Source organism: Lontra canadensis, unplaced genomic scaffold (assembly GCF_010015895.1).
Source record: "Lontra canadensis isolate GAN:19392208 unplaced genomic scaffold, GSC_riverotter_1.0 scaffold103, whole genome shotgun sequence".
NCBI classification, from domain to species: domain Eukaryota; kingdom Metazoa; phylum Chordata; class Mammalia; order Carnivora; family Mustelidae; genus Lontra; species Lontra canadensis.
In genome coordinates this window covers 7,020,553-7,164,731 of record NW_022631097.1, presented here as the reverse complement: position 1 = coordinate 7,164,731, position 144,179 = coordinate 7,020,553, and the positions used below count along the sequence as shown (strand labels likewise).

General features: G+C 40.7%; 1 protein-coding gene across 3 annotated transcripts; it reads left to right on the top strand.

Moving 5' to 3' along the window:
- The first annotated feature begins 26,734 nt into the window (after nucleotides 1–26,734).
- On the top strand, nucleotides 26,735–125,612 carry USP12 (ubiquitin specific peptidase 12). 3 transcript variants are annotated; one of them, XM_032838281.1, is made up of 9 exons: nucleotides 26,735–26,997; nucleotides 80,143–80,223; nucleotides 92,592–92,805; nucleotides 101,169–101,398; nucleotides 106,880–106,956; nucleotides 107,072–107,155; nucleotides 120,908–121,105; nucleotides 123,684–123,762; nucleotides 125,124–125,612. In XM_032838281.1, exons 1-9 carry the CDS (start codon nucleotides 26,950–26,952, stop codon nucleotides 125,223–125,225), a joined length of 1,113 nt encoding a protein of 370 aa, XP_032694172.1. In that variant the 5' UTR covers nucleotides 26,735–26,949; the 3' UTR covers nucleotides 125,226–125,612. The 3 variants fall into 3 exon arrangements, with proteins under 3 accessions (XP_032694172.1, XP_032694173.1, XP_032694175.1); XM_032838282.1 differs by lacking the exon at nucleotides 26,735–26,997 and adding an exon at nucleotides 77,263–77,343; XM_032838284.1 differs by lacking the exons at nucleotides 26,735–26,997; nucleotides 92,592–92,805.
- The last annotated feature ends 18,567 nt before the right edge of the window (nucleotides 125,613–144,179 follow it).

The window sequence follows — 144,179 nt, the reverse complement described above, 5'->3', positions numbered from 1 at the left end:
GGCTCCCCGCTCAGCAGGGAGTCTGCTTCTCCCTCTGCATCCCCTGTCATGTTCTCTCTCGCTCTCAAAAATAAATGAAATCTTAAAAAAAAAAAAACAAAACTGGGAGCCTTGTAAGCTACCCAATAATTAGGTCAGAGCAACATATCAAAAAACTATGGTTTGTGTTGCCTCTAAAATCCAAAGAAACCCATGAAGTATTGTACTTCCTGTGTAGCATTTAGGGTAAGGTGCAAGAACTGTGCCTCTCTTATAGGAGGAGGTATCCCAGCATGCTCCAGACCACTGGACCCCTATGAACCCCATCGATATAGCAGCCCTGGACTTCTGGGGGGTTATCTCCCAACTCCTTGGCAGGCATGTGTCTCACCAGTGTGCCTAAGATGCTTGTCCCCTCCTGCTCCCTGGATCCAGTTAACATAATGCCATACACGTAATGGACCAGTGTGATGTTTTGCAGAATAGCAAGACAAACAGGTCCCTCCAGATCATATTACAACAGCAGGATTTGATTTAGCCCTGAGGCAAGACAGTTAAGATACAGTGCTGTCCCTGACACTGGAAGGCTCACCACTTTTAATTATTTTTTGCTGATCGAGAAGGGGAGTAGTGAAAGCATTTTCTAGGTCATTAGCTGCATACCAGGTGCCAGAAAAGTGTTGCCTTTGGAACAACCAACGCACAGCAACCCCGTGGAGAGAAAGCCAGGATAATAAACATGCCAACCACTCTCCAGTCTCCTGCTAGTGCCTCCAATGAGCCAAATCCCACTGAAAGCCAACCCAGCGGGTCAGCCTGTAGGACGCAAGGCAGAGAGGAAAAGGTGGCCATGGGGTCTCCAGATGCAGATGGCAACCACCTCCCTATACTGGTATGTGGTACAGTACAGTTCACTGGTACGTGCCCACCATACTGGTACCTTTGTATATGAATGAATGAATGCATGAATGAACCGTGATCCAATGTTAAAGGAGGGTTCTTTCTCAGACCTTGAATTTAAAGAGGTCACTGAGCAGGAAGCTCTCTGGATCACATTGATTAAAGTTATAATGCCAGGACGTGGTGTACTTTCTGACTTTTTAACATATAGTGGAGACAGATGGTATACACTAGTCACTGCAAGATTCGAGGGTTGACAAAGTCTGGGGTCCTGTGCTGATTCATCATAGTTTCAGTAGTTTTCTTAATAATACCAAGTTTTATCATAACCCGATCCTCCCCATTGCAGCTCAAGCTGGGACACATTCTTCATTTTAGAGATTATCAGGAAGTATAGGGGATGAAAAAGATATTGGCATCTGTGGATGAACCTTGAGGGTATGATGCTGAGCGAAATAAGCCAGTCACAAAAGACAAATGCAACGCAATTCCGATGAGATGAGGTCCCTGGAGCCATCAGTCACATAGAGGCAGAAGTTAGACTAATGGTTGCCAGGGCTGGAAGGAGGGGGAGTGGGGAGTTGTTGTGAAAAGGCTAGAGAGTTTCAGTTTTGCAAGATGGGAAGAGTTCTGCAGGTGGATGGTGTTAGTAGCCGGACCACTGTGTGACTGTCCTTAATGCCCATGAGCTGTTATACTGAAGAATGGTCAATTTTGGGGTGCCTGGGTGGCTCAGTGGGTTAAGCCTCTGCCTTTGGGTCAGGTCATGATCTCAGGGTCCATGGATCTAGCTCCCCGTCAGGCTCTCTGCTCAGCAGGGAGCCTGCTTCCTCCTCTCCCTCTGCCTGCCTTTCTGCCTGCTTGTGATCTCTCTGTCAAATAAATAAATAAATAAAATCTTTAAAAAAAAAAAAAAGATAGTGAATTTCATGTTATGTGTGTTTTACCACAATTTTTAAAGTTAAAAAAGAAAAAAAAAGAAATTGGCACCTAATGCAGAAAAGCATGTAGGTTTTAGAGATGCCCTAACTGATTCAAATCCCAGCATTACCACTTCCTAGCTGCGTGATTCGGGCAAGTTACTTAACCTCTCCGACCCTCGATTTCCTTACTTCTAAACTGGTATCGATAATGTTTATGTCACCAGATTACTGAGAGAATTAGGGGGATACTGTGCACAAACAAGCATCTCCAGCAGAAGCCGTTTATAGATGCTGATGGCTTTGCCATAATACTTGCTCGTTCTTCAGATCTCAGCTGAGACACCCTTTCCCCCTCTAGGCCTTTTCTTACCCACAAATCTGGACTGGTGTGATGTTCTGCAGACTGAAATGCTGACTGTACACAGGCCGGAGTTGTCTGTTTAACTCTAATTGCTTATTTACTGCTCAAGAACATAAACTCCATGCGAGAAGGGATAGTGTCTGTTTTCTTCTCAGTTGTAACCCCAGAGCTGAGCAGATCCCACCGAAATGGGAAATGATATAGAAAAGCAGTGGAATGACAATGGGAGCCTTGAATATAAGAAAGCACCATCCACAGACAAGACATATTGAAAAGTTTATAGAGGATAGAAAGTAGATGGGATCATAGGCAGGATAAAATGGTAACCCCAGGCCACCACAGAAGTAGTGGCTGTTTTTCCTGGCAGAATTCTGGAGAAATTCCAAGACATGGAGACAGCAGGTTGGGAGGAAAGAGGTGGTGGATAGAAAGACCATGTATAGCATGGCTCAGCCACTCAGTCCCTGCCCTCCATTAAATGTCTGGAGCAGCACCATTTGCCCCGGGTACAGCCCTATGCACCCCTCCTCCAGCAAAGTAAAAGATATGAAGGTGGGGGGGGCTGTAGATGGAGGCAGAGCAGGTGCTGAGAGACCCAGGGCCCCCACAAAAAGCCACAGGTAGGAGACACCTCTTTCAGACTCTTCAAGGCAATTCTTCTTCTGGTAATTCTGAGAATCCTGCCTGTGGGAAGGACACACCCATTTATCCAGAGTCCTCCTACTTGCCTCTTGTGCTGATGGGGGTGTGGAGGATGGGAATGGGGTAAAGGAGAGGCTTTTGGGTAAACAGGCCTGCCTATCTGCAAAGGCAGCTCAGGTGAGTCGACCGGAAAAGTCAATATATCCCATCATCCATCGTCCATGTCAATCAAAATCACGAGGCATTTAGAAGAAATTCATGCTGTGAAAGACCAATTTGCACAAACAGAACACATCGTTTCAGAGAGTGGGAGACAGATAATGGCAAGAAATAGAACTTGAAAACACTTTCTAATCTAAGCTCCAAAAGACATACTATCTATTGAAGAAAAGAATAGAAACAGATGGCCATGAAAAAAGAACACTCAGAAAGTGAAAAACTCTCAAAAATTAAAAGCATGATTACTAACATGGAAACTCTGAACAAAAGAACTGAATGAAGCAAACGGCCAAAGAGTGACCTGGAAGGGCGCCTAGGTGGCTCAGTGGGTTAAGCCTCTGCTCAGGTCGTGATCCCAGGGTCCTTTGTCCGAGCCCGCATCAGGCTCTCTGCTCAGCGGAGAGCCTGCTTCTCCACATCTCTCTCTGCCTGTCTCTCTGCCTACTTGTGATCTCTCTCTCTCTCTCTCTCTGTCAAATAAATACATAAAATCTTAAAAAAAAAAAAAAGCGACCCGGAAGAGATGGACAGAGAGGGGTTCCAGAATATGGAGCAGCAACGAGGGAAGGTTAAGAAACGTGGATCTAACATCTCTCTGTGAAGAGCTCCAGGTGGAGAGATTAGTGAATGAAGAGCAAGTATTTAAGGAAACAGCAGCATGTAATTCTCCAGAAGTGAAGAAATCCAAGTGTTTGGATTAAAAAAACTTCTTGCCCACCTCTCATTCTGGTGAAGGCAGAGGGCGGTCTGTATCAACATTTAGATGTGTTCGGAGGAAAGAAAAATACTAATGTTTTGCAGAAAGGAAATAAAATAAGTATCTCAGGTGGAAATGAGGAATACATCGGCCCCAGATTTATCTGAAGAAACGTTGCCTGCTAGAAGACAGTGAAACAATGACTCAGAGTTCTTAAGGAAAATTTATTTCAACCAAGAATCCTATATCCATCCAGTCAAATAAGTAAGGTGAGGATAAACTAAAAATAGTAAGCACCCACAAAAGTTATCTCTACATACACCCTTTCTGGGGAGAAAAAAATCATTGAGGATGTACTCCTCTCAAGCAGAGAAGGAATCCAAGTAGAGGGAGACGGGAGAAGCTGAGAATCAAGGGAACTAGCTCGGGAAATCATTAAAAAGAAACCGCAGGGGGTTATTTGTGCAACAGGCCTGGAAAGCGGTCAGTCCAAATTAAAGCAGGAATTGAAAAGTCTCCACGAAGAACTTTAAGAACAAAATAGATTTCATTAAACACGCTGAATATTGAAGAACCTGCAACTTCTTAACGATAAAGCGAAGACATTTCAACAACCACATATAAAAAAAGACGCACGCACACACACACACAGACAAGAAGATGAGAAACTTCCATTGGGGAAAACAAACGCTCTGTAAGAAAGTCATGATCCAAACAGGAAGCTAACTAAAGCACGACATGATTCTGAGTGTATCTAGAATTCAGAAAAATCTTCTGTTTAATCATGACACGGGTTTAATGACATAGGGTGCTTTTCCTTTTCTGTGGGTTCAGTCACATTACTTGTTTTTGTAACAAACATGAATCCAGAGCACAAAAGACTTCATCGGAGTTCTAGAAGAGAATGAAAATGTAAGAAAGGCGGCAGACTTGACGGGAGGGAGAGGGAGGGGAAGAGAGGCAGGAAGGCCTACAGGTGCCTGTGCGTCCTCATACACTGTGTGACCACCAGGAGAACCCAAAAGGGAAAGTCACCAGCCCCTGGGGAGTGCGGTTTGGAGAAGAGAAAGGGAAAAGGGGAGGAAGGGGATTTGGTGTCCCAGCCTCTGGCTTCAGCCAGGAGTGTGACTTGGGTCTGCAGCCCCAGGTGGAACCCTAGAGAGGAGCCAGATTCTCATCCACAACTGCTTGTTTTGAGACCCAGGGCCCAGGGCCCAGTTTCCTCCTCCCCAGGTTCTTACTGTTTTCTCTTCTGTGTCTGGCCCGCCTAAGCAATTACCCTATTTCTAAGCCGTGAGCTCTCTCTTCGTTCTTTCTTCCTCGTATATTTTGTTTGGCATTGCTTACTGTTTGCAGTGGGTGAAATGCACCTTATTATACCATCTTGACTAGCAAGCAATGGTATCTTAACACAGAAAATTCATTCCTCTCTCCTTGTAGCGTCTATTTTGTGATATATGATACTGGGTAGTTACCATTCTTTGGTACCCATGCAAACCAGAACTTAACTTTCAGGTCATCACTGCCAACCCCTGCCAGCACGTTTCTCCTCACGAGTCACCCTAAGTCACCTCTGCCCCCCGTTTCCCCTCCTCAATCCTCAGTGGAGATGAACAGCTGGCCAGCCTCCTTGTCCTCCTGCCTCTCCCCCTCTTCCTCTGCATCAGAATCCTTTCTGTAGCGGAACATCATTATGTAGTCACCTTCTCCCCATTCCTTTCTCTGACTGACTCATTCCCATTCCTGAAAGTCCATCCTATATTGTTTTGAGCTGTTAGTCATTCTGGTGGCTTTTCTTTGAAATCCTCCCAAGAGCTTTTCTTCTCTTTTAAGCCAAGGAGAGCAGAATAGGAAGGACACTCTGGTGAGCATTTCTAGGGGGACCGAGAACATAATCCTTTTTATGATTTTTTGGACCGCAGCATAAAACGTAATAAAATAAACCATTGACAGTTGTGTCCCTAACAGATAAGTAAGCAAATACATAAATCTTGGGGTTGTCTTCATTTCCCTTGGATATTGTCATTATGTTTATCTCTCAGAGCCATTTTGTTATCTATTAGGCTGTGGTAGGGAACCCTATTTTCCTCCCCAATAGTCATTCTCTCCTTTGTTATTCCCCAGCCCCCAATTATTGGCTGGGCACAGGACCACTCAGAGTAAAGACTACTTCTTAGCCTTCCTTGTAGCTGGATAGGACTCTGAGACCAAGTTCTGGCCAATGGAATGTTCATGGAAGTGTTGGATGCAGCTACTGGCAAATGTTTTTAGAGGGTCAGGGCACAGCTATCCACTTACCCCTCTTCTCCTTTACACTGCTTGGACAAGATCACATGGTCAAGCTACCTTCCAGAGCCATGAGCAGATCACTAAACAGGGAGAAGCAGTTCGAGAAAAGGAACTTGGATCCAGATAACGGTGAACCCACTGACCATCCCTGGGCTGCCTACCTCCTGGTTTATTTTATGCATGAGAGAAATTAATTTCTGTTTTCCTAAACTGCTGGTTTGAATGTATGTATGTGGGGAAAGGGTATTTATTTATTTCATGCAGCTAAACCTAACCCTGACGGATTCAGTAGCCTTGAGAATGTATTATATATACTTTGTTTCGTTTTGTTTGACTTGCATAGGCTGATACAGATAGGAAATATCTAGCGGGTTATGCTTTTCTTTCCTCTGTGTGTGAATAGCTCAAGTATACCAAATACTTTCTGCCAGTTATTTTTTATGCTTTGTCTCCTTTAATCCTGACACAAAGCTATGATGCTATGGTTATTTTCGTTTTCAATGAGAGTAAACCAAAACTCAGAAGTTAGGCAAGTATGTTCAAGGTCACACGATGGGTACATAGCAGATCTGGGATTTGCCTCTGGACAGCCTGACCCCAGAGTCCACCCTCTTGGTATACCTTTTCAATGTGGATTCCTTCCCGAGGACCTACCAAAAGGCGTTCCTAATAGCTGCCATTCACTGAGCTCCCACTCTAAGCAGGTACTGTGCTGGTACAGAAAGCAAATTCTAGAAAGGCTGAACTGAACAGGGGGGAAGCAGAGTCAGCCAAACAGCCAGGGTCCTTAACACGTTCAGAGCATCTTTCAGGGGGGCTGCTGAGAGCAATTTTCTTCTCCTTCTGCTGATGTGTTTGGAAATTGTGATTGATGAATTCTTTTTGAAGTTCAGTAATCTAGGACCCTTTTTTTTTGTACTTTTATCTGAACTATTCTTTTACATTGCTTCATCTGGACTTTCCCTTTATTTTATGGTGAGCATCTCGCTATCATAAAAATCTTATTCATCATATGCTTATAATAATTCTGGAAAATAGTAACTCTGAGGTACACCTTGTCTCATTGGCTCACATCCAACTCATTATCAGACAAGAGAATATGGGATGTAGTAAAAATGTGGTAGTTTAGCAGCTATTAACCTGGAGATATTCTATATGAGTTAAGCTCTGAATAAAGTAAAATAAAAGATTCTTTAGTGTCACTTTTACAAACAGGCGAACACTTAAATAATTATCCCCTTTTAGAATAACAACCTTTGGAAAATTCGATACTCAGTATACTCAGGAAACTCTATCGATTGATGACACATGAAAATAACTTCTTACTTGTTCTCCTTACTCTGGAGCTATTCTTGAACAGGAGAAAACACTTCTCTATTTCCATATCGAACAGTTCATGAAGTGAAATTTCCATCCAAATTCAACTATTTTTCCCTGTGAAGTTCTATCATACAATTTTATGTTTATATATAATTTTTTAAAAGATTTTATTTATTTATTTGACAGACAGAGATCACAAGTAGGCAGAGAGGCAGGCAGAGAGAGGAGGAAGCAGGCTCCCTGCTGAGCAGAGAGCCTGATGTGCGGCTCGATCCCAGGACCCCGGGACCATGACCTGAGCCGAAGGCAGAGGCTTTAACCCACTGAGCCAGCCAGGCGCACCTATATATAATTTTTTAAAAAGGTTTTGGCTCTATTTTATTGGTTCAGACAAGAAAAGATGATGCTCCTTTGCTATACATGATTCTCGAATATCAATCTCCTCATCATTTTAATTAAGTTTTATGGATGAAAACAATACCCAGAACTGAGCATGGATAATCCTACACATCATAACTTTGAACCAATATTGAAAACTGGATTCTCCGAACCATTCTTTTTCCTGTTGATGCACCATAATGACACAGGTAACGCCAGTTGCAAGATCAAGATGTGAGAACTACTTTTCATAGAAAAAATGGTTATTGAAATCATAGGGCAGTGTACTAGCCAACTAACTAGGCTTGAATATAGAAGCGAAACAGGTTCTGTAGTACCATGTGGTACTTTTTTTTTTTTTTTTTAAAGATTATTCTCTGGGCTGGGACCCAGTTTGCAGCGACTTGGTAAAACACACCAAGAAGGTAGAAATCACTGATAAATATGGGATTCCCCTTCGCCTCCCTATGATGCCTCCCTCAGGAAAATGGTGGCAAAAATCGAAAGAAGCCAGCATGCCAAGTATGCTTGCTCTCTTTGTGGCAAAACCAAGATGAAGGGACAAGCTCTGGGGTTGTGGCACCATGGTTCCCACATGGAATGGTAGTCTGTGGTGCCTGGACACTCAGCACCATTCCTGCTACCACCAGCAAGTCAGCTGGCAGAAGACTGAAGGAGTTGAGGGGATGCCCGCCTGGCTCACTCAGTAGACGTGGGACTCAATCTCAGGGTTGTGGGTTCAAGCCCCACGTTGGGTGTGGAGCAGACTTAAAAAAATAATAATAATAATTAAATACTGGAGAATTTGGAAGACCAGTAGCAGCTCCACTGTTTGAAACCTGGCTAGTCTATAATAAATGTGTCGATTTATGTAACAACAACAACAAAAAGAAGACATGGTTAAGCATAAACTCATTCTAAAAGAGACACTTCAATAGTTTCTCTCACAAAAAATAAAATTAAGTGAAATAAACTTCTGTGTAGCAAAAATATGGCATTCAAAAAAAGGCAACAATAAAATTTGTAGCAATAAATATTTAAGACAAAAATTCAGACAGCTTATAGAAATAACTTAAATAGCTCTAGGATACTAATGGGCAAAGACTACAGGTACATAATTCACAGAAGAGAAAAGGCAAATTGCTAATAAACAAGTTACTCCGGCAAAGAAATGCAAATTAAAGAGTACAGTGGATTTAAATATCTCCTATTAATAAATATTAAAAATAATACACTGTTGAATAAAAGTGGTAGGAGTGGACATCCCTGCTTTGTTCCTGATCTTGGGGGGAAAGCATCTGGTCTGTCATTGTTAAGAATGGCACTAGCTGTACATTTTTCACAGATGCTGTTGATTACATTGAAAGCTCTTTTCTATTCCTAAATTCCTTTTTGTTCTCTATTTTAACAATAATGCACCATGTTGGCAACAATCGAAAAGACAGACACAGTATGCTCCGCTGGGGGAGTGTTAAGGTCACACACTTTCTAGAATCAAGTTAGCAATATGTATCAATTGTTTTGGGGCCATATTTTATGTCAATACATTTACTTTGACATATCTGAGTTAAGAAAGTCATCTGATACATGCTCAAAGATTGTTTACAAAGATATTCATTACAAAGTTATCCATGATACTGACAAACTGAAACTGACATAAGGTCAATATCAGGAGAATGGTTGAGATAGTAAAGTGAATAAAATGCAACTATTCAATTTTAATTTACAAATGCTTTTTAACATCACGGGAAAATGCAGATATACGTAAAAAATCATAGTAAAGGTCAGGGGTGGCCCAAGAACTTGGTTTCAAATCAAAGTGGTAAAGTAAATGTATACAAGGTGATCGGGCTCTGAGATCCTGAATGGGGCCATGATGTTGGGACCAGAGATTGGAGTAAAGTCTCCAGTTAGGGTCATAGGATCAGAACTCTGGGTAGGGTGGGAAAAGGGCGAGAACAAAAGGTGGGAAAAAAGAAAGTCATCAGTGAGGAAAGTCAGAGCAAAGACACCACTGCTTTAATATAGAAAACAAAATGTTCTCCATGTATAAGCCTACCCATTCTCAGCACCAATGTGAAATCTAGCACTCCAGAGCAAGCTTTTTCTACTTGCTGAGGAAAAAGACCAGAAAGAAACATACCAAAATGTTAAGACCGATTTTTTTTTAAGATTTTATTTATTTGACAGACAGAGATCACAAATAGGCAGAGAGGCAGGCAGAGAGGAGGGTGGGGGAAGCAGGCTCTCTGCTGAGCAGAGAGTCTGATGCGGGGCTTGATCCCAGGACCCCGGGATCATGACCTGAGCCGAAGGCAGAGGCTTTAACTCACTGAGCCACCCAGGTGCCCCACTAAGACCAATTTTTGTCGGACTGGTGGATTATGAGTGATTCTAATTTTCTCCTTTATGTCTTGTTAGGTTTTCATATGCTCATAATTGAGAAGTATTTTTAAGGACTTCTGATTGCAGAAAATCAGCTTTTTAATTCTGTGTGCCAAGTTTAGAACCATACCCTAATGGAAAAAGATAACTAAAAGATGGGAAAGACTTTGAGGTATATCCTTTTGATCTCCAGGGCAATTCTCAATTGCTTTATACATGGACTTTTACCCCATGTGTCCTCAAAGCACTGTAATCACTTATACTGAGTTGAGAATGTCTGGAATATACATTTGCTTAAAATGGTTGAGGTTTAGCAGTCTCAGGATGATTTTTTTTGTGTTCCTTTTTTCCCCTCTTAGTGCTCCTGGTAAACCCTTTCTTTCTTCTTCTTCTTCTTCTTCTTCTTCTTCTCCTTCTTCTCCTCCTCCTCCTCCTTCTTCTTCTTCTTCTTCTTCTTCTTCTTCTTCTTCTTCTTCTTCTTCTTCTTTTTTTTTTAAGATTTTATTTATTTGAGGGATACTTGGGTGGCTCAGTTGGTTAAGAGGCTGCCTTCTGCTCAGGTCATGATCCCAGCGTCCTGGGATCAAGTACCACATCGGGCTCCTTGCTCAGCAGGGAGCCTGCTTCTCCCTCTGTCTCTGCAGACAAATAAATAAATAAAGTCTTTAAAAAAAGAAAAGATTTTATTTATTTGAGAGAGAGCACATGTGAGACAGTATGTGAAAGAGAGAGCACGTTCCAGAAAGATGGGGGGAGAACAGAGGGAAAGGGAAAAGTAGACTCTCCATTGAGCAGGGAGCCCGATGCCAGGCTCGATCCTAGAACCCTGAGATCATGACCTGAGCCAAAAGTAGAAGCTTAACCCACTGGGCCACCCAGGCGCCCCTGGTTATACCCTTTCTCTTTGCCAACATAATATTAGGCCAGACCAACTGCTAACAGAGGTTAAGAGAGAGCTTTCCTCCCTGAGGATTGAACTCAGGACCTTTATATGATGAGACTGACACGTTGTCAGCTGCGCTAAGAGGGAAGGCTGAGAGTTTTGGTTTGTGTGTTTTGTAACTGTTCTTAATGTATTCATTTACTCATTCATTATACTCCCATTAGACAATGAAGGTCTTACAAAGATGATGTAATGATGTCTACAGGTCTTTTATTCAGATTCCTCACATGGTATAAACTCAAGGAGCAGTTCAAATGAAGCAAAGCAGGACTTTTAGAGAAGTGAGAAAATAATTCTGCCTGAAGAGATCAGGGCAGACTTCACAGAGAAGATGACATTAGGACTTCACCTTTAAGCACACGGATTCCAGCAGGTAGAGAGGGCAGGATGCCCATAATCTCCCTGTAAGGGAGGGATTGGTGCTTATCTTGTTTACCTGGATTCTCTGGCTACCAAGTAGTCCCTGATGCCTAGTAGGTGTGCAACAAAGATTTACTTAATGACCATTTGCATGCAGGGTAAACAGAAGAGACACATAATCAAATTCTCCAGAGTCACGGAAGCCAGGTTTATTCATACAAAAACCAGTATACATTTGCTGAAGAATAAGCTGCATGAAGAGGAAAACTGGAAGGTGAAACTGGAAGTTATATATTGAATCTAGGTTCTACTAGACTAAGGAGTACTCAGCAGATAGTCAAGACGATGGATTGGAAATATTCATCCAGGGTGTTTTTTAAAAAATCAATGGGATAGATCAAAGGTAAAGAAACCAATTCTAAATCTATTAGAATTGGGGAGATGTGGACACAGACTGGATATTTGATAATGTTAAGAAATTATTGTTCATTTAAGAGTGATAGTAATATTTTGGTTATCTTTTAGAGAAACAGAAGGAAATATTTACAGATAAAATAATCTGATGTGTGGATTTGCTTCAAAGTCATCCTGGGAGTTGTGGGGTCGGGATACAGATGAAAACAAAATGTTCATGTGTTGATAACTACTAAAACTGGGAGATGGCAAAAGAAGTTTCTGGGGTGATGAAAATGTTCAATATGTTGGTTGGGGGTGACAGTTAAACAGATACGTACATTTGTCAAAACACATTGTACCCTTAAAGTTTATGCATTTTACTATATATGTTTTATGTAGAAAAACTGGATGATGGTTCAATTGGGTTCATCTTACTATTCTCTCTGCTTTTTAAAATATATTTGAACATTTCATAATAAGAAGTAAAAGGAAGGGGCACCTGGGTGGCTCAGTGGGTTGGGCCTCTGCCTTCGGCTCAGGTCATGATCTCAGGGTCCTGGGATCGAGTCCCGCATCGGGCTCTCTGCTCAGCGGAGAGCCTGCTTCCTCTTCTATCTCTCTCTCTGCCTGCCTCTCTGCCTACTTGTGATCTCTCTCTGTGAAATAAATGAATAAAATCTTTAAAAAAAAAAGTAAAAGGAAAGGAAGAAAGGGAAAAGAAAAAGAGAGGAAGACATCCTGTGCGATACTGAGAACAGGAAACTTGCCCCAGGTGATGGAATGAAATAAAAGGGGATTGATTGAGGGTGACATCTTTCAGGTCAAAAGAGCAAAACACTTGGATTGAGCAGGGTTCTGCCTCATTGGAACACTAGTGCGGTATCGCAGAAAACAGGATGGACAGCGCTGACCCAGGCACTAATAGGAAAAAGCGCACAGAAGGATTCATTCAGTGTTTTCTGATCCAGTTCCTGTTTTCTCCAACCAACTTCATCATCAACATTATCAAAATGCCTACTTATTATTCTCATCCATAAACTAGTTACTCCATCATCTCATAAGGAAAAAAACGAATTAAAGAAATTTCCTTTGATGTGCTTTTGGTAGGATTGAGAGTTTCTTAGACCATAATTATGGACCCGGGAGGGAAGGTATTTAGGGCTTTCCAGGCAGGTGCCTAATCCTAAAGAGATCTCTCGTAGAGATTAGCATCCCTGGGTGCCTTGCTTCTAGCAGAACTACATCTGTGGAACAGACTATATTATCATTTTCATGTTTGTAGATCCACTTTTATTTCAATATGTGAATGAGCAGTTTCTGTGGGTATGTTTTTCTACAGATTTGATATTATGGTGACTAAAAATACTATTGATGCAAAAGTTAGGGAGCAGCAATGGTCAAAGAAAATTTTATTTATTTTCTTTTATTTTTTTAAAGATTTTATTTATTTGACAAAGAGAGACACAGTGAGAGAGGGAACACAAGCAGGGGGAGTGGGAGAGGGAGAAGCAGGCTTCCCGCCAAGCAGGGAGCCCGATGCAGGGCTCGATCCCAGGATTCTGGGATCATGACCTGAGCCAAAGGCAGATGCTTAATGACTGAGGCACCCAGGTGCCCCCAAAGAAAGTTTTAATGACAATGTTGAACAATCCTGACCATGAACAAATATGAAAAAACAGGCTCTCGTGTCATGTGTGTCATGGAAGACATTCATCCAAGCCTCTACAATCACCTTATGACTTACATTCAGATGAGGTTCTCTGGAACATACTGTCCCGGAGATAGCCTGAAAGAAGACGTTACCAGAGGCAGCTGTGGCCTAGGAGTGAATTATTCCCCCAACCCTACCCCAAATGGACACTGTTTCGTTGGCATCTGTTCTTTGCTTCTTCTCTTCTGACAGAATGCCCGTATTGTCCAGAGCGGCCCCCATCCCTCGGATAGCCCTGAGCCTCAAGGGAAGTGACTCCCAGCCCCAGTTCCAGGAGCAAGCCTGCTTAGTCAAAGCAACCCCCTACTTACATCCTCACCAGGGATTTGTTCAGAAATTAACTTGTGTCTCTTTCCTCCACTTACATGTAAACTTGATGAGAATGCAGATGTTCATCTGTGTGGCTGAGAACCTAGAACAGTGCCTGGCACATAGTTCTTCATAAACATCGCATGAATTCATTTTTCCATTCCTCTTCAGCAAATTTTAAATGAACACCTGTTACATGTCGGGGACTCTTCTGAGCACTGGGGATGCAAAAACACACACGCCTCAAGAAGTCTAGTAAGGAAGCCAGACATATAAACAATTCCCTAACAATACACCATGGTAAACACTGTCATGAGTTATATACATCAAAGGCTGAAGGAGCATGGAAGGACCAACCGACTTCCTCCATAAGAGTCAGGCAAGGCTTCCCAGCCCTTCCTCCAGCTCTTGGAGCAGAACTTAGAAGATGAGCAGAGATTTTCCAGATGCAGAATTGGGGCGAATGCAGTATGACCACATAATCTGTTGATCAAACCAGGATATTCGGAGAGTGAAAGGGAGGCTATTAATAATTACACTGAATTACAGGTGTAAACAAAGACTGCTCCAGGCAAACCAAGCCATGTGGTCAGTCTTGGAAGAAGGAGCAATGTGGGAGAGGGTGGAGGATGGTGGACATGCCAGGGGAAAGGCCAGCACTCCCGGTGTGTGGGGGTAAAGCGTGTGGCACAGTGAGGAGAGGGGCTGCAGCTGGGGTGGGGGGTCAGGGTCCCAGAGTGAGGGACCTATTCTGGCAACCAAAGAACTTCAACTTGGTCCTCCAGCATCTGGGGCCCTGTGGAGCTTTCTCAGCAGGAGAGCACCATGACCAGATTTCCATCTGGGGACAATGGCTTTGGCAGGCATGCAGAGAAGGAATTGGAGGGGCACAGATTAGAGAAGACAGACTAGACAGGAGGCTCATTAGGGGATGACCAGCTCCTGCTCTTAGGCAGCATGGGAGGGTGGGTTCAGAAGGAAATACGTACTCCAGGGGATGCTGAAGGAGAATTGACAAACTGTATGGAGGGGCAGGGGGTGAGGAACAGAAGAGGCAGATGATGCTCAAGTTTCCAGACCTCATGACTGGTGGCTTCTGTTGTCCTTTCCCATGGGTAGAGACAAGTCAGAAAATGACTTCAGCTGTTTGGCAGACTGAGAGTTGACAGGGAGCAGATACAGGAAGCTGAATCTTGTAGGGACCAAGTGCCAAGCCAAGAGGCCAATCCAAGAGCTGAGTCACTATATCTAAAGGGGTCAGCACAGATGGGAAAGAAGGAGAAGAAAGAGTCAAGGTGCCTATTTGGACCAGGGAAGCCCAGGAAGGAAAAGTATTGAAGCAAGAAGGGCAGGGAAGTGGGTACTCAAGGGCAGACCCATTGAAGAACCCATGAGACACGCACTCTACGGCTGGAGAAGTACACTGAATGGTAGAAGAGGTGAACATGTAAGCAAGTCAACATAATAGAAGTAATCGGTGTTTTTGGTGCCCAGAGGAGGAAGGAACTCAGCATAAATGAACAAACTGGGGCTCCTGGGTGGCTCAGTCAGTTAAGCGTTGCATTCTGTTCAGGTCGTGATCCAGGGTCCTGGGATCGAGCTGCATGTTGGGATCCCTGCTCAGTATGGAGCCTGCTTCTCCCTCTCTCTCTGCCCACTCCCTGCTTGTGCTCTCTCTTTCTTCCAAATAAATCAATAAAATCTTTTTAAAAAATGAACAATTGGCATCCTATTTTGTCTACAAGCCCTGGGTGATTTTTTTTAAATTATTGTTTTTTATTGGGGTAAAATATACATGAACTTTTCTCTTTTTTATTTTTTTTTTACCATTTTAATTTTTATTTATTTATTTATTTTTTGACACACAGAGATCACAAGTAGGCAGAGAAGCAGGCAGAGAGAGCGGTGGGTGGGGGGAAGCAGGCTCCCCACTGAGCAGGGAGCCCAATGCGGGGCTCGATTCCAGGACCCTGGGATCATGACCTGAGCCGAAGGCAGAGGCCTAACCCACTGAGCCACCCAGGCGCCCCTTAACCATTTTAAATTTTTAAGTGTACAGTTTAAGTGTACAGTTTAAATGATACTAAGTACATCCATGTTGTTGTTGTGTTGTGTTGTATTGTATTGTATTGTATTGCACTGTGTTGTGTTGCGTTGTACGACCATCACCACTATCTATACCCAAAACTTTTTCATCATCCTCGATAGAAACTCTGTGCCCCTTAAACAATAACTGTTGCCCGCTCCTCCCAGCCCCAGGTGACCACTGTTCTATTTTCTGCCTCTATGAATTTGTCTTGCCCAGGTACCTCAAATAGATGAAGTCAAACAGAATTTGTCTTTCTGTGGCTGACTGACTTCACTTGATATCATGTCTTCAAGGTTCATCCACATTGTAGCACGTGACAGGATTTCCTTTCTTTTTAGGCTGAATCATATTCCACCGTATGAATCTACCAATATATCTTATCCATTCATCCCTTGATGGACACATGGGTTGTTTCTACATTTGGCTATTGCGAATTCATTACTTTTCAGGTTAAACAATCACACACTATTTTTTTTTTTTTTTAAGATTTTATGTCTTTATTTGAGAGAGAGAAAGAGAGAACACAAGCAGAGGGAGCGGCACTGTGCTTGATCCCAGGATCCTAGGATCATGACCTGAGCTGAGCTGAAGGCAAACTTTTAACTGACTGAGCCCCCCAGGTGCCCCGCAATCACACACTACTCTGACTAACTGGTGTTAATGAGGAGAGGGGAAGAGAAGGGAGGGGAGGAGAGAGGAGATACCAGGTGAACAATGGGCATTCCTTTTATCTCATTCATCCTATGACAGCCCACTGTGGTTCTGAGCACTAAAGCATAGTTTCTCATTTAACCCCCCAACAGCATGATGAAATAGGGAACTTCTCCTTTGTATAACAATGACACTGGAGCTTAGAGGGTTAAGAGCTTTTTTGGCATCACACACCGAACTGGTCTGGGAGAGGAGATTCAGCTGAGCATTCCAATGACGCCCTAATTCTTTCTTCTTCTTCTCCTCCTCCTGCTCCTCCTCCTCCTCCTTCTTTTAAAGTAATCTCTACACCTAACATTGGGCTCAAACTCAAAACCCCAAGATCAAGAGTCACATACTCTGCTGACTGAGCCAGCCAGGTGCCCCTGATGCCTTAATTCTTAACTTGGGGCACCTAAGTGGCTCAGTCAGTTGAGCTTCCAGCTCTTGATTCTGGCTCAGGTCATGATCTAAGGGTGATGAGATCGAGTCCCACATGGGGCTCTGTGCTCAGCGGGGAGTCTGCTTGGAGTCTGCTTGTCCCTCTCCCTCTGTTCCTCACCACCCCCCTCCACCCCTAGGCTTGTGTTCAATGTCTCTCTCTCTAAAATAATAAATAAAATCTTAAAAAAATAAAAAAAGAAGAACTCGCCCTTTAATTCATGTGTAAAGAGATTGTTGTCTTTCTTTACTAGGAGACTCCGAGTGACTGAAGGCAGAAGAGCCCTAAGAGGGTCCTAAGAGGGTCCTTCCTAAGGAAGGGTCAGAGTTCAAGTGTGTGCTCTATTTAGGCAGGGAGACCGGAATTAAACCAGGGTCACACTGATAAGTTACTTTTAAAAAGAAAAAAATTTTAGATTGTGTCTAGTAATTAAAAAATATTGTCACATAAGGGTGCCTGGGTGGCTCAGTCAGTTAAGAGACCTGCCTTCGGCTCAGGTCATGATCTCGGGGTCCTGGGATCGAGCCCCGCATCGGGCTCCCTGCTTAGCGGGGAGTCTGCCTCTCCCTCCCCCTCTGCTGCTCCCCTCCCTTGTGCTCTTTCTCTCTCTAATAAATAAATGGATAAAATCTTTAAAAAAATTGTCACATAAATATATTGGTCAAGCTTTAAAAGTATTCAATCTATTTAATTTTTGAATTAGTTATACATTTGTGTGATTCAAAACCCAAAAAGTATAAAAAATATATATATGGTAAAAATTCCCACTTTCGTCTTGTCCTCCAACACATGTCCCCACTTCCTCAGTCCTGGGACTATGAAGCGTTTCTTGTCTATCTGACAGGAGTTTCTTTATGCTAAATATATTTTGGAATTTTTGCTTTTGTTCAGCTTGGCAAAGCTTTGCTATTTTAATAGAGTATTTTTTAGAAAGAAGAAGTGGAAGCCACGCCTGTTTCTCTCAACTGATGACAAAGCTTGAACATTGCAGGAAACCCCCAGGTGTTACACTACCCCTTACTAGATGCCCTGGGTTGGCTGATCAAGGTCAAGTGGCAAGGAGGTTTGGTGGGTGCTGCGACACAAATTTGGCAGTGAAATCACAAGTTAGAGCCACACTTTTACAATACAAACTCCAAACATATGGTCAAACTCTGGTAAAGCATACAGAAAAGCCATCCTGAGAAGTTTGCGAGGGAGAAGGCAGGATGAAAGAAGAAGCTGTCTCCATAGGAAAAAACCCCCTAAAGACACAAGAAAGAAAATCAGAGTTCTGACCGAGGAAGTAAGATGTAGGTGCTCAAGACTTTATTTAGAGTCCAAAGGGTGTTATAGTTTCTTTTCTTTTCTTTTTTTTCTGAGGAACTTCCTCAGGAGAACTGAGAAAATGCTGAGGTGAAAATGGGAAATTCCAACCTGAAGAGAGTCAGAGAAGCAACAGAGCCTCCCGGAGTGCTTCGGGAGCCTTCAGATACACTGTGTTGATTATAGAGCTTAAAACACCTCTATGGACCAGAATTATTTTATTTTTCTTTGCTTCAGAGTTGGACCTGTGGAAAGCGCAGGTGTTTCTCGGTTTGGGTCCACAGGGTAACCAATCTTTATTCAGTACTTACTGTACTTCTGCAGCCTTGGGAATAGAGCTCTTCAGACAGACAGATGAGGTTCCTGTGGAGCTCACACAGAGAGGAGGGGATCCAGCGACAGCAAAGACGTGACTATGTGAGGGAGCGACGGTGCTCCAGGGACAAGGAATGTCTAGGGCTGAGTCCTTGTAGGTGGCACAGATACTTGTTGGTGTTTGAGGAAGAAAACGGAGGCACATGTGATAGGAACATAGTGAATGAGGGGGAGAAACCTGAGAGGAAGCTAAAAAGATAGGAGGATGAGGAGAAGGGGTTATAACAAGTATCTGTTCCTTAAGTGCCCGGTGCTGTATGAAGTACTTTACAAGTATCAGTTAATTTAATTCTCAGAAGATGTCAGGAGGTAGGGAGTAATATCATTATACCCATTTTACATATGAAGAGATTTTTCTGTAATGATTAGTTATAAGATGTAATTATGTGACTCTGTGATTTTCCAACTTTTCCCTTTAGATCAGGTGACCTGACTCTCTAGGACATGGTAGCGTTTATTTTTGAAGTCCTAAAGAAGAAACAATCTTTCTCTTCTCTGAACCCTTATGATATTGTAAATCACACAATTGGCACTCATCTAATTTAAAGTTGCTTGGGTACACATCCTCTCTCTCAGCTAGGTGGCAAACTTTTGGAAGGCAGGACTGTCCTTCCTAAAGTCTACCACAAGCCTTCATAAGTAGGAGGTATTCAAGGATAGGTACTAAATACAAAATGCAGTTCAGATATACATTGTTGAGTAATTGTGTGATCGGAACAGACCGTGTTCCTCCTGTTCCTATCCAAGGTTGTCAACGTGCTCTGCACTTTGTGGCTGTATTTTTCTCTGTTCTACAATTGGCATAGAAGAAAGGGGTGGCTGGTCAAAGCCTTTGAAACAGTATCCTCTTTTCAAGTTAAGCTCAGCAACTTCTGACTTTTTCCAAACAACTGAGATAATTGCTTCATCCTTCCCAGCCTCTGGGCAGTCAGGCCCTACTTAATGAGGAGCTAAGTATATGAAGAAAATATTCTGTCTTACTTCTGTGCTCACCAGAATTCAAGGTTTTTTCCTCCAGTTTTAAACCTGGGAGCTTGATGTCTCCTTGACATTTTCCACCACGTTTGGTCTCAACAAACTGCAGGACTGGGAATCCAAATTGATAGGATGACAAACCAGGAACAAGGAACATTTTAAGGTTTGCTGAGTCTACCACTTAGTATTGACGGATTTGACAGCAGAGACAGTAGACTCTAACCTTTGCTGATGTCACTACGAGTCAGATCGTCCCCTTGGCATTCCTCACTAGTCTTCGCAAATTCCCTGCAACACCCCTCATGCTGAAGCCTCAAACACGAGCTGTGCTCTTTCAAGTTTGGTGCGTGAGACTCTCCCTCTGCCTGGGAGACCACTGCCTTCCCCTCCCCCACTGTTGCTCATCCTATTCTTCTGGATCATGATGCCATCCTCAGCTTGTCCCCCCTGTGCGCAGAGCTCTTCTCGCCCGCTCTGGGAGCTGCCAGCACTTTGTTCTCTATTTTCTCAGTGCATTTTCCAGAAATGCAGTCATCTCTCTACCCCAATGGCCTCGGTGCTTCTTGAGGGTGCAGAATTCTCTTCTTCATCAGTAGGTGACCAATACATATTCGTTTTAATGGATGCACTCACATTTCAGTTTTAAATAGATTATAACAGGACTGTACCCTTTTAAAACCTAGATTTAAATGGCAAAGTTTTAGCTACATTAGCTGTATGCCATCCTGCCCAGCAAATCAACATCTTATATCTTTGGCGCAGATGACTCAGCTTTACTCATCGGAATTAGAAGTCAGCTTCGAAAAGTAAGTCACTGATATGTTGATTCGACCAACAAAGAACATCACTGTTTTCATTAACATCTACCTCTGAGTAACGGGAAGATGTTAATGCCGCCAGTAAAGTCGATTCACTGGACTGCCAATGGGCAGGGTAAAGAAGGAGAGAGATGGTGGGTTTTCAAGTCCAAGTGTGTAGTGCGGCTCCTGACTCTGACTGGTTAAACAGCGCAATGGTGAAAGTGGTAAAATGAGCACAAAATGATCCCACTCTAAGGGCACTGGGGGGCTAACATTAGAAAATGTACCTGGGGTGCCTGGGTGGCCTCAGTCAGTTAAGCATCTGCCTTTGGCTCAGGTTATGATCCCAGGGTCCTGGGATGGAGCCCCATGTCAGGCCCCTTGCTCAGTTCTCCCTCCACCTGCCGCTCCTCTCTCCCCTCCCTTTGTGCAGGCTCTCTCTCTGTCTCTCTCTCTCTGTGTCAAATAAATAAATAAAATCTTAAAAAAACAAAAAAACGAACAACAACAACAACAAAACAAGAGAAAATGTACCTAGAGTGCTAATTAGGTGTCTGGCATATAGCAGAGGCTCACTAAATCTGGGGGAGTAAATTGGCAGGCTAAGGGCTGTATGTGCCTGCCCTTATTTTTAAAATACTGACTTTCGAGTGGTCATTCAAAGCTCTCCAGTCGTTGTTGAGGGCCAGGCACTGTTCTAGACACGTCCCCACATTTTCTCCTTGCTGCACCCGTCTGAGGTAGACGTAATTATTACCCTTATTTTCCAGAGGGGGAAACTGAGAAAAAGAAATACCTTTTTGAATATATTTTGTAACTCAAACCTACGTGTGGGTCCCAAAGGAGTCAAGTGCCTCTCAACCTACCTCCTCCTCCTCAAATCAAAACAAGGCACTTCTAGAAGAGCTGGTATAGTAGAGCACATACAAATGTGGCCTCTGCGGTTGGGTTCAAATCCTGGTTCCACTGCTTACTAGTTGTGCCATCTAGGAAAGTTATCTCAGTGTCTCAGTGGCCCTACCTGGAAAACAGGGATTAATAATCGCACTTACCTCACTGGGTTGGGATGAGGATGTGATAAATTGTTTGGTGTGTAGAAAAGTCCTCAGTAAGCATTACCTGTCACTATGGTTGTCTTATACCCCAGCCCGGCTCTAACTCCCTCTCCCCACATCCTTCCCCACCCCACCACAGGCAACATTTCATTCATTTGTGCTAGCTGGTATAAGCGCAAATGCCTTCAGGGAGAAAAGAAACAGCAAGAAGTACTCAAGCCTACCTCATTTTATTACTCTTCGCCTGTACTGTGCCTCACAGACATTGTGGTTTTTTCCATGGAAGAGCTGTGGCAATCGTGCGCCCAGCCATTCTTTCAAAATCACGTGCTCATTTCGTGTGTCTGTGTCCCATTTTGCTCGTTCTTGCAACAATTCAAATTTTTTTTCATTATTGTTGTATCTGTTACAGTGATCTGTGATCAGTGATCTTGCAATTACTTTGTAATTGTTTTGGGAAGCCATAAACTGCTCCCATATGAGACAACAAGCTTATCCAGTATGTGTGTTCCGACTGTCTCAGGTTGTTCTCCCTCCTCTCTCCCTCTCCTCTGGCCTCCCTGTTCCCTGAGACATAACAACATGGAAATGAGGCCAGTTGGTAACCCTACAGTGGCCTCCAAGTGCTCGAGTGAAAGGAAAGGTCACTGTCTCTCATTTTAAATCAAAACTAGAAGTGATTAAGCTTAGCTTCGGCATGTTGAAAGCTGAAATAGGCCCAAAGCTAGGCCTCTTGCATCAAATATTAGCCAAACTGGGAATGCAAAGGAAACAATCTTGAAGGGAATTATGAGTGCTATGCTACAGATGATATGTAAATGAGGCAGGCTTACCGCTGATACAGAGAAAGTTCGAGTGGTCTGGAGAGAAGAGCAAACCAGCCCCAGCATTCCCTTAAGCCAAAGCCTGACCCCGAGCAAGGCCCTAGGTCTCTGTGATTCTGGGAGGGCTGAGAGAGGTGAGGAAGCTGCAGAGGAAAGTCTGAAGCTGCAGAGGCCGGTCCCTGAGGTTGAAGGAAAGAACCAGCTCCGTAACAGAAAGTACAACGTGAAGCAGCAAGGGCTGGGGAAGAAGCTGCGGCGAGTTCTCCAGAAGGTCCAGCTATGATAGCAATGAAAGCGGCTACACACCACAGCAGGTTTCCAGTGTAGACAAGACAGCCTTCTACTGGAAGAAGATGCCATCGAGGACCCTCAGACCTAGACAAGAGAAGTCAATGCCTGGCTTCACAGCTTCATAGGACAGGCTGACTCTCATTAGAGACTAAAGCAGCTGGTGACTTGAAGTTGAAGCCAAAGGTCACTGACCATTCTGAAAATCTTAGGGTTTTTAAAAATTATGCTCCATCTACTCTGCCTGTGCTCTATAAATGACACAAAGTATGGATGACAGTCTGTCTGTTTACAACATGGTTTACTGAATATGTGGAGCCCCCTGTTGAGACCTACTGCTGAGAAAAACGATTCCTATCAGAATGCGACTGCTCACTGACAACGCAGCCGGTCATCCAAGAGCTCTGACGGAGACGTCAAAGATGAACGTCGTTGTCATGCCCCTGACACAACAGCCATCCTGCAGCCCCTGGATCACGGAGTCATTTTGACTTTCAAGTCTTATTTTTTTCTTTTATTATTGTTAATATTATTTTTAATATTCTGTTCTTGTATTGAGGGCTGACCTGTAATAGATTGTAGTGAGGGAGCTGTTCTGCTACATACGAAACTCGGAAGGTCTTATATTTCAATAAATACAATTTTGTAAGGTTATAGCTGTCATAGATAGTGATTCCTCTGATAGATCTGGGCTAAGCAAATAAAACCCTTCTGGCATGGATTCACCATTCCAGATGCTTTTAAAATATTCATGGGAAGAGGTCAAAATATCCACATTCACCACAGTTTGGGATAGATTGGTTCCCACCCTCCCGGAGGACTTGGAGGGGTTCAGGGCATCCGCGGAGGCAGTCACCACAGAGGTGGTGGAAACAGCAAGAGAACTGGAGTTAGAAGTGGTGCGAGAAGATGGGACCACTTTGCTGCCGTCTCATGATCCAGTCCATGTGGTAAACTGTATTGTATTCTTTTAAGAAATTGCCACAGCCACCCCAGTCTTTAATGGCCACCGCCCTGATGAGTCAGCAGCTCAACATCATCAATATCGAGGCAAGACCCTCTACCAGCAAAAAGATTATGACTTGCTGAAGGCTTGGATGAGAGTTCACATTTTGTAGTAAGAAAGTATTCTTTTTTTTTTTTTTTTTTAAAGATTTTATTCATTTATTTGTCAGAGAGAAGGAGCACAGGCAGACAGAGTGGCAGGCAGAGGCAGAGAGAGAAGCAGGCTCCCCAATGAGCAAGGAGCCCGATGTGGGACTGGATCCCAGGACGCTGGGATGATGACCTGAGCCGAAGGCAGCCGCTCAACCAACTGAGCCACCCAGGCATCCCAAGAAAGTATTCTTTAAGTTGAGGTACATACATTGTTTTCTTAGATGTAATGCTATTTGCACACTTAAAAGACGATAGTATAGTATAAATATAACTTTTGCTTGTGCTGGGAAACCCCAACATTGATTTGACTTGCTTTATGGCAATATTTGCTTTATTGTGGTGGTCCAGAACCAAACCCACGACATCTCCATGGTATGCCTGTACGAGGTGACACGTGGTTAACTGGAGACAAGACAGGCAACAGAAAACATGAAGGGCTTGCAAGGAACTAGATATGACAGGATTGTGTACAAGTATTCAAATGACAAAAATTAAAATACTGTGCGACCAAGTAGATTATGCTTGGTCCTTGAAGTTATGTGGGTATATTTTGTAGCTCACACACTCAGGCAGGCCCCAAAGAAGTCAGTTGTACACATACCCATCTTTCTCTAGGTATAGAGAAGGTCATGGTAACGCTGATAAAGCTACAGGTAAAAACTGGGTTCTAAACCTAGGTAACCCCTTCTAAATTCTGGGTACAAAGGGGTTGTGTTTCCGTCAAATCTTTTTTTTTTTTAAGATGTATGTATGTATGTATGTATGTATGTGAGAGAGAGAGAGAGAGAGAGAGAACACAGAGGGAGAAGGAGAGGGAGAAGCAGACTCCCCACCGATGCCCCGCTTGATCCCAGGACCTTGGGATCATGACCTGACCTGAAGGCAGACGCTTAACCAACTGAGCCACCCCAGATGCCCCTCAATCAAATCTTAACTATATGACACATTGTTACAAAATACCCCATTGCAGCACTTTGAAGAATCTCTTTATATCTGTGCCTCTCCAGTGAACTTGAGGCTGGGGAGACAAGGCATCGTGAGGTTCTGCAATTAGGATCTACGACCCCCTTGTGAATTTAGACGGTTATGACATCACCTATACATAACTCTTGATAATTCTACCAGGAATCCATTTTTAAAAAGGCCCGTTCTTATGTAAAATTAAGTGTAAAGCTGGCAGGCTCTGTTCCTGTGACATTTTAGGATTCGTGGATGAAGACGCATGTTGGTGGGCAGTGTAGATGGAGGCAGGGCTCAAATTCTGGCACATTAGATCTGTTTCCTGGAACAGAATAGTAGAAGGGGAGGGCGGGATTACAACAGGAGTTTACCCAAATAGGCAAGACAGGGTCTGGGAGCATGGTGACACTGGTAGGCCCTGGGGTCTAAGCAGAATAGAACACAGAAAGAATTCAGGTGGGCCATATTTCCTGATCTTTGGCAGGGAGAGGGAGGCACTAAGCACTCCAAGTACCTGACTGTGTGGTGGTGAAAAGCAGGGTCCTAGCTGCTGGCTTGGGTATCAGGGCAAAGAGGGAGGGCCCCAGCTTCCATGGAGGTAGGTCCCTGGAGAATCAAGCCAGCAACTATGGGACTTGGCTATATTCTATTTGCAGTTTTTTTCCCCTAGCAATCTTATAATGGAAATCACTATGGAAACAGCATTCATGTACCAGAACTCTGTTTTGCACCTAAATTTTGTTTGCTTTGTGTTTCAAATGTTTTGAACCTATTAGGCAAGGCATATCTGATTTTTGGAGGTTTATCTGAATTCACATCCTCAGCCACACTGAAATAGGGGAACCCAAAATCACCCCATCACTGCAGCTCACCAAATGGGAAATGTTATAGGCTTTCCAATATAATAAAGTTGTTCTACTAATTTGAACTACTTTCTCAAATAGGAAGAAATAAAGCTGAGTTTCCTGGCATAAAGAACAGGATGCATTGATGTATTTTATAAAAGTAGAAAAGAGGAACCGTACCCTAGCTGACCCAGCTTAAGTATTTCTCACAGGACATTTTTTCTCACTCAGGAGACTTTTTGTCTATGGTAACATCATCATCAGTGTTGGGTTGAGATTTTCCCTGTTTTGCAACTCAACTTTCAGAACAAATATATTTAGGTACTATATTTATAAACATATTCTAAATTTATGGCCAGCAGGGAGGCGGGAAGGCAGCTTGGCCCCCTTTCCCCATTACTTGTCTTTCTTCCTAATTCAAGGAGCTAAATATATAGTTTCATTTTTAATTATCTTTTGTTAAGTTATGGTGTTTTGACCAGGTGATTCACCCACTGTATGTCAAAGAGATAGACCATCTGACATTTTGTTAAGTGCTTGGGATTACCCGGTATTTCAACCGTACTAAGGTTTCCTCCCACTCCGCCCAAAATTACCCAGATCACCTCCGTTTTCTTTCTGGGGAGTGGGGACCAGCTGTCCCCTCACCCTTAGCGGAGGCTGCGGGTCAGTCCTCTCCCGGACTTACCCAAGTCGTCGCAGCCCGTGCAGCGAAAGGACGAGCCCCCCCCCTTCTCCCGCGTTCCCTGTTCCCCCGCTCTCCTCGCAGCCAAGGCTCTGGTGGCGCTCGGGCTCTAGGACCGCGAGGGACGCGGGCGGGAGGCGGGGTCCGGCCGAGCGATGGGTGGGGCCGCGCCTGTGTTCCCCCGCTCGCGCGCTCCGGAGCCGAAGAGCCGTGCGCGGAGGAGTGGGCGGGGCCGCGCGGGGCGGTCTGGGCGCCTGGCGGGTGGGCGGGGCGCGCCGCTGGGCCAAGCAGCTGCCGGGCAGGCCGGGCATTAGGGCCTCGGCGGAGTCCGCTCCCCAGCGCGCAGGGCGGGGTGTACGGGCGGGCGGCTTCGCGGGCAGGCGCGGGCCCCGAGGCAGCGGCTGCGCCCTGCGCCGGGGAGGAGCCGGGGGCGGGCGGGTGAGCGGCAGGCGGGGACTGGGGCCCGAGGCGGGGAGTGCCGGAGCGCCGGCGGCGACGACGGCAGCGGCGGTAGAGCAGGCTCGGTGCGTGGGTCCGTGGCGGCTCGGGGTCCGCCCGCGGGCTGCGGTGCGAGCGGGCGGCCCGGCTCCTCTCCTCCCCCGCCCGCCGCCGCCGCTGTGATTGGGTGGAAGATGGCGTTGGGCGGATGGAAATCCTAATGACAGTCTCCAAATTCGCCTCCATCTGTACCATGGTAGGTGAGGCGGGAGGGCGGCGGGGGCGGCCCCGGGACCCCCGCGGGCGGGCGGCGGCGGCTCGGCCCTTGTCCCCGCTTCTTACCCGGGCGGCCCGCAGGGCCTAGCGTGGGGGCCCCCGCGGCCCAGATAGGGGCGGTTGGACGGCGGCGGGCGGGGAGCGCGGGGGCTCCGCTGTCCCCGGAAAGCGGGGAGGTACCCGGCGAGCCCGGGCGGCGCGGGGGCGACCGTGGCGGACGCGGCGGGGCGCGGGCACTGATCGTCAGCGCCCGCGGGCTCAACTGTCCGAGTCTTCCCGCGGCGCCGGGGCGGAGCGGCGAGGCGCACCCTGAGGTGTGGGCGCACGGCCCCGGGTTGGGGTCGGAGGTGGAAGGACGCGCGCGGGGCAGCGCCTCTCCATTTCCGTCCGGCGGTGCGCGGAGCGGGGAGGCGGCCCTGGGCGGGGGTGGGGGTCCGCCGGCAGGAAGGCAGGGTCTCATTCCTGCCGGGAGAGGACGGAAGTCAAATGCAGATATCCTCCGCGCGCCTCTGGCGACGCCGAGGCCCCCACCCGGTGCTTAGGGGTAGGGGGTGTGTGTGAAGGTGGAAACTTTAAATAAGTGGTGTTGAAAATTTTCCCATTTTCGGCTCTTCCTGAGCAACGAGCTCTCTGTTTTCCAGCCATGTGTCCAGGTGGCAGTCTCGGCTCTGCGAATCCGCGTTAATCTTGAAAACAGCTTAAGCTTCCCGGTCGATTGTTTACTTTAATACATCAGACACATCTGTGTGTGGCTGGAAGTACTTCTGTACGGGGACGGATTGTAAGGGTTGTTGTTCGCGTTTCGTTGGGGCATTTAAATAGACTTTGACGGAAAAGTGCTGCTGCCTGTTGCAAACTCCCGAATTAATTACAGCAAAACGTGGGTGCGTTTAAATCTTGGTGTTTTCGTGATTGGCCAGAAGGGCCCCAGTTTTTCCACACGATGGGGCAAATTCGTTTCATTAGGTACTTCGGAGCTTACAACGAGGGATCTTAGTTGTGAACCCTCACAGAAAAAAAGTTATTCTTTGCAGTGTGGGCCTAGCGATTATGTTATTAAAGACACCTGAAGTCTCTCCTTCTGCTCTATCTTACTGGCCCTTTTTGTGCGTCCGATTGCACAAGGAGATCCCCAGCAATCTTCTATTGAAGGGTAGTACATTTTATATGGCTTTAAGGAGTGATGAATCAGATTGGAAAGGTGCTTTAGAGGCAGATTCTATACTGCACGCTGGGGAACAGTACAAAAAAATGGCTGAAGTCAGGTGGAATTAAAATCTACAATATTAAATCATGTTGAGTGAATCACTGAAGAATCCATTTCCCCAAATGAATGTTTGTTCTTTTTCACAATTTACATTTTAGGAAATCATTGATATTAAAGGGACTATATTAACAACGATTCCACAGGATCATGTGGATTAATTATTTTTAGATATGCCAATTATTATCGTATTCTGTTTCAGAAGGAATGTGATAATTAATTCTTTGAAAGTGATAATCTTGCCAGATTGCTGAGCTACACGGATTATCTGGTCATAGTTCATTGTCAAAGTCTGTTGCTTAGGGAGTGACGTGTTTTTACTCCCTACTCACCATTCATTCACTCGTTTATCACTTGCTAAGGAAGAGAGACTGGCCTTAGCCAGTGGGGAAACAGTAGTGATCAGGGGAGTCCCTGCTTTCATGGTGTTTATGATCTAGTTGAGGGACACAAACAGTATTCAGGTAGATATATTCAATATATATGCTCTGATTAGATTAGGAAGATGGGGAGAGATTTGCCAAGTCAAACGCTGAGTAAAGGATTCTGATCTGAAGAATGTCAGACTCAAGCTTTTTCTAGGGCTTTCACTCAAGTGTGTTGATTGGTTGCATGCGGTGTGTGTGTATTGTTGGTGAATATGGAAATGTCAGTGCCTGGTCAAATAAGATGGTTCCAAAACTAGTGTTAGAATTGGGTGTGTCACGGGGCGCCTGGGTGGCTCATCGGGTTAAAGCCTCTGCCTTCAGCTCAGGTCATGATCCCAGGGTCCTGGGATTGAGCCCCGCATCAGGCTCTCTGCTCAGCGGGGAGCCTGCTTTCCCCTCTCTTTTTCTCTGCCTGCCTCTCTGCCTACTTGTGATCTCTGCCTGTCAAATAAATAAATAAAAAAATCTTAAAAAAAAAAAAAGAATTGGGTGTGTCTGTAGTTCATATTTGAATAAATTCTGATGCACTTCCAAAATAATGCTGAATGTCTCAAAGTAATCTGTTATCTTACTCCTTAAAGAAGACTGCAACCTGTCTTAGAAAATTGACAGTCAAGAAAAGTAAAGGTATTTACCTTTGTGCCTTTGTAGATGCTCTTTGTGTAGGCTTTGAACACTCCCTCTTTGCTTCTAGTCTGGTGAGTTCTTCCCTCTCAAGCTGATAGCCTTACTTAGATAATCCTACTCCTGTCCGTCCCCACCTCTATCCCCATCATAATTTCATGGAGTTTTGGTAACCTCAGTAGCATTTATTACACTTGCTGTGTTGTGAATTTTTCTCTTGTCTCCTTATTAGACCGAAGACCTTAAGGGAAGGACTATTGTTTATTTCTGCAGTTTTGGTGGATAACTTCTGCAAACTAGAGAACAGTTTCCCAGAGGCCTCCATTTCTCCTACCTGAGTCTGGGGGAAGTGAGTTTGTTTAGCATGGATGAGGTTGGGGGTGGTGGTGGGTGTGTGTGTGTTGGTGGTAAAGAGGAGGTGTTGGACCTAAGAAGAATGATACTTCTACTCAGAGGGTCAACATCTGTGAAAATATGATGAATTGGAATTTTATTTTAGAAATAGTAAAGCCTGGGTGGCTCAGTGGGTTAAAGCCTCTGCCTTTGGCTTTTGTCATGATCTCAGGGTTCTGGGATGGAGCCCTGCATTGGGCTCTCTGCTCAGCAAGGAGCCTGCTTCCCCCTCCTCCTCTGCCTGCCTCTCTGCCTACTTGTGATCTCTTTCTCTCTGTAAAATAAATAAATAAAAATCTTAAAAAAAAAATAGTAAAGTTTACCTGATTTTTTTTTTTTTTTTTTTTTTCATTTGTCAGCTTAAGGTATCTGGGCAGATTGGCAGTACCTTAATTGGATGGAGTAACTGTTAAAGAAAAAATCTCTTCAGATATGTCTTATTCTAGGTCACTGTTGTTCTGCTAATATGGGAAAAATCAGTTTTTCTGAAGTTAGTGTTGTAGCCTGACGCAAATGAGTGATTCTTTTTAGATGGGAGTGAATAAACTTGCAAAGCTACGTCTAGAAATGCCTCTTGTTATTTGTCCACGAAATAATATATTTTGTGTCACATGGTGGTGTTTGTTTTGCCTCTGAAGTAGCTAGCTTCAGAGTTCACATAGTAGTTACCTGATATTAAATAGTCTCCTTAATAATTGTAGCCAGATACATATAAGAGAGGCCTAGGTTTGGAAACCAAAGCTGCAGAGCAGTTTTGGGTGGCCTGGGACTGGAAAGTGGTAATACATGGGTCTTGGGCTGTTCCTCGAAGGCATCAGCTGCACCAGCTGGGATCATTACGTCCCTTCCTGTGTGGGTTGGAGAAGTCATGTTTGGGAAGAGATTGTTGAGGAGGGGGATTGGGTAAAGGAGAAGTTGTTAAGGGTAGATGGTGTTAGATCCTGGGATGGCACTGGCCTGGCTGCTTGCCCACTCCCAGTCACAGCACGGGGAGGTAGAGCCATCAGAACGTGGGAGGCCAAGGCCCCAAGTCAGCTCTGTGCAGGTCCGACAGGTTTACTTCTTAAAAGCTTGTCCCTAAAATAGCACCCTATACACGGTGACCTTTGAACTCCTTATTGAAGGAAAGTCACAGGTGAAGGTGGCTATTTGTCTTTTCTCATTGTTTTGAGTCTCACTGGGGTCACTCAGTAAGAGTTAAGAGTTAAGCCTCTGCCCTCTTGATTGTCAAACCCCCTGGGGGGGTGGGGGGCGAGTGTGTGTGCGTGCACGCCTGCGCTTGGGCTGCTCTCCTCTTCATGCAGTCCGAATATTGTATTAAATAATAAAATGCTTTGTTCCATCTCAGGAAATAGGGTAGATGTAATTCTTCTATTAGTAAAATAATTTTTATATTTTATTAGTAGAATAGTACTTCTATAATAGGAACATTCAAAGTGAGTTGCCATTGTTTTACTCATTTTTGCTGTTTTTACTATAAACATTAATTTTAGACAGGAAAATTTCAAAAAGAAGGATTTTTTTCTCATCATGTAAATGGTTAAGTACTGATAAGGAATGTTTGAGCATGTGTTTGAGGAGGCTTAGTGGAGAGAGCATTTAGAACAAGTGTTATAAAAGGTTTATTTAAGCTTGCTAATCTGATTTTGGCTACAATACCTTTTGGTTATTAAAATGATGTGTTCTCGGGGCGCCTGGGTGGCTCAGTGGGTTAAGATGATGTGTTCTCATTAGAGAAAATTTGGAAAATATTTTGTAAAAAGCATTTGAAAACTCTTATGCAAAAAGAAAATAACTGCTTTCCCTCCCAGAGCATATTTTGTCTTTAAAAAAAACAAAACAAAACAAAAAAACCAACCTTGGGCGCCTGGGTGGCTCAGTCAGTTGGGCGACTGCCTTTGGCTCAGGTCACAATCCTGGAGTCCCGGGATCGAGTTCCGCATCGGGCTCCCAGCTCCACGGGGCGTCTGCTTCTCCCTCTGATCTTCTTGCCTCTCATGCTCTCTCTCACTGTCTCTCTCTCAAATAAATAAAATCTTTAAAAAACAAATAAACAAAAAAATTAAACTTATAGATAAAATTTTCCGTTTCAGTTTTCCCCATGAATGATTGTCTTGCTGGCTTTTAAATTTGTACAATTGCAGGATAAGCATGGAGAGTTTAATGTTTAAAATGATAATATGGCAAGTTTGTTAATGCAGAAAGGTATAGTGATAGGCTGCTATGTTGTATATAGTTAGTAGAAATGGAATTTTGTAAATGATGATGGGTTTATTCTAATCTTAGGTACTTAATAGTTATCACAAAGGTAAGACCATTGGGATTTGAAACTTTTAATATGCTTAAAAAGTATAGTTTTAAACACCATATTCAAGTGTGTGGAATGTGTCTAAAGACTGGTTTTATTTTATATCATGTGGTTTTGCTTACCTTCTGCTTCTAGCTCATCTTTTTATACTAGATCTCAGAGCAGTTTAATTATTTACCCTATCATGATCCACGTGGCTAGTTTTAGCCAGGCTTGATCACAACACGTCTTGTTTTATTTGATTCCCAGCTTTTGACCAGGTCCCCCAGAGATGGAAAACCTCCATTTTGTTACTTGGAAGTTTCTTCCTTCCTGCCTTTGAAATAATTTTTATTCTAGTTCTCCTGAAACTTTGCTGTCTCAGGAAAGATTATTTAAGCACTTGTTCACTTAGTGGCATTAATCCTTTCCAGAGACCTTCATTTTTCCAGATTTAGATGGTCTGATTTAAATCAGATAGTCTAACCTAAAATCTAATTTAGATTTTCTTTTAGTAGCTTAATCCCAGAAACTTAATGTTTAATATTTTATTATGTATCTTACAGCATGGTATAGTAAAAAGAGCAGTTAACTCAGAAGATAAATTTTAGTTTTCTTGAACGTTTGTTTCCTTCCAGATCTAAAACTGAATACTTTGTTCCTTCAGAGTTTATAAATTATTACTGATACCACCCCCGTATTTTGGAAGCTTTAATCATGTTTTATCTATTAGTTTTTTTCTTCTTACTTTTTGACTACCTTCACCCCTTGCACCTCTGCAGCCATCAAACTGTTCTCTGTATCTATGAGTTCGGCGGGTTTTGTTTGTTTAAGATTCCATATGTGAGTGATCATAGGTATTTGCCTTTCTCTGTCTGATTTACGTCACTTAGCATAATGCTCTCTAGGTCCATCCACGGTGTTTCCTATGGCAAGATTTCATTCTTTTTTTCTGGCTGAGTATTATTCCACTCTGTGTATAGACAATAATTTCTTTCATCCATGTATCCATTGGTAGACACTTGGTTTCTTCTGGGTCTTGGCTATTGTAAATAATGCTGCAGTGAACACAAGGGTGCAGATACCTCTTCAAGTTAGTGTTTTCATTCTCTTCAGATAATTGCAGTGTTATGGTAGTTCTATTTTTAATTTTTTTGAGGAACGTCTGTACTGTTTACCATAGTGGTTATGCCAGCTTACATTCCCACCAAAAGTGCATTCCCACCAATAAAGATTCCCTTTTTTTCATATCCTCACCAATACTTTTTTTTTTTTCTTTTTGATAATACAGTCTAAAAGGTATGAGGTCGGACCTCGTTGTAGGTTTGATTTGCATTTCTTTGAGGATTGATGATGTGTATCTTTTCATATACCTGTTGGCTAGCTGGAAAAATGTCTGTTCAGATCTTTTGCCCATTTAGAAAAGTCAGTTTTTTTTTTTTTTTTTTTTTTTTGCTGTTGAGCTGTTTGAGTGAGTTCTTTATGTATGTGTCTTGGATATTAGTCCCTTACCAGATACATGATTTGCAAATATTTCTCCCATTTAGTAGGTTGTATTCAGTCATGTTTTAGATTATATAAGGAGCATGGAATTTGATACAGTTAAATATGAATTATGTCTAGTTCCTCAGTTTTGTTCATGGAAAATTACAGTTCAAAGTAAATACATATTTCTTCCTTTAAAAGCATTTTGTAGAGGTTAGGGATATTGCCATTTTATTCATTAACAGGCTATTACTATGTAACTATTTACTCATGCTTGAACATTTTTTTCTTTTCCAGTACCATTAAAACCAATTTTGAATTGGTGCCCTTTTTTGAGAGTCCACATTTGTTTCCTTAGGTGTGAGTGCAATCTTGGACAACTTAATTTTCTGTGCTGTGGTTTCCTTATCTGTAAAATGGGGGTAAATGATACTTGGGTTCATAGTAATCACTTTGTAATGGTGGTGGTTCTTTATTACCCCTCTAAAGTGATTTGTGCCCTCGGTGTGGAAAGGACTCTTTGATGCTACTGATTCATGTTAGCTCAACAAATATTAGTAAGCAAAATTGAAATTTGTTTCATGAAATGCAATTATTGCAGTTCATTTTCATCACAGGAAACAGCTCATTAGTAATATATGCCTCTGAAAACACAGATTTATTTTGAAGTGCATTAGATTATGATATTGTAAACTAAGAATGGAGATGATCTTTCTCTGTTTTAAATAGTTTGTAGAAAGATTTTATTCTTCTTGTCTGGGAATAGATATGGTCTAATTTGTGACATTCTCGAAAATTTTTGAGAAGTTTAGGTAAGTTGGGAATACTACTTTTAGAAGAAAAATCTTGCCTTATTTTTTATACTAAAAAAAAAAAGGCACCCCAACTTTTTGTCATTGTTAGAATGACTTGTGTGTATCAAAGTCAGCTTCAGGCCTTATTTCCTTTTGTATTTTCCGATTGTTCCTGCCTCTGTCCTTTCCTGGAATAACATCTCTCATTGGCCTGCCATGCAGTTACCCAGTCTGCTTTCCTATCTTGTCGAAACCTATTATTCTCTCCTTGTCTCATGGGTTGGAAAAGGATTAAATATCTGTAAAGTGCTTTAAGGTGTTGTAAGAAAAGGGTAAATGTTAGTTGTTATGAACAGTTATGTATGGGTTGCTGGGTTGAAAACTCCCAACCAGAGAGACAGTGTTATTGTGAATACCTGAAATTAGAGTTTGATCATTTAAAATCTTATGGTTAGAATTTGTATTAGAAGGAGATGAAGGACACGGTTTATAGACATAATTTGTTTTGGAAGAAAACTATTAAGTCTTCACTTTCGCAAAGTTCCCAGTCGAGAAGAATTTTGTGATAGTGTCAAGTACAAGATATTTAATAGGAAACATAATTGTGTGAGGTGCTGAGACTTTGCATAGTCCGTTGTGTTCACTGCCTTATGCTTTTCTGTTGCTTCTTTGTAAGAAAGATCATTAACTTTTTCTAAAAATTGTGTCTACAGAGTGTATAAGCTTGCCTAGACTCCCCATCTGTAGTAATCCACATGTCGAAGGCTGCATGCCAGTAAAAATTTATTTCCAACTTAAAACAAGAAGTGGATGTTTATTTCAGTGATAGCTGACAGATGTTCTTATTGAGATGCTTCATAGGTGCAGGAATCATCCATGCATTTCCTACTTGTGAATACTGGTTTAAATCACAGAATCTTTTAGCGAGTTATTGACTGTTGCCTTTGATTTTATTTTGGTGTTTTAGTGACCTAATGTCTTCTGCCTGATAGTGTTTTTCATGGGAGGATGGGGAGAATTTATAAGCCAATAGTGACATGCTTTGGGTTTTTTTTTTTTTTTTTTGTTTTTTTTTTTTGTAGAGAGTGCCTTTTCTTCAGTAAGTACTTTTAGGAAGTATTATTGGAGAATTACATTACGTTAGTGTGTGTGGGGAGGGGTACTGAGACTACAAAGATGACAATGGTAAGCCCTGGTCTTTACAAAGCTTCCCATTTAGTGTTTCCTGAATGGGTTCTGGTTGTGCTGAGAAAATAATCCTGGCCTCTGGGCAGCTGAGAGGCATTTGGATTGACCAGATCCCTTGACTAGTCTCATCCAGTTGAAAATAGTCTTATCTGTATGTTTTTGGGGGCTCTATAGTTACTACTCTCTATGTATGCCATGATGAGAAAAAGTTTGGGAAAGAGGGTAGATATATAGAAAAAATGAGTTCAAGGAGACAGTTTTTCTGTAAGTAATGATACATGAGGAAGAGAAAGTGGTTCTCTCTCTCTTAAGAGAGAAGAGGACTTCAAGGGAAAGGCTTCACAGAAGAGATTTGAACTTTGTGAAATGAAGTCATTTATTGTGTAGACAAGGAGGGGTAGGATTCCAGATGTGAGCAAAAGTATAGAGTCATGGGATAATGTGCTATTTTTAGAATCTGTAGTTCAGTTTGGCATGGAACAAGTCCTGGGAGAATTTTAGGCTGGAGAGGAGGAAGGGGCAGATGAAGGAGTACCAAGAGAGTTTACCAATCACTGACTCTCATTAAAATATCATTAAAGTATGTATTTAGCCTGAGAAAATATAAGTTCAGAGGAAAGTTGTTGGGATAATGAAACAGTGGAATTGATAAAAATGTCAGTACATTGCATGGATTGTTAAAAGTTACTTGTATTATTTTTTTTTAAAGATGACGGTAACAAGATTGGGTATAATCACCACTATTCAGTGGGTGGTTAAAACTTGGTAAAGGTTTGCTCCTCCGAAAAACCCCAGTATTAGAAATTTTAAAGTTATATAGGCATGTTAAAAATGAAGGATAAATAAATATACACCCTCCCAAAAGATGAATTTTCTTGCGTCCTAACCAACAGGAAATTAAACTGTATCACTCAGACTCTGAGAGCAGGAAAATAGAAAAATCAAGAAGCAAAATTAAAAAAAAAAAAAAGATCAACAGAAAACCAAAATAAAGTGGAACAAGCCCTAGTTCATTAATTACAATAAACCTAAGTGGATTAAATTTATCTGTATTATAGTGAAAGGACTATAAATTACATAAAAAACCAAAATGTTGCTAAAAGAAACCTGCCTAAAACAAAGACAGCATATATAACCATATATTCATGTTATTATACCTAAGAAAACCAACTATATAGATTGATTTTGAGATATTTCAAAATCATTTCAAAGTTATTTAGTCCTTTTTTTCTTAGCTCCATACTTTCTCATAACTGTTGCCTTGAAGACCCATTTAGGGCTAGGAAAGCTCAAGTAATAACCCTGTTTTCACAGATTGGAGAAAGAGGTTTTAGGTCATTCTCACATTCACTAGGGATGAGGTCTGAATTTCTTGACCCCCAAATCCATAATGATATCTATAAACCAATATGTTGAAACTTTAATGGTTGGAACAAAATTGTTTTTCCTTCCTTTTTAAAGAAGAATTTGGAATTTTTGTCTTTTGACTTCCAAGTTTTCTGTGTGTGGGGGAGTACCTTTGAGTCCCACTTCGTTAATTATTGTTACTTGGATTTCAGCTTTGAAATGGAATAGTCATTCTCATTAGATCACATGAGGGGATGCATGTGAAATGAGACAATTCATGTAGACATCCTTTGTGCTATAAAATAGAAACTAAAATCAGTATATGACCATTATTGATAGGACTCCTTGTCCTCCTAAGGAAAGGATGGAAGGCACATTAAGGTGCCATAGTCCTAGAGTTACAACAGGCCTCACAAGTTCGCTTTCACAAAGTGTAGTCATGTCAGAGTTTGCAAATGAGTGTTTTGAAGATCCTGGTCTTAGGATGTTCAGGTGATTGATGAAGCAAATTTTTAAGTGGTGGTTGTTGTTCTTCTTCTTCTAAAGATCATTTTAATGGTTCATAAATTTATGGTTAATAGAGGTTTCATTTGTTTGTTTGTTTTTTTGTCTTTGTTTTTCCTGATAAGCTATCTGTGGGTTTGGCTCCCCTATTAGCATACAATTATTTGCTGAATTATTTGTGCTGTGAGGGTGCAGTTAACTTCTGATATCAGCAAACTTCCTGTAATTAACTTCTAGTAGCAGTTTTTTAAAGTTCTAAAATTATGGAGAGTAAATGTTGTTAATTTCTACAGTATTGGTCCACCTGGACTTTTCAGGGATCCTTGACAAGAGAATTTTTGTAATTCTTTTAAAGTAGAATCTTACAAAGAACCCATCTCAGCACAAATAAAGCAAGCAGTAAAGGGGCAAGGAGAGACTAAAATAAAAGCCTTCTGTTCTTTGGAATGATAAATATGTTTGTAATATGAGATTCTGTAGACAAAAACATTTATTCTGATTTGTCTGTGATTATCTCAGGCATTATAATGAAGAAGTTACTATCTTTTTTCCTAGAATGTTGTTCCACAGTTTTTTGCTGATGCTAGACAGATTCCCTGGTGTTTAATTTGCTTTATGAAGATACTCATGCAGGATGATTACAATGGTACCTTGGGGGTAGCAATTGGTACTTTGAACTTTGCACGAGGAAAATGTGTTTTTGAAAGAGTAGGAGAAGAAGGGTATTCTTGTTTCTGCCAAACAGGATATAATATTTAGAAGGTGTCCAGCTTACAGCCTTGAATGATGAAGCTTTGGTTCATCTAGGAACAGGTGAGGAATAGAAATGGAGTGTTTAATCTTTCATTATTTGATGGACTTAGAGTATAACACTCTGATCGCCTCAGACCGATGGTTGTCAGGGTTCTTTCTTTAAAGGTGAACAAAAGTTGAACAATTTTGAAATGTGAGAGGCTCAAAACTAGATATAATTGATGAAAAACAAGACCAGAAATACTGTGCTTTGATTCTGCTATGCAAATTTATTATTCTTGTTATTTGTATATGTTTCCTTAAAAGACCTTTCACTCCTTTTTTCTTACTAGTTTCTTTAGTTTGCTAGTTAGTTTCATTTGTTTTTACCACATTTTTTGAATTTGAAGAGGTTTACATATCCCTCACAGGGAGCCCAGTTCAACAAAGACCTGACATGTTCCCATGCCTGGTAAAGCAGCTGCCTGGACTTTGACTCTCATCTTTACAAAGAGAAAGTTGAAGGAAGCAATCTTACCTTCTGACTGATTTTTTTTTCCCCCCTGTGAAAATCAAGCCTTAGCCTAGTAACCCCACTTGTGTATTGGCAACATTGTCATCTTGTTTGAAGAAATGCTAGATCGCCCATTTAAACTAACAAGTAATATCTGTCACCTGTTTTGTTCTGTCTGTAATTTTATTGTTTTCGTTCCTTAAAGACTACACGGTTGCTTGTGCTGAGGTTACTGGCTTTCCCAGTACTCCACGGTCCTGCTGTGCCAGTCTACTTGCTTTAATTCTCTCCTGTCACTTTGGGAGCTGGACCATTTCAGCCCTGACAGTCTGGCTTTGTTGTGATGTTCTTGCCATTTTATATTAGTGATGACTTCGATCATCTTAGCAGACTTTGGAAAGTTGAATGTGACTTCAGTAATTTTCAGCTTTCACAGAGAATTTAGATCTAGATTTCTTGGTGAGAATTTTTTTCATCCATGTTCATCACAGATATTGGTCTGTAATTCTCCTTTTCAGTGGGGTCTTTGTCTGGTTTTGGGATCAAGGTAATACTGGCCTCATAGAGTGAGTTTGGAAATTTTCCTTCCGTTTTTATTTTTTTGAAACAGCTTCAGAAGAATAGGTATTAATTCTTTTTAAATGTTTGGTAGAATTCTCCTGGGAAGCCCTCTGGTCCTAGACTCCTTTGTTGGGAGATTTTTTTTGATAACTGCTTCAATTTCTTTTCTGATTACGCGTCTATTCCGGTTTTCTATTTCTTCCCGTTTCAGTTTTGGTAGTTTGTTTCTAGGAATACATCCATTTCTTCCAGATTGCCTAATTTGTTGACATATAGTTGTTCATAATATATTCTTACGATTGTTTGTATTTCTTTGGTGTTGGTTGTGATCTCCTCTTTCAGTTATGATTTTATGTATTTGGGTCCTTTTCTTTTCCTTTTCATAAGTCTGGCTGAGGGTTTATTGATCTTACTAATTCTTTCAAAGAACCAGCTCCTAGTTTTGTTGGTCTGGTTTACTGTTCTTTTGATTTCTGTTTCATTGATTTCTGCCCTAATCATTATTTCTCTTCTCCTGCTGGATTTAGGCTTTTTTGCTGTTCTTTCTCTTTCTCCTTTTAGGTGTAAGGTTAGGTTGTGTATTTGAGATTCTCTTATTTCTTGAGAAAGGCTTGTATTGCTATATCCTAGATGTCGATAAACGTTCTAATGTTTCTGGTAATATTGCTAAGTAACCTCACAACTTGAGATCGTATAAATAAAGGTGAAAGAAAGGCTTGGATTTAGGTAAATTTATGGATGATAAATCTGGAATGAATTATTCAAGAAAGGATTTTGGGTATATTTTTGGTTGGCATCAAAGCTAACAAGGCTCTCTTAAAATGCTACTCTAACAGGGAGAAGGCTGGGCTGAATAGGTGTGGCACAGTTTAGAAATGAAATTTAATGATGGAACATTTGTAAAACCTCCAGGATTATATGCCTGGTAAACGTGAAATGGTTGGTAAATGTTGCCTTATTTTCCTTCTGTCATTTTTACAAACGAAGGATATTTAATACTGACTCTGAAATATGATAATGAGGTCAGTTTTAGAAATGGAATGGTAAATATGCCTTTGTAGATTAGTAACTAATGAATTCTTTTGAACTATCAAAATGAGGAATTTAAAAGTGAATAAATCATTCAGGTTTAACCGTGTATATTGTTAAAGAATATGACATGTGATTATCTTAGAAACAATAGTCTGAATTCTATGTTTCTAAAAAGTTAAAGAGTCACTTACTATTTTAAAAAGTACGAAGCTGTGTGAATTTAAAAAAAATCATCTTCTGCAAAGAGGAGATGCAGTCTTTCCCAACAGTTAACTCCTTGTGAGAGTCTGAATGGTTAGACATTACCTGTTCACATACAAACATGACCTCGTGTGTTTGTGTCACTTCCCCACCCCCAACAAAATCTGCAGATTTGCAGCTTGCTGTTTTTACTTCCATGTATAATGGCTGTTTTCTTTGTCATTTGGTTACTTCCTTCTAGGTCAAAACTGTGCTCATTTTATTCTCCGTTATTTTCAGTGTCTCCCATGTTAGACTTTACACAGTACTATTGCACATTTTCATTTTCTTAAACCCCAACTGTAACAGTTTCTTAGAGCTGCCCGAACAAAACGCCAAAATCTATGTGGCTTAAAAATCACAAAAAAATCACAAAATCAGAACCTCCCAGTTCTGGAGGCCAGAAGTCCAAAATCAAAGAGTCAGCAGAGTTGGTTCCTTCGGAGGGCTGTCAAGAGAGTCCGCTCTGCCTTTCTTGAAGCTTCTGGTGTTTGCTGGCAGTCTTTGGTGTGTAGACGCATCCTGCCTTCATCTCCCTGCCCCCCCCCCCCAAGATTTTACTTATTTATTTGAAAGAGCACAAGCAGAGGGAGAGAGAGAAGCAGGCTCCCCGCTGAGTAGGGAGCTGGATGAGGGGCTTGATCCCAGGACCCTGAGGTCATGACCTGTGTTGAGGGCAGATGTTTAACCTACTGAGCCACCCAGGTGACTCCCCCTCCCCCACCTTCAACTTTACTTTCTGTTTTCCCTCCTTGTCTCTCCCATCGCTTTTCCTCTGCACGTCTGTCTCTGTCCATGTTTCCCCATGAAAAATAATGACACCAGGTGTTGGATTAGGGCCCACTCTAATGACCTGTAACTTGATGACCTCTGTAAAGACCCTCTATCCAAATAAGGTCATATTCTGAGATCCTGGGGGTTAGGACTTCAGATGCTTTTATTGTGGGGTGCCATTCATCCCATAACGGCGGTGGAGCAGTCAGGCCTATTTCTGCAGTCTGAATCTGAATGGTCAGGCTGTGTCCTGGACACTATGGATGCATGGCTGTTTACCTCTTTACCAGTCTGTGTTCTCAGAGGGCTTGCAGTCTAGTTGGGAAGACCAGACCACACATGGCTGGGTAAGCAGTGACACAGACCTCAGACTTGTTGCTTAAAGGGAAGACAGGCCGAGTTGGGAGTGAACAGAGCCTGGACCATCTGGAGGCTTTCCGGGAGTGGTGGATAGGGGAGCTTGCTGGGATTCCAAAGGTGATAGGACAATGAGGGTGGGGAAAGGGCTTTGGAGAGGAGGCAAGAATGTATGCATGAATGAGAACAGCTAACAAATAAGCGTTTAGTGATTAAAATGACATAAGTAGTTTAATGTTTCAGTAATTTTGTCCTCAGATTTGTTAAATGGAATCTGATGTATTGGTTTAGGCAAAAACCTCCTCTGAAAGTTGTCTGGCAGTTTTAAAAAAACATGTTTATGTGATTAATAATCACATGTGCAGCCTACAGGACTCATTTTTTGCTCCAGTGAGTTAATGAGAAGAAGTACTTTTGATGAAGTGGGTAAAGGAAAGTGGGAGACATCATAAATAGGATACTCACTCCTTTCCTCCCCAAAGTAGTGACAGAGAAAGAAATCTAAAAACCTTTGATCCTTTTCAGCTGTGGCATTATTCCTGTGGGTTTTTTTTTTTTTCTGATTATATGTAAAACTTAAAAAAGAGATCAGAGGAAGTGGTTTCATAGAAAATTTATCTTAAAATGTCAACAAAACCTGGTTACTGTGGGTCAGTCATTAGTAAAAATAACAATGCAGAATATATTTTCATGGCAGATACTTGCTGTGAAGAAGCCTCACCAATATCATTTTCATTTTAGACCACTTTATTATTACTTTATTTTTTCTGAAGAGTAACTGTAAAATCTGTGAAATGGGCCAGTAAGTGCTAGTATTTTGTTTCACAAATGAGAAAATGTATGAATAGCTTACTACAGACTACAGTTACATGATCAGTGATTTGGGATTAGGAATCTGCCTGGGATCTCTCCAAATTCCATCTAGTGCTTTTGCCACTTTACCGTACTGCTAGTAATGTAAGTGTGGAGTTCCCCCCATCCCCAGTACAATCACAGTATCATTTACTGCCCGCACCCCCATTTCCCAATTTCTTAATATCCTCAATCCGATTGTTGAAATTGCCTGATTATCTCAAATGGTTTTACATAGCTGGGTCTGCACATTGCATTTGGATGTTCTCTTAAGTATGGATCTCTCACTCTTTTATAAATAATAGTTTATCTATTGAAATTCAGTTTTCCCATAGCTTTTCTCATATTCTGCATTTTGCTGATTATATCCTTTTAGTGGTGTGTAGAATTTCCCTCCATCCTCTGTATTTCTGTAAACTGGTAGATCTGCAGGCTTGATCCAGAATCTGTGTTTTCTGTTGTAGTTTTGGGTTTTTTGTTTGTTTTACGTTGTCCCACCTCCCCACCCCCAGCAAGGATGGAATGACTGAGTAGATGTGTGGTAGTGAGAAGAGTCTATGGTAATTGATGTGTACCTGTAGTTCCAACACAGCAGGAGGTACACGTGTCTTCTCTTTTTGTGATGGTGAAGTTGACGGTAGGTTCAGGTGTTGTCAGCATGATTCCTATTATGCGCTCCCCAGCAGCTTTTCACCTAATGATTTTAGCAACTGTTGGGTAAAAATCACCTAGGTCAGCATTTCATTAGAGCTTAAGAATAGCGTTTTAAATGCTTTTATCAGTTTTTGTATTTGTAGGAAATATTATAGAAAACATTTAGAGAGATTGTAGATCTATTTTTCATATATGTAGATGTAAATCTCTTAACATATGCAGAATATTTTCATAATTGCACTCCCAAAGTAATAGGCTGAGTTTTAAAATAAAATTTAACTTTTTTCATACCTAAACATAATTTTTGATACTACAGGTGGATAAGTACCTGGGATCCTAATAAAATTCTTGCATCTGAACTATAATAAGACTTGGCTGTGATTGTACACTAATGGTAGACAAAGTAGTTTTTCTTTTATTTCCCCCTTTTTAATATGCACTCATTAGAATAACTCTTGTTTTTAAAGCAACTTCAAATTTTTAAGCATATGATTGAGACTACTAGATGAACTAACCAGGTACAGTCACTTTTAGGCTAGCAGAGTGCATTGATTTCTGTTCGTAAGGTTTGAAATGGACCAGAAATTTTTGTGTATGTAATAAATTACCACCAATTTAGTGGCTGAAAAAAACATAAACTTCTTATCCTGTCGTTCTGGAGGCCAGAAGTTTTAAATGGATCTCATTGGGCTAAAATCGAGGTGTCAGTAGAGCTTTGGTCCCTTCTGGAGGCTCTAGGGGTGAGACTCTTTCCTTGCCTTTTCCTGCTTCTGGAGGCTGCTCTCTTTCCAGGCCTGGGAAGCCAGAGAGGGGTGGTCAGTCTTTCTCACATCATGTCGTCCTGACCCTAACTCTCCTGCCAGCCTCTTGCACTAACGGGAACCCTAGTGATTGCATGGGGCCCACTTGCGGAATGCGCGATAACCTCCCGTCTTAAGGTTAGTTGAGTAGCAACCTTAATTCCCCCCCAGCATGTAACCTAACATAGTCTCAGGTTCTGAGGATTAATGAAGTGGACATCTGTGGGTTGGGGGGTGTGGTGCTGTTATTTTTTTGTGAGCATAGTGTATATACATACTTTAACTTTAAAAAATAAAGCCTGCATTACATTTAATGTCAAAAATTTGTTCCTGGTAATCTTTGTAATGAAGTTTGGGCTGTGGTGAAGTATTAGAAAGGAGTTTGAGTGGATTAGTAAACATAGGCCTTTTGTGCTAAGTGGGTGTTAAGTCATTAGCTGTTGCAACTATAGGAGTACAAACTGTTGGCACATCAGAAGAAATGGAAAGATCCAACAGGGCATTTAAAGTGCTCCATTCAATGGGTTTTGTGTATTGTCAGTTGTACAGCTCTGACCAGCATCAGTTTGCAACATTTCCATTGCCTCTACTACAGAGTGAATGTCGCGTCTCCCTAGAATTCATATGTTGAAAGTGGGGGCTGTTTAGGAGGGCTCTTGTTAGATGAGCGCTGGGTGTTGTATGTAAGTGACCAATCACTGAATTCTGCTCTTGAAGCCAGTATTACACTCTATGTTAACCAACTAGGATTTAAATAAAAATTTGGGAAAAAATGGTGGAGGTGATAGAGTCAAAGGTGTGGCCTATGCGTGGTGACGGATGAATTCCTGAGGGTGGAGCCGTCACAAATGGGCTTACTGTCCTTTGAAAAGAGACCCCAGATCCTGCTCCCTTTCTGCTTCAGAAGTTAGCAGTGTGCCATTTGGAACAGGGCCCTCACCAGGACTTAGCTGTGCTGCCATGATCTGGGTGGGACTTCAGCCTCGCAACTGTGAGAAACAAGGCGAAGTTTAAGCCACCCAGTCTGTGGTGATTTGTTAGAGCAGCCCGAGCAGACTAAGGCACCAACCTTAAAATATCTCTGTTAATCTACTTGAGTCCAGTTACCAACGTTTTACAAATTTTTTCCCTGACTCATGTCTTTTTTTTTCCTCCTGTATTCCCCTTTACTGCTTTCTTTTGCATAGAGTGAATATTTTCTAAGGTAGCATTTTTATTTTCATTATCGATGTTTTACTCTGTGTGTGTGTATATATGTTTAGTGGTTGCTTTAGATTTTACCATATACATTTTATTTATTTATTTATTTATGATAGATTTATTTATTTATTTATTTATTTGCCAGATAGAGATTACAAGTAGGCAGCGAAGCAGAGAGAGAGAGAGGAGGAAGCAGGTTCCCTGCCGAGCAGCGACCCCGATTCGGGGCTTGATCCCTGGACCCTGGGATCATGACGTGAGCCAAAGGCAGAGGCTTTAACCCACTGAGCCACCCTACCATATACATTTTAAATGATCAGAATCAATGTCAGGTTTATTCTGACTTAATTCCAGTGAAATAGAGGAATTACTCCTTTGTGCGCCTGTTTTCTTTCTCCCCCTTTTGTGGCATCATTCTTGTACATATTTCATCTGTTAATGTTATAAACGCATCAGTACATGGTTATAATTAGTACTTCACCATTTCTGTTTCTTAAGTCCGTTGCCCATTATTGATACATATGATACATGTGTATTACATTAATATATATTATAGTTCCAGCAGTATTTTATATACACATTATCTTTTGTAATTGCTTCTTAAGTCAGTTAAGAGAGAAAAGGAGGAAAACAATGTGTTTATAGTGGCCTTTGTAGTGAAACAGTTACCATTACAGGTCCTCTTTTTTTTGGGGGGGGGGGGGTTCATGTGGGCTTGAATTCCTGTCTGAGGTCATTTAATTTCAGCCTAAACAACCTCCTTTAGTTTTTCTTATACGTGTGGCTGCTCGAAAAAATTGTCAGGTTTTCTTCTTTTCTCTCGTTCTTCTTTTCTTTTCGTCTAAGAGGGTCTTTATTTCACAGTTTGAAAGATTTGTTAGATTTAGTATTCTTGGTTGATAGTCTTTTAGAGCACTTTGTGTATGTTACCCCACTGCCTTCTCCTTGCCATTGTTTCTGCTGAGAAGTCAGCTGTTAATCCTATTGGTGGGCCAGTGTGACAGCTCCTTTTTCTCTTGCTTCTTTCAAGATTTTCTCCTTGTCTTTGACTTTCAGTGTTTGTTTGTGGGTCTCTTTGTGTTTATGACCTATATATTCTTCAATTCTGGCTTATGTTGAGTGCCTCTGCCTTTCAGTGGAAAGTATTGCTTTTTTTATTTTGACATTTCAGTTATACTGTGTCAGCTTTGCAACTCAGAATGATTAGATTAATTCAGGATTGTTTTATCTCAGCTGAGAATATATTATTATAGTTAAATATTACAAACATTCTAACAGAAGGCATTTAGGAGAAAATTCGATGCAAACTAAGATGAAATGATAATGTGAATTCTTTTCATGAGTTGTATATTGTGCCTGTAGGTTAGTTTCACTGTATTCTGCAAATAAATTTGTTCCATGTTAGCTTTTTAAAAAGGCTGTGGACGTGAGAATGTCTAGCTGTGTGGAGTTTATAAGATGCGGTATTTGTTGCATAGGTCTTTGTAACAAGTACCAGAGACAGTGCTTGCAACAAGGAAAGTGTATTGTCTTACAGTTCTGAGGGCCAGAAGTTGGATCAGGGTGTCAGCAGGGTTATACCTCCTCTGAACATGCTAGAGAAGACTCTGCTACAGGTCTGTCTCCTAGCTTCTGACTGCGTCAGATGTTCCTTAGTTTATAGATGGCTCTCTTCTCTGTGTCCCTTCCAATTGTTTTCCCTCTGCATGTGTCCGTGTTTACATTTCTTCTTTTTGAAAGGACACCAGTCATATTGGATTAGGGTTTACCTTAATAACTTCATTTTAACTTGATGACTTCTGCAAAGACTCTATTTCTAAATTAGGTCACAGCCTGGGCTACTGGGAGGTCAGACTTTAATGACTTTTTGGGGAACACAGTTCCACCCATAACAGGTGGGTTCAAGGGGTGTTGCCATCTGAAGTCCTTTCAGAAACAAGGTAGGGACTTAAAGAACTGTACTTTTTAAAGGGGAATAGCAATTGCCCTGTTTAGGTATCCTTCAAAATAACTAGTTTAAGTACCTCTAAGTTTACTTACAAGCAAGCATTGGAGCTCTACAGCTCCAATTTTGCATTAATCTCATAATTGGCGACATCTTCTGGAAGTGGTTAACCAACTGCTTGATTTCCCCCCCTCTTTGCAACTGCTCAGTCCCCTACTTCCCACCCCCTCAGTCTTTCGCAGCTATGCAGTATTTTCACTAATTACATGGATACTTAATAAGAACTTTTATTGTTTTACTGATTATGAAAGATATGTTTGTGGTGAACAGGAATGTGTAAAGAAACTAAAAGTACCTATAATCCATTAATTAATTATATTGATAACGTGCTTTTGTGTGTTCTCCTGGCCTTTTCCATACATAGCGAATACGATTTTTCAAACAAATTTTTATGATTGCATAGCTTTTTAACTGGGTTGTGGATAATTGGATTAATTATTATTGCTAGTACTTTCAAATTAGACATTTTTAAATTCATTGTTCCTGTCTTCTCTTCTGTTACGTCTTAGAGCCCAGTATAGACATATTTTTATTGTTTCTCGTCTTCTCTACTGACAACAGATTTTGGTTTTTATTAGAGTTTTGGAGTTAAAAGAGGCCTTAGGACAACTACCCCTTTATGGCTATAAGTACTACAGGGGAACTAAATCTGGGATCGTGATACTCACAGTGATCAGCAGATTCTAAATGAACTCCTTCAACATAGTAATTTAGATTGAAGCTATGTGGGAGCTAGTTTACATTATTATTAATTTGCCCTTCCTTCTGAAAAGCTACCAAACCGGAATAACAAACATGGGTGGGGCGAGGGGGTGGTGGTGGGATGGTTATGCATGAAGTCTTCAGCTAACAGATTGGTTTCCCAAGATTCTTTTTTGAAGTCATTTGATTGGAGTTCCTTATTCATTTTCTCAGAAACAGTGTGTCAGTTCAGTTCCTTAGCCAAATGGACAGGGTGTGTTTTAGTGCCAGTTATTATCATAGTTCACAACATTATGGCATAGAGTTCATTCACAGGGGCTGCTGTTGCTGCATGGAGAAAAGTACGCCTGAGAATTGCATGTCTTTTGCTGCCTTTCATTCTTCAGGAAGGAAAATCATGGGAAGATATCTTACGCTGTTACAGTTATCTGAGGAGAACCTGACAGTTGGAGGGGAAGGGAAGCAGGTATAATGAGTGGGATCTCTGTGTTTGACATAGACTTGTGTTCAGGTTTCCCCTCTCCCGTTTTGGTTACAGCCATGGGCCCTTGATCTTAAACTCTTGAGTTCATCTAGAAAATGGGCCAAAAATAATATGTATAACCATTAGTTACCTCACTTCAAGCTTGACATTATTCTAAGACCTGTACACATATTAACTCATTTAATCCCCACAGCAGCTCTGATGTTGGCACTGTTGCTGTCTTTGCAAGGATCATACTGAGCTGCTTGTCTCCAAACACTGCTTTCAGGGTTATTGGGAGGAGTAAATAAGATCATGTATGTTAGGTGTCCACTTCAGTAAGTGTTAGTTCCTTTCAGCTCTTTAGGTGTGTGCTAGGTACCCTGCATTTTCCTGGCGGTCTCTGCTTATCATCACAAATTATGAGTTCCCTGTATTAGCAAAAGCAAGTTTTAATAATGTGGTACCTCTCTTGACTTGTCTACACATTACCTTCTTACTGCAGGTGAAAATCCCCACTCACAGTTGAGGGCCGTTTCAGGGTGAGTGGAAGGGGGAAGGGAAAACACTGGGGAAAGTCCAATCAGCACAGTGGCAGTGTGACTTGATGTCAGGTCTAATAAGTGACTGGGAACCCTTGACACAGCAGAGTACCTTCCCCTCCCTGCAGACTGAGAGCCTTTTCTTTATAGTCTTGAATTAAACTTACTTTAGTACTTAGATAGACTCTAATGAAAAAATTTAACCTTTAGATTAAAAATTATAGACCTTGGGGCGCCTGGATGGTTCAGTTGGTTAAGCAACTGCTTTCAGCTCAGGTTATGATCCTGGGAGTCCTGGGACTGAGTCCCACATTGGGCTTCCTGCTCAGCAGGGAGTCTGCTTCTCCCTCTGACTCTCTCCCCTCTCATGCTCTCTCTCAAGTAAAAAATAAAATCTTTAAAAAAAAAAAAGTATAGGCCTTTTTGATGAAGGGATTGAATTCTAAGAAATGATTCAGTAGGCAGACCCTGATGGATCGTCTAAAAATAATGACATATTTCTACCTGACAACTCCCTTTTTCTCACCCAAGAAAAGTAATGGCAATTTTCCAATATTGCCTAATATTTAGACCATGTTCTAGTCGTCCCAGTTGTTTAAAAAATGTCTTCTGTGGTCTTTTGTGGGTTTTTTGAACAACAGTCCAGTCAAGGTTCATGCACTGCCTTTGTCTCCACAGTCTTTTTAAACCTCGAACAGTCCCTTAAATTCTTTTTTTTTTCCCCCTCAGTAACACTGAATTTTCCAACCAACAGGACAGATTGTCTCATTTAATACCCTGTCTGAATTTGTCTGAACATTCCTTTGTGATATCTCAATTTATTCTTCTTTTTTTTATTTTTCTTGTAATTTATTCTCTTGTATTTCTATAAAGTTCAAATTAGGCCACAAGGCTTGATTAGACTGAGGTTAAACATTCTTTGACAAGGATGCTTCATGAGTAATGTTATGTACCTCATGTTGCGGCATGTAATGTGGAACAGTGTCTGTAAGTGATGCTGAATTTGATACTGTGATTAAAGTAGAAACCGTCAGATCTCTTCATTGTAAGTGAAATATTTCACTTTGCAGTTACCAAGTAATCTGAGGTATTTGGCACTTTGGTGATACCCTGTGCATCCACTGATGATGAGGGCAATTTGAAACATTTCTTTGGGTTTTGCAAAATGGTGTTTTTCTTTCACTCCTTCCATGCTTATTAGCAGGCATTCCTCTATAAAGAATTTTCTTTCGTTATCTGGAGTTGAAGTATACCTCTTCCTATAAAGGCAGAATAAATGTTTATGTCTTCGGTGATCAGTATTTAGGATAAGGAATTAGTTTGTCACTCCCCACCAGTGCTACAAATGAGTTTTCTCATTTCTCATTCTTTTACTCTCTTTCGAGTATCATGATGGATTTTTGCATGTTTTATAATCAGTTACAGTTGGCTTAATGTTTATAGTTATTCTTTCTGATGCTTAAATTATCCTGGATTTGGCCAGAGAGTGAGAGCCCCTCACTGGCTGCTGCCGTGACTTGTTGATATACGGAAGAGTTGCAGGAGTAGTACAAGGAATTCTCAAATAGCCTTTACTCAGGGTCACTGATTGTTTACCTTTTGCTGAATTTGCTTGGCATACATACATGATTTTATCTGAAGCATTTAAGGATAAACTGGAGAATTGTGTCACTTTACTCTTAAGTTCTTCAGCATGCATTTCCGAAGAACAGGGATGTTCTCGTTCATAAACACGGTATAATTTAGAAAATTAATACTTTTAGCTATAGTGCATTTTTAGGGGCGCCTGGGTGGCTCAGTGTGTTAAGCCGCTGCCTTCCGCTCAGGTCATGATTCAGGATCCTGGGATCGAGCCCCGCATCGGGCTCTCTGCTCAGCAGGGAGCCTGCTTCCTCCTCTCTCTCAGTCTGCCTCTGCCTGCTTCTGATCTCTCTCTGTCAGATAAATAAATAAAATCTTTAAAAAAAAAAAAGATTTTATAGTGCATTTTTAAATTTAGACAGTTGACCCAATAATGTTTAATATCAAATTAAAGATTATCATAATGTATTTACTTAGCTTTTTCTTCTTCTTTTTCTTTTTAAAGTGTCCTTTGATAACTGTTCCTCAGCCTTTTTTGGTCTTAATTGACCTTGACACTTTGGAGCAGTATCAGCCAAATAGTTTGTATACTGTTCCTTACTCTGGGTTTGGCTGATGATTCTTTGTGATTAGATTTGGTTTCTGCATTTTTAACAGGAATACCACAGACATGATATGTTCTGTTCAGGAGGCCTATGATCTTGACTTTTTTGAACATTGGTGATGGTAGCTTTGATCATTTGGTTGTGGTTTCCCCTTCATCGTCAAGTTACTCTGTTTATTTTGTAATTAATTGGGGGGGAGATACTTTTGATACTATGTATGCATACTGCTTCTTATCATCACATTTCACTGGCTAGTTTTAGGATGGTCATTTTTTCTTTAGGTATAATTTGGTATTCTGCCACAAAGAGATTTCCTTCCTTCTCTGTATTTATTCATGTGTTTATTTATAGCACTCTGGACTTTTATTTTGTTCAATACATTGTGATCTGTTGTTAATTTTGATGCATGAATTGCCCCCAACTTGGTCAGTGGACATTAAACTGGCCTTTCTTTCCTTTTGTCATTTTTTTTTTTATCATTCTTTGAACACTTATTAATTTCCTGGCATAAAATATTCTAGGTTCATCTCGTACTTTCCTTTCTCTAGCCCTGCAAACAGACTTTTCTAAGTGTCTTGATTCCTTTTAATGGAGAATGGTATTTAGAAATGAAGATACAGATTCTAGGCGTGCTCATTGGTATGTCGTGTCATGCTTTTGAGGTTCTTTTGTTTTAGTGGACCTATAGCAAGGAAAATTTTTTCCAGTTCACATTGATATTTTCAAATCAAATTTAACATTAGAGTGCCTTTTTTCTTTGAATTTTCATTTCTGCAATTTTAATTGGAATAGCTACAGGAGGTTTTAGAGATATTCTTGTATGGTGTTTCTGAAGTTCATTAGTAATCTAGTTTTAGCGTGTTGTTTTGGCTGTATAGTCACTGTCAGTGGATGGAAATAGTTGTGAAACCTGCTGATCTCGTTAGAACAGATAAATGTTTCACAATTAAAAAATTTTTAAATTTCATGTTACGAACTTTTAAGATGAGCCCTATTATATCTAGATACTGTTTTCTTTACACGTGAAGAAAAAGTAGCATTAATCAAATTTCCAGTCTTTTAAGGATTCAAAGTGCTAACTTCAATTTTCTTATCTATAAAATTAGGATAATATCTAAAAGGGTTGTTCTGAAGATAAAACAGATAATATATATAAAGTACCTAGCATAGTCTTTGGCCTTTCACAGATACTTAATAAATGGTATCTATTATTATTATGCTAATGTTTTCATCTCAAATATTGCCTATAGGGGCATAGTGGGCACTACAAATTACTCTGAAAACTACTCATCTGATTAACAACATTCCTTGTTGATGTGGATCTATGATTTTGCATTCTAAAACTATTGACTTTCTGTGTTTTCATAATTATATGGATTTGTTTAATGTATAAGCCTAAGCCTCAATGAAGTTTCAGACTAGATATACCCACGTAATCAGCACCAGTATTAAGAAACATTTTCAACACTTCTGAAGTCACCCTCCTTCCTGTTCTCTTCCAGTGACTACCTACCATTCTCTTTCTCCAGGGACTTTTTCTACTTTTTCTCCATGACTTTTTCTACTTCTTCTCTCTTGTGCCATACCCAAAACATAATGGGTATATTAAAGAAACTATTTTTAAGATTAGAATTGTATTAGATGAGAAACTTTATGTTTTCTTTTCAAAATTAATTTTTTTTTTAGATTTTATTTATTTGAGAGAGAGAGAGAGAGAGCATGTGTACCTGAGAGAGAGAGAGAAAAGAGAGAGAGAAAGAGAGCATGATTGGGGGGATGTGAGGGTGAGGGGCGGAAGAGAGGGAGAAGCAGGCTTCCTGCGGAGCAGGGAGCCTAATCTGGGGCTCGATCCCAGGACCTCAGGGTCATGACCTGAGCCAAAGGCAGATGCTTAGCCAACTGAGGCACGTAGGCACCCGTCTTTCAAATTTTTATTTAAATTCTGGTTAATATACAGTATATTATATACCAATATACATTTAATATATTGGTTTCAGGAGTAGAATTCAGTGGTTCATCACTTACATAGAATACCCAGTGCTCATCATAACAAGTGTCCTCTTTAATACCCATCCCCCCGTCTAGCCCATCCCCCACCCAGATCCGTCCAGCAATCCTCAGTTTGAAACTCTATCATTAAAAGTCTCTTTTAATGGGGTTGGTTTCACCCTCTCCCCCCCCATATGTTCACATCTGTTTCTGTGTATGAGTAAAATCATGGTATTTGTCTTCTCTGACTTACTTTGCTTAGCATTATATACTCTAGCTATATCCATGTCATTGCAAATGGCAAGACTTCATTCTTTTCCATGGCTGAGTAATACTCTATTGTGTATATGTATCACTTCTTCTTTATCGATTCATCAGTTGTTGGACATTTGGGCTCTTTCCGTAGTTTGACTATTGTTGGTAATACTGCTATAAACATTGGGGTGCATGTTCCCCTTTCGAATCTGTATTTTTGTATTCTTTGGGTAAATACCTAGTAGTGCAATTGTTACGTCGTAAGGTAGCTCTATTTTTAAGTTTTTGAGGAACCTCCATACTGTTTTCCAGAGTGGCTGCTCCAGTTTGCATTTCCACTGACAGTGCAGGAGGGTTCCCCATTCTCTGTATCACTAACCCCTGTTTTTTCTTGTGTTGTTAATTTTAGCCATTCTGCAGGTACGAGGTGGTATCTCATCATTGTTTTGATTTGTATTTCTCTGATGACGAGTGATGTTGAGCATCTTCTCATGTGTCTCTTAGCCATGTGGATGTCTTTGGAAAAGACACTTTGGAAAAGTGTCCATTCATGTCTTCTGCCCATTGATGAGTTCTTTATAAGTTTTGGATACTAAGCGTGTATTATATATGTCACTTGCAAATATCTTCTTCCATTCCGTAGGCTGCCTTTTAGTTTTGTTGATTGTTTTCTTCACTGTGCAGAAGCTTTTTCTCTTGAAGTCCCAATAGTTCATTTTTGCTTTAGTTTCTCTTTTCTGTGATGATGTTTCTAGTTAAGAAGTTCCTATGGCCGAGCTCAGAGAATTGCTGTCTGTGTTCTCCTCTAGGATTTTGATGGTTTCCTGTCTCACATTAAGGTCTTTCATCCATTTAGAATTTATTTTTGTGTATGGTGTAAGGAAGTGGTCCAGTTGCATTCTTCTGCATGTGGCTGTCCAGTTTTCCCAGCACCACTTGCTGAAGAAACTGTCTTTTTTCTATTGGATAATCTTTCCTGCTTTGTCAAAGATTAGTTGACCTAGATGAGAGACTTTAAATGGGCTTTGTAAGTAGCTTTTTGCCTAAGTTTCATATTATAATTTTTAATTAATTAATTAATTTTTAATAAACATATAGTGTATTTTTATCCCCGGGGGTACAGGTCTGTGAATTGCCAGGTTTACACACTTCACAGCACTCACCATAGCACATACTCTCCCCAATGTCCATATCCCCACCACCCTCTCCCGTCCCCCCTCCCCCTAGCAACCCTCAGTCTGTTTTTTTGAGATTGAGTCTTTTATGGTTTGTCTCCTTCCCAATCCCACCTTCTTTCATTTTTTCTTTTCCTACCCCCCAACCCCCCCCACATTGCATCTCCACTTCTCATATCAGGGAGATCCATATTATAACTTTTAATGTTAATACACTAGTGACACATTTTACATGTAGGAAGTGAACTTTAATTTGTATTTTACTTTATTTACTTTATTAAAGGATAATAAAGGATAATAAAAGGAACCTCTTTGAGATTCAAGGAAGTTAGAGTGTTTTTTCAGTATCACTCATTTATTATTTATTGTCTGTGAACAACAGAAGTGGAACCTCAGTTTGCTTTTCTGTAGGGATAAAGTGACTTCATATCTCCTATACATAGTAAGTACCTAGTGCACGTAAGTCGTATAAAAAAATATTTTAAGGTAAATATATGAATGAGTATAGGCAGTGCCTTATGTATGACTTCACCTGCATTTATTTATATTCTGCCTATATAAGATCATTTAAGTTGGGACTTGGCTGTGTGAACTTGCTGTGGGACAGCTCTGTCTTTCTAAAGAAATTTTAGGTATTACTAATTTATATAAGAGTGACTTTTAGAAGACATTTTATTCAAGTATGTAGCATAAACTATGGGAAACTACTATAGTTTTAGGAATATAGGGTATATCAGCATTATAGAAACTAATCATACTCCATTCAAATGTAAAGTAAGGCTCTGTTAAGTGTGTCTGCATCTTAAATATTATATTTTGATCTGTATGCTAAACTTCTTCGCTAAAGAAATCATCAATCAGGGAAAAGTCCAGCAACATGTTACTGTAATGATATAGAAATGTGAAGTATGTGCAGTAAGAGCAAACTGAAAAGAAAAGATTAAGGTAAACCTGCCTGGAATGGTAATGGATAATATGCGGAATGTGATTATAAGACTAAGTGACCATTTATTGTCTAAACTGGAGCACTTAGGGAGTGAAAAGGTGTGCTCTTAATTATGCCGTGACAGCTGACACACAGTGTCTCAGGCAAACCGGGACATGTGGTCATCCTCTTAGAGGGTTAACACAGATTTCTCAGTCATGTCCTAGAGTTCTAGAATTACTATTTCTTTAAACACAAAAGAAGTGATAGTAGCACAGCTAAAGGGGCAAATGTTACATGAAACATGGCAAATGTGAGGTCTTCAAACTGAAAATGTGAGGGAAAAGTTTATAGGTAAATGGATGATTGTATTTTGCTATACTGTGTAATAAATTGCCATAAATTTAGCAACGGAAGCCAACACACAAAATAAGAGCTTCTGTGGGTTAGCTGTGCCCTCTGGAAGGCTGCATTGAGTGGTTTGGCCAGAGCTTAGTTCTCATCTGGAGTTTCACCTGGCAGTGGATCTGTTTTCCAGGCTCACTTAGGACTTAGGCTGTTGTGGAGTTTGTTGTAAGGCCAACTGAGGGCCCTGGCTTTTGCGGGCCGCCCTCAGCGCTGAGAGACTGCCTGCAGTTTGTCGCCCTCTGGGCCTCTGTACCATGTAGCCCTGTCCACCATGTAGTCCTCTCCACACGCCCTCTGACAGCTCGGCAGCTTGGTGCTTCCACGCCAGTCAGTGAGTCAAAGAGCTGGCCGGGAGCAATGTGGCGTCTTCTGTAGCATAATCCAGTCACAGGAGCGATGTTCCCTCACCTTGTTGTATTCCGTTCGAGGCAAGTCACAGGTCCTGCCTATATTCAAGGGAACAATTTCTGTCCACCGCAGTGAGGCATTCCCAGTAGCTTGTCCTCAAGGAGTTTCAGTCTGACAGGTTTAATTCTTACCTTGTGGGGTTAATGTCTTCCTTGTGATTGTTTTATGTGAGGTGAGTGGCTGTCTTTTTCTGAACTAATGGAGTCGTCATCTCTCTCACTTGTTGAGCAGTTAATCATGTGTTGCATTTTGTTTTAACCAACCTAATCTTTATTATAGAAAAACTTAAACAGATATTAAGGGAAACAAAATGGTATTGTGTGCTGTCCTACTCCTATCAACTAGCTACAGCAAAAAGCATCTCTTGGCCAACCTTGAGTCTTCTTTGTTTCTACCTTCCTTAAACTTTCCCAGATTGTTTTGAGGCAAATCCTGGGTATCATTTCATTATTTAAATATTGTATGATTTAACTTTTTTTTTTTTTTTTAAGATTTTGTTTATTTAGGAGAGAGCATGCATGCGGGTGGGAGTGAGGGGGAGGGACAGAGGGAGAAGCAGACTCCCCTGTGAGCAGGGAGCCTGACGCAGGACTTCATCCTAGGACCCTGGGATCATGATCTTAAGGTCATGCTAAACCAACTGAGCCACCCAGGCACCCTTAACTTTTCTTTTTTTTTAAAAAGATTTTATTTATTCTAGAGAGCCAGTGGGCATGTGAGCAGGGGGAGGGGCAGAGGGAGACGGAGAGAACCTCAGGCGATGCCATGCTGAGCACGGAGGCTGACATGGGGCTCAGTTCCACAATCCTGAGAACATGATCTGAGCCGAACCCGAGAGTTAGATGCATAACTGACTGAGGCACTCAGGCATGGTTTAACTTTTTAATGTGTTTGATTTAGGCTCTCCTCTTGGATATCGTATATTCCCTGAAGTTCTGGACCATATGTATTCCATACATTGTTTTGTTCTAGTAGTGCCTTATATAAACTTAGAAGTCAGAAAATTCTGTATTCTCTTGTTTGAGTTCGGTCTTCAAACCACCTAGGATAAGTTATTTTTCTATTTTATTCTCTCCATTGGACAATTTCACTTTATTAAATTACCTAAAGGGTTTTTATTAAGGTCTGTTTTGTTCTAGTTATTTGTAAAACTTGGACTTAGGTTATTATAGTCACCCCAACTCTACCGTCCTCAGCAGTGTGATGGAAACTCAGGTTCTGCTTAAAGTAATCTTTTTCTCTCAGCAGGAATCATCTCAGGGTCCTGTGAGCAGTGGGGCCTGGGAATGGACCCCTGTTCCTGACACTGCTTTCTCCCAGCTGGCCTGTGCTGGGGAAACAATCATGACTCAGGGACAGCGGAGGCCTCCAGTGGGTAGGATGGTGGTGAAGGGGGAACTGTTGGTTCCCGAAGTCTAGACAGAATGAGCCCTATGAAAACAGTTTCTGTGGTTCAGGGTGGGCTGTTCTTATCCAGTGTGGTGAGTGAAGAAAAGCAAGTTTTCCTTCGTGCTCTCCTTCTTCACAAGCCTGCTTCTGGCAATAAATGTTGCTGTGTGTGTTTCTATGTATATGCCTATACATAAAATAGAAGATCTCATAAGATAACATTTAACACTAAGTGTTTGAGTAGAATGTAAATGTTTAGAGATTCAGATGATATAGGAAAGGGTTACTAACATTTAATAAATTTTGTTACATATAGGGATTTGAGATAAAATGTAAATTGTAAATGTTTTCATTTTATGATGTGTTTTTATTCATATTCAAATTGCTCATAGATATTTCCCCACCCCACCCCACCCCACCATAGGTATCTTTAACATTAGTGTTGGGTTCATCTCTAGTTAATCTTGTGACCTAGAGCATAGTTTGTCAGAGCATGTCATCTTTACTTTCATGTAGGTGTTTCCCTATGTATAGCACTTTAAAATTCATTTTTGATGGCGTCAGTGGGAACTGTGGCTTGGGATAATAACATTTCTATTTTTATAATACTGACAGCTGATTTGTCTGTCTGTCTGTTTGCTGATGTGCCCACATAATGTATCACTGATTGTTGACCTTTTCTCTCCCTTATAAAAGTGATTTTTGCAAGTCTTATTTATTACAACATCCATCTTGTAGAATGATGAAATCATATCTCTAGGCATAATTAATAAATGTGTTTAAGTTCTTCTCTAAAGGCATCTAGAACTCTCATTTGTTTCAGGTCCCACAAGACTTCCTTGGATAACCCTTTGTTGTTCAAAAGGAAGTAACTCTGAGAGGTTTTTTTTTTGTTTGTTTGTTTGTTTGTTTTTTTTTTTTTGTAATAGACGTGAGGGGACCTGGATAAAAGTAACTCTAGGTTTGGGAGAAAGTACCCTATATGTTGGGCATGTGGATAAATGTGTTGTCACCTTGGATTCATTGACCTCTAATTCCCAAGCTCCCCCAGTTGAATGGGGACACCTGTTCTCCCCTTCTTCTGTGTCAGTTTTTAGAATAGAACAGAAGGCAAGTCTAGATGGCAAACCAAATGTGGTAGAAATTTTAGAAATTGAATTGCTTTGATCAAAACACTTTGCTGTGTGTTGCCTCTCTCCACATTCTATCTTGTGGACCTTTAGTGACCCTGTAAAGAGAGTTTCTTGAGTCCTTTTTCATTTGTAGTGTGGGGACACATACCATAAAAGTATGACTAATAAAAGCATTTTAAAATAAATCAGAATAAAATGAAGAATTTTTCTGAAATTGATAATCTATATGTTTCTTTTACATTTTTGTATGTAATATTTAGGAAAATATTATGGAGATTTTTGCTTGGAATAGTGGTCTGAATGAAACAGCTTTAATATGGAGAGTTTCTGATGAGGTTGATTTAGCATCAGAGATATTCCTTTTATAATGTTTATTAGCAAAGCTTTTCATAATAATTGTGTATGAATTATACAATATGTATATTCTGGGGAGACTTGACCACTTTGAAGTAATATACTTGTTAAACTAAAAACTCTTATTTTCTAAGAAATATCTTAGAAGGAGCCAGAGGCCAGTCTAAGCTCCAGCACATCCAGTTTCTGTGGAAGTGATGGAGAGATGTGAGTGTGGTGTGTGTATTGTGTTCGGTTTATGAAACTGTAACAGATCTGGAGGATAAATGATGCTACCAATGGACCAGATATTTTCGAGGAATTCACGGAGGAGTGAAAAGTAGTAGAAAGGGTTCAAGAGACAGCAGTGAGTGGGAAGAGTCAGGGCAGGAAAGAGCAGAACTGATAAAGAACTGTGGGCTGTGTGTTCTCCGGAGAGCCTCATGGAAGGTTGCATTTGGAACCTGTAGCTGCTCTCGGAGTGTGCCTGTGATGCTGTCACTATGGTAATCAGTTCAAGAAGTTGGTTCACAGGAGCAGGCTCAGCAGAGCCTCCTGTCTTCTGTTCAGAGTAGCTGGCATGCCAGGTTTTTACCTTTAGGAGGAAGCCAGAGATGTGGTCCTTGGGGGAAGTGGGTGGCCTTTTCTCTGAGGAGAGCTGAGAGGGTCCTGGGCGTTGACACTGGAGAGCGCAGAGAGGGCCTATGGTAGTTTGGGTTTCCACAGGAGTGGGGGGCAGGGAGCGGGGCCGGCCTGCTGCTCACACTCAGCTGCCTCTCTAGAACTTGCAGCCACTGCTCCCTGGACAGGTGCACAGGAAGCCTGTGCCAGGTACTTCTGCTTATCATCTTTCATTCACAAATCTGAACAACTAACCAAGGGATTTTCCAGACACTTGACGAACACTGAGAGCTTGAAAGAAAACAAGAAACTTGACCGATTCTCCTTCGAGTGGCAGTAGTGTAATGAGTAGGGTCACATTTCTGTTCCTTTCCTTTTTTTCTCCTTCCTTCCTTTTTTTCCTCCTCCTTTCCTCCCTCCCTCCCTCCTCTTCTTCTTCTTTTTTTTTTTTTTTTTTAATTCTGCTCTCCTGAGCTGCTTTTTGTTGGAGTGATGGAATTTTCTTTATTTTTCGCTAGTTACCTATAAAATTTTTAGCATGCGTGACTAAAATTTTGTCTTAAGTTATTCAATATCTCCCCCTCTCTACAAGGCAAGCTCCTTTGCATGCATTAGCTATTCTTTGAGTAATCTCTCTTTCTAGTTACTGTTTTTTGAATAAATCATCATGACAGATTTAGTTGTAATTATAGAAATGAATATTTAAGTGTTACAGTCCCTGAGTACATAAAGAATTAATTGGGAAGTAGAAGAAATGAGATGTAGAAGGAAAGGTACACGTGTTAATTTTCTTTTGCTTCATGTCAGGAATTTCTTAAGTACTATATGAAATTGGCAAACCTAGCTACAATTTAAATGTAGAATTACTAGAAGCCTTAGAGCAATGTTGTATCCAATAATACACAATAAAAATTAAGAGATGATCGGGAAGTGGAGTTTGGAGGTTGTGTGTGTGCACGCATGTGCGTGTGCTCACGCCATTTTTCCCATCTTGAGTAGCAGATTTAAAAGCTTTTCGCTGAGGCGTATATTAAAGCGATAATAATCACCATAAAAACTAAAACCCAGCTTTTAACAGTGGTTGTCCCTGGGGAAAGGAATGTAAAGGGAAGGAGGGGTAAATAATATTTCTGTGTTTTTATTTTATGTGCCCCCTTTACGGTTTGCATTGCTTTCGGATTGCGAGCGTACAATATTTATTAAAGTTTTGTACAAGGCTCACAGAAGGGATTTGATACTTATTCTAATATTTTTAACAAATATCTGTAGGGCACTAACTCTAGATTTTTGAGTAGATTGAAGATTGGCATACTTGCCTTCTACCTACACAGTAGCTATCAAAACAAAGTACACTTAAAGTACTGTCCTCTATTGGAATTTTCCATCCTGTTGCCCAGTTTGGTAAAACGACCACTTAGAAAAACCTCAGTGACTAATGCTTTCCTCATACCTTTACATAGTGCTTTAATGCTATAGAGAAGTTTCACATTCATTATTTGATTATGTGATTTCCATGACAACCCCATGAGGCAGGCAGAGTAGATGTTTCTCTGTATTAGAAGGCAATGAAATGGAGACTGACAGAGTGACTTGCTAAGGTCGTAGGGCTTGTAAAGTGGTGAAGGAACCTGCTCTCATGCTTTCCTGATTCACTGCTCGTCCCACCCCCTGTGACAGTTCTGCTCCTGCGCTGCTCCTTGTGTCCCTGGGTGTCTGAAAGGTCTCTCCTACCAGCGCTTATCTTTCCTCTCTGTAACATGACCCAAACTCCAGTTGTGACATTAATGGCCTTGTTTTCTTCCTGCATTCTGAAATTTGTATTCTAGCTGTGTTTAAAATATATAAATCTGTGTTAAATGTAATTCAGTTTTTGAGATGCGCCACACATAAATGTTGGGTATCATTCAACCTTTTGTTATTTCGGCAGCTGGGCAACCCTTGTTCCTTGCCCTGCTGAGCTGATCTTTTCTTAGAGAAATAGATGCCTTCTAGATTTTTCTCATATCTTCGTTTGGTGCTGTTGTGGTTTGGCGAATCAGAGCAGTGGAATTTAAATGTTGTTTACTTCAAGAGCTAACTTATTGTCTTGGGCTTGCGATATTGAACAAGCAACACTTGGCCTTACCTGTACCCTACAGTTGTGTTTTTCACCTAAGAAATTTTTATTTCAACTAGTGATTTGCTCTCCAGGAAAACAACAGTGAGGAAGTAAGTGTATTTAGCTCTTGTCTTGGGAGCCCAGTGTAATACTCTTGTCCCTTAATCATGGGTTTTTAAAAAAATTATGGTAAAATATATAGAATGTAAAATTTGTCATTTTAACTGATCTTAAGGGTGCATTTTGGTGACATTAGTTACGTTCACCATGTTGTGTAACCATCACCACCATCTCATCCCAAAATATTTTCATTACTCCAAACAGAAACTTGAAGCCATTTGATGATAACTCCCCTCTCCTCCCTCTCTCCAAACCTTACTATTCTATATTCTACTTTCTGTCTTCTATAAATTTGCCTACTTTAGGTAGGCATGTAATAGTGGAAGCATACAATATTTGTCCTTTTGTGTCTGGCTTCTTTCACTTAGCATACTTTTTTCAAGGTTCATTCATTTGTTGCATGAATCCATACTGCATGTTTTTAAATGGCTGAATAATATTCCTTAATATTGCATTGTATCATTCCATATCTTGTTTATCCATTCATCCCTTGATAGGCATTTGGAGTTGTTTCTACTTTTTGGCTATCACAAATAATGCTGCTGTGAACACTGACATATGTGTATCTCTTTGACTTCCTGGTTTCAGATCTTCTGGATATATACCTAGGACTGAAATTATTGAGCCAAATGGTTATCCCATACTTGACTTTTTGAGGAACCACTGAGTCTCCCTATATCCTCATCATGACTTGTTATTTTATTTTTTATTTTTATTTTTATTGTCTTGATTCTAGCCATCCTGATGGGTGTTGAAGTGTAGTTCCTTGTGATTTTGATTTGCATTTGCCTGAGGAGTAATGATATTAAGCATCTTTTCATGTACTTATCTGCCAGCTGGGTTGTCTTTTTGTTTTTGTTTTTTTTAAGAGAGGAGAGGGGGTGGGACAAAAGAGCGAGAATTGTGTTTATTTATTAATTTAGAGAAAGCAGGGGGCAGGGGCAGAGGGGGAGAGAGAGAGAGAGAGAGAGAGAGGATCTGAAGCAGATTCCATACCCAGTGCGAGCCTGATGGGTGCTCAATCTCATGACCCTGAGATTATGACCTGAGCCAAAATCAAGAGTTGTACGCCTGACTGCCTGAGCTACCCAGGCACCACCCCTAGTTGTCATTTTTTTCTTGAATTGTGGAAGTTCTTTATATAGTCTGGATTTTAATCCCACTTGGTCATGATTAAGAAGGCTTTTAATGTGTTGCTGAATTTGGTTTGCTAATATTTTGTTGAGTATTTTTTCATCTCCATTCATAAGGAATATTGATTGGTGTGCAGCTTCCTTACAGTGTCTTAGTCTGGCTTCAGTGTCAGGGTAATGCTGGCCTCATAAAATGAATTAGGAAGTGTTCCTTCTTCAGTTTTTTTGAAAGAGTTTAAGAAAGGTGTTAATTCTTGTTTAAATGTTTGATAGGATTCACTAGTGGAGACATCTGGTGCTGGACTTTTCTTTGTCGAGAGGTTTTCACTTACTGACTCAGTCTACTAACTTGTTTTAAGTCTTCCATTTTTAATTTTTTTTTCTTGAGTCAGTTGGCAGCTTGTATTTTTAGGAATTTGTCCATTTCATCTGGATTTTGCAGTTGGTTGGCACATGGTTGTTGGTCATGATATTTTCTTACAATCTTTTCATTTCTGTCATGTTGGTAGTAATATTCTGTCTTTTCTGATTTTATTAATTTGAATCTTTTCTCTTTTATCTTCATTAGTGTGGCTAAAGGTTTGTCAAATGTGTTGATCTTTCCAAAGAATCGTTTGGTTTTGTTGATTTTTCTCTATTCTTTTAACTTCTATTTCATTTATCTACATGTGAATCTTTATTATTTCCTTCCTTCTGCTAGCTTTGTGGGTCAGATTGCTCTTCTTTTTCTACTTTCTTAAGCTGGACAGTAAGCTCTTTCTTCATTGTTAATGTTGGCTTGTCTGGACCTAAATTTTTACTCTGAGTGTAGCTTTTGCTGTGTCTCATTTGTCAACACATGAATTGTGTTTTTGTTTTCTTTCATCTTAAGGTATTTTCTAATTCCCTTTGGTTTCTTCTTTACCTCTTGGTTGTTTAAGAATATGTTGTTTAATTTCCACATACTAGTGAGTTTTTCAGTTTTCCTTGTTTTATCAGTTTGTAGTCTTATTACAGTGTGGTCAGAAAAGATACTTTGTATGGTTTCAGCCTTTTAAAATTAATTAAGGCTTGCTTTATGTCTAATGTAATATATTCTGGAGAATCTTCTGACTGGACTTGAGAAGAATGTATATTCTGTGGTTGGGTGGAGTGTTCCATTTATGTATGTTAGGTTTATTTGGTTAACACTGTTGTTGAAGTCCTGTTTCCTCCTTGAGCTTCTGTCTAGTGGTTTTATCTATTATTGAATGAGAATATTGAGTTATCCATCTATTGTACAACTGCCCCTTTCCCTTCAATTTTGTCAGTTTTTAAAATTTATTTTTTTAATTGAGGTAGGATTGGCCTGTAACATACAGGTATACAACATAATGATTTGATGTTCATTGTGAAGTAGTCATCACAGTAAGTAGTTTCTATTTGTCTTCATAAAGGATTACAAAAGAATTTTTTTTTGTGTGTTAAGAACTTTCAAGATCTGTTCTCAGCAACTTTCAGATATGCAGTTTAATATTAGCAACTTAGTCATCATGAGGTACATTACATTTCCGTAACTTACTTATTTTATTGATCCTCTTCACCCGTTTTCCCATCCCCCCACCACCACTACTGGCAGTCTTCAGTCTGTTGTGTCTGTGAGTTTTGTTTTGTTTTGTTTTGCTTTATTTTTTTCTCAGTTCCACAGAAAAGTGAAATCATGTGGTATTTGTCTTACTCTGTTTGACTTATTTCACTTAGCGTAATAATCTCAAGGTCCATCTGTGTGTTACAAATGACAAGATTTCATTCTTTTTTATGGGTGTGTGTGTGTGTGTGTGTGTGTGTGTTATTTGGTTCTTGTATCGGCAATGCTGGCCTTGAAAGATGGGGTTGGCAGTTTGGGAAGAGTTTGAGAAGGCTAGGTATTGAATATTCTTCGAATGTTTGGTAGAATTTCCCAATGAAGTACATCTGATCCTGGACTTTTGCTTGTTGGGAGGATTTTGATTATTGATTCAGTATCCTTACAAGTAGTCAGTCTTCTCAGACTTCCTGTTTATTCAGGATACTGTTTTGGAAGATTGTATGTTTCCAGGAATTTATTCATGTCTTCTAGCTTGTCTGATTCATTGGCATATAATTGTTGATAATAGTCTCTTAGATCCTTGGTATTTCCTTGGTATCATTTGTAACTTCTTTTTCATTTCTAATTTTATTTATATGAGCTCTGTCTCTGTTCTCAGTGAGTCTAAAGCATTGTCAGTTTTTATTTTTTATCTTTTCAAGGAAAAGAGACTCTTCATTTCATTGATATTTTCTAATTTTTTGTCTCTATTTTATTTCTGCTATGATTTATATTATTTTTCTTTCCTACTATCTTTGGCCTTTGTTTTTCCTTTTCTAGTTACTTTAGGTATAAAGTTAGATTGCGTATTTGAGATTTTTCTTGTTTCTTGAGTTAGACCTGTATTGCTGTCATCTTACCTCTTAGAACTGCTTTTGCTCCATCCCATAGATTTTCGTGTGTTATATTTCCAATTTAATTTGTTTCAAGGTATGTTTTTAAAATTTTTTTCTTTTGATTTCTTCATTGACCCATTGGTTGTTCAGGAACTTGTTGTTTTTATCTCCATGTATTTGTGATATTTTGGTTTTGTTTTCTTCTTATAATTGCTCTCTAGTCACACTGTTGTGGTTGGAAAAAAAATACTTGATATGATTTCAGTTTTCTTACATTAATTATTAAGACTTGCATGGTTAACATCTGTTTTGGAGACTGTTTCATGAATACTTGAGAAAAATGTCTATTCTGCTTTTGGATGGAATGTTCTATATGTGTTTATTAAGTTCATCTAATCTAATGTGTTGATTAAGGCTGTTATTTCCTTACTGTTTTTTTTCTTTTTTTTTGGTCTGGGTTATCTATCTGTTGATGTAAATGGAATATTAAAGTCCTTCACTATCGTGTTGCTGTCAGTTTCTCCCTTTAGGTTTGTTAATATTAGCCTTATATATTTAGGTACTCCTGTGTTGGGTCCATAAATATTTCCAAATGTTGTATTTTCTTGTTGGATTGATTTCTTTATTATTATGTAATATCTGGTCCCTGTGTTAAAAGGCTATTTTGTTTGATACCCCACCTACCTTTTGGTTTTCATTTGTATGGTATGTATATTTTCATCCCTTCACTTTCATTGTATGGTCTTATGTCCGAAGTGAATTTCTTTTTCTTTCTTTTTTTTTTTTTTTTTAAGATTTTATTTATTTATCTGACAGAGAGAGATCACAAGTAGACAGGCAGGCAGAGAGAGAGAGAGAGAGGGAAGCAGGCTCCCTGCCGAGCAGAGAGCCCGATGTGGGACTCGATCCCAGGACCCTGAGATCATGACCTGAGCTGAAGGCAGCGGCCTAACCCACTGAGCCACCCAGGCGCCCCCCGAAGTGAATTTCTTTAGGCAGCATATACATAGGTCGTGGGGTGTGTGTGTGTGTGTGTGTGTGTGTAATTCTTTTCAGTCACTCTGTCTTTTGGTTGGAGAATTTTGGCCATTTGTATTTAAAGTAACTAGTGGTAGGTATGTACTTATTGCCATTTTGTAAATTGTTTTTTTGGATGTTTTGTACCTCCTCACTTCTTTCTGTGTTTGTTTTTTTTTTTTTTTTTTTGTTCTCTTCCCTGTTTTGATGACTTTCTGTAGTGTTATGCTTAGAATACTTTCCCATTATCTTTTGTATACCTACTGTAGGTTTTTACTTCACTTTTACCTGAGACTCTCTTGTAAGAGCCCATATATACAACAGTCTGTTTTAGAACAGACTAGGAAGTTAGTTTTGAATGCATTCTAAAGCTGCAATTTTTACTTCTTCTCCCCTGTGTTTTATATTTTTGATGTCACATTTTACATCTTTTTATTTTGTGTATTGTTTAATTATTGAAGTTTTATTTACTTTTTACTACTTCTTTTAATCTTATACTGGCTTTATAAGTGATCATTTTCACTACTTTTATTGTTTATTTACTTTTACCAGTAAGATTTTTACTATGTTTTCTTGTTACTAATTAGTGCCTTTCCACTCCCCCACCCTCCATCTTGAAGAAGTCCTTTTAACAGTTCTTGTAAGGTTCATTTAGTAATAAATTCCTTTAGCTATTGCTTGTTTGGAAGACTCTTATCTCTCCTTGAGTTCTAGATGGTAACCTTGTTGGATAGAGTTCTTGGTTGAAAGTTTTTTTCCTTTCAGCACTTTGAATCATTCCACTCCCTCTGGCCTGCAAAAAATCTCCTTCACATGGTTTAGGTATTTTTCAATCTGCTACTTTTGCCCTGGGTCTGGGAATGAATGAGTCTGCACACAGCCCCTCTAAGAGCAGAGTCTTTGTTTCCTACAGCCCTATTTTTCTTCGGAATGTAAGCCGCACTGGTTTTCCAAACCAGATGTTTTAAGGGTTTGTCTCTCTAGTACAGGTCCCAAGGGCTCAGGTGCTTGAAGGAAAGCTCCCTATTTTTGAGATCCCTCTCAGCTCCTTCTGATTGTGGATCATTACACCAGGGGTGGGGTTTTTGGAAAGATAGTGTCTCTGCCTTTCTCTCCCTTCTTGACGTGGCCTTTTTATCCTCTGTTGTGGAGGATTTGTTCAGCTAATTTTCAACCCCCTTCCCCCCCCAGTTGTTGCATATTAGCTGTAGATTGGTTTTGTCTATGGAAGGAAGTGAGTTCAGGATTCTCGCACTAGACCATCTTCAACTGTCTCAGTTTTGTCAATTGTTGGTTGGTGCTTGTTATGGTGTCTTGATGGATTAAACTTTTTTATTAGTATGTAATGTTCTTTGTCTCTTATCCTCCCCTCCCCTGGAGCTTTACTGAGATAACAACATTTGACATATGGAAGTTTAAGGTGGTGATATGATACCTGTGTGTATTGCAATATGATTACCACCTTAAGATTAGTTACCACCTCCCACTGTGCACATAATTGCCATTTGTGTGTGTGTGTGTGTGTGTGTGTGTGTGTGTTGATAACATTTAAGATCTACTTTCTTAGATCTTTCAAGTATATAATACAGAATTGTCCTAAGTTTTTTGGGGGTGTATTTCACACACAATGTTACATTGGTTTCAGGTGTACATATAACTTTTTTTGACTTAAAAATCTATCTTGTCTGATAATAGCTTTCTTCCCTCTGGCCCTTTTTTAGTTACCATTTGCTTAGAATATCTTTTTACATTCTTTTACTTTCGATCTCTTGGTGTCTGTTTATCTAAAATGAGTCTGTTGCAGACATCATATAGTTAGCTCATTTTTGTTTGTTTGTTTTTGTTAAGACTTTATTTACTTGAGAGAGAGAGAGCATGAGAAGGGGAAGGGTCAGAGGGAGAAGCAGACTCCTTGCAGAGCAGGGAGTCTGATGTGGGACTCGATCCCAGGGCTCCAGGATTATGACCTGAACCGAAGGCAGTCGCTTAACCAACTGAGTCTTTCAGGCGCTCCTAGATCATGTTTTTATCTGTTCTGCCAGTCTACGAGTTAGAGAGCTGAAGCAGTTTGCATTGAAAAGTAATTGATGATAAGGAAGGAATTCTGCATTTAGGTATTTGTTTTCTGTGTGGTTTGTTTCATTTTTTAATTGTTCTTTAATCTCTCTGATAGTACCTTTTTGGTATTTACTGCATTTCTTTTAATGTGCCATTTTGATTCCCTTCTTTTCTATATATTCTTTAGTTTTTTCTTAGTTTTCTTGAGTGTCAGAATTAGTGTCTTAAATTTATAACAACTTAATATGAATAGCAGTTCAGTTCAGTTTCAGGAGTACACAAACATTCTGTGCCTGTACATCCCTGTCCTTCCACATCCCTGTCCCTCCACCTTTGTATAGTTGTCACAGGCTACATCTGTACATTGTGCACATCTTAACACAAATCTATATTTATTGTTTAATGTGTTTTTTAAATCCTATATGAAGAAAAGGGGAGTTAAAAGCAAAAATACAGTAATACTGGCTATTGTATTTACCAGTGTTCTTTATTTCATTATATGGCTTTGAGTGATTCCCTAGACTTTTTTTTTTTTTTTCTTTTTTTTTTTTTCATCTTTGCCTGAAGGATTCCTTTTAGTATTTTCTTGGAGGTCAGGTCTACTAGTAATGAATCCCCTTTAGGCCTGTCTTGGAATATCCTAATTCTTCATTCCTGAAAGACAGTCTGCAGTTACAGAATTGTTCAACGCTTTTTCTTTTTCAGCACTTTAAAACCTGTCATCCCTCTGTTGAAAAAGCAGCCCCTAATCTTACTGTGGATCCCTTGTATGTGCTGAGTTGTTTCTGTCTTGCTGATTTTAAGGTTTTTCTGTCTTTGTCCTTTGGCAGTTTGATTGTAATGTGTGGATTTCTTTGAGGTTTTCCTGCTTGGAATTTGTTGAATTCCTTGGATATGTGGATTCAGGCCTTTCATCAAATTTGGGAGGTTTGCGGCCATTTTATCTTCAGGTTTTTTTTTTTTACTGCTCGCTTCTTTTCCCCCACCCCTGTTGTCTTTGGGGATTCTCCTGATGTACATGTTGATATGTTTGATGGTGTCCTATAGGGCCCTCAGTTGATTTTCTGTATCCTTTTTTCATTGGCTCTTCAGCCTGGATAATTTTAATTTCTTTATTCATACAGCATTCTCTTGATATCCTTTATTAGTTCTTTGGGCATAATTAAGACCATTGATTTAACACCTTAGTAATTGAAACATCTAGCATTCCTCAGGGATAGTTTTTGTCAAATTCTTTTTCTCTTCTCAAAGCGCTATGGTTTCCTGTTTCTTTGTATGTTTTGTAACTTTTTAAAAAAGATTTTTATTTATTTGACCAAGAGAGATACAGTGAGAGAGGGAACACAAGAAGGGGGAGTGGGAGAGGGAAAAGCAGGCTTCCTGCTGAGCAGAGAGCAGAGAGCCTGATGTGGGGCTGGATCCCAGGGCTAAAGGCAGACACTTAACGACTGAGCCACCCAGGAATCCTGTTTTATATCTTTTTGTTGAGAACTGGACCATTTGAATATTACGGTGTGAAGACTTGGGAATCAGATTCTCCCCTTTCTCAGTGATTGCTGTTGAGGGTTGCTGTCATCTCTTTGTGTGGTGACTTTTCCAAAATGACTTTGCAAAACCTGTATTCTTTGCTTTGTGTGGTTACTGCAGTTTTTTTTTTACGTTATCTGTGGTCAGCTTGTGACCTGGCAGAGATTTACTTAAACGTCTAGGTCTTCCCTCCCACCACCCAAAAAATCCAGAAAGGGGAGTTCATGCAGCCCAGGAGGGTGGAAACAAATGCAGGTGTCTCTGTTGTTTCCCTAGGCTGCCTCCAGTATGATAAGATACATAACCCTGATGTTAGGAGGGCAAGGTCCCCATTGCCCACCCTGGCACCAGCCAGTGCTCGAGGCACATGGGCCCTGTGCCTGCCTGGGCTGCGAGGCACAGGGACAGGGACTGTTTGCTGGTTCATGCACTCTACTCTCTGACCTGGGTTGAGTATCCTCTGTCTTCAGCAGCCACACCCCTGGTTGGTATAAATGCTCTGAAATAGTTGATTCTCATGGGTTTTCCAGCTTAATGATTTTGTGGAGGTATTAACCCCTGGACCTCCAATTTTCTGTGACGTCACTCCACCCATGGTTATATTTTGGACATGCTTTGGTGGCAGCTGTAGTCAGTTCCTGTCTGTGTTTGACATAACTATTTAAGCTTGATGATATTTTTACTTTTTATTAGGGTGAGCAGGAGTACATTTAGCCTCTAGAATCTGGAGTATGAACTCTGTTGTAGTAACAGTAACTCAGGAAATAATTTTTATTTCCCTTCAATTTAATAATACCTTATCTCTATATAGTGATTTTCGTCACAGGAATGTGACAGGCTTTACAAATAGGTCATTATTTGTAAAAATAGAAGTGTTCACGTTTTTATAAGTGGAAAAGAACTGAACATATGTTTTCTGATTGAGCGTTATCATACAATCAGTTATCCTAGTCATATTTCCAAAGTTGGCCTAGTACCGGTCCAAGGCTCCTTATTTTTTATAGAGCAAAATATTCTGTTCTATTATTTGGTAAAATAGAATAGAAAAATGATAAAAAGAATATGGTAGAGCTTAAAGTATTTGTTTGACCAGAGTAGGTGAATCTCCACAGAGAGTCTGTAAAAACCAAATCTTAACCTTTTTTGTCATAGTAAGGTGCCATTAAGGGAGTTCAGGTATGGTTATGTTTTAAATGTGTACCTGTATGTGAGAGTGTTGTATAATTTTCTCAGGAAAGTTTTTTTGGTATTGATATAAATAGGACTTGTAAAATTCAGTGTACTCACTCAAATTAAGTATGCCATTATATGAAGCTTGTTCATATTTGAGAATTTTCTTTTTGATGTTCTTGATAAGCCGACTGGAGGCTTGGCAGAGTAATTTGTGCTAAGCCCAGTGTCACTACCATAACTTTCTGACAGAGGTGAATTAATTAATGAGAGTGTTTTCAGTAACTCATTGTCTCGTGAACACTTAGAGATTAAAGACATGGATTTTTGTTGTTGTTGTTGTTGTTGGCACCAAGTCAGTGTTATTACTTTCTCATTCTTTGACTGATTTAAAAGATTTAAAAGTGAATATGAATCTTATTTTATTCTCTACATATAAATATTCTCTACAAATAACACGTTTAGTTGTGAATTATATAGCTAATCATTTCACTGAAGATGTTAGATCAAGTAATACAGAGATTATAGCTTTTAACATCTAATAGGAATATTGAGGTTCTGATGGATATGTGAACTTCTGGAGGTGAAAATTACCTGTCTGATGTTTTTGGTTTGGTCATTTATCATTGAATTATAATGATTCAGATATGTAACTTGCTTAGCTTCTGTCTCTTACATGGTGTGTTTGTGTATATATTACTGTTAGGTGGAAAGGATTATTTAAGTGCAGGTTTGAGTAAATTGAAATTTGCAGTCATTTGGTCAGTGATTAATCATAGAATTGAATTTTCCTTAGTTGCTTAGATGGAGAATGTTACCTGTGTAACTTATATGTCACGTATATGCCCCTGTGGCGGCTGCTGACGAAGGGAGTAAGCTGCTTTAATTTCTTCTGAAAAGAACTGTATTCTTGAAAACTTTGAAAACTTGCCAGAAGTCTTCCCTGCTGGGTTGAAGATTTGTGGGGTGCTGTGGAAGATGGAGGGAAGTTGGAGGTACACATGAACATGTACGTATGCACCATTGGGTAAAAAGTTTATATGGCTTCTCCTTCTCCATGGAACTTACAAAGAGGGCTTTCAGAAGACCTGTGATGGTAACAGAGGCCAGTGCCCTTCGGGAGTGTGATTGATTTCCAGAGGTTGATAATTGGTTGTATAGTAGTTCGGAGATACGAAGGTGTTTTGAGTTCTCCATTTGTGTTGGAGACCATCCCACCCTCTCTGTGTGTACCATTTATACCATGTGATGTCTTGCCAGGGTTGGCTTTGCTTTGTGCTGATCTCGGATGCTCAGAAAGTACTTGCCACCCTCTGTGACATGCTTCGAGGGTGCCTTGCCACTCTTAGGCCTGGCCCAATCTTAATAAGCCCATGTACTTTCTGTGGAGCACGTTTTCTCTTCGATGGCCGAGTTAAAACCAGAGGAGGCCTCTGTAGAGGTCCTAGACCAAGATTCTTAGAATGACGGCGCACCAGTGTGGAGCATCCAAATACTTTCTCAGTTATTTTGGCAATGTCAGTCTCTTGGGGGGTTGATCTGAAGGTGGGACTAAGAAGGAGTAAAGAAACTATTGGTTTAGTGCCTACTGTGCCAGACATTGTTCTAAATATTCTATACAGTTTTTAGAAACAGGCCATAATAAGTAAGGGTTTTGTCCGCCCTGTTTTCCACATTTGGAAATTGGAGCACAAGGGTGTGAACTGTTTTGCCTTAAGTTCACACTGTGATTGTGAATCCATGTTGCTGCTGTCTTAGAATTATAACATTTTAGATTCGCAGTAGATGCCGTAAATCTGGTCTCTCTTACCTTGCTGATGAGAAAAGCAAGGCAGAGTGATTCTGGACGGTGACGCTATGCTTAGCTCCTACTAGGCCAGGAAGGCCGGCCTCCTGCTTACAGGCCATTACTCAGTCCGTGGCACAGCCAGCGTTTGGAATGGTTAAGTATCTACTCATGTTATCTGGGCTCTTGTTTCACCAGCCTGTAAAGCTAGAATGGAAGTACCTCTGAAGAAAAATTCAAGGCTTGGCTCTTTTAGTTATATCTGTTTATGAAGCCTTTCCCCAATTCTGCAGCTCCCAGAGTCATTCCTGTCCTGATAGCCTATACTACATACTGTATACTAACATAATTTGACATTTGTTTTCCCCTCTGTAACTTTAAATTTATTTGTAATCATTTTCTACCTGGTATCATGAAAAACCAATTTTTATTCACTGTATACTCCTCAGTTGGATCATGACTTAGCGATTCTTTCTTACCCTTTTAAATCTTTGGTAGCACCGTATATATCAAAACTTCTTTTATTTAAACTCACAAGGGAGGGGTGCCTGGGTGGCTCAGTCAGTTAAGCATCTGCCTTCTGCTTGGGTCATGATCCCAGGGTTCTGGGATTGAGCTGCACATCAGGCTCCCTGCTGAGCAGGGAGTCTGCTTCTCCCTCTCTCTTCCTTTCTGCTCTCTTTCTCAAATAAATAAATAAAATCTTAAAAAAGATAAAAAATTAACTCACAGTGGAAATAGGTTTTACAGTTAGACCTAATATACACGTACTTAATTATTGGAACAAAAGTTTTACACACCATTGTTCACTCATAAAGAGATATACCATGACCTCTTCTGTTTTACTGAAAAAGCAAATGGTAGATCCAAATGGTAGAGACATTGATCTCACTGTCCACTAAATGTGTATTACAATTTGACAATCATGTTCTACAACTTTTCGCACAGGACTGGGGAGAAAGTAGATACTCAGATACTTGGTGAATTTCACCTTTTATGAAGGACTATTTTGAGATGATTTTTATGATGCCTGTGAAAAAAAATTTTTTAATACAGATTTTTCTTGTCCCTGATACGGTTTCATGGACACAGTATCTTCCAGGAGAGCAGGTGTGGGCTTTCAGCCTTCCGTTCTTTTCCGTTCTCTTGGTTAAAATATTTGCTTCTTTTATCTTCTCTATTTTGGATTTATCATTTCACTGCTTAAATTCGCTTTGTCTCTGTTGTGTTCATATCCTCATATGGGCTCTTCCTGTGCCTTTAGAATTTTTCCTAGTTTTACCAAGGTCACTTGATTGTCTCCTCTTTGGGACGCCTTTCCTGCCTGTTTTGGCAGTTCTCCTTTGGGTACTGACCTGGTGTGACCCTCCGGTGTTACACTCGGAATGATAAACACTGGATTCAAAGATACGATTTGAAACATAAGAGTGGGAAAAATGTATTTTATCGTATTTGTTTTAAACAGAAAGTTGTCTGGGAACTAATTATTCACTGCAACTGTTTAGTATAAAAAAAGGAAGTATTCTTGATAAGTATATTTTCTAGGTAGTAGAAATTTTTACAATTTACCATTTTTTTATTTCTTGCTCAAATGTATTGTGTTGTCTTGTGTCTTTCTCATAATGGCAGAGTGGAGGGTGGTCAGAGAGGGTGTGGTTTCTGTGATTGACCGTGTAAAAATTATTTAACCAGAAACAGCCTCCCCCCGGGTTCTTTTGTTTTTTCCTTTTTGCAGGTGGTATCTTCAGAATGATAGATCAAAGACAGCCTTATAGAATTTACTCTTCTTTTACTTGGATGGTTATTTTTTGGCATGAAAAAGAAACATTGCTTAGCTTTCTAAGAATTCATAGTAGGCAGGTTGAAGGAGGCACTTACTCCACGACCTGCAAATTCTTGGATTGGATGACTGAATAAATTCAGAACTTGATGTTTGGTCTTTAGTGGACTCTCCAAACTTTTTTCCTTAATGTCTTAATGAGATCAGAAGAACCAATAGATTCACACATTGCTAGACACATGGGGATGGGAGGTATTGTAGATTTTGAGGTCTTACATATGAGATAACCAAGGTCCAGAGAGAGAAGCATTTTGCCTCAAGTTGTTTCAGCTAGTTAGTGACAAGGCCGGGACCAGAGAGACCCAAGTCTGTACCTTTCCTAGGTCAGTGCCATAATAGTGTACCATGGTCTTGCTGCAGCAGCTCCCCAACTGATCCAACCCATTCTTCCATGAAATATTTTCTGTAAAACAACATTTCCTATTTTTAACAAAAATGTTAGTGTGAATTTCTAGCATTATATTGACAGGAATATTGACTAAAAAATACTACCCAGGGAGCCTGGGTGGCTTAGTCAGTTAGGTGTCCAACTCTTAAGTCTTGATCTCAGGGTCATGAGTTCAAGCCCCACTTCGGGCTCCATTTAAGAAAAAGAAAAAATATTACTATTAACCTGGACTCTTAGGCCCAGCCATTGAGTTTTTTCTCTTTTCCGATTAATTATCTTATTAAGATTTTCTCTTCTTGGGGGGTAGTACAGGGATTTTCCATAAAGCTCTGCCCCACGTGTGCATAGCCTCCCTCATTATCAGCGTCCCCTGCCAGACTGGTACTTTTTGACATAACTGATGAACTGCACTGAAACATCGTAATCACCTAAAGTCCAAGTTTATGATACTGTTTACTTTTGGTAACAGTCTAAACAAACGTATAATGACCTAGTCATTATTACAGTATTATATGGAATATTGTCAGTGCCCTAAAAATCCTCTGTGCTCTGCCTGTTCATCCGTCCTTCTCCCCAGCTTCCAGTTTTTTTATTGCCTTCTATAGTTACCATTGAGTTTTTAGTTTCAATTATTGTAACCTTTATATTTAGAAGTTTGATTCAGTTCTTTTAAAAAAACCTGCATCAGCTTTGAGTTTCATCTCTGTTCTTATAATCAAGCAATTGTTATTTCTTGGCACATATTAAGCATTTGTTTTGTATCCTGTCTGAAATAGTTCTGGTATTTAGTATTTTGAGAGTCTGATTCTGCTGTCTGTGTTTCTGCTGGCTTTTATTCATAGCGCTTTATTTTCTTGTTTTGTGTATGAGTTTTGATCGTGAACTCAAATCTCTTGGAGTTTTATTTGTGGGAATTTTTTGTGGGGTGGATTAACTTCAGCTCCCAGAGTGAACTTGTAATTCTGTTGGTTGCCAGGTGAAGAGGGCACCATCAACTCAGGGTCTCTTTGAATTACATTATCTGCTTGAGTGGTTTGGTTTAAGATCATACAGCTTGCGTGGATTTGTGTTACAGTCTTTCATGAGGGTCAACTTGGGGTTATGAATTTTTGGGAGCTATCCTCCACCCCCAGTGCCAAGCACGTGTCACGCATGTTTCCTTGCTGCCTCTTATGGTACAGGATTATTTCTTGCTCCCCCTGACATGAAGATCAGCCCTTTTAGAATCTTAGTGTCATGCTCAGGTCTTTTGTTGGCCTTCCTGTCATTCCAAGTTTTAGGTTTCCCTGCACTCTCTTTCATTCAGCTGTCAGAAAAGAGTATAAAGGTCACTAGTGTTGACACATACCCTCACTGTAAAATCTCTCTTTGGCATTGGCCTGTCTCCCAGCGTTCTCCCATCATTTTGTTTTTTGTTTTCTGTGGATTCCTCATTTTCTCACCAGCTCAGTAAATTACTAATTTTTTAATACTAAAATTCATCCACCTCATTGTTCTCATCAGGAGGGTCATGAATACCTCATTGCTTCTTTATGATGAATTCTGTAGTAATAGGTACTGACTCTAAAGTAATCTTTTGTGTAAGTTACAAAAATGGAGACAACAATCAGAAAAGAATGTCTTCTTCCTTTTCTGTGTGTCATGTACTCATACAATAAGAAGAATCCTGATACCTATGAAAGCTTTAGAGCAGAAATTCTAATCTGAGCATGCCAACATTTCTTTCTTTATTCTGGGAAAGCATCACTGATGCAATAAACCACTGTTAATTGTAGTGAGATCATATTTCTCAAGTGTTGTAAGGATGGAGAATTGTTCAGAGCCATTATTATTGAATATTGACTTGTTCTAGGTTCAGTTTAAACCTTGGGGTTGCTGGTTGACCATTATTTGACACGTTAGGGTTTGTCAGCCTTCGACAACATCCTCAAGGGATGACGTTGAGAACTCTTCTGAAGATACTAAAAATTCTACAGAAAACTTTTGGCTTGGTGGCTCTTTCTCCCCAGCTATACGAAACTCTAGTGTTGAAAACCAGTCATCAGAAACCGAATTACTTAGTCTCCTCTTTGCATTTGTAGTTAGCGTTCAGCTAGAGGTAGAGATATGTACTCTAATTGTTTCTGCAGAGAAAATCTTGAGTTCATGCCGTAAGACTATCCTGCACATTCACAGAATCTGCATTATACAGCATCATTATCATGGTAAGGTATATGTTAACTATGCTGTCCTTTAATTTTAGAACTGTCATAAAGTAAATTCCATTCTCTCTTTGAACTTTCCATTTGGATCTGCTCCCCTTATTCCATCTGTCGCTCTGATCTTTCTCTTCTGAACTGTGTTGTTTGGCATGTATTATTGGTTGGCTTGGCCCTCCATGGAGTTTTGTGTTGGTATAGTAAATGTTCTCAGAAATGTTGGTAAAAGTGATTGGTAATGGTAGAATGTTGAGTTGGAAATTACCTAGTCTTAATTTTCTAAACAGGCTTAGCTGTGAAAACCTTAATTTGGGTAAAGGATTACTTGAATACCCAACAGATAAACTGGGGGCTGGGGTTTTTGAAAATCAGTGAGGAGATGGACCCTTTTATTTTGCAAATGAGGCTTCATAAATCCAGAAAGTTTCAATGGCTCTGGTTTATGGCTGTTTCCATTTTATCACACTTAGCATCCTCTTCCCAGATCTCTGATTGGATTGTGGTTTTGCTTTATTGTCAGCCTTTCGAGAGTACAGTGACTGTACCTCTGGGCTGCTTGGTGGAATTGGCCTGAGTGAGGAAATCCATTTTTTTAATGGTAGCTACCTTATTACTATTATTTTTTTTAAAGCTATCTCATTTTTCTTCTGACTTGTTTTTTTCTCTGTTTCATGGAGCAGATATTTATTAACATTACTGGCTAATGAGAGTAGCTTTCTTTCCCCCCTTGAATTTGAAGGGAAGGCAAAGAAGGGAACCAATATTTACGGGACACTGCTGGATGCTTTTATAGAGGTTTAAATTCCTTTCATTGTAGCTATCCTCTGAAGTAGTTGGTGACATTTTCCTTTTGTAGTTAAGGAAACCGAGGTGCAGAGAAGCTAATAACTTGATCCATAGTGAGACTTACCTTGAGGATGCAGGACAGCTGGAAGATTTTCTAAGCAGGCATGAAAATCTGTGATGGAGGGGCGGGAATAAGTGGATCCTCTGGCATGGTTAGAATACACGGTCTGTGGTGTGTGATTGGCATTACACTGGAGAGACAATGTTCATGTGTTACGGTGTTCATCCTAAGGGCCAGAAATGCTTTCCTGAGTTACATGTACTGACATTTTACTGTTCCACATAAAAAGATGTAATAAGGTTCTATTTTGGGTAATAGAACCTTTCTTCTTTTTTCTCCTCCTTCCCCTGCCTTCTTCCCTGCCCTTCTGTTTTGTGGGGAAGGGGTTATACTTATTTGAATAAACTAATACTAGTTCTTAGAGTAGGTGGTAAACATCTGGGCTTACTGATTTTTTCCAACATATTTGAGGAAATTTTATGACCTGATAACTTGTGCTGGCGGGGATGGGGAGAGTGGCTTCCAACATTCACACCAAGATAGATTTGTTCAGTAGATCTTGTAGTTGCTGAAATATTTGAATTTGATGTTGTTCTAAAACAGTGGATGGCCAGATTAGAAATAAATGGTATCTGTAAACTAGCGATTATATGAAGGTTTTGTAGAAAGCCTAAAATAAGTCCTAAATTAAAAAAAAAAAAAAAGGCACTGTCATGTTTATATACAAGTGCTGGAGGGCTGGAAGATATTAAAGGAAATGTCTTGTTTTGGTAGAATATGACCACCAGTCCACCAGGTCCCTTTAATCAGTACTTGGAATCAGGAAGTTGAGGATGTGTCGTCTAACAGAGGTTGGGCTTCCCAAGTCCAGGAGTGGAGCTCAGTCAGGAAACAACAGGGCTGGGCTTCTGGGCACAGAGGTAACGTTAACCTCGAGTCAGCGCCTCGGAGGAGACATAGCGTGTGTGTTGTCTTGTGTGTGACTTTGCCAAGTGGTGTTCAGGTATTTTTTGAGTCATACCGTATCAGTTTTATGTAGGTGGTGGTATGTTTTCTTGGGAGTTTTCAAGTAACCATATCTAGAGTTGGGTTTTTAGCATTGCTGTCGTTTCCCTTCCAGCTATGTTTGGAGTCCGTTTAGTGGCATGTGCCACTACACAGGGACACCCTGCCCCCGACCCCGCCCCCCGCCCCCCGTCTTTCAGGGACCCCAGTGCACAGAGTTGAGTCAGTCATATTCCCGAGACTGTGACACTCAATTATTGTCTGGGCGCAGGGCCCTTTTTTTTGTTACGTTTCATTTTATTTTTCCCCTTTTTTATCCCTCACCCTCAATGCCATGTCCCAGTCTTCTTTTAGCATCCACTCAAGTATGTTTCATGTATGTTCTTCAGCCCATTTGCCATCTGCTATTTTTTATACATGTGTTAATCTCATTTTTTTCTTTAACGTTATCTTTTTGAGAAATGGTCATGCTTTTGTATGTAAATCTAGTTCATGATTCTGACTCTGCTACGTAGTAGGATGGTTGGCAGTTGCACAGTCATCAGTGCCATTTTACACAACGTTCTTGTCGTTTGGGGTTTTTCAGGTATATCGCTCCAAAGAATCGTTAGGTTATTAAATATCTGCATATTTGGTTTCAGCTCTTCTGTTAGAGCACATGGTACAGCAGGGGCTTTAATCCATTACCCAGAAAATAGTAACACATTACAAATAGAATTTCTTGATCCATGCTTTGGTTTCCTGAAGAAGTTCTTGCAAACTAGTTTTTAGTCATATTATTAAAATCCTTTACTCTTCACTATCATCCTTTATTTTCCAGTAATGTTAGGGAGTCAAAGGGAACATAGTTTTTAAAGGATTTCTCTGTAGTGCCTATATAACTGTGAAAACTTAATGAAAATACTACAGATACTAAGATTTCTGCTTTTGTTTTTGTTTTTGTTTTTTTATAGGGCGCCAATGCCTCGGCATTAGAGAAAGAGATTGGTCCAGAACAGTTTCCAGTCAATGAGCACTATTTTGGATTAGTCAATGTAAGTATCTGTTTATACTTAGTCTTCACCAGTACCTTTGGAAATAGTTTTAAAAATAATGTGTGCATCTCATCATTTATTAAAGGAAAATTGTTTATTTGCATCACTAGGCTTAAGGCCAAGAAACTTGGTTTGAAATTCTCTTTTTAATGAAAGGGAAACAAAGTTGCCCAAGGTCATAAGAGTTTTAAAATCGTTTTTAAATTTTTCCTATTTTGTGTCAGAATTTTTCATAACTTAAATTTTGTATGGCTTACACCAAATGATCTCTTGATTCTTTGAGAATCCTTTAAATGCCTAAATATAAGTGGTCCAAATGTACAGGTATAATAAACTTTTGTAAATGCCTCCCTGTGTTTATAAAGTATTTGTCAACTTCTGGCAGTGTTTAACTAGTATAGATACACAAGGGCAAAATACAAGTAAAGGGTACATTCCCCAGCCTTGTGGAGGTAATTCTAGTAATTATGCATTATTAAAACTTTGGAAGAACTTTTTTTTAGAATTTTTAACTCTTTTCTGAATCATCAGCACACACCACAAATCTGTGGTGTAGGGTACTATCAGGTGGGTCCGTGGTGAGTGTTTTACACTATAGAGAGAGAGTAATATGGGTGACAAAGAAAGTTCCATTGAACACACCTGTGTGTTACTGAACACTAGTATGTAACTGTGATGTATGAGGTGGATTTCTTTTGTGATTTGAAGCAAGCAGTTAAAGTGGTGTGGGTGTTTCTTTTTGCTTTGGGAGTCCCCTCGTGTGTGTGAAGCTTGTGACAGAATCAGCAGTCCCCACTCCACAGTGCCCCCTCCCCAGAGGAGGCTGGCCATTTTTCCTGGAATCTGCCCCTGTATTCTAGATCAAGTGCCTATGCTGCTATTAGAAACAGTCCATTGGGGCGCCTGGGTCATTAAGTGTCTGCCTTGGGCTCAGGTTGTGATCTCAGTGTCCTGGGATCGAGCCCCGAATCGGGCACTCTGCTTGGCAGGAAGCCTGTTTCTCCTTCTCCCACTCCCCTTGCTTATGTTCCCTTTCTCACTCTCTCTCTCTGTGTCAAATAAATAAATCTTTAAAAACAAAAACAAAACAGTTCATTGACTTCCTGTTACGGTAGATAAGAAACTTCGGCCTCTTCTAGCACCATCCCTGCCCATTCTCTGGTATGGAATTCACCACTGCTTTATTTTTCCACATCCTTAATTTTCATTTATTCTTCCCCAAGTCTTCAGCAGCGCTAACAAATGCAAAAAGACTTCCTCAGTACCAGTTTGCCCTGCGTCAGCCCCAGAACGTTGACATCGCTCTGGAGCCCTGTCATCCCGCTGTGTGGCCTCTGCGTCCTTTTACCTTTACCCCAGACATCCCTTCGCTTCTCTCCTTCCATAGATCCCCTCTTCTGCTTGGGTTTTTCCCTGCTTTGTGGGACATGTTCTGTAGTAGCTTCTTTAGGGAGTGTGCACAGAAGGTGACTTTGAGATCTTGTGTATTTAAGAATGTTTTGGTTATTGTCAAAACTACATGGAGATATCCTAAGTTACAACCTTCCTTTAGAATTGTAAGGGGTTACTCTGTGGCCTTCTGGCTTCCGTTGACATCGGCAGGGTTGATGCCCTTCTGATTCTTCATCTCTTCTGTGTGTGGCTTTGCTCCTTAGAAAGATCTTTTGGGAGGCTTTCCTTTCAGAATGTGAATGGATAGCCAGTGTTCTGAAATTTCATGATGTGTTTTCGTGTCTCCCGCTGTTGTTGTGGACCATTTTAGACCCCTAGACCCCATGATGCGGTCCTTCGTGTCTCCCGCTGTTGTTGGCTGTTTATCAACCCATTTAGACATTTTTCATTTTCCTCAGTTCTAGAACATTTCTGATACCAGTATTTGGATAATTGCTTCCAATCAGTGTAATCTCTTTGTTCTTTTTTCATATACTCTTAGTTGCATATTGAAATGCAGACTGATTCTTTGTTTTTCCTCCTTTTTCTTCCAATTTTTGATCATCTGATATTATTCTACATTTTGGACTATTACCCTTTTTGGTCCAGTTCATTGCACTTTTTATTTCGTAGAGTTGTTACCTTAATTTTTTAATCTTGTTTTATGGAGGCAATATTCTGTTATTTTCCCCAAGATATTATTTATAATTTTTGTTGGTGAGTTTTTCTTACGCTTACTGGATTATTTTGGGGTCCTCTCTCCTCCCCCCCACCGTTTTAAACTCTGTCTTTTCTAATGGAAGCTCTCCTTAAATTTCATTCATACATACAAGTGAGATTCTGAAAAGCTGATTGGGACTTGGTGTACTATGGGTGGAGCTTGTCTGCTGTGGTTTCCTCTGGGGTGACCCTAGGCAGGCAGGTGTTAGAAATGGCTGCATCCCCCCACCCCCCATTCCAATGGCTGGAGCATTTCCGCTGGGCCTCTTACTTGGTGCTGAGGGACTTTCAGTTTCTGTCAGGGGTAGCTTAGTTCAGGGTTTTGTTGAGCCCTCTGTTTTCTGTTTGGTGCCTCACTGCTGTCCTCTGCTGTCCTTAAGGGCTTTTGAACCAGATTCTTCTGTGCAGCTTCTGTGGAGACTAAACCTGCAGTCGAAAGAAAGGTTAAGTGTCATCTAGGGGTCTAAATGGTCCTTTTAAAAGACTTCTGACCAGACCGTGTTTTTAGGGGAAGCTCGACGCCACCCCCCTTTCCTTGGACTTTTGAGTTTTTGCTTAATATCTTCTTTTACTGTCATCTTACTGGGATTTTGTGGGGAAGGTGGGGAGTTGACTATTTAATTTCCCTGGTTTAACATGATCTGGCCTCTTCTAACGTCTTAAGCATCCGTGCTTACGAGCAGAGGTGTCTGGTGATCGGAAGCCTGGTGTACATTCTGGCAGGGGCAGTAGCACCCTAGCTGCTCCACTCCCATGAACTACTTCCCTGTGGCTCCCACCGCGATTCGGGTCACACTCTTACGTTGGTGTGTGTCTTGAATTGTAGGGATGTATTGATAGTGTTGACTGTGTTGATAGTGTCTCAGAAGAACCCATTTTCTTCAGCACAGGAATATTTTATATATTGAAGGCTGTTTTACCTTTAATCCTCTCCAGTTTAAATATTTCAGTCTCTCCGTTTTGTGTCTGACTGTAACTTTTTCTGTAGATAGACCCAGAACAACTAAAACAACATCCTTGAGAAAATTTATTATAAAATGAGTTCTGAAATTAGTCTGTTTTTTTGTTATGATGTTTTTTCTCTGATATATCGCTTTGTGTCACTGTGTAAAAAAAAAATGGATTTCTAAGAAGGTTTTATTTTTATTATTATTCTCCGTGGATCAATCAATCCAAATTAAAAGGGTGCTATTTGTGCTTCTCCCTGAAACTGACTAACTGATAATTGAGTAACACCCAAGAGAAGCAGGAGGGAGTGAAGTTAGTAAGAGATCTTTAGAGGAAGCTTTGTCTTTTTTCACTTCCAGAAATAGGTAGAAATGTAGTTTCTGATCTCTGTGCCTAGTTATTATGAAAAATTGGGATCTCTGAGGTAGCCAGCACTCCAACTATGAAAGATGGATGAACACCTGAATTATATTGAGAAATTAATTGGTGGTCAGAGTAGATGCAGCAGAACTAGTATAGTGTTTAACTCTGTGATTTAAACTTTCAGGCTACTTTGTGACTGTCTTCTATACTGTTAACTTTATTCTATAGGTCCTGTTTTGCAGCTCTTAAAATATCATCACTCTTTCTCTGTTTCCCCCCGCCTTCCTCCTTTTTAAAAAAATTTTTGGAGTTAATCACACTATAGGAGTCGCTTAAAAATGAAGGGTGGAGCTTTGTAGGGGGAGGGTAGGGGAGGGTAGCTTATTTAATTCAGAGGTAACATTGTGACTTTTTTCCCCTCTCTGTACCTGTCTACCAGGTAGTTAGTGTTGAAACAACACTGGAATGTAACTGCTTTAAGGAACTCTGGTTTATCTTTTCCAACAATCGAATTTTGTTAAAATGAGGCACACATATATTTTCTTTCTTTTATCAGTATGTTCTTAGCTAAGTATGCATTTCCAAGGTTCATTTTAATTGCTTCTAACAAAAAGCTTACACCGAGAAGGGTTTCTATCAGAACTGCCTGTTTGGAGCCTTTTTGTGACTGGCAAGTGGCACAATCATTCACTACCACTTGCCTTTGGGAAATAGTACATGTATTTGGGCACTTAGAAAATCAGACTTTTTTTTTTTTAATGGACAGAAGAAAAATAATCACAGTTTAATTAACTGGCAGAAAATTCAACATAGGGGTTACTTTCAACATTGTTACTATAACTATTTTCCACTACTTTCAGTTGCAGTTATCTTTTTTTGGAAGAATATTTTCACAGATGATCGCTTTTATGGCAGTTCACTCTTAATATTCTGATGTCTGTCACTGTACTTTGCATAATACATTGAGTGGGGATTTCCTGTTGGTTTAATTCTTGTGAATGCTTTAATATTTCTGATGTTATTAGAAAGCAGGAGGAATACTACTGTGGTGTGGGGGTTCAGAAACTATCTTGAGTAGGCAAGGTGGCCTTTTGAAAGCTTTCTGTTGCAGCGGAATATCCTGCTTAAATGTCACCTTTATAGGGTCAGCTAACTTCTTTGAAAATGAATTGTTTTGATCCGATGAACCAGATTGCCTTTTCCCCCTTCTATCTTTTAGCTAGTGAATACTTCTTTTTGTATGTAGATAGAAAACGGGTGATTTCAGTTAGCAGTATCTCTTTTCTACTTTTGTACAGTCTACCTTTTTAAATAGCCTTTTCTCATTTGTTTTATGATATGGTTCTGTATTAATTTTCTAATACAGTAGGAGCCAACAGACATGTCACCTCGGCAAATCTATTTGTGAGGCTACAGTGGAATGTGCTTTTCCCTAAGATCTTTGTTATGAAATAACAGTTGAGTTCCTAGATCATCTTACAAAAGGCTTTTTACACCCGAATCGCTAGTGGTCATTGGTTTGAATTCTGGGTCCAGGGGACAGGAGCATTGTCAGAACAGCGACAAATAAAAATGAAACTTTCTTTCCATTTGTGGGTTATAAAACGACATCCTCGAGAATAAAGTTGATTACGCAAATGTCTCTTGGTTCTGTTTTTGTTTGAATTGATTGATTGTCATTTAGTTTCTCTCAACCTGATGGCCATAGGCTACTTGAGGGTTAGATTATCAGAGATCCCAGAGAATGTTTGTATTAGATCTGAGAGAACATCTCTGTCCCAAGTCCTCTGCTGAGATTGGATCAAGTGTCAGACCTGTGGCAGGGTCTGTGAATGGTTTGTGATTGACCACCTTACAGAATTTATGTAGAGAAGTTAACTTTCTATAAGGAAGGGTGGGACAGCGGAGTTAAGGGGTATGGGGTGAGGATGGATGTCCACTAGCATATGGAAGGACACTTTTAAATCTGGTCCACTTGGCTGTGGTGAGACTGGTGAGTAGGGGAATGTTGGGTATAGTGTTAAAAAACAGGGCCACCTAAACAAACTGTAGTAGGGGAAGAGGGTCTTTCCTGAGAAGGGGATGTTCACAGGATAGGCATCATCATCGCTAGCCTCCAGCACGGGGGACAGTGGAGCATTTAAACATTTTTAAACTTTTTTTTTTTTTAGGCGATACTGTTAACATAATGGTGGTAAACACCAGTAGCCTCCAAATGATATATGTAAGATGAATGTTTGGGCTGTGGGAAGAAATACAGAATCACTAATGTTTATTCTAAAAATGAGAGCTAAATCTTACTAATTCTTGTTTTTAAAGATTCATTTATTCATTTTATAGAGAGAGAGTGTGTGCACCCAAATGGGGCTAGAGGAGGGTGGGTGGGTGGGGCAGAGGGAGAGGGAGAGAGTCTCAAGCAGACTTCCCCCTGAGTGTGGAGCCCACAGAGGGTGGAGTCCGGAGGGTGGAGTCAGATGTGGGGCTCCATCCCAGGACTCTGAGATCTTGACTTGAGCTGAAATCAAGAGTCAGATGCCCAACTGACTGAGCCACCCAGGGGCCCCAGCCTTATTAATTCTTATTAAATGTTTAATACTAGTATCCATACTCTATCCATGTGTGAAGTGGTCCTGTGTTACTTCAGGTTCCATAGCACCAAAGAGTTAACAGTGTAATGGTCTCTTATTCATTTATGTGTTTATAAACTTACAATTTCAAGGTAGATTTAGAGGTGATACGATTTAATTTCTGTTAATCTAATTTTTCAAAATGGTCAAATGACTTAAAAAGATAGTTTCAAAAATAACAGTGCAGGGATGAAGGCCTGGGAACTGTTGTTAGTGCTGCATGTGGATTATTAGTTTAGTTCTTTCCAAGGTTTTAGAAGGTGGGCCCTGTGTTACAAACCCCATTTACAGACGAGGACGCGGATCAGCAGAGTGGCGTGGCAGTTTCCAGAGGTCAGAGAGCAGAAGCATACTTGGACCTAGACAGTTCGCTTTCAGAGCCTGTTCGCTTCGATGCTGAGTGGTGCTGCTTGCAAGGCAGATGATTACTCCAGTGAATGCAAACAAATTTGGTAGATAGCATGGAGAATTTAATTTAGAAAATACAGTAAGGCCGCAAAGGACACTTTCCCCTTTGGACCTGTCAGTGCATCTGTGTATCTTTGATTGCCATTAAAGCCACATATGGAAATAACTGAACATAAACTCAGACCTGCAATCGAATATTAAAATCTATAACCCACAGTTTATCACAAGGTGTACTCTGTTTCATTGCTCTCACTTAAATATTAATAATTTTTAGTGAAAACAAAATTAATGTAAATAAGATAAAAATTTTACATATTTACTTTGTCTCAGTCACATTTGTTATACAGTTGACTGTTGAACAACACAGGTTTGAGCTGTCTAGGTCCATCTATGTGCAGTTTGCTTTTTTTTTTGGTACACAGTATAGTAGTTTCTTTTATGATTTTCTTGATAGCATTTTCTTTTCTCTAGCTTACTTTATATATAATACACGTAACATACAAAATGTGTGCTAATTAATTGTTATAGCTGAGGCTTCTGGTAAGCAGTAGTCTGTTATTAATGAAGTTTTTGGGAAGTTGAAAGTTACACAGAGATTTTTGGCTATGTGAGGGGTTAGCACCCTTAACTCCCGCACTGTTGAAAGGCTAACTGTATGTAATGCATATTTTTATGTATATAAATTTACATTTTATAAAAGTATTTTCATGTATATGATGAACCATATAATTTTTATTTGTATTTATTAGGGATGTGTGCTCAAGATAATCTTAGTGATGGGGCTATGATAAAGATTTGTGGAGGGGGCATTTATCTTAAAACTAGGAGCAAAAGGCAGTAGAGGATGTCATTGTGTTCAGTAAGCAACTGAAAAAATCAATGCTCAGACCTTGAGGAGAGTGGCAGCTTTTTAAAATTTGTTTCCCTTTATTTTAAACCTGGTTATACCTTTGATCTTCAAAACAAGCTGAGAAGACATAGGGTAGGTTTCAACCCTTAAAGCAATGTCTTTTTTGGAAATCGAGCATTCAGAAACAGGAGTGTGGGGGAAATCATCGCAGACAATCTTTTGCATGAAAGCTACCACTAGAGAGATACATTTTTAGGTTTTAGGGAACTTGGAAGAAAGTTACTGTCAGGGAAGCTGAAGAAAAATTTTCAGAGTTATGAATAAGATCGAAAGTTACTGCTTGTTCTGGAGAAATTGTAGTAGTGTCAAACTTTGATTTTTCTGTAATGGGATTGATGAAGATCAGTGCAAGACCATAAGAGAAGACCTCAGAGACCTGATTGTAACGTTAATCATTGCCTTATGTTCAGAAGATGAGCAGGAGTCTACCTTCCAGCATTCTGTACAAAATAATAGACTCCCTCTGGTTCCTTAGCTTATCATTCCATGTGCTGCGTTTTTTATAATTTGGTCAACCTTTATTAAAAATTCTTCTAATATACTGTGAGGCGCTGTCTTTTTTTTTTTTTACCTGCTCTGTGGAAGTCATTCGAATCCCTTTTGCTTATTCTATAACAGAAGTGTCCAGTGATGGAGAGTGACTCTTCTCTCCAATGGCAGAGGCATAGTTTGTTGGTCATTAGCTTCATTAGACTGTGATACAAATACTAGTATTTTTCAGACTAATTGATACTGAATAATTGGTAAATTAATCTCAGTAATATTGTAGATTCTACTGCAGGTGTACTTAGCCCCCGGATAGGCTTTATTAAAGTATATCCAGAGTTACATTTATCAATAGTATCAATGCATCATCTCCTTTTCATCTACTTCTTTTAGCATTTACCTAGAAAGCTTTAAAGCACTTGTTTTTATGGAAACCACTTCTTGGCTCTGAAGTGACTCCAATAGGAATGTAAAAATCATATATTCTCACTGGGCCTCATGTTCTGTTCTTTTTTTGTGGTATTGTTTAACTCATTTCTCTGTTCCTTAAATATCTTGTAAATTGGTAGATAGACATGTGATTGAAATTTAGTAGTTTAAAAAATTGTAGTACTTTTGTTTTTTAAGACAAGAATTCTTCATAAGAGTTGCTACATATTTCTGCAAGAGACAAAAGTTTGGCAGTTCATTTTTAATGATGTTGTAGTGCACTGGGGCTTCAGATCATTTTTAAAGTTCTCATCAGCCATTAATGCTTTTGGTATCCATTGATAATTATTTCCTACTCCATTATTTGTAGTCATTTCTTCTGAATTTATTAGCTGGATTTATTCTGTAAGCTGGAACTTCTTTATCAACTCTTCAGTTCCCTGTGAAATATTGTTCTTACAAGAAAGACAAGATAAGGAAGCACCTGGGTGGCTCAGTTGGTTAAGCGACTGCCTTTGGCTCAGGTCGTGATTCTGGAGTCCCAGGATTTAGTCCCACATCGGGGTCCCCACTCAGTGGGGAGTCTGCTTCTCCCTCTAACCCTCCCCCTTCTCATGCTCTCTCTCTCTCTCTCAAATAAATAAATAAAATCTTAAAAAAAAAAAAAAGACAAGATAAGGGGCACCTGGGTGGCTCAGTCAATTAAGCATTCAACTCTGGATTTTGGCTCAGGTCATGATCTCAGGATCCTTGCCTGGCTCCATGCTGGGTGTGGAGCCTCCTTGGGATTCTCTCTCTCCCTCTGCCCCTACTCTCTACCCCTGTGCTCATGTGCTAGCTCTTGGGGCGGGGGAGGGAGAGGGGACAAGATAAAACTTTGATGTTCTCCTTTTATATATTAGTTTATAGCATCCATGGAGTCTAATGAAAGGTTTTATAAAATATCATTATTAATTCATAAATATTTATATGATTAATGTGCTTTTTATCAATTGTAGTATTTCTTTTTGATGAAATTTGGCTCTTGAATCTGTGCAAAAAGATATTCCAGCCTGATCTACATTTGTATGTTTCCTGTCCCAGACCTAGTGTAGCCATATCTGTAAGACATCCTAGTTCCTTTCTGTGGGAAAAGGTTTTTTTTTTTTTTTTAAATATTTTATTTATTTATTTGACAGAGATCACAAGTAGGCACAGAGGCAGGCAGAGAGAGAGAGGAGGAAGCAGGCTCCCCGCTAAGCAGAGAGCCCGATGCGGGGCTCGATCCCAGGACCCTGAAATCACGACCTGAGCCGAAGGCAGAGGCCTAAACCACTGAGCCACCCAGGTGCCCTGGGAAAAAGGTTTTTAAAGACTACAGTCTGTGTGCCAGGGAAACTTGGTGCTGCTAGGCCTTTCAGTGGATGGAAGTTGAAAACACACACACAGACAGACATGAGTTTATACTAATACTTTAAATTCCAATTTAAGGGGCGCCTGGGTGGCTCAGTGGGTTTAAGCCTCTGCCTTCGGCTCAGGTCATGATCTCAGGGTCCTGGGATCAAGCCCTGCATTGGGCTCTCTGCTCAGTGGGGAGCCTGCTTCCCTCTCCCCTTCTGCCTGCCTCTCTGTCTACTTGTGATTGCTCTCTCTGTCAAATAAGTAAATAAAATCTTAAAAAAAGAAAGAAAGAAATTCCAGTTTGTTTATAGGGATTTTACTCTTATCTTTATTATTGTATCTTTTTTCCTTTGCATTAACAATTTTGGTTCCTAAGGATATTAATGTAATCCTTTGCTTGCTTTGTCCTATAGAAATCCATAGTAGTTTCAAAATAACAATGTTAATAGATTAGTTCTAACAATGTGATTACTGAATGCATTTAAGATTTCTTTTTTTTGGGCACATGAGTGGCTCAGTGGGTTAAGCCTTTGCCTTTTGCTCTGGTCATGATAGCGTCCTGGAATTGAGCCCCACATCAGGCTCTCTGCTCAGCAGGGAGCCTGCTTCCTCCTTTCTCTCTGCCTGCCTCTCTGCCTACTTGTGATCTCTGTCAAATAAATAAAATAAAATCTTAAAAAAAAAAAGAAATTATTAAAAAAAAGATTTCTTCTTTTTATTCTTAGACTATTTCAATATGTATAGTAAAAATTCCATGTTTTAAAGTTGCTCGAACTAATTTTTTGTGTAGTTCTCCCATGGACTGGATAAACATTTAGGTTTCACTGATCTCTGTTTCCTTTCAGCTTTAGGAATTTCTTTTTTTTCCTCTGAGATATTTTCAATTTAATTTAGTTTAAAAAAAATCGGTGCAAAGCAAATATTTTTAAAAAGGTAAGCAAATTTTTTAAAAAGCTACTTTGATTCCTCTCTTTCTCTATAACCATTTTTATTAGTTTTTAATTTATCCTTCCTGGTTTTTAAATATGAGCAAATGTACATGTCTGTGGATGTGTTTGACATTACCCTTTTAAAAAAAAATACTTATTTTTAGAGAGAAAGTGTGTGTGCAAGTTGGGGGTGGGTAGGGGCAGTGGGAGAGAGAATCTCCCACAGACTCTGTGCTAGGCACAGAACCTGAATTGGGGCTCGATACCATGATGGGATCGGCTCCTGAGCAGAAACCAAGGGTCTGGTGCTTAACCGTCAGAGCCACACAGGCACCTTGACACTGCCCCTTAAAACAGTCTCCTCTGCCTAGGCTTTTTAGGTTAGTGAGTATGTGACCTCACTGCATGGTAGTGCTGTGAGAATTGTCCTCTTCCCTCTTCTTACACTTTCAAAGTCTCCCCAAGTCCTCATCAATCAACTTACAGGTGTTTTGTCAGCTGGCTTTGGGAACCAGTGTCTGTTAATGGGAAGGGAAAAGGAAGACAATGAATGTTGATCAAATTGTGTGTCATTTTCTCATAAGGTAGGATTATTTCCCCCCATTATTAAAGAGGAGGAGATTAAAGTTCAGCAGGCTGTAGTTACACATGGCCGGTAAGAAGTCGGTTCATGTGGAGGATTTAATGCACCTGAAGTCTGTTTGTAATATATCAAGAGTGATGTGCGGGTATCTCAGCATTTCAATGGTGGTTGTGCTGGCATACTGAAAAGTTTTTGTTGTTGTTGTTTTTAAAATTTTTATTTATTCATTTACTTGAGAGAGAACACGGTGCGGGGGGACGGATGGTAGGAGCAGAGGGAGAAACAGACTCCCTGCTTGGCAGGGAGCCTAATGTGGAGCTTGATCCCAGGACCCCAGGATCATATCCTGAGCAGAAGGCAGACACTTAACCTACTGAGCCACCCAGGTGCCCTTGAAAATTTTTAATCTAACATTTCAGAGGATCTCATTTTATTTTGCTTTTTATTATTATTATTTTTTAGATTTTTTAATTTATTCATTTGAGAGAGAGCAAACATGAGTGGTGGGTGGCGGGGGAGAGTTGTGGGGAGGGTCAAGAGGAGAGGAAGGAACACACTCCCCACTGAGCAGGGACGCCTGATGCAGGGCTCAATGCTAGAACCCTGGGATCATGAACTGAGCTGAAGGCAGACGCTTAACCAACTGAGCCACCCAGGGACCCCTTGTTTTTATTTTTTTATGGCACTTAAGAATCTGATAGAAAACCTCACTTTTGTGTTTTTTCAAAAGAATTTTTGAGAGTTATATTTTAAAATGTATAATATATGAAATGCTTAATATCTAAAATGTAACAATGGGAATTGAAAAAAGAATTATAAAGAAGTCTAAGTACTTAAGTCTAAGTCTAAGCCTTTTAAGTACTCTTACTGTTTAAACTGTATAGTTTTTTAAATTAGTTTTCATGAAGCCCAAATTTATTGCATATATTTTCCTTCAATTTTAACCTGAAACCAATGCCTGGAGCATCCGTTTAATGTTCAAAGGGCAGATTTGCAGTCAGAATAATTATTTCTACTCTCAGATACCTTTTAATTCATGAGGACCATAAATTCCCTATCTTCTCTCTGTTTTCTTAATTATACATGGAAATTCTTTCTCTTGAAAAATGTGTTGCCCCATATTTAACAAGATTTTTTTTTTTTTCCTATTCTAGTTTGGGAATACCTGCTACTGTAATTCAGTTCTTCAAGCACTTTATTTTTGTCGTCCATTTCGGGAAAAAGTTCTAGCATACAAGAGCCAACCTAGGAAGAAGGAGAACCTTCTTACCTGCCTAGCAGACCTCTTCCATAGCATAGCCACTCAGAAGAAGAAGGTTGGGGTGATTCCTCCTAAGAAGTTCATAACAAGATTACGGAAGGAAAATGGTAATTCTTCTACTTCTGAATGTATTCTTACGTACCAGAAAGGGTAAATAACAGCACACCACAGTTCAGCAGACGCTGACTGAGCATCTTCTAAGACTGAAAGTATGTTAGCCATGGAAAAACCAAAGCTGACGTTCTTGTCTTGAAGGAAGTGCTAGTTTAGTGAGGGAGGTAATCACACAGTAATTAATATGAGGTATGATTAATGTTGGAAGTATGTTCTACAAAGATTACATTCTGTATGCCAGGAAATGAGAAATTTTAAAATTTTTTTATTTTTATTTTTATTTATTTTTGCCTGCTTGGTTCTTCTATCGTGAATAAAGTTGGGTCTTCCTCCCATTATTTGTTGTTTTTTGTAGTGCTTTCATGTCTGTTAACCCATTCGATCCTTACACGACCCTGATTTAGAGAGCATGTGATCTCTCCCACTTTAGCCGTGCAAAGAATAGAGGCTAAAAAGCTTTCCAGAAACTTTTTGGCTTAGGGTAGGTGTAGGTGGTTTTAACTCCACTCACCCCCTTTTTAAAATAGTTACTGATTAAGCCTGTCTTCTCTTTTCTCTGTTCAGTGTTTTTCTTTTAGATTTGTTTAATGTTCACAGCAGGCCCAGAAGTCAGATGTTATTACCTCATTTTATATGAAATAGTAGATGCTCACAGGAGTTAAAATGGCTTATAAGGGTCCCACACATGTTCCTGACATCTAAGTCCCATATTCTGTCTGCTGTGTTATGTTACCTCAGAAAATTCAAGTAGGATTTATTTATTTATTTATTTATTTAAAACAAAAACAAAACCAAAAAAACAAAAAAAAACATTTGCATCAGTTTTTTTTTTTTTTTTAAAAGATTTTATTTATTTATTTGACAGACAGAGATCACAGGTAGGCAGGAGAGGCAGGCAGAAAGAGGAGGAAGCAGGCTCCCTGCTGAGCAGAGAGCCCAATGCGGGACTTGATCCCAGGACCCTGAAATCATGACCTGAGCCGAAGGCAGAGGCTTTAACCCACTGAGCCACCCAGGCGCCCCTCAAGTAGGATTTGAATCACATGTAGAATTCTGGGTTTTGTTTGATGTAGCCAGTTTAATCATTGTGGAAATAAAATTGAGTGGTATTTTTAGTTTGATTTTTTATAAAAAGATGCCCACAGAAATAAGATTTGAGATGTCTTTAAGATTAGTTACCATAATTGAATAATGCTGTCCTTAACTGCGCTGACACTGTTCATTATCCCATGAATTGAGATAAGCCTGGGTCATATCCAGTTTCCTGAAATGTAAGAAGACACTGAGATAACATGGCAATAGACTATTATTCTTGAATCTGATTCAGCTGTTAAAGATTTTGTTTATTTCCTCTGTATATAGATACAAAGCAGTTGATCATTCATTCACAAAAACAAATCTTTTTGTGTTTTCCCTATGAAAGCCAAACATCTCTCTTAAATTAGAAATCTGTGTAGTATCTTCTGTTTTTAAGAACACCAAATACAGCTCTGTTAGAGTTTGGCTGAGTGATTCAAGTCCCTTCAGTCGTTTTGTCTGTATTGGTATGAAACTTCAGGGATTTGGTCTTGGTAGAAAATTCATGCACATGGTAATTGAACGTGCCATCTTTCTCGGTGATTTTGTTAGTATTTTAGAAATGGTCAGCATCAGAAACACGAAACATAAAATACACAGTATTTTCTTTTTCAGTGAATAGTGCATTTTTCTTGACCTTATTATTATTATTTTTTTAAGATTGATTTATTTGAGGGCAGGGAGGGGCAGAGAAAGAGGGAGAGAATTTCAAGTAGACTTCCTACTGAGCATGGAGCTGGGCGCTGGGCTCAGAAGCAGAGCCTGGTCTCACGACCCTGAGATCACGACCTGAGCCAAAATCAAGAGTTGGACACTTAACCAGCTGAGCCACCCAGGCGCCCCTTGACCCTATTCTTTTTTTTTTTTAAAGATTTTATTTATTTATTTGACAGAGATCACAAGTAGGCAGGGAGGCAGGCAGAGAGAGGGAAGCAGGCTCCCCGCTGAGCAGAGAGCCCGATGCGGGGCTCGATACCAGGACCCTGGGATCATGACCTGAGCCGAAGGCAGAGGCTTTCACCCACTGAGCCACCCAGGTGCCCGGACCCTATTCTTTAATCTCTTGTATATGCTCTTAGTTTGGGCTGCTGTAACCAAAGTACCATAGCCTGGATGCCTTAAACAAGAGACGCGTGTTTCTTGCAGTTCTGGAGGCTGAGACATTCGGGAGTAACATGCCGGCAGCTTCAGCGTCTGATGTGGGCTGTCTTCCTGGTTTGCTCATGGCTGCCTTCTTGCCGTGCCCCGCATGGTGAAGAGAGAGAAGCAAACTCGCTCATGTCTCTTCTTAAAAGGACACTAATCCCAGTCTTAAAGACCTAAAGGTCCTCCCAAGGCCCCACTTCCAAAGAGCATCTCATTGGGGTTAGGGTTTCAACACGGGACTTTGGGTGGAGGTACATGCCTATGGTCCTGAAGTGAGCAGTGGCTTTTTAAATTTACAGTAAGTCACGCTGCACACAGAGCTCAAGTTACTGTGTTTTGAAAGTTGCGTCTCTGTGGCTTTATATGTCTGCTTGTCAAAGCTGGGATGTTTTTACAGTGTTTATTATTTTTTTAATAATTCAGTATTTTCTGAAAATTTTTTAAATGTTTAGGCAGAGTACATTGTACAGTAGACTTCTTTTGTTTGATGAAATTGATTCCAGAGTGAATATTCCAAACTTATCCTCTCATAGTTTTGTTTCATTTTTCTATACCTCAGAAACAATATTTAATGGAGAAGCATGTTTATTATTTGATGTTGCTGGCATTTGTATGAAGTACAGTTTTGCCTTTTGATTTTTTTTCAATTTTGTAGAGGAGAGCATACGAGTTAAAGAGCATTTAATGGGCTATCCATTGCTTAACTCTCCTTCTGACATTACGTTTGTTGGGGTTTTTTGTTTGTTTTTAAATCTCTGGCACAAATGGATGTTGCCCATTTCAGAATTTCCACTAACTTTCACTGTTGGACTGTTGTTCTTAAACCAGTTTTCTTCTATGGTATGCTGTAAATAAACGTCATGTTTTGTATTTGCAGTCAATATTAGCTCCATACTATGTTAACCACTGATACTTTATATAGCTAATGATTTCGATATTACTTGGGAAGAAACTTTTAATTTCAGTAATGGATTTTTGCTTTCAAAATTTTAATTCATGTTCCCTAATCAGAGCATCTAAGAACTGTAGCAGAGTACTTTTACAGTGTGATAAGACTTGCTCCATAAATGTGTTCTCCTTAATGACGGGAAACTAGCTGAATGTTTGAATTGATTAACTATTATATATTTAGCTTCTGTTGACTGCCAGAAACTAGTGGAGAGGACCAATAGTCATGTAATTTAATGTTTTATCTCCATGAAAAAAAAAAATAAAACGTGGAAAGGGAGTTGATCAGTTATGCTAGTTCAGAGAGTTGAAGTGAGAAGCCATTGGAAAATCCGAGGCAAACTCCTTCCAAGTGGGTAGAATCGAAATTGCAGTTGCCCTGAGTGCTTGAAGGACGACACGGATATTAATGTGGCTGGAGTGGAGTAAGAGAAAAAAGGCAAGGGCCTAGAACTTGGGCTTTAATTTGAAAGCCATGGCGAGCTGTTAGGGTTGCTGAGTAAGTGGGTGATGTGTTTTGATCTGGCTGCTGGGTGGTGTGGTAGGCATGAGCGGGCATGGGCCGCATGAGTACAGCCCGAGAGACCAGCCCAGGAGGCTGTTGCACTAACCTCGGTAAGAAGTAAAGCCCTCCGTTCTACACTGCTAACTTCCCATAGCCACTCTACCGTTCTAGAAGACTCAAAACACGGACTGACGAGCTACTTGTGTGCTAGCTAGCGGTGACTTGGCTTGGGATCACTTATGGGGGGCTGGAAAGTCCCATCAGCTGGCACGTGTAGCTGTGTGCTCCGACTCACTGGGTCTTAACAGCACACGTAGTTCACGCCATTGTTTGGGCCCAGATTTCTTCCCATGTTGTCGTAGCTGTTTCCGCCCCTGTTATTCATTTGGTAGCTCGTTCGTTCATTCATTCCTACAACGTCAAGCACATCTAAATATGTGGCAGGCATTGTCCTGGGTCTGGAGATACACAGTGAATGAGACAGAGAAGATCCTTATTCTCAAGAAACCTGTATGTACCTAGCGATGCTTCAGGTGCTGCAGAGAGATACTAATATAAATATGTAAGAATATATTTTTAAGGATTGGTCTTCCTTAAGTGAGGAAATAATTACAAATAACAGCTATTAAATAGATGTGGTTGAATAATTCCCATGTTCATTTTAATCCTGTTTCTCCAAAAGAACGTAAAAGATTTTTGTATTAATGAAAGCTAACTATTTCTGAATTGTGAAGAACATATAACATTTTTACGCATTTAGTTTTCCCTTTTTTTGTGTGTGTGTGTGTTAATGTTGCAGCTATTTGGGACTTTAATAATTTATACCTTTCATATTCATTTATTTAATAATGAAATTGCCCCATTAGACTGTCAGTTCCATGATGAGGGGAACCCGTTTGTTTTTGCTCACCATTGTATTCCCAGCATGTAATCTAGTTCCTGGCACGTAGTAGGTGCTTACTAAATATTTGATGAGTGAGTGAGTGAATGAGTGAATTTGTTTAATTTGCCAAAGCAACTTTGAAGCCCACCTTTCCCATCATGCTACTTAGCAGAAAAGAAAGCAAACCATAAGGAAACCAAGATTTTAGAAATTAAATGTAATACAGTTTACGGGTCTTGTCTGTGGCCATTTAGTTGTTGATGTTTTGCTGTTTATGTGGTTCTGGTTGAAGTTTTTAAATCTGTATTGGCTACTCAGGCACAGCGAGAGTCTGGCACATTTACTGTACTGTGTTTATAAAAAATGGACTGTAAATTATTTTAAATATTTCAACAAAATGCTTAAAGAGTATTTTCTGGTTTACTTTATATCTCATGTCCAGAGTGTTCAAGTCAGTTGAGCTGCGTCTGTGAATGTGAAGTCCTTGTTCTGTGTTAAAAGAACAACATCTAAAAAAAGATGTTTCAAGTTTTAAAAAAACAAAAGTATTTGCACATTTTAGCTTTATAAATTATTTTGAAAGACATGCATAGATGCTAAAATAACTTCTAACAGGAAAAAAAAGAGACTTCTTTATTGTTTGTTTTTTCTTAACCAGAAAATTTTTTATTTATATCTTTTTAGTTATTTTCTAATTTTATAGTTTATTTTAAATATTCAAGGCAAAAATATATTCATTAAAACTTTGGTTAGAGGGGCACCTGGGTGGCTCAGTGGGTTTTAAAGTCTCTGCCTTTGGCTGAGGTCATGATCCCAGGGTCCTGGGATCGAGCCCTGCATCGAGCTCTCTGCTCCTTGGGGAGCCTGCTTCCTTCTCTCTCTCTGCCTGCCTCTCTGCCTACTTGTGATCTCTGTCAAATAAATAAATAAAATATTTAAAAAAAAAAAAAAACTTTGGTTAGAAAAAACTTGATTTCGTGGAAAAGAGAGAAATTGTTCATATCTCACTTTAACTAGGCCCTTAGAGTTTTTATAAAATATATAACAAAATATTAAAAAATAGAGTTTTTATTAAAAAATCTTTATAAAATCTTTATAAAATATTTTTATAAAATATTACTGGTCCTTTCCCATTATCTTTCCTTTTAGATTCATCGCTGACTTTTCCAATTTGTTCGTATTTTCCTTGAACCCTAATCAACTCTAGTATATTTCCTTCTTAGCAGACATGGGTGGTTCTTTTGTGACCTGGGGATGGGTGAGTAAGTGAGAGATGAAAAGGGGACTTTTAAGGGTGGCCTGTACACTTCTGGAAGCTGCCCAGACACTGAAAGTGTCCGGGTTGGTGAAGGAGTCGGGATGGACAAAGAGACCAGGAATCAGGCCTTTAGTAGGTGAGGGGAAGTTGGCAGATGACCACAGAAAGAAGGGGGTTCGGGGTAGTATGGCCAGACCTTAACAGCTTTTCTAACTGAGGGCGAGTTTTTCATATGCAAAGTGAAGTGTAATGATTTAGAAGTGGCTGCAGGGAGCTCAAGAATGCCAGAGGCTGAAGAGATGGGGAGTTTAGAACAGAACGTTGTTTCTGGAGGGAACAGCAGAAAGGGTTGAGAAAGAAGAAAATTCCAAGGATGAGGAAGGAAATAAGGAACAATAAACGACTCAGAGTAATAGAGGATGGGAGAGTGGGGTTGGGAGGTAGACTGGTATTTTCAGGGATGAGGCATCATTGCATTGAGAGGCAAAGTGAAGGGTAATTGACTTCAGTTACCCCAGCCTTGCCTAGATCGGTCCATTGGTGGAACCATCTAAGGGTTCTGACGATGACTTGGTTTGTCTCAAGAAGATACAGGAGACAGCTGGGAGGTTTTGCAGTGAGCTGTGTCAGTGTCAGGAGTGACACACAGACTTCTGCCGGCAACAGGGGATGGGGAATGGTGTCACAGTCTCTTGGATCTGTCCCTCATGGGCAAAAACCACTGGACACAGAATACCAAATTATCATCAGTTAGATGTTAACTCCACATAGGCTAATGCAATATCTCTCAGGACTCAAGGCTTTCATTGTTCTAAAACATAAAGGGTTTGTTCAAGGCTAATCAAATCCCTCAGGACAAGTTTACAGAAGAGAAGTGGGGAGTGGCTCTAACTGCATTAGTATTATTGAGTTTGACTTGAACTCCAAGAAAGAGGTTTAGTAAATTGCCTGTGACATACATGTAATTAAAGGTTGAACCATCCTAGGAATCCAGACAGTCTTGCTCGAGCAGCTGCACCTTACATCTGAGGCTCCTTACAGGTCTTTTTGACACCAAGAGTGAAATGAGTCTTTATTTGTTTTGACTGTACCTCCCAAATCCACATTTTCACTAGTTCCCATTCTGTTTGTACAGTAACTTTGCAAGAGAAGATGGTATTCCGTTTTACAGACCAGAAAATCAAGGCCTTTTTGATTACCATAAGATTGAACATTTTCTCACATTTTTTAACTTTTTGATTTTGTTTCTGTAAATTGATTTCCACACTTGGTATTTCCTTTTATATAAACTCTTCATGTGTTGAAGCTGTTAATAGTTTTTATGTTTTTTTAAAACTTTTTCAGTGATTTCTAATGCATAGAAACTTAATTTTATGCAGTCATAACTGTAGCTCTTCTAAAATATAATTTTTTGTTCTTTTTATCTTAGACTATGCCTAAGTTTTGTTCCTAATTTGTTGTCTTTTATTTAAAAAATGTTAGCTGTGATATCTTTGGAATTTATTAAATGTGCCTTGAGGATCTAAAGATAAAATATTGCTGGCCAGGTCATCTTCTAAGTGTGTTTGATCGCTGAGCAGCAGGTGCCCTTGTGGGGCTGGGCCTCCCTGGGCAGGCTGCTTTGTATGCAGCTCAGAGCCGCTTTGGGACTGCCTGCTTTGTGTCCTGGGCCTGCCACTTCCTGGCGGCGGTGTGACTTTCCCTCTCTGATCCCATTCCCTCATTTGGAAGATGACAATAACATCGTCACAGAGTTGTTAAAAAGATCAACTGCGACACTGCCTGTGAAGTCCTTACCTTTCAGTTTCAGGTGGTGTAATGTCCAGTGCTGGGTATAAAGCAGTTCATGTTAGTGACTGGGTTTCGGTGATATTTATTCATTTGTATAGTTACAGGGAACATTTCACAGAGTTACAAAATCTCATTTTTAGAGATTATCTGGATTGAATAGATGATTTGTGATACCGTTGTTTCCTATACCTGACTGCAGATCAGAGTCCCCTGGAGGAACTTTGGAAAGTTCCAGGTTCCAGGCCTCACCTCTGACTGAATCCCTTAGGATGCATGGCCCAGTCATTGTCATTTCCACAGCCTTTCCGTGTAGTTCTTACCCAGCTGGCTTTGCCTTGGCAAGAGGTTGTCCAGCTTCTGTTTTAAAACTTGCTGTGTCAAATAAATAAATATATTAAAAAATAAAACTTGCCATGTTATAATCTTTGTGGAATAATCAGAGGAGCTAACAAAAGGCAGTTGTTTCTGATCTCTTCCATATATTATATAAACGTGTGAGGGTAGTTTGCCCTTTTCTCGTGGATCACTTAATATTGTTGCTTTAAAAAGAAGATCCTCATTTGTCTTAACTGTATTTTCTCCAAGTTTAATCGTATGTTTTTGTGAAAGACAATCTGTTTCTTGTACATGACTGACAATACCAGACGTTTGTATTTAGTTCTGATAGAATATTGGATATTTGTTTTAAATCTAGTTTTAATCAGGTTATTAATTTTGAAGTAATTCTCTAATATATTTTTATTTTTAGAACTTTTTGACAACTACATGCAGCAAGATGCCCATGAATTCTTAAATTACCTACTAAATACAATTGCTGATATTTTACAAGAAGAAAGAAAGCAGGAAAAACAAAATGGCCGTTTACCTAACGGTAATATTGACAATGAGAACAACAACAGCACACCAGACCCAACGTGGGTTCACGAGATTTTTCAGGGAACACTGACAAATGAAACCAGATGTCTTACTTGTGAAACTGTAAGTATGTCATAAAATTTTGTATAGAGCAGATTTAATTCATTTTTATTAAAACTTCTTAGAGGATAAGTGTGAGAGATGAACATGAAGGTTGTAATTTCTTAGGTGTAGCATAAATGAATAATCGAAGCTGTACTTGCTCTCGTACTCGGTATGCTCTGTAGTAATGCTGCTTATTAACAGTGAATACCTGAGCTGACAGAAAAATACTGCGGTTTGGACTGTAGTTGACCCTTGAACAATAGGGGCTTGAACTGCATGGGTCCACTTATTTGTAGATTTTTTTTTTTTTTTTTTTTTTGGTATACGTATAGTACTGTAAATGTGATGTTTTTAAAAATGATTTTCTTAACATTTTCTGTAGCTAACTTTATTATAAATACATACTATGATACATACACAAAGCATGTGTTAATCAAGTTTTATGTTATCAATAAGGCTTCTGGTCAACCGAAGGCTCTTATAGTTAGCTTTTTGGAGACTCAGAAGTTACACATGATTCAATGTGGCAGTGTGGGTAGGAGGTTTCGGTGCCCGTCACCCCCCCTGCATTGCTCAGGGGTCAACTGTATTTGTTTTTATTTCAGTGTAAGAGGCCATAGAGTCATGTTCTGGAAATTATATGTCTGTGTCTTACTTAAGTCCATAAGAAACTTACAGGTTAGGGAGGTACATTAATTTGTTTTCCCTTTTCCTGCAGTTGTGTTTATTGTTGATTGTTGGAATAAAAACTAAAGCATACTGTGTACACTCAAGCAGGGGAAAGTACCCACTTGCTGGATACTTCGTAAAGATGAGCAGTAGGGAAGAAGCCTGAAAATGGATTTTATGTGGGGTCAGTAGCCCAGTCCTTTCGTAGTATCATTACCTTCTCAAGACATTTACATTTTTATAAGAGTATGTCCTTTTTTTAAAAAAAATCTAACATTTCTCATAATGAGTTTATCTGATGTTTCCTTCTAACTGAGACGCAGGTATGCATTCTTGGCTGGAGTGATTCAGTTAATATGTCTTTCTCAGGGTCTCACCTGTGGGCACACATCCGTCTGCCTCTCGTTGGTAAAATTTTGATCTCTCATTCGAGGTGTTGTTCACTTTCTCTGGTTGATAATGTCTTGTTTTTATGCCTTGGTAAAGGCAGTCTGTGGGGAGACACAAATATCTTGTTCATCAGAATCTCCCGCAACATTTAGCATCCACTCAGGTCCAGTCCTGCTATGATGGTTCTACGACTAGTCTTTAATAGCACAGAAGAGTAGCATCGTCCATTGGAAAAGAGAATTCACAAGCAAGAAAAATAAGACAGATGTTTTATGGATGTTTGGAAGAACAGCATGGTTACTTGTTTGACTAAATCAGATAAACATACCCTAGTATGTTGAATGAGGCTAATAGGAAATTGTATTTTTTAATTAATGGACTTCAGAAAAATTGAGTAGAAAGTACAGAAAGTTCCCAAACTCTCTCTCTCCTTTCTTCCACTTTCCCCTATGATTCATGTCTTGCATTAATGAGGTACATTTGTTGCAGTTGATGGACCAATAATGATACATTATTATTATTATTATTATTTTAAAATTTTATTTATTTATTTGACAGAGAGCACAAGTAGGGGAAGCAGCAGGCAGAGGGAGAGGGAGAAGCAGGCTTTCCGCTAAACAAGGGGCCAGATGTGGGGCTCGATCCCTCCTGGGATCATGACCTGAGCCGAAGGCAGATGCTTAACCGCTTAACTGACTGAGCCACCCAGGCGCCCTATGACACATTAACTAAAATCTGTAGTTCATATTTTGAGTTCATTCTTGGTATTGTCTGTTCTGGGGTTCCATTTGTTTTGACAAATGTATAATGACATGTGTCTGTCATTACAGTGTCATACAGAGTAGTTTCGCTCTCTGTTTTACAAATTCATCCCTCCTTCCTCTCCAAATCCCTGGCAACCACTGATCATTGTACTGCCTCCATAGTTTTGACTTTTCCAGAATGTCGTATATTTGGAATCATAGAGTAAGTAGCTTTGTAGCTCATTTCTTTTTATCACTTAATTATATTTCATTATGTGGATATTCTGCAGTTTATCCATTCACGTATTCACTTATCCATTCACCTGCCTCCCAAGTTTTGATGATTATTGCTTTGTCTGCTCTGGGCCTCTTGCCTCTCCATATAAACTATAGAATCACATAAAATTTAAAAACTAGTATTATCCACAAGATAGTGTGCTGTGATTTCAAAGGGGATTGCCTTGACTCTATAGATGAAGTTGGGAAAAACTGACGTCTTGACAGTCTTGAGTCTAACTGTCCATTTACATGGACTGTACATTTATCTACATCTTCTTTGATTTAGAAAGAAATCATCTTGTAGTTTTCATGTCGATCTTGACAGATTTTTATTTTGTTATGTTTGTATGGATGAGTGTGGGGTTTTTTTGTTTGTTGTTTGTTTTTGGCTCTAATGTAAGTAATACTGTAGTTTCTTTCTCTCTCTCTCTCTCTCTCTCTCTCAAAGCAAATGGTGACTGTTTTGGTTCCACCATGAATTAAAAGATAGGGTCTTTAAATAGAACCATGACCTATACCGATGAGTGATCTATTGACTGTCGGTTATGCATTGATCTGTTTAACTATAATCAGGCATTTGGAAAATGATAGTTGTCAGTAGTATAATTTTAGTTAATGAAGGACACAGTAGTAATAAATAAAATTCTTTTGTGGAAATACATTTTTATTGGTGACCCTCTCTCACATCAAGTGAAAGAGGTATAATTGAGTGTTTGAATATATTAACATGCTGTGAAGATGTTTTTGGGTTAGAGTAAGGATTATTGCTCATTGCTGCAGCCATTAGTTAATTGTAGTAAGAGTTTGGGCAATGTTTGATGGCAGGAATTGGTCTCAATACTCCTATTTATTCAATCTAACCAACTCCGTCTATTTTTTAACACAAGTTTTGTAGATCTTATAAAGAAGAATTTTATTGAAGCTGAGTTCTAAGCTTTAGGAAGTAAATATATTGTCCAATTATTAGAGCAGTGTTTTGGTTGGAATAATAGGTACAATCAGAGAGTTTGGCAGTTGCTTTTGATGTTTGATATGATGGAGTTTGGTCTGTGTTAGAAGATATGTATAATTCATCCTCTTCGATAAAACAGAAAATAGTTAAATTTGCTTAGCATGTTGAGAAATGCAGTAATAGGTGAAGCTGGCAAAGTAGATTTGGGAGGGTTTTGGGATACTATGATGTAAGGTCTTTGAAGTTTATATTACAGACTGAGGATGATGGGAGTGAGGATTAGATGGAGAAAGTGTTATCACCCATCCTTGTTTTGCTCAAATATTTATTAATTTTACTTGTAATGGATGGATAGTGATCCTTCCACCCATTCATTGCTAGCTAGGTCCCCCTGTGGTCTGCAATATGTATTTGCAGATAGTTTCCCAAAAATTAAGGGTGTGAATTGAGAATATTTCCTCAAAATCTAAATCGTCATCTTGCAGACTCAGTAAATGATCATTAGTACCATGCCTTTATCAAATTCAGCTAGAGAAATGAAATTGAGAATTTCTCAGAGTGAATATATAGCATTTCTTCATTTAGTTTTGTACAACTATTTGAGTACCAACTATGCCAGGTAGAAGATGGGTAGAGGTTGGCGGAAAATGAGTAAGACCTCGATTCTGATCTCAAGATGCTCACAGGTGAGCGTGCAGGCTTTCCAACAGATAGGTAATTCCAGTACAGTACATTCTAGTTCAAGTAAGCATGACCGTGGGAGTCAGACAACAGTGGAGCTGACCTATCCAGGTGGGAGTGGGACGGAGTTGTGAAGATTCAGAGTGGGCTTCCTGGAGACAGTGTTCGTATGGCAGATGTTAGTAACACAGTTGTTAATGTCCCAGTTGGTAGAAGGTTGGGTTTCTCTAATGGCACCCTCTTCTTGTGTTCTTCTGTTCTTTGATGTTTTCTTCTGGTCCCATTCTTTTTCTGCTGTTAATCCTTCAAATGTGGGCTTCCTCCAGGCTTTTGTTTTGGGCTGCTTGTCGGCTTTGCCTTGGGAGGGTCATGTTCCATTTTGTTATCTCCTGTGCTAATGACTCCCCACCCACATCTCCAGCCTACAGGGCTTTACTGAGTCTTCCACATCCTGGGTGTGACCTGACCTTAGGACAGGGGAGTACAACCAGACGTGTTTACAAACACTTGGAAGAGTTAAATACTACCCCACTTGGTAGTTTCCCGGTACCAACAGAACTGTAAACCCAAACATAGTAACTCAGATATATCCAGGTGATCCAGAACAATCGTTATGTCAAATTTTGTATGCTATATAATAGAGATGAAAATCTAAAATGAAGACCCCTGAGGCAGTGCCTGAGAACCACAAACTTCATTTTGAGAAACACCAGACTCTCTAATCTTTATTTCTCTTAAAGAGAGAAATACACATAAGGCCCTGCTCAGTCTGGCTTTCGCCTGTCTGTCCCCTCGACATCCTACCCTCCTTCCTCCCAAGATGGGCTGATTCTTTTTCCTTAGCACCTCACATTCCCTTTCCTCTCACTGTGTGTCTTTCTTATACTCTTTTTCACTGAATCTTTTGAGACCCAGATCATTTCCCTCGTGGTGTCCCTAGACTGTGCGTACATGGTACTCATAGCTACTCCTATTTGCGTACGTACATAGTATGTACAACCACGTAATCTGTCACAAGTTAATGATGCTGATCTTATAAAATTGATGCGCCATTGAAGCAGGAAGGCATTTACTGCAGTGGGCTTATAGCCCTTGTGTGTGAGAGGTACAGTCTGAGATCTCCTGTTGTGTGCTAACCTTAAGCATAGAGTCTTTGAAGGGAAGAGCTAGGAAAATTGATGTCTGAAGTTCTGTCCTAATCCAATTCAAATGAATAAGTAATAACTTGAATTTTTTTTAATCAGATGAGTTTATCCATAATTCAAACAGAACTTTATGTTAGATTTTTTTTGAAGAAGAAGAAGGATTAAAGGAGGTTATCAATGAAGACTGTAATTTGGTCGTCAATGAAGATTGTAATTTGGCATTTTAGGCAAAATTATTTCCTTGAATGATGAAACAGCACAAGTGTGATGCCCTTTGCCAAGTGTCCCCATTCAGTCTTAGCCTGTGTTTTTTTAAGAATTAGTATATATGGGCATTTTGTTTCATGTTTCACCATAATACCAAGGTTTTGGAAAATAATGGGATTTCACATCCTCATCTTTGCCAGAAAGGGAATCAGTCACAAGTGGACTTCGCTGTTTAACCTGTACGTGTGTTGAGAGTCCTTTACTCAGTGTCCGTTTGGATAATCCAGATCCAGTAGATTTCTTTTGAACTCGTGGAAGATGAATTCTTCATGTACTTACTACTACTAATAGAATGAATGCATTTAATTCTGTCACTTCAGAACAATGATTTACTGACAGTTAAAGAATCAAAGGTAATTCCCTATTTTTACAGATAAGCAGCAAAGATGAAGATTTTTTAGACCTTTCTGTTGACGTGGAACAAAACACATCGATCACTCACTGCTTAAGGTAACTGGAGAGTTACTTATCTTGAAGTTTAATGAATATCTTCGGTTTAGAGTACTTTTAAATGAATACAGTTTTCTGGTATAGACAAAATAAATTTATCTTGAATTTTACACAGGGGTTTCAGCAACACAGAAACTCTGTGCAGTGAATACAAATATTACTGTGAAGAATGTCGCAGCAAACAGGAAGCACACAAACGGTAATGTAACGTTTTTAAAATTTGGTAGTAGTTCTCTGGCAGTGGGTCAAGTAGATGGCCTTTTCTAGCTGAAAGTTATGCCTGAAAATCTACAGAGTAAAAATGCCTAGTTTTATCATTAAGTAATTAAGACTCACTAAGTTATTACTGCTAAGTTATAACAGTCAGCTCTGCAACCTGCAGTGATTTTCTCCACTTAATGAAAGTTGTTTAATAATCATCAACCAGTACAGTTAAAATACTTGACTTTGAAGCTTGCTTGCTTTATGTAAACTTGATCTTGGTGAGGAGGAAGAGTGGGGAAGATCCTTTTCCTCTCCTCTACTGTTGCTTCTACTAGCCCCACATAGGATCTTGTACTCTCTCTCATTTGGTATTTGGTGTCGAGGAATGGATTCGCGTCATCACCATTCTTGTTATTTTACTTTTTATTTTGGAACAATCTCAAGCTCAAAGAACAGTTGTATGAACAGTACCAAGAATGCTTTTTTACCCAAAACCACTCAAAAGTAAGGTATGATGTCCCATGATCATGGACACGTGAGTGGCTGTTTCCTACCAACAGGGAAGTTTCCCTATTGCCATAGTCACCCCCCTGGGGCAAGTCACGCTAACATGTTAACTGTTCTAGTGGAAGGTATTTCACTAGCACGGATGTCCCAGTACTGTCCTTTCTGGAACAAAAAGATCCAGTTCAGAAACACACGTTATCTTTAGTATTCATGTCTCTTTTGTCTTTTTACATTTGGAACAGTCTTTTCTTGGCTTTAAAAATCTCGACGCTTTTGAAAATTATAGATTATTTTATAGATTGTCCCTCTTTGGGTTAATCTCAAAGATCGCCCCTCTTTGTGTTCTTATGATGAGGTTTAGGTTATGTATTCTGGTGGGCATCTCACAGAGGTGATGCTCTATTCTCATTGTATCCTCTTATCCGTGATTCTGATTTGTCTCACGTGTGGGGTCCCTCAGACTGCTTCTGAGACACACTGGAAGGACTCGCGAGACTCTTCATGTATGGTCAGGCCCACAGCCAAGACTTGTTACAGGGAAAGATGGCAAAGCATCTCCGCAGAGCAGAAAGCCAGGGGAGCTTCCAAGAGATCAGTGCCATGGAGTCCCGCAAGACACACTAACCTCCTTCAGTGCTGAATAGGACATGGGGGAGGTGTCGTCTCCCCCGGAGGCTCATTACAGACCCAGGGTCCAAGGTTTTAAACTGAGGGCCGGGCATGTAGGTACCCCTCTGTCTAGCAATGTTCCAGAATTCCAGACTCTCAGAAGGAAAGGAGGTGTTGAGTGTAAACCATATTGTTTGTCCAGACAATTTAGGCCTGTTGAGACACTCCCATCATTTAGGGAATGGTGGGAACACTCCTCAAATCCAAATTCTCATATGTTAACCAAGGACTATCCTTGCCAGCAGTCCTTTCCAGAAAGATAGTCTGAGGCCTGCGAGGTTAATGCTTTCCTGCCCATCCAGTTACTGGTGCTGTTCTCTTTGAGCACTTGACTGTGGTGATGTCTCCCAGAGGTCTTCACTGTTAAGCAATGGTTTTATCCATTTATATAATTCATAAGTATTTTGTGTGGAGGTATTTTGAGGTTGTAAATATACCCATTCCTCATCAGACTTCTAATTTTTTTCATTTTCTAAATCTCAGCATGGACTCAAGGATTTTTTTATTCAGTGGATTATGCTCCGTTACCATTTGACCCTTCAAGCTGTCACCCGTGTCTTTTTGGCATGTCCCATATTCTTGAGTGACCCTTCACTTCGCAGCATAACAAGATGTTCCATGCTCATCTTGTACTCTCCTTGCCCCGACTCTGATATCAGCCATTTATCCCAGGAGGCCTGCTTTCTTACAGGAGGACGATGATGTTTAGGAAACAGGACTTTGGTATATAGGTATGCTCACTGATACCAGGATGTCTGTGTTCCTGAGCCCCCTAGTGAAGAGAGCTGGATGGTGTGTGTGCATATGTATGTACTCCACACATGCTTACATCTACCTGTCTATATTATCATGGATCTGTCTATATTGAGAAACCATGAAGTCACAATTATATCCACAGTTTCAGCCGACACCATAGGGTTCATTCTAGTTTTGTCCTTTTTAATATTCATAATTTCCTTCTGACAGTACAAATTGGCTCCCATTATCCTTCTATATTTACTTACTTGGTTAGTGACCCTGTCCATAACTGATCTTATCCCCTCAACCGCCATGCGTGCACACAACTCCCTGTTGCACAGACATGCTGTCTGCTCTGCTCAGTCTTCTCCTCTCCCCTGTCTGCCCAGATGTCTACCCTAAAGGCCCTACTTACCTAAATGGTTACACTGAAACGTTCATGAAAGGAAGAAGAACTTAGATTTTTAAATGACTGTACTTTTGTCTGTATTTTGGACACATGTATCTATTAGGAAGGGAGATATTTTTAGGTGATGGGCCCAAGTAATCAAAACAGAGTACTCATTGTCCCCTTCTATTAGTGAAGACGATTAGAGTACCTCCCCTAAGTTTGGTTATGTCATGGGGGTTGATAAATTAGATTAACCCTGAAAATGTTGTAGAAGGTGCCTAAGACTGTTGGTTAAGGAAGATAGAGTTGAGGACTAAATGTAGCTAAGAGGAGTGCAATGACAAACTTTTTTGGCTCCATGGAGGTAAGTGCATCTGTGAGCATAAGCTGATCTTCATCCAGAATGACAAATAGCCAGACATGAGTAATTAGAAATTGTCCAGCAACTCCAGCTGTTTGTTTTGAAGACATCCATGTGATTTTAATATAGTAGTAGATCTTTTATTAAAATGCATGGGAAATATATATACTCTGTCAAGAAATTAGAAAACAGATTAAGTATAAATCAGTTAAGAATCGTTATTTATAAAAGCACTGTTAACATTTTTGTGTGTATCCTAGATTTTTAAAGAGTGTATGTGTGTACATATGTAATTCTTGAAATGGAATTGAATTCTGTGTACAGTTTTTATAATTTTTTTCCCTTAATAAATTACAGACGTGTCAGTGAAAGTATACTTTTACATCATTCCTCAGAGGTGCTGCATAGTACTTTTTAAATGGGCATGCCATAATCTACTGCGTTTCTAAATCTAATAGTTTAGATTGTTCCCTGTTTTCACTGCTATAAGGCTTTGATAAACATATTTTGTATGTATACCTCTACGCATGCACACATTTTCTCACAGGTTTTAGGCTGTTTCTATAGAATAAATTGTGTGGGGGTTTATGGAAAGATAGCAGTACAGAAATTATTTTCTACTAGGATCTGGTGTCAGCCCTTCTGATAACTTCCATTGTGATATTGGGCAAGTCATTTAACCTTTTGGGTCTCACTTGATTAGTTGCTATCTAAGATCCCTTCCAGCTGTAAAAGTCTGAAGTTTCTAGTCTTAGAATAACAGAATAAGATAGTGGATATGCAGATCATCATTCTTATTAAACAAAAATCATTTTGACATTAAAATGTTTCAGTCTGGGGGTGCCTGGGTGGCTCAGTTGGTTAGGAGTCTGACTCTTGATTTCAGCTCAGGTCTTGATAGCAGGGTTGTGAGACTGAGCCCCCACGTGGAGTCTGCTTGGGATTCCTCTCTCCCTCTCCTATCCCCCTTCCTGCTTGCACACATTCTGTCTTTCAAATAAATAACTAAACAAAAGGTTTCAGTCTGTTTGAAGGACGAAAACCACACGATCACCTCAGTGGATAAAGAAAAGGCATTTGACAGAATTCAACACCTGTCTATGATAAAAAACACTCAACAGGCTAGGGATAGAAAGAACATACCTCAACATAATGAAGGCCCTCTGTGACAAGCCCACAGCTAACATACTCAGCGGTGAAAAATTGAAGAGCTTGTCCTCTTGGATCAGGAATAAGACAAGGATGCCTACTCTTGCCACTTTTATTCTACATAGTGTCGGAAGTCCTAGAGCAATTAGGCAAGAAAAAGAAAAGAAAGACATCCAGATGGGAAAAGAAGTTAAATTTTCTCCGTTCACAGATAATATGATCTTGTACACGGAAAACCCTAAAGAATAAACAACAACAACAACAAAAAGCCTTGTTAGAACTAGTAAGTTCAGCAGAGGTGCAGATACAAAATCAGCACATGAAAGTCTGTTGCATTTCTGTACACTAACTTGAATAGTTAAGTGTACAATCTGAACAATCTGAAAAGAAAATTAACAATATAATCCCATTTATAGTAGTATCAAAAAAGAATAAAATAGAAATTGATTTAACGAAGGAGGCCAAAGACTTACGCGCTAAAAAACTATAAGATATTGCTAAAAGAAATTAAAGAAGATAAAAAATAAATGGAAAGATACTCTGTGTTTGTGAATTGCAAGACTTAATGTTAAAATGGTCATACTACCCAAAGCAGTCCGCAGATTCAGTTTAATGCCTACCAAAGTCTCAATTGAGTTTTCTGATGACATAGGAAAAAAAAAAATCCAAAATTCATATGGGAACTCTTAAAGGACTCTTAAAGCCAAAACAATCTCAAAAGAAAAAGCTGGAGACCTTATACTTTTTAACTTCAAAACATATTATAGAGCTACAGTAATCAAAGCAGTGTGGTAGTAGCAATAAAGACAGACTTGTAGGCCAGTAGTATAGAATAGAGAGCCCAGCAGTAAATCCTCATTTATATAGTCAGATGATCTCTAAGAGTGCCAGTGCTACAAATAGATAAAGTACAGCCTCTTCAACACATATTTTGGGAACACTGGATATCCATATGCAAAAGAATGAAGTTGGACCCTTATACCATATACAGAACTTAATTCAAAATGGATTAAAGACCTAAACGTAAGGCCACAACCATAAACCTCCTTAAAAAAGAAACACATGAGAAAATCTTCATGACATTGAATTTGGTAATCGTTTCTTAAATAGGACACCGAAAGCATAAGCAACAAAGGCAAAAATAGGCGGGACTGTAAAAAACTCAAAAACTTATGCATAACAAAAGAAACAATAAATGGAGTGAAACACCATGAATGGGAGAAAATACTTGAAAACCACTATGCGATAAGAGGTTAATATCCAGAATACATGAAGATCTCCTATATAACCCACATAAACCAATGACCCAATTTAAAAATGGACAAGGAGGAGCGCCTGGGTGGCTCAGTGGGTTAAAGCCTCTGCCTTCCGCTCAGGTCATGATCCCAGAGTCTTGGGATGGAGCCCCGCATCTGGCTCTCTGCTCAGCAGGGAGCCTGCTTCCCCACCCCTTTCTTCCTGCCTCTCTGCCTACTTGTGATTTCTTTCAAATAAATAAAATCTTAAAAAAAAAACGGACAAGGAACTTGAATATTCTCCAAAGAAGATAAACAAATGGCCAACAAGCATATGAAAAGACACTTAGCGTCACAGATCATCAGGGAACTGCAAATCAGAATCACAGTGAGGTATCCCCTCACACTTGTTAGGATGGTCAGATTGGAAAAAGAAAATAAGTGTTGGTAACGGGGAGAAATTGGAACCTTGTACACTGTTGGTAGGAAGGTAAAGTGGTGCAGCTGCTTTGGAAAACAGTATGGAGGTTCCTCAGAATACTAAAAACAGAATTACCATATGACCCAGTATTCTTGATTCTAGATACACACCCAAAAGAATTTGAAAACAGTGTATCAAAGAGATTATATGTACTCCTTTGTTTATGGCTGTAGTGTTCACATTAACAAAGAGGTGGAAACAACTTAAATGTCCATCAACAGATGAATGGATAAAGAACATGTGGGATGGACATATAGTGGATATTATTTTGCCTTAAAGCAGGAGGACATTTGGTTATACCACAGTGTGGGTGGATCTTGAGTGTATTATGCTAAGTGAAATAAGCTAATCACAAAAGCCAAAAAGACACATTGTAATCACAAAAAGACAATTTCTGGATGACTTCAGTTATATGAGGACTCTAAGTAGTCACATTTTTAGCAACAAGTAAAATGTTGGTTGCCAGGGTCTTGGGGGAGGGGCAAAGGAGAGTTGTTCAGTGGGTGTAGAGTTTCAGTGTGCAAGATGAGAAAGTTTTAGAGATCTGTTGCACAGAAATGGTGCTAATTGGAAACACTGCTATACTATATCTTTAGAAAGGGTTAAGATGGTAAAGTTTATGTTATGTGTTTTTTAACCACAGTAGAAAAAAGCATGTGATGTGGCTTTCATTCAGACTATATGTTCGTATATGCAGACAATGTGTTCTTCAAAACCAAAGGTTTCAGTCTTGGAATCCTGAAGAATGATTTTGGGAGATGTTACCATAAAAGAAGTATTCCATGATCAAATGAATTCGCTCTATAATAAAATTTCCTCTTCATTATTTATTCATGCTTCATATTACAGACTCTGAGAAGACTCACAGAATAGGAGAAATTTACCTTTTTATCTGGCTTTATGCAGAATTTATCTGCACAGGGACTCCTTTTACATGGCCCACCTGTTGAACTGTATACTGCTGTATACACAGGCTTGGCAGACGTAGGTGAACAGCCAGAAGCTGGTACCCAGTGGGAGGATAAAGCCCCTGGGGAAAAGCAAAGTGCTTTCCCCCCAGGGAACTGGAATGCTAGGAGGATTAGGATTCAGATGGCTTTGCTTCCAGGTGTTTTCCTGTCCTCTGGGCGTGGGGCTGGTGGGGGATGTTTTTGAAGCCCCTCTGCTGTCACTCCTCTCTGCCTTAGAGCAGGGTTCAGTGAGCGGCTGAACCGGGGGCTGAGCCGGCCTACTGGTTCTCTGCTACGCGTCCTTCCTCTCTTCACTCCTCACTTCCAGGCCTGGGGCCGGCCGTGTGAGGCATCGGGGAAGACCCGTGCGGTGCCCAGGTCAGCAGCATCGAGGTGTCATGGCCTCTGTCTCCCGTCTCCTCTGGTCTAGTCATTGAGGTTCCTTCCTGTTTCTGAGGGCAAATTCTTCCATTTTGCTCCATTTTCACAACCAGCTCCGTATCCGATTCTTCCATGTGCAGGTCCTGGTCACGGCTAGTGTCATGTTGGCAGCCTTGTCGTGGCCACATGCCCAGTCACTCCTGGCATGTACCCTGCTGTAACAGGATACCATAGACTGGGTGCGTTATAAGCAGCAGGGGTGTCCTTAGAGTTCTGGGGGCTAGCAGTCCCAAATCAAGGCGCCAGCATGCCCTGTGCCCGTGAGGACCCTCTTCCTGCTTCCTCGAAGGTACCTTCTCACACCGCATCCTCACGTGCTGGAAGGATGCTGGCAGACTGTCTAGGGTCTCTGTTATAAGGATACCAGTTCCATTCCATAGGGCTCCAACCTCATGACCTAAGCATCTCCTGAGGCCCTACCTCCTAGTACCATCACATTAGGTTTTGAACATGGGATGTTCTTGGGACTTTCAGGGGCTGACTTTCCTCTCAGTGCTGACAACTCAGTCATCTGGTGTCTTCCTCACCTGTAGTCTAGCCTCTGTTCCCCTCTAACTCCTTAGCCTGCCTACCCCAGGTAGGCCTTCTGGATGGGACAGTATATGAGAATAATGGGATTTCATGTGTGTACAACTACTAAACTCTTCTGTGTGGTCAGAACTTCTCTGCTGGGGCGCCTGGGTGGCTCAGGCAGTTAAGTGTCTGCCTTTGGCTCAGGTCATGATCCCAGGGTCCTGTGATTGCCCCCTCAACCCCCTGCTCAGCGGGGAACCTGCTTTTCCCTCTCACTTTGCTGCTCCCCTCCCTCTTCTCTCTTTCTCTGCCAAATAAATAAAAATCTTCAAAAAAAAGAAAGACTTCTCTGCCAACAGAATTTTATTAAGTTCTTAGGTGCTTGTGCTAGGATATTAAATTTCTCTCTGGCAGAGTTTGCCTATTAGTGCCCTTTGGCCCACATTCACAGTACAGCCCTCTTTGCTGGGCTCACAGGGCTTATACAGATGGGAAAATGTACTTTTAAAGAGTGGTTTCTGGCTTTTCTTGACCGGGGGGGAGGGGTGAAAAATCAAAACAGCAGACAGCTTTGGAACCTGGTACCTGCGTTCCTGGGGCCGTCTGTTGCCTCAGTGGAGTGGCTGGAATTCCGGTCCAGGAATGGTGGCAGACAGTGCCCATTCTCCAGCGCCCCAACTCCTGTAGGATGCTCTCACTCTGGCTCCTCTCCGGGGGACTCTCCTTGGTCTGCTGCTGAAGGAAGCTCCCAAGAGTTTCTTTCCCCCGGTGGCCTTTGACCAGTGGTTGGAGATGAGAGTTTGAAAGCCCAGTTACCTTGCTGTCTGTGCAGAGTAGTGAAATTCAGAGCTCAGAGCTGAAGCTGCCCTCTGTGCGACTTTTCCAGAGACTGAATCTTTAGCTGGCTTCTTCCCTTTCCTTCTTGGCTCACTCTGGTCAGGGTCTGCTTCTGGCTAATAAAACCCTGAATAGGAAGGATGTGGCTGCTGCCTCTTTTTTACAGTGGTTTGATTTGTGACCTGGTATATAACGTGGGCAGTGCATTTTTGCCAAGAAAATAAGTCTGCCTATCCCTGGTTTTCTAGAAAAATATTTGGATTAGGTTGGAAGAGGACATGCTTGTTTTTAAAAAATCACATTGCTGATACGCATACGTTTTCTGCCAAGATGTAAAATTTCTGTAAAATTTAAGTGGAGGCAAGGTTTCTTTTCTTCAGGAGGAGAAGGATGCTATCTATTATTTTAAGATGCCCCTTACGTATTTATTATTATTACTTTGCTAATTTAAGAATATAAAGAAATCTTTCCATTTTTACAGTTATTGGTCTTTAGAAAGAACCTGAGGAAAAAACATCATTGCATTTAGAACTATTGTGTCATCACCGACTGAGGTTTATATGTTGTTGGGTTCAGTTCGATAATGTTCTCTTGATTTTCATATCTTTGAAATATCATGAGGGGTATCATTAGTCTGTAATTTTCTTAAACCTCTGTCAGGTTTTGGTGTCAGGTTCATGCTGGCCTCAAAAATGAGTTGGTGATATGAACATTGGGGTACAGATGGCTCTTCTTTTCATGACATCTGTGTCTTTGGGGTAAATAGCCAGTAGTGCAATTGCAGGGTCATAGGGAAGCTCTATTTTTAATTTCTTTCTTTCTTTCTTTTTTTTGTGTGTGTGATGGAACTGTTCTTTATTTTATTAAATTTTTATTAGTTTTTTAATTTTTTATAAGCATATATTTTTATCCCCAGGGGTGCAGGTCTGTGAATTGCCAGGTTTACACATTTCACAGCACTCACCATAGCACATACCCTCCCCAATGTCCATAATTCCACCACACTCACAGTCACTAAACTGTGGAAAGAACCAAGATGCCCTTCCAACAGATGAATGGATAAAGAAGATGTGGTCCATATATACTATGGAGTATTATGCCTCCATCAGAAAAGATGAATACCCAACTTTTGTATCAACATGGACAGGACTGGAAGAGATTATGCTGAGTGAAATAAGTCAAGCAGAGAGAGTCAAGTGTCATATGGTTTCACTTACTTGTGGAGCATAAGGAATAACATGGAGGAGATGGGAGATGGGGAGGAGAAGTGAGTGGGGGGAAATCGGAGTGGGGGGAGACAAACCATGAGAGACTGGACTCTGAGAAACAAACTGAGAGTTTTGGAGGGGAGGAGGGTGGGGGGTTGGATGAGCCTGGTGGTGGGTATTATGGAAGGCACATACTGCATGGAGCACTGGGTGTAGTTCATAAGCAATGAATGCTGGAACACTGAAAAGAAATAAAAATGAGTTGGTGATGGTTCCCTTTTGCATAAAGGGGCTTGTGTAAGGTGGGTGTAGGTACAGGCATATCTTGCTCTATTGTGCTTCACAGATACTGCATTTTTTTTTTTTAATAAGTTGAAGGTTTATGGCATCCCTGAGATAAGCAAGTCTAGTAATGCCTCTTTTCTGATGGCATTTGCTGATTTCACATCTCTATGTCATATTTTGGTCATTCCTATGGTATTTCTGACTTTTTCATTATTACATTTGTTACAGTGATCTGTGATCAGTGATCTTTGATGTCACTCTTGTAATTGTTGGGGGTACCATAGACCATGCCATATAAGATGATGAGCTTACCTGATACATGTCTGTGTCCTGACTGCTCTGTCCACTGGCCATTCCCCCACCTCTTCTCCTCTCCTCTGGCCCCTCTGTTCCCTGAGACACAACGAAGTTGAAATGAGGCCAGTTAGTAGCCCTACAGTGGCCTCTAAGTACTCAAGTGAAAGGAAAAGTCACATGTCTCTCACTTTGAATCAAAAGCTAGAAATGGTTAAGATTAGGGAGGAAGGCATATTGAAAGCCAGCGTAGACTAAAAGCTAGGTTTTTTGTGCCAAACATCAGCCAGGTCGGGAGTGCAAAGGAAACAGTCTTGAAGGACATTAAAAGTGCTACTCCTGTGAGCATATAAATGATAAGAAAGTGAAAACAGTTCTGTTGCTGATACGGAGAAAGTTCGAGTGGTCTGGAGAGAAGAGCAAACCAGCCCCAGCATTCCCTTAAGCCAAAGCCTGACCCCGAGCAAGGCCCTAGGTCTCTGTGATTCTGGGAGGGCTGAGAGAGGTGAGGAAGCTGCAGAGGAAAGTCTGAAGCTGCAGAGGCCGGTCCCTGAGGTTGAAGGAAAGAACCAGCTCCGTAACAGAAAGTACAACGTGAAGCAGCAAGGGCTGGGGAAGAAGCTGCGGCGAGTTCTCCAGAAGGTCCAGCTACCACAGCGATGAAAGCGGCTGCACACCACAGCAGGTTTCCAGTGTAGACAAGACAGCCTTCCACTGGAAGAAAATGCCGTTGAGGACTTTCAGAGCTAGAGAGGAGAAGTCAGTGCTGGCTCCACAGCTTCAGAGGACAGGCTGACTCTCACGTTAGGGGCTAAAGCAGCTGGTGACTTCACCTGAAGCCGGGGCTCACTGACCATTCCGAAAATCCTAGGGCCCTTCAGAATTACTCTAAACCTACTCTGCCTGTGCTGTAGAAATGGAACAGTGAAGCCTGGGTGACAGCACATCTGTTTACAACATTACTGAATATTTGAAGCCCACTGTTTAAGACCTGCTGCTCAGAAAAAAAATTCTTTCAAATACTGCTGCTCACTCACTGATACTGCGCCTGGTCTCCCAAGAGCTCTGATGGAGATGTGCAATGAGATGAGTGTTTTCATGGCTGTTGACATGGAATCCGTTGCCTAGCCCACAGATCAAGGAGTCATCTTGACTTTCCAGTCTTATTCTTTAAGAAATACATTTCATAAGGCTCTAGCTGTCTAGAAAGTGATTCCTCTGATGGATCCAGGCAAAGTCCATTGAATCCTTCCTGGAATGGGATACTATTAAGAACAATCGGAAGAGGTCAAAATATCCACATTTGTTTGGCGTTTGGAAGAAGTTAGTTCCCACTGTCCCTGAGGACTTGGAGGGGTTCAGGGCGTCCACGGAGACAGTCACCGCAGAGGTGGTGGAAACAGCAAGAGAACTGGAGTTAGAAGTGGGGCAGGAAGATGGGACCGCACTATTGCCGTCTCATGATCAGACTTGAGCGGATGAGGAGCTGCTTCTTGTGGATGAGCCAAGAAAATGGATTCTTTTTTTTTTTTTTTAAAGATTTTATTTATTTATTTGACAGATCACAAGTAGGCAGAGACGCAGGCAGAGAGAGAGAGGAGGAAGCAGGCTCCCTGCTGAGCAGAGAGCCCGACGCGGGGCTCGATCCCAAGTCCCTGGGATCATGACCTGAGCCGAAGGCAGAGGCCCTAACCCACTGAGCCACCCAGGTGTCCCCAAGAAAGTGGATTCTTGAGCTGGAATCTGCTCCTGGTGGAGATGCCGTGAAGACTGTTGCAGTGACCACAAAGGATTTAGAATCTTACATCAACTTAGCTGAGAAAGCAGCAGCAGGGTTTAAGAGGACTGACTCTAATTCTGAAAGAAATTCTGTGGGCAAAACACTCAAACAGCATCCCATGCTACAAAGAAATCCTCCATGAAAGGAGCCAGTCGATGTGGCAGACTTTCTTGTCTTCTTTTAAGAAATTGCCACAGTCCCCACCAGCCTGCAGTGGCACTGCCTTCATCAGTCAGCCACCATCAGCAGGGAGCCAGGACCCTCGTCCCCATCAAAGAGATTATGACTTGTTAAAGTTTTAGATGATGGTTTGCCTTTTTTAGCAATTTAATTAACGTATCTGCATTGTTTTTCTAGACATAATGCTGTTGTGCATTTAATAGATAACAGTATAGTGTAAGTCTAACTTTAGTATGCACTGGGAAACCAAAAATTTCATTTCACTGGCTGTATTGCGATATTTACTTAACTGTAGTGGTCTGAAACTGAACTCACAGTATCTCTGTGATACGCCTGTCTCCTGGATTTTTCCAGTTTTTCACAATATAAGATAACTCTAGAAATTTTTTTTTGAGAAGTCTTGTATTTGAGATGATATAATTCCCTTCTAGAAGTGGGATTACTGAGGCAAAGACCATAAAGACTCTTACACTGCTGGATTTCTTTCCAGGAATGATTATCTGTTTATGTTTATTCTTACTAATCTTTTTCAGAGGTCAGGGTAGAATAGTAAATGTTTCTGGAATAATAAGCTGCCCACCACATTTAAGATTTGTAGGATGCAGATTTACTATAATGCTACAAAATGATTTTTGTTTTCATTTCATTAGAGACACTGGCTTAGTAAATTTCATTTTTTAATTATGAAAAGCGTTTTGCTTCATTGAACACATACAACATTCGGTTCCGCTACATTTGTCAAATATCTGTCATGTGCCAGGCGTGTTGTTCGATAGAGAAATAAAATGGGGGGGGTAAGCTTTCTATCCGTCAAGATTTCAGATCCTAGAAGAAGAGAAAGACCCACTGTCGTCTAAATATTTTATGGTGTAATAAACCATACACGCCCACAGTGACTCTGCGAAGTGCCGATGGGGGATTGAAGGGAGGAGGTACTGATGCCAGGGGTTAAAATGTGAGTTGAGACTTCAGAAGAATAAACTTCTGTTAGATGAAGTAGAAGTGCAGAGGTCGTGCCAGGGAGAAGTGGCACTGAAGGGCATACTAAAGTGTCTAGAATGTGGAAGATGGCCATTTGTTTTACAGTTAAAAACTTATCTCCTAAATTTGCAGGTCATTTAACTCCCATTCTAGAATACATGTAGTCCTCATTCTTCATCCGGAGCTATTTACCTCTGGCAAACACCTTTCACAAAATGGTCTTTAGTAATGCTTTTCTCACTGCGCCTGTCCTCCACCTGTTAGTGAGTTATACAGACCGATGGAGCAAGCAGCTCTCGGTCCCCACGCACATCCAGAGGAGTCAGCAGCTGTGAGGAACTGCTTTTCCTCCACCCGTCGTATCTGCTCCTGTGCAGTTAGCCCGATCCTGGCTAACTGGGGGCCTGTATTTCAGAATACAGATTTCTGAACAAAGGACTGAGGCCAATCCATCTGTTTTGAAGCTGTATGGAGTACAAAGTCCTGTTACGTTGTTTGGTGATGGTGGGTGGGGTGGGATCGTTGCAAGACATTCAGAATGTTGCTTCGCTGATGTAAAAATAACGGGTAGGAATATTGCTTCGCTGATGTAAAAATAACGGGTAGGAATACGCAAAAGTGGCCAGTGCTAGGCTACTCACACTTTCCGTTACTGTTTGTTAATGGAATCAGAAAGTTTGAGCGTTCTTTTAAAGACATGGTCCGAATGCCTTTCCTGAAATTTTGTTTCCGTGTTTATTTGAATAGGATGAAAGTTAAAAAACTGCCCATGATTCTGGCTCTGCACCTGAAGAGGTTTAAATACATGGATCAGCTGCATCGATACACAAAACTGTCTTACCGGGTAGTGTTTCCTTTAGAACTTCGTCTGTTTAACACCTCTGGTGATGCGACCAATCCTGACAGAATGTACGACCTTGTCGCCGTGGTGGTTCACTGTGGAAGGTAACCGCAGCTGTGGGCCGCGCGGGCCAGGGTCTCTCTCCGTGGGGCAGGCGTGCAGGATGTTCTGTGCCTGCCCTTTGTGGCTGGCGTGGCTTCGTACGGTACCCCCTGAATGTCCACGTTCTCTTATGCAAAATGCAGTCCTATTAACAGCCTGCCGTGGCGTTATGGTTAAAGGGGGAATGCAAATCACTTAGCTGCTGCTACTGTGTTCTTAACAATAATGACGCCCTTATAGTACCTTTTCACATCCTAATTTAACTGTGCCGTAGCCTCTTCAAATTCAGGGACAGTTCTTAGGTTTCCCTCTGCTTAGATGATGCTGGTGTTCCTGGAACTGCTCTGCTCACAAGACCGTGAGCTCTGAGATTCCTGGTCACAGCTGGGCTCCCTCCCCGACTCCTTATTCCTCTTCTCTCACTGCAATTCCCCCTGCCTTCTTCCCCTCCTGGCCTCCTCAGACCTCTCTGAAAGCCGTCCTGGGTGCCCTTCTCATCCAGCCCTGCTCCATTTGCTGCCACGCCTCTGTGTTCACCCAGCTGCTGGATGCGTCCTGCCCGCAGTAACTCCCTGCTCCGTACTGGCGTGTGTTTATCAGTTTGGAGGGCCGTCTCCGCTAGCAGAACAGGCACTTCTTAAAACAGGAAGTGATCTGCCCATTAACAGAAGATTAAAGACATTTTCAAATCTTATTTTCTACTTATCAGATTTACTCGTAGTTACGTTTCATATGAGAGTGTAAAGGGCTTACTTTGCCCGCATCCTTGCCGCGGATGATGCTCATTGCTAGCAAGCCTGTGCTGCCCACCTCCTGTGGTCCTGCTCCTGCGTGTCTGGCATCTAGTAGATTTCCAACAGGTGCTTGCGGACTTGGCGCGTGTGATCCTTTCAGCCCGTCTCAGGGCCCAGCTCCACTGTAACCAACTTCCTCAGCCCTCCTCCTCCCAGCTGCCCCCTCTCCTGGGTGAGGCCTGTAGGTTGCGCTACCCCTGCAACTCCGCTTTTATTATCATATGGGGCCCCGTATGGTGTTCTTGGAGGGTTCTCTCCTGTACTCACGGTGTCCTCAGGCTAGAAGGCTGTAGGTGCCTTTCTGACCCCTCACAGCAAGCAGCCGTTATTAGCACACAGTATAGCATTCATACCATACTGCATGGAGCATGTCTTATGTTCAGGATGCACGTCCCCAAGCCACGGCTCGCAGGGTGAAGTTTATCAGCCTTTCTTCTCTTACTAGTTTCTATAGTGAACATTTGTCTTTTGTCCTTCAGACTGCCTCTCTGCCAGAGGAAAAGGCTGCTACCCTTTTCAGTCTCATACCCAAGGGTCCTCAGCCCACCCGCCTCCTTTCCTCTCTGGCTCTGTTCCTCAGCCTTTCTGAGATTTTTTCTTTATGTTCACCACCTTAAAAATTAAAAAAAAAAAAAAAATTCTTACCCTCTCACTATAAAACACAAGACTCTAGATGAATCCTATAGGAATGGGGAAGTTTTTGGGGGTTTTTTTGTTTGTTTTTAAGTTTTTTCTAGTATTAAAAGCCTTTAAAAAAAAAAAAAGGTTCTGAGGTATTTTCTTCTGTGGAGAAAGAGCAGTACTCTTGTTTTTGTCATTTTGTCACCTGAGGTACTCGTCTCACCTAATAATCAGAGGACCCAAGGCAGGGACACATGGGAGGGTTCTTATTCTATTCTCTGATGTTGCTGATCACCATAAACAGCACTTTGTGTTGAAAATTATCTCAAATTCTATAATATAATAATTGTAATAGAATTATAACTTAAAGAATTATAAAGAAGCTTTTATAATGAGTCATACTTAATCTGCAAGAGGTTAAAATCCTTGCCATGTCCTTTACAAAGCAAAGGATTTTTTTGGAAAAAAAAAAAAAAACCAACAAAAAAAAACCCACCTGCATTTTAATGCATTTCTAGATTTCTTAATTCCGGGTTTGTTTAAAATGAGCTGCAGAGGCAATTCCAAGAATTATAATGACTAAGATCCAGGTACTTAAAAATAGCACTAATAATACTAGCAAAATGTCATTTGTTTTTAAAGAAGTTTCTGATGGTCAAGCTTGATTTCAGAACTATAGATGTGATACGTGTTTTTTTAGGCAACACATGGTATTTTTCCTCAAGAGAAAAACTATGGCCAAGGGAATAAAACTTAGAAAAAATTCTACATATGTTCTGTAGTTTAACTCAGGGGGCTCTGACCCTCGATCCTCTCTCTCTCCCAAATGCTAAAAAATATATTTAAATTTTTCAGAGAAGCAAATTTGAAAATCATTTTAAACATTATAATTAAAAAATTATTACAAAGACAACAAAAATTTTAATGGTATAGCTTTTCGTAAATAGAACGCTGGTTATAGCTCTCAAAGTAGAGTACTAATGATTTGATTATAAAATTGAATGCCAGTTCACATCAATGTAGCTTGATATTTTGGGAAGGAATAGATAAGGAGTATTTTCATCGGTTTCAGTTATTCTCCTTTATAGAACATGACATCAAGGGCATAGAAGAGTGGTATTAATAAACATTGTATATAATAAACTTCTCTTTCTCTTTGTTTTAGTGGTCCCAATCGAGGACATTATATTGCAATAGTTAAGAGTCATGATTTTTGGTTATTGTTTGATGACGACATTGTAGAAGTAAGTAGTTCTTGAATTTCTTATTTTTCTTCAAAGTTGTGTGTGTATTTTACTCTTCTGTTTTTTTCTCCCAGCCTCTCATTCATATGACAGGTGATGAATATTGGATAATTGTTGAGGTTTTCAGATTGTAGTCGGATTCCTACTTCTTACTCCCCGACAGCCAACCCCAATGCTTGAATGGTCAGGTGACCTTCAAAATGCATAGAGTAAAACAAAGAAAAGCTTTCCACAAGAGAACTAGTTTTAAAAATTCTTTCATTGTCTATTAAAAAAAATGATTGAGCTATAATACACATACAGAAAGTATATGGATCTAAAGCAGCACTTGAATTTTTTTCTTTTAAAGATTTTATTTATTTATTTGACAGAGCTCACAAGTAGGCAGAGAGGCAGGCAGAGAGAGAGATTGGAGGAAGCAGGCTCCCCGCCGAGCAGAGACCCGATGTAGGGCTCGATCCCAGGACCCTAGGATCATGACCTGAGCCTAAGGCAGAGGCTTTAACCCACTGAGCCACCCAGGTGCCCCAGCACTTGAATTTTTTATGTGTGGGTTTGCGCACACACACGTATGTATGTGCACATACACACTCTGTAACCATTCTCCAGATCAAGGGAGAGTACATTTGTAACACCTTTCGATAAGCCCCCTTATATCCTCTTCCCGGTCAGTCTTCACAGTTTTCCCTCCCACTCCCCAGCGTCCTCTGAACCCACTATTGATGACTTATTATTATGATTAGTTTTGCCTCTGTTTGACTATAAATGGACTCCTCCAGTGTGACTTCTTTTGTATCTAGCAGTTCATTCTTGCTGCCTATAGTAGTGGTTCTTTTTTATTGCTCTGTAATTTCTCATTGTAAGAATATAACAAGTTAGAAATTTGCCTTTTTATCCCTTCCTGACTATTCTCAATAAAACTGCCTCGATCACCCCTATCTAATGCTGGACGTACGCACTCATTTTTCTTGGGTAATTGTTAGGTAGGACCATAAGAAATTGCCATTTTCATAGGTCACAAATGGTTGGGATTGGTGGTTTCATATGGGTCAGGTAATTCTGTTCTTTAGGGTTAGACTTGCGGGATCGAAGGGTAGTTGTGTGTTCAGCCTTACAAGATAGTGCTAAACATTTCCCCAAGATCTCTGTTCCATTCTGCCTTCCTGTCAGCTACGTGTGGGAGCCCTGTTTGCTGCACGTTCTCACCAATACTGGGCATGATCAGTTTTTTAACTTAAGCCATTCTCGTGCAGAGCTGTTTTATAAACAGGAAAATGAGAGGCACGATTCTAAGAAATGTGGAAGACTTTACTGGACTGTAGAGCTCATTTCCGTACTAATATTTCCATTTTGCCTCACAGAAAATAGATGCACAAGCTATTGAAGAATTCTACGGGTTGACATCAGATATCTCAAAGAACTCAGAGTCTGGTTACATCCTTTTCTATCAGTCTCGGGACTGAGCGAGACCGTGATGAAGAGATACTTTCTGCCTCATTTCTTCTCTGGTTATTTTGGAAAGGATCAAGCACTGATTTTTCAAGACAAGAGAAATGCAGGAAGCTCAGGGGGCAGTCGCACACTTTGCACACAATAAAGCAAAGACTATGGATTAACACGCTCTTCCTATCATGATAGTTGATTTATTTGCTCAGGTATCATGCTGTCTGTGCAGTTCCACACAACAAGGAAGTGAAATCAGAGATAGCAGCTCCTCTTGTAAAACAGCCTTCCAGTAATTGATATGCATTTCTCTTTATTAATTGCACCAGTAATGATTTGAACTCCTTGGGGGTGCAGTAGAAAGACTAGGAATCCGTGCTAGGTTGTATTGATCATTTAAGGAGATCACACTGCGTAAATTTGCCCGTGTTGAAGCCACACAGAAGGAATATTCGGTGGTCTTTTCAAGTGTAAACCAGAACTGCATTTGGGCCCAACACTTGCGGTTGCCTTCCTGATGTCAGAACTCAGATCACTAGAATCCAGTGTCAGGAAGGCAAATATGTTTTGCTTCTCTGAAGAAGCTTATAATAATATACAGTATATGTATATGTAGGGAACAATTGGTCAAAAGTGGCTTTTTGTTTCCCCAAGGGGAAAGACTGGCTTTGTAATTATAATTTTTTTTCTTATTTATTTTACTTAAAACTGGTAGAGTCTTAAGTATTTTGTGAAGTGCCCATGATTCTGTCAGTAAATTTGAGCATATTTTTATTAGTTTTTGTCAGTTTAACTAGTCCTTTTGTTTGTTTCTATTTTGAAGGTGAATTTTAAACTATTTTAAAGTCGTAGGATACCTTAAGAAAAATTTGCGACGAGAGGAGGTAAATAATCTTTTTCAGGAGGAACTGATATCTCTGGCTAATATTTGTCCTTTTGTTAGAGTTTATAAATCAGTTGTTCAGCTTTAATCTCAGTACCATAAAAAAACTATCAGAAACTCCCTGTCACAATTGGAACGATGAAGGAAGGTGTGGCCCCATGGGGGCTCACCAGTCCTGAGCACTCTCAAGTTCTCTGATGTTTCAAGATGAGGCCGTGCTTGGAAAATTGGTGTCGTAGCAGTTATGTTCTTTTCAAATGTCATTCTTTACCCGGGAAAGAAGTAATCTGTCAGAACCCCAGCAGCCCCCGAGGCTCGCTGCACACACCCGACGAAGATGAAGTGTTTGTGGTGCAGGCCGGGAACACACGGAGCAAGTCCTTTTCTCTTCCCCCCACCCCCTCCCTCCATCTTCACAAACCTTACTGGAAGAGTGTTCAGAGATTACACTTTGCATTTGTTAAGACTTTCTTCTGTTGGGAGTTTGAAGAAGTAATATATGTCATGTCAAATGCACGTGAACCATGGCAGTCGACACTTTTCCATGCATCAGTAAGTTGTCTGACGGTGGCCAAATGTAACATGCAGGAGATAATTGAATACAGAGTCCAAATCACAGCGATCAGGCCTTGGATGTTCTTTAAGTCCCTTTAGGAAGTAATTTTTTTTTAATTGCTGTAATTTTCTAAACTTCTTTGACTAATACTGTTGAATATGAAAAGAAAAAAAAACTTTTTTGTCTGCTGCTATTTATTAACATTTATTATCTGTATCTTTTTAGCTCAGGAAATGACTTCACCTACTCGTTCCATGAACTGATCTTTAACAGGGTCACTTGGCTAATCGGGCTGTTTCAACAGATGTGCTGGGAGAAAATGATGTATTTTGACAACTTGCTTTTTAAGATTATAGTTGCTAAAACCTTACGCTGGCTGGAGTGGGTTTGTACAAATATGTAGCCTGCCCAATGACTACATTGCACAGAGAATCATGACCGAGAATGTGGGGAAGGTCACAGATGTGGAAGTGGATACATTTTTTTATTTTGAGGGCTTAAACCAAATTGTCTTGGAACTCGAGGCTTTGTTTCTGCAGCGTTCAGCGCAGAGAGACGTAAAGTGAGGCTGAGGCAGTCTTCACTTGAGTCAGGCCACAGCATGGATAAGAGAGATAGATGAAGTCATTTGCATAGAGGTACAGCATTGGAATACTACGCTGTGTTTGTTTCTACATTTTGCATTTTAAAAAAATACAGTAAAAGCAAGGTTAAATCTCCTATTAAAGCAAGTTCTAGTATTTTTATTGAGTTATTTGGTAGTCACACACTGTTCACATCTACACCGTGTTTAATAGTATGATTTGTCCGGGGAGGAACTGTGGGGTGATGGTTCTCAGTTTCTTTTTTACTCTTAGTACAGCTGCATCTACATAAAACGTTTTGAAGCTTATCAGAAATTCAGTATACTTTGAAAACAAAGGGTTAGGGTTGCGGGGGAAAAATTTAGTAAGAAAAATGACCCATCTAGAAAGCATTGTGAGGTTGTGTGTTGGTTGACTGTGATTGAAATGAAGGGCGGGGGTAGGTTGTAAAGGGTGGCTGACTGCTCTCTAACCATGTACATGTTTGTTGGGATGGCTGTCCCATATTTTTTGTATATTGGAATAAAAATTTCTATAAATTATCGTAACTGAAAGTAAATATTCTAAATTAAGTCTCACTGCTAAGTCCTATGGCTTCTGTCTTGGAAACTTTACCTTTAGAAGATTGCTTAAGACAGGAACCGTGAGACTTCAGGAAAAGGGAAAAAAGGACATGTGTAATATATGGGTCTTGTTGCCTCTAACCATCAGTATCGGGTTCTTTTCTTTTTGGTGATGGCAGTAGAAAGACCTCACTTTCATAACATACTACTCTTGATACTTTCTTTAAGGACATTTTCATTAAAGATTTTCTCATGAGGTATTTAACTGGGAGCCGGGAGGCTAAGGCGCTCAGGTCCTGGCTCTTCAGTGAATTTAACTGTGTGACCTTGGGCAAGTCACTTAACCTCTCTGTGCTTCAGTCTCCCTATCTTGTAAAATGGGAGTAATACCTACCTCACAGGGTTGTTGTGGGGATTAATTAGATATAATGTCTGTAAAGCATCTAAGGTTCTTGAAGAAGGCGCTATATAAATACAAAATAATATCTATTAAAGTTGGTTTATTTGTGCTTGTGGGCTTTTGAGTGTTTTTTTTCCTTTCTGCCTAAAAATGTCTTCGCGAATTAAACGAGTTGACCCATGAACAACATGGAAGTTTGGGCTGTGTGGGTCTACTTGTAAGTGGATTTTTTTCGATGAACTTAGTACTGTGAACATGGTTTCTCTTAGGACTTTTCTTAACATCTTCTCTTCTCTAGCTCTATTGTCAGAACACAGTATATAAAACATATACAAACTGTGTGTCAATGGCCTGCGGATGTTATCGGTAACAGGACAACAGTAGACTCATAATAGTTAAGTTTTTGGAGAGTCCAAAGTCAGATAGGGTTTCTTCGACTGCCTAGACACGGTGCCCCTTACCCCTGGGTGGTTCCAGTTCAACTGGATACACTTGGAGAACGGCCTTATTGCTTTCGCTGCGAACTTACTCCCTCTGTTACCCAAAGAGATTGTCCCAGAACAGCCTTCTGCACGTGTAAAACAGCATGCGCAGTCACGTGCCTGCGTGTGATCCTTGTGTACCTCGCATCTGTCTTTCCATAGTAGCACTGTCTGTCCCCAAATCCCAAGCTTAAAATGTAAATTTAGGATCACAGAACCTGAGAGGGGCAAATAGGTTAAAAGGCAGCATTTTTAGCACTCCTTTTCCCTCCCAGTGTAGCAAAATCGGTATGTTAGGGGTATTCCCCCTGTGCTGGAGTACTCAAAGCCCCGCTCCCCCGCTCAGTGACTCAGTAAGTAGGCGCTAATCCTGCCTTTCTGTGTAATCCACCTCCCTCGATCTTGGGTGACCATCCCGGAAACACTTGTGTATTCATCTCTCTGAAGGAGCGCAGTAATGGGTGAACTAGATCGTCACTGGGGACCTTAGATGACATTCTCTCTTCTAAACATCTGTATCACACACCTTGTGAGGAAACTTTAATAAATGAAATTGTCTGTACTCCCGAGAGCTCGTGAACTGTTGCAAAGCCAAGACTGCCCCTCCCTTTATTCAAGTTCCTTCGTTACCCGGTACCTGTTTCTCTTCTTTCGAAGCTTTTTTTTTTAACCTTTGTGCATTTGTGTTTTCTTTTTAATTTTTTAAAAAAGATTTTATTTATTTTTATTTGAGAAAGAGGGAGAGACTGAAAGAGACATGAGAGGGGAGGAGATCAGAGACAGAAGCAGACTCCCTGCTGAGCAAGGAGCTTAATGTGGGACTCAATCCCCGGACCCTGGGATCATGATCTGAACCAAAGGCAGTCACTTAACAAGCTGATCCACCCAGTTGCCCCTCGTTTATGTTTTCTGTGATAACATACTACTTTTTTTTATTTCCAGAGTTGCTGCAATAACAACCCATCATTTGTTGGTTGATGGCATGATAGGCTATTGGTATACTCAGCATTTTACTTCAGATCTTGACAGTGACCTCCATGGATATGTGAAACCCTCATTTTAAAAGAAGAAACTAAAACTCTCCAAGGTGGAGGCATTTTCCCACAGTCACTCAGCTGGAACATAGTAGATGCAGGTTTCAAGTAGGTAGAAATTTGTGGCCCAGCCTTTCACTGTGGCTGTCATTATCAGTGTTTTATTGTGGAAAAAACACACGACATACAGTTTGGCATTTAACCATTTTTTTTTTTTTAAAGATTTTATTTATTTGACAGCACAAGGAGGGAAGGCAGCAGCCACAGGAGAGGGAGGAGCAGGCTCTCTGCTAAGCAGGGAGATTGATGCGGGGCTTGATCCCAGGGCCCTGAGATCATGACCTGAGCCGAAGGCAGACGCCTAACCAACTGAGCCACCTAGGTGCCCCCATTTTAACCATTTTTAAGTGCAGTGGAGTAACAGTAAGCACATTCACAATGTTATGCAACTGTCAATACCATTGATTTCTAGGATTTTTCATCTTCCCAAACAGAAACTCTGTATGCATTAAATAATACCTCCTCTCCCCTGGCCCCAGTAACTCCTTTTCTGCTTTCTATCTTTATGACTTGGCCCACTGTAGATCACTCATTCAAATCCTATAATATTTATACTTTCGTGTCTCGCTTACTGCACTTATTGTGCTTATTGCACTTACGTAACTTGTTTAATCTTCATGTTGAGGCACGTGTCAGCATCTCCTTCGTTAGGACTTGGTAATACTTCATAGCATGCCACATTTTTTTTTTTTGAAGATTTTATTTATTTGAGCATGCCACATTTTTATCCATTCATCTCTTGGACATTTGGGTGGTAAAACCGCTATGAACACGGATGGACAAATACCCGAGTCCTTGACTTCAGCTCTTTCAAGTCTATACAAGAGATTGCTGGACCACTTAATTCTATTTTACCTTTTTTCACCCCCAAGATTTTATTTATTTGAGAGAGAGGGTAAGGGAGAGAAAGATTGAGAGAATGAATGGGTGGAGGGGGAGAGAGCGAAGCAGACACCTTGCTGAGCAGGGAGCCTGAAGCGGAACTCAATCCCAGGACCCTGTGATCATGACCTGAGCCAAAGGTAGACGCTTAACCAACTGAGCCACCCAGCGCCCCTGTTCTAGCTTTTTAAGGAACTGTTTTCCATGCTGTTTTTATACACGCCTTTACATTCCCCACCGGTGTTGCCCCAGTACAGCAGTTTCTGTGTATCCCCGCCAACAGCTGTCTCCACTTCCCTGGAATGTTTTTGGTAGTGACCGTCCCAACTGGTGTGAGAGGATCTCACTGTGGTTTTGATTTGCCTTTCCCTGACAAGTGATGTTGAGCGTATTTTCATGGGCTCCCTGGCCATTTGTATAACTTCTTCGGAGAAATGTCTATTCAAGCTCTTTGTTTTTAAAATTGGGTTGTGTATTTTTAAAAGTTGAATTCTTTGTAGGGGTTCTTTTTAAGTGCTGAATATTAATCCCTTTCCAGGGAGATATTTTCTCCCTTTTCTTTTCACTGTCTTACAGATCATATCCTTTGATGCACAGGTTTTTAATTTTGATGTAGTCCAATGGATCTGTTTTTTTTTCTTTTGCCTTTGGTGTCGCATCCTAGAAATCACTACCAAATCCACTGTCACAAAAATTCCCCTCTGTTTTCTAGTAAAAGTTTTATTAGAGTTTTAGCTCTTATATTTAAGTCTTTGATCTATTTTCAGTTAATTTTTAAATTTGGCATTAGGTAAGGGTCCCACTTCGTTGTCTTACATGTGGATATCCAGTTTATCCAGCACTACTTGTTGAAAAGACTGTTCTTTCCCCATTGAATGATCTTGGCATTTTTATCAGAAGTCGATTGGCCATAAATGTGAGGGTTTATTTTGTTCCACTGGTCAATATGTCTGTTCTTATGCCACTGTGACACTTTTTATTCCTGTAGTAAGTTTTAAAATCAGGAAGTATGAGGCCCCCACCTTTGTTGTTCATTTTCAAGATTATTTTAGCTGTTCAGGGACCCGTGAAATTTCATATGAATTTTAGGACTTAAAAAAGATGCAAAAGTTGCTGTTGAGATTTTGAGCAGGATTGCATTGAATCTGTCTTCCTTAAATATGTCTGTTTATTTGTGTTGCTTTCATTTCTTTTGGCAATATTTATTTATAGCTTTCAATGTAACAATCTTTCACCTCCTTGGTTAAGTTTATTCCTAAGTATTTTATTGTTTTGATGGTATTCTAAATGGATTGTTAATTTTCTTTTTCGGATTATTTATCGTTAGTGTATAGAAAAGCAACTGATTTTTGTGTGTTGATTTTATGTCATGCAACGTTGCTGAGTTTGTTTATTCTGACAGTTTGTGGGGCAATCTTTGGGGTTTTCTACATCCAAGATCACATTATTCACAAATAGAAAAATTTACTTCATTTTTTTCAAATTTGTATGTCTTTTATTTCTTATATAATAAGGCAACAGCCTTATTGCTCCGGCTAGAACTTTCAGTACTGCATTGAATCAAAGTGGTGAAATCAGGCATCCTTGCCTTGTTCCTGATCTTAGAGAAAAAGCTTTCAACTTTGCACCACTGAGTGTGGTGTTAGCTGGACGTTTTTCATGTATGGCTTTCACGTTGAGGAAGTTTCTTATCTGTAGTTTGAGTGTTTGTATCAAGAAAAGGTATTGAGTTTTGTGAAAAGACTTCTTTTTTTGTTTTGTTAATGTATTATAGTGATTTTTATATGTTGAACAATCCTTGCATTTTGGGAGTAAGTCCCATGTGGTCTTAGTATACAGTCCCTGTAATATGCTGTTGAATTTGCTTTGTCAGTACTTTGTACATGACTTTTGCATGAATATTTTAAGGGATACTGGTCTGTAGTTTTTTGAATTATCTTTGGCTTGGGTGTCAGGGTAATGCTGGCCTTATAGAATGAGTTAGAAAGTATTTCCTCCTTTTCAACGTGTTGGGAGACTTGGAGAAGATCAAAGATTTTTAAAAATAACCAACACTTACATGCTCACCATGGGTCATTAAGAAAGTCAAAAAGGCATAGTCTTTGACCTTGAGGAATCTACCACCTAGGAAGGAGTCAAACGGCTTGCTTGGAAAGTCAGCTGTACGCTTCAACATACACACAGCTTTACAGAACAGGTGGAGAAAGATGGAGTAGAAAGATATTGACATCCACAGAGATGCAGTCAGACTACTAGGCCTACAGAGAGAGCCCCACAGAGAGATCAGGAAATCGAAAACAGTCAAAGGGATTGGAGATACTAAGTGTAATAAGAAATCAAGGATACTAACTCCTAATACTCTTCAGTAATAGAATTTCTAAGCTTGATTCAAATACTTACTCCCCTCCCTCCCTGCCCCGAGTTCTCTAAGGAGAGTCTCTTAACTTAACTCTCGGGAACTCCCCCAGGCAGCTACTATGGACCTGATTCCCAGAGAAACCAGCGTATACCATTCTGCAGCATGTTGCTTATTATAATTCACCTAAAAAATTGGTTCCTTTCTTGAATTTCCTCACCTGTTGTCAATGATTTGCCCTTGACATGAAGACTTAATTAAAAGTTCCTACCTCCTAATTGTTTTCAAATAAGCAAAATTCTGTTTGAAGATCAGGAAAAACAGTCCCACTACCCAGATTTGATGAGTCATTCCCAAACCTGGGTGATGAGCAGAATCACTGGGGAGTTGTATAGATGTTCAGATGCCAGGCATCCCCGGCGATTTTGATGCTCTAGAAGGTTCACAAGTGATTCTAATTACCCGGGTTCGGGTCTCCCTGGGGTAGAACTCCTCTCAAGTTCAGTATCATTTTTCTGTAAGGTCACTTCCAATCTGGAGTTGACCTGGAGCATTCTCAATAAAACAAATTACTTCAGGAACCATCATGGGAAATTGAAGGGGAGAGGATGGGCACTTGTCTTTACAGCATTTGAAAGGTTGCCATCCGGAGGATGTTTTGCTGTTGTGGTTCAATGGGGACAGAGGCGGAGAGGGCAGAGACCATATTAAGTACAAGGAAAAGCCTTCTGGTTTTTCAGCAGTGAGACCTGCCGGCGAGCTAAGAAATGAAGAGCGAAGCTTCTAATGCCATTGACTGTTTGTAGGTGGGGCTCTTCGCTGGCTAGGAGGCTGTGCCAGAGAACCTTGTGCTTCTTCCCAGATGAGGCAGGGAGCCAGAGGACGAGCAGCGGGCTGGATTTCGTATTCCAGGGCTCATACTTAGCTGTCTGTATCCACACATAATTGGACGTAAAGGGCCGTCATTTACTGGGGGCAGAATTTAGGTTGCTCTCGTGGTTAGGATGGAAAGCAGCCTGTTCCCCAGTCACTGGCTTGAAAGGAGGGAGGTGGGTTGAATAAAACATAGCAGTCTCGAGTTTTCAAATGTGGCAGTCGTAGAATTCATTTTTCCTTCCGTTGGAGCAGAGAGACGCCCTGGGCGAGTCGAATGTCATAAATCCAGCACTTCCCACTGTCTCCCCAAATACTTTCTTTTGAGGAAACTTCAGGTCCTTCGGATTTAGGGACCTCTGAATTGTGGCTAATAACAAGACACATTCAAAATGGACTAAGGTGTGACCCGCTCCCCTTCTATGAGGGACACACCCTGCTCACCCAACAAATTTGGGAAATCACATGTTAGGTCATTAATAAGGAAAATTGCAGAAGAATAAAGTACAATCTTGATTTTACTATACTCAGCCGTGTCATTCCAAAGTCTTTCTCTATTCCCTGCAGGGCCCAGAAAGAAAACAGTGGAATCATGCCTCCTGTGCACATTTTGGAACAAATGCAATGATTATGTTGTTTTAAACTGAAACTTCCGTTTGCCGGGAGCCTTTTCCCTTCAGGTAGAAACCATTTTCCAAACTGTGTTGATTTTCGGCTGCAGAAATGAACATTTTCTTGGTTGGAGTTCTGTGGCTAGTTTTGTTTAACTTGCCAGAGTTTTTGCATGGATTTTAAGGGAAAAAAAACGGAGATGATAGAATGATGAAGAAGGTAAACTTGCAAAATTACATGTCAGTGGATTAGATTATCAGCTGTAACAATGGAAGCTTGAGAAAATAACTACAGGTAAGCTCCCCATTTTCCCAGTGTTCCATAGATTTATCATCCTAAAAATCTTATCAGTTGTTGCACTGTGTTCAACAGATGTATTTTAAAATTCCTGTCGTGAACACAGTAGGGGCCGTGTAGTCTCTGATTTCTGTACATCATAAATGCTCTGTATACTCCATATACAGCTACTGATTAGAACTGGTGTGAAATTACATTAATTGACTAAATGCAAAGTTAGTTACAAACTGAGATCAGGTTTATGAACTTCTGCCAAAGCAGGGAGAGGTGGGGAGATTTGTACTCCCAGAAAGTGCTCCTGGCTGTGGTGTGGAAGGAGTAAGAGTGGGTGTGATGAGGCCTCAGGGGGACAGGACTTGGCACCAAGTCAGCTGGCTGGGGACAAAGGAAGAGGAGTGTCAGGGAGGACTTAGCTCGCACAACCAGGAGGAGAGGAGCATTTTGCTGGGGGCCTACGAAGAGGACCAGGCTTGGGGGTCAGATCACAGTGCTCCGTGGTATGGAGGTACCACAATTTTACAAGCATTTGCTCTTAATAGGTCGACACTGCCAGGCAGTGTGGACAGGCCCGGCCGAGGAAGCGAAATTCCTGTGCTCAGACTGTACCCCACGTGACGTGAAGATTTGGTAGAAAGCTGAAACGACCGTTGTACTTCTGGGGTAATTACTCTGGGTGAACTCGCCGAATGTCTCCCAGAGTCTGCAGTGATTTTGAGGCATTTAATAACTGAGGACAGACAGGGAAAATGTACACCTCATGCTGAAGAACGCTGGGGCCTTTTGAAAGCTTTTACTGGAAAAAAATGTATCATTTGTTCTGGCATTCAAAAAGCTTCCTTTCCTTTATGGAAAGTTGATCCATTTTAAGGATCCTGGAGACACCTGAGGCTAAGAAAAAAAAAATGCCGGTCCTCCTGAAAACTTGTGGAAAGAAGTTTCATGAAGTGAATGTAATGCAGGCATATAGATGAAATCCTGGACTAGAGAGATATGAAGAACCCCCCCCCCCCAATGGCTGGCTGTGGGATGTAGGGGGTGCTGTCTCGTCCGCGGTTGGGAGGGCTCCCAACCCTCGGTCCAACGTGGTGCATCTCTCCAGGAAAATCCCCTTAAGTGTCTCTGGCCGAGGTCTCAGTGTCTTTCCCAGCCCCTGTTGGTCCCTCGGTGACCATACTGCTTCCCGCCTCCTGAGCCCACATTCCTCATTCACAAAATGGCAGAAGTAACAGTATCACGTAGGAATGTTGTGAAACGGACTTGAGATACATTTGGTACACTTCAGGGTCACAGTTGCTCTAATAGCGTTGTTCTAGAAACTTGGTATGAAACCCCACACTGATTTCTTAGGTAGTTCATGACTGAGGGGAAGGAGGCATTATGGGAAGAGCATCGTATCCATTGTTGCAAGGGACATAAAGATGACGAAGGCACAACTCCTGTGATCATGGAGCTTCCAATGTAGAATGTAAAGTTCTTTGAAAAACACAAAAAACAAGATGAAATGTAAGTAAAATGTCCAGAAGGAGGCCAGAGGTCGTGTGGCGTGGTCAAGAGCACGGGTTCTAGAGGCAGACCCCCCTTCACAGCCCAGCTTGAGCAGACTCCTGTCAGAATAGAGAAATTCTGTGGGTGTCCACTTCACACATAGTGCGACGAGGATTCAGGGAGCGAGGATGACTTTAAAGGCGCTCAATAAATGTTAGCAATGATGTCCTAATTCGGTGCGTAGTTACCTGTCTACTGCTATGCGCCAGCTGCCGAGAACACAAAGTTAAATGAGACTTTGTATATTCAGGTCAGCGTAGGAAACAGACCCATCAATAATAAATTGCAATGATACAGAGTGTTGAGAGCCATAATGGATACATAAATAAAATAATGTGGGAACACAGGAAGAGCATCTAAATCAGATTGCTGGGCAGGGAAGGCCTCCCAGAGGAAATGCTACTTTAACGGAGCTTTCAAGAAGTAAGGTTATTCGGATCCAGGAAAGGAGAGAGGAGGAGGCATCAGGTTTAAAGAAAGGAGATGGGGGAGGGCACCTGCAGAAGAACCTGCATACTGGAGCACTGTGGGTTTTGTGTGGCTACAGCAGACTATGTTGGGTGACATGGAGGAAGAAAGGTCGAGTTCTAAATCCCAAAGCCCTGATTTATTAAGCTATTAAGTTCGGATTTTATGAAAATGACATAGAGGACTTCTGAAAGATTTCAAGTAGATGACTAATTTCTCAGAATGACGTTTAGCTGCAGTGTGGACGTCAGTCCGTCCTGATTGGAAGGGGAAGACCGATGAGAAACTTGTAGTAATCCAATCAAGAAGTCACCAGAGCCTAGACAAGGTGGCATCAGAAATGGAGGTCGGGGGTGGGGGGGCTAGAATCTAAAGGACCTGATTGAAGAATTAGCTGTGGAAGTCGGCATGGGGGAAGGGTTCCGCTTGGGCCCTGGGTGTTCTCCAGGGTTCTCTTCTAGGTCATTTGCTCCCTTCTCTTCACAATTCTGGACAGCGTTCGTCAGCACCTGACACCAGTGGCTACCAGAGTCTCACCTCTAGCCCGGGTACCTGGAACCCACATGCTTCCAGTGATGTCCACAGACACCTCAAACTCAACTCAGAACATGGCAGCTGGGATCCGTGAGGAAGCATCCCCAAAGAGTAAGGCAAAAGTATATGGTGTTTTAGTGATCTCTCCTCAGAAGTCACCCAGCATCTCTTCACCTTACAGTATCACCCAGATGGAAGGGAAGTGGACATAAATCCCATCATGTGGCAGGAAGAATGTCAGCGTCACACCCCAGGAAGAGCAGGTGAGATGGGAGATACTGTGGCCATCTTTGGGAAATCTGGTCAGCCACAGTCGCTCTCCTGTTTCTTCTCTGTGTGACTTTGCTGAGGAGAACTATCGTCTAGAGTGCATATTTACTCAGGAAAAGCATTTTAGTCAGGCAGATGTTCAAGGTCCAGAGGGAAGAGTGAAAAGAGAAGAAGGGAATTCTAGTCCTGGAGATGCCAATAGGGAAAGGTGTTGGGAGCAGGTCACATCATGTAAGGGGGGTTCACAGCCACAGGAGGTTAGTCTTCTCACGGGTACATGTCTGGGTCTGATGCTGCTGTGAGCACACGACATAGAAGCGGGGGGGGCGTGTTGTCTGGCACATAGAGAGCAGCACACTCAGGCATGTCCCTTCTGCAGTCTGTGTAGACAGAACGCTGACCAATGGAGCCCCTTTCCCCTATGACAGTCCACCATGAACCCCTGAATGTGGGGCCAGCAGGCTAAGCATGCATCAGAAAGTGAACAAAGAATGGTTTGGAGGCAATATCTGTCATCTTTTGGTGTCAAAGTATTAAATAAAATCAGCTAACACATTAGTTGCCAAAGTTATGAGCCCGCGCCTTTTCAAAGACTTAGTTTTACAATAAGTAGAATTTCTTCAACTCAAGAGATACGAGAGAGAAACCAAGCACAGGTGGGCAGGCATTTAAAAATAAAACAGAAGACTGAAAACAGATGTATTGATAAGGATTCTATTATGGTTAAGAAAAAAACATGTTAGCTTTCTTGAGAGAGACTGTCGCTCAGACACTGGACAGATACTTAAACCGAGGAAGGGGTCATTCATTCATTGCTTCATTCAAGAAATACGGTTAAGCAGGTAGTTTGTCCTTGGCACTATTTCAAGCAATAAAGAAGTGAATGAGACTGGCTGCCTTCAAGGAGTGTGCGCTCTAACGTGGGCAAACAAGACAGAGCGATGTGTGGGGAGGGAATGAACGGGGCCGTGTGTTACAGTGACTGAATTGTCACTGTAATTGGGTGAGGCCCGCCACAGATGGGGTGGTGACAGGCAAGGCCTCTCTGAGGAGGCGACATTGGAGCTGAACTTGAAGGGTGAGAAAACGTCAGCCATGCCGGGGCTGGATGGAGAGCATCCCCGCCACTGGGGCGGCCGGCAAACACACAAGCCCCGAAACGGGAACAAGTTTGCCGGGCAGAAGGAGGTCGTGCGGCTGATTCTTCGGGAACCCTAAACACGCATTGCTTTACGGCTGTGTTTAAACAGTGAGGTTTTTTTGGCTGAGCGTGGAAGTTTGAACGGTCCCTAGATGGGGATTTCAAAAATGACTTAAAAATCATTACATCTGTTTTCCGTGTACATCGTAGAATCTTTGATGTGTAGAATGAAAGGCGGAAATGAAAGAGCTAGCTAGTTTTTTCAGTGCCGTTCGCTGAGTAAAATGTCTTTTCCCAATCGAGTTGATAAAACGCCGTCTCTGTGTACGTCTTTGTGTACGGAAATCCCACATGAACCTGTGGCTCCTTGGGACCCTCTCTTCGGTTTCGTCCATCTGTCTCTCTGCTCCTGATCCCGGGGCTGTACTGATTGAATCTGTATGCTCCTGTCTCAGCGGCGCCTTCCTGAAAACCAGCATAGACAACTACACAGCAGTGCTTAGGGTTTGAGTTTCTGATAGGTTGTGCTAGAACACTATTAGCATCCCACAGAATGCCTGTGTTCCCTGGACCTCAGTTTGGGAAATACTAAGCTTGTACTGCCTTGCTTCGGAAAGGACCAGCAGGCCTGGAGTTGCCTCTGGAAGAAGTCAGATTCGTACAACATTTACACATGTCAGGCATTGTACAGCATGCTTTCGGCTGTTTCATCTCCTTTAATCCTTACCTATTACATTCTCTGTTTTACCGGGAAGGGTCCGCGAGGTTAAGGGGCTGTGTTCTAATGGATGTCTAATAGATACCAAGCAGTGCCAAGTGCTCTGGACAGAGAGATGCTTCTGCCCGTATCCTACCTGCAGTCAAATCAGACTGCTTGATGGGCCCCCCAATGCTAAAAATAAGAGCCAGTATTTGTGGAGCATCGGGCCTTGCCCTCCACGTGCATTGTCTCATCCTACCCTCCTGCCACAGGACGGTTTTCTCCTCTGGGAAGCTCCAGCTTGTTCGTAAGTGACAGGGAAGATCTTGTGCCAAGATTGAAGGGAGGCAGATGGCTTCTCATTGTCCAGGTGAGGAAATGAAGGTGTGGACAGTTAATGCTCTCGCTGGCAGAGTCACACCACTAACAACATGGCAAAGCCGAAATCTGGACCCAGAAGCAGCAGGTTTGGAGTTGGTCTGTGGCACGGTGGACCATCCCCCCTCCCCGCCAGGTCCTGAGCTTTTCCTCTTTGGGGCCTTTGAGCATGCCGCTGCCTCTGCCTGGGTTTCTCTTTCAAGGCCAAACCAGAGACCTTGTATAGGGAGGATGGCTGGGCGAAAGCTGGAACCCATCATGCCAGACAGACGACGTGTCGTCTCTCGTGATACTCTTGTAAGTGATACAGAGAAGAGTATGAGGCCCAAAGGCAGACAGATCTGATTTGGAAATTGCTTCCCCCATGTATTAGCTCTGCGCTCCCTGCAGCTCAGTTTCCTCACTTGGGAATCGTTGTGAGATTTATACAATGCAATAATGCCATTAATACAAAAAATCCTAGGGAGATGTCGTCTCTGTCCCCAACTCCCTAATTTATTCAGCAAATATCTGTGGACCTCCCATGAAGCTCCAGGCACTGTGCTAACCATTATACTTACCAGTTGTTTCTATAGAATAGTATTTCAGGGTTCAGGCTGGGAGGACCCCAAGGGTGGGCTAATATCACCAACACCATGCTCCTCCTTGACCCTGCCTGTGGAAGCCTCCTTGTCCAGTTTACAAGGGGGTGTTACCTTTGTAAGGACCTATTTTACTGTCCCTGCTCCCCTTCCCCCAGAAGACTTAAAAACAAGTCCTGGAAACCAGCTCCAGGTGTGGAGGCCAAGAAAAACAAGGCTGTACTCACCTCGAGTCTAGCCCTGACATAAGTACAGCCATCTTGGCAAAGCAAAAGCTGGCACCTTGCACTGTAAGAGTGGGTGAGCGTAAGAATGGCCATCCTGAAGGCCAAGAAGCCATTTTACTGAGTGTCCCTAACCAGCCCACAGGGCGCGCGTAACTTGAGATACGAGAAAGTAGCTAAAACCTAAGAAATCATATACCACCAGGGTGGTTAGGCGATGGCGCCACAGGGACCAAATGTTAAAGAAAAACAAATAGTTAACTTGCAGAGATCACAATCCTGCAAGACAGGAGTCTTCCTTGGTTTGCAAAGGTCCTGGTGATTTACAACAAAAAGGGCTATCTCTTCTATGGCCCAATTTCCAGAGACAAATGGCTCAGTTCCTCAAGGCCTAAGGTCGCCCTCCCCACCATAAAACTGAGGGAGGCTGAGGCAGAAGGAAGTGTAAATAAAGTTAAATTTCTTCTAAACCTAAATCTCACTTAACCACCAAGATGGCGCCAGGGTGACACCAGGGTGGCAAAAGGTTAAACAAAGTTAAACTGTCCAAGTGGGGTGCAAGATATGTATGTAGCTATGGGAAAGTGCCTTGAAAATGCTATGTAAACCCATTGGCTTTGAGTGCTCAGGGTCCTTGTTGAAACCCGCTGTGCCGGGCAGATACTTGGACCCCAGCTAGCTGGAAATAAACATCGCTGTGTGACTTGCATTATCGAGAGTGTTCTCTGTCTAATTGAGGGGTGATCGGCTCCATACCCTAACACCTTCATAAGCTCTGTGTGATTTTTTTCAAAGTTCTACATGAGCTGGTGTTGGCGTAACTCAACTCGGCCCTTTGGTCTTGTCACAATTGCTATAGAACCCGGAGCTGGTGTGGCCAACCCTGGGGTGACCCCAAACAGGGCTGTCAGTCTGGGGGTGTGGAAAGTGAAAGGAGGCCTCTCCCCACAAGTTCTTCTAGGGTCATTCTATGGATTCTTTATCCCTGGGGAGTTACTTCTGCAATTAGAAGGGCTCTCTGTTTTGATAGTTTATGACCTAATTCCATTGTCCCGTGCCTGAGGTGGTCAGATCCAGGCCTTGCAATAAGTCTCCAAAGTCAGGGCCAGCGGGAGTTAAATGGGTAAGATTACTGTTTTCTCAAGGATTAAAATAAGCAAAGAGGATGGGTTATTACGTAATCAATAACATTGACCCCTTGATTGAAAACACAAATGTAATTTATCTCAAAATCATCCTCTAGCTTGTTGTTCTCCAAAATTAGATGACGCTAGCAAATGTGTTGAGCCTCTTGAACAGACAGTTATTCTCAGGTCAATAGCCTCTGGAAGAATAGTCTTCCCAGGCCCAGATTCTCTATGGATGGAATTTGGGGGAAAAAAAGCACTTCAAATCCAAACATTCGAACCATAGTTCTTATAGTCATTGAAGGCTGAGAGACAACATGGCCTAATGGGGAAAGCTTGAACTTCAGAATCAGATAAACCTAGATGGAGATACTGGCTTCTTTACTGACCCATCTGTGTGAATTTTGTTCAAGTTCACCTTTCAGAATCTGTCTTCTTAGCTAAAAAAATAAAACACTTAAAAATGAGAATAACAATTATCTACCTTACAGGATTATTTATAGGTTTCCGATACTGTATATGGACGTCCATGACAGAGTATCTGGCACACATTAAGGCCTCAGTCTATGGTAACTAGTAAGTCTACAAGTGCTTAGTAGAATACAGATCAAAAGGCTGAATTGGTTCCAGAACCTGAGGGCTCTGTCTTAATCTTGGAAAGAGAGATACGCATAGCCAGTGGTTCTCAGCTCCAGCATCAGAATCTCCTGGGGGTCTTCTAAGAAAGGCTCCTGTCCTGGTCTTGCCCCCAAAGATTCTGCTTCTAATTGATTTGAGCTGAGGCTGGGTGTTGGGATGCCTTGCAGTGCCAGTCTGAGAACCTCACCCGCATCTTCATCGCTGGGGCTGGCGGACCACACGTGGGGAAGCCTCACAGAGATGTTTATCGGGGGTCTGGCCTTCAGCCTCACAAGTTCAGAAACCCTCTTATTAGACCTTCAAGGTGATGGGACTCAGACACATGCTGAAAAGGAAATGGAGAGGCTCCTAATTTATCATTGAAAATATACCTACCAAACAGACCAAGTACGTGCATTCGACTGAAGACCGTGTTCTCCCTTTAAGCAAACTCCAAAGAAAGCCAAATGATGGAGAAATGACTCAGAGCCCAGGAAGTGGTTACACAGATTAAATGTTGCCTGGCATCTAGTGTGGGGGCCCAGCAAGGGCTTGTGCCCTCCGGGCAGGCTGGAGGCGCTATCTTCCCATGTAGCAGCACCTTCTCACCTGTGAATGGGGCTTACAGGGCACATCCAGGTTTTGCCACATCCAGGTTTGCCAACCCTTTCCGTGGGCTTCAGAGGTTCCCCTGCCTGCCACCATTCTCAGGTCATCCCGTTGTGGGCCCTGTAATGTCAGTCAGAGCAGCAGAACTGGCTCACATCGGCATCTAACAAACTGAATTGCCAATGCACCAGAGAGGGCAGGGTGTGAACCTCAGCTATGGTCTGATGAAAGCAAGGGTCATACACATGCGTGGGAGTGCCCCAGAGGAAAGGATTTTGGCTTTGACCTTCATCCTTCACATTCCACAGGAGGATTTGAAAGCTATAGCTGAAATGCCTGCGGGATCATAAACATGGGATGTTGCTTTTAGAGCCCATTACTGATCCCACGGTTTCTCACCAGTAGGGAGAGGATCTCAGTGAATGATGGGATGGTGAGTGTGCTTGGGGAGGAGGTCCATAGCCAAGGCCAACATCTGCATCAGCACAGGGGAGATGGATGGGCACAACAATAGGGTAGTTGAGACATCTGGGTTTGGTATAAAATGTTACCCGGTGAAGAAAGCAAGAGTCCAATGTTAGGGTCATTCTGGGTTCAGAAGTCTACATACCTGGAGGGAATAATTTATTCAGGATTGAGAATCACTGTTCTGTCCTTCTTCCCAGAGAGTGAGAACTATGTTCTGTTTATTAAATGATGATACGAGATAATTACACCTATCAAAACCAAACTTTCATCATGGCTATAAGTGAACTCCAGTTCCTTTGCACGTTGGGTATTTCCTTGGCCAGGAGAAGCAGAAGGAAATTTCTTGTCTGGTTCTGTTTGGATCCCTGTTGCACTGAGCTGATCTAATTTTGCTTTGCCCATTCTCTTGGGTGGGGTCCACACTACTTTCCATCAGAGCACAAGTCATGTGCTTGTGCCAAGATTTTTATACGGCAGAACAGGTTTTATTTTCCACCCTCCTCTGAGTTGACGTGCCAGGCCCAGTGAACGTGGCAGCCCTCCAGCTCACTCACACCCCTTTGAGTTGTGTGGTGTCTGTTCCTAAAGCAGTTTATGCCCACAGTACATGTTATGGTAATTAAGTGATTTAGTTACCTACTATGTCAACCAACTTAATATTATGTAAACCGATACAATGAGTATGAAAAGAAAGGGCTATTTCTTTGATAACTAAGTGAAATTATTTGG

Coding starts and splice junctions, on each gene's coding strand:
- USP12 (XM_032838281.1), top strand. CDS start 26,950: ATGGAAATCCTAATGACAGTCTCCAAATTCGCCTCCATCTGTACCATG. Junction 101,399..106,879: donor GATGTCTTACTTGTGAAACT/GTAAGTATGTCA, acceptor CTATTTTTACAG/ATAAGCAGCAAAGATGAAGA. Junction 106,957..107,071: donor TCGATCACTCACTGCTTAAG/GTAACTGGAGAG, acceptor AATTTTACACAG/GGGTTTCAGCAACACAGAAA.